At 40.7% G+C, this 144,179-nt stretch overlaps 2 protein-coding genes across 3 annotated transcripts in view; both read left to right on the forward strand.

Annotated features, from left to right (window-relative positions):
- Positions 1-1,164: 1,164 nt before the first annotated feature.
- POC1B (POC1 centriolar protein B) lies at positions 1,165-89,814 on the forward strand. Of its 2 annotated transcripts, XM_067559840.1 has the most exons (12): positions 1,165-1,233; positions 2,334-2,418; positions 13,004-13,175; positions 14,003-14,182; positions 16,063-16,170; positions 20,750-20,865; positions 24,305-24,438; positions 25,526-25,594; positions 34,314-34,466; positions 48,683-48,769; positions 86,417-86,641; positions 87,883-89,814. In XM_067559840.1, the coding sequence occupies exons 1-12, from the start codon at positions 1,219-1,221 to the stop codon at positions 87,985-87,987; spliced, it is 1,449 nt and encodes a 482-aa protein (XP_067415941.1). In that variant the 5' UTR covers positions 1,165-1,218; the 3' UTR covers positions 87,988-89,814. The 2 variants fall into 2 exon arrangements, with proteins under 2 accessions (XP_067415941.1, XP_067415942.1); XM_067559841.1 differs by lacking the exons at positions 1,165-1,233; positions 2,334-2,418 and adding an exon at positions 10,783-10,836 and having other exon boundaries at positions 13,023-13,175.
- Positions 89,815-144,149: 54,335 nt separating this feature from the next.
- DUSP6 (dual specificity phosphatase 6) overlaps positions 144,150-144,179 on the forward strand; it is a 5,430-nt gene continuing 5,400 nt past the window's right edge. Inside the window, exon 1 of the mRNA XM_067559842.1 lies at positions 144,150-144,179. This exon is cut by the window's right edge and continues 1,427 nt beyond it. The gene's annotated coding sequence lies outside the window, so the exon portion shown is untranslated.

Consider the following 144,179-nt stretch of genomic DNA (forward strand, 5'->3'; position numbering starts at 1 on the left):
GTGTATTTGACACCGCTGCATTAGGGTGTGCCTGGGCACACACCCTGTGTGCACGCCTGTGGTAAAGTGAGATTTAAAAAGTTAACGCTTTATAACCACAAACTATCAATACCACCTGCTAAATATACAAAGTCAATAGCCTTAAACTCTTATTTCTCAAGCAGCATTTTTTGTACTTTGCCTGCCTTACATTCATCTGCACTAATCAAACTTTATTTCTTCAACCCTGTGTGTGTGTGCGCACACTGAAATGTAAATGTACTGACATTTGCCCACAATTACCGATATCTAATCCTTCCCAGTCTGGCTAAGAGGCCCATGGCCCAGACAGCTGGAGCGTGCCTTTTCCCCAGGGCTGATGAGAGGGATTTGAATCTAACTCTCCCTACATTTTAAAGGGTGGTGTTCCCCCTGAGTGCAGCTCCATGATCTTTGCAGGGGTGATCCCACACTCCATGGCCTCCTACTCCGCCCGCTCCTCCCCCGGGCCGTAGGGCTTGGTGCCGCTATTATCTGGGTTCGCAGCCTAAGGGCAGGAGCTACTGAGCCCAGGACTCACCTGATTATGGGGACAAGGAATGAAAAAACAGGGACAGGCATGAAGGTCAAAGGGCTAAAGGAAGGGAACCTGAAGGGGGCAGGGAGCAGAGATCCCCAGACAGCGCGGCTAAGGAGCCAGCGGACGCGCCCAGAAGAGGCAGGATCGGAAATCGGTGCGGCCGCTGGGCAGGGAGAGGAGCCTGCGGTGCTGCATTGGGGGGCGCCATGGAGACCGGACCCTGAGCTGCGCCTGGGCCTCTCTGAGGCGAAGACCGTAGCGCGCACCACGCCGGCGGCGCACCTCCGCACAAGGTGGAAGGGAGGCTGCGCAGACTTGGACGCTCATGGTTACCAAGCAACTAAGAGGAAGAAGGTATCACTGTCTCTTTAAGGGCAAGTCGAGTGCCTATCGCATGGATGCGGCTTTAAGTTCGGTGCTGCGCTCATAGGGTTGGATTTAGAAGCGGGGGATTCTACCTCCTGAGCGCCGGGTACCCCTGGGTCCTGAGCACAGAGCGGGCAGCAAAGCAGGAGCTGTCGCTGGGGCCCGAGCTCTGGGCTCGGCTGGTCGTGTCTAGAGCGCGGGGGGTTTGACTGGCTCTCGGCGCGCGCTGCTTCGGGGAGGGCAGGGCTCGGGCTCGGGCATCTCAACGCCGGGAGCGGCGCGCGCCCTGCCCCATGGCGTCAGTGCTGGTAAGGGGCCGGGCGGGCCTGGGGACACGCTGCCTGCCGAGCCCTGCTCCCGGGAGAGAGGGAAGGGGGGCCCCGGCAGCTCTGCCGTAGGCGCTGGGGGAGGGGCGGGCCCCGGACCGATCGGCGCTTCTCCGCCTGGGCACCCAGCGGTTGAGCCCGGCTGGGGCCTGGCCTTGGCGCTTCTCGTCCCGGCCTGACTCGCTCCGTGTGTTCAAGTAGCTGAAACCCGCCCCGCCCCCGCCTTCGGGGCCTGCGAACCCCCACCCTGTTGGAGCGCGTAACCCGGCCGGCCGGCCACCGCTCCCCGCGCTAGCGCCCCTTGCCTTCCCCCTCCGGTTACCGCCCGCCGGGGTCAGCGCTCCGCTGTGCCGGCGATGGGCGGAGGCGGAGCGGAGCCCCCGGAGAACGGGGGAAATCTGGTCACTGCTCGATCTGCCAATGGAAAACCTCCGCCCTCGACAGTGCGGGGGGGTCGGATCCGCTTCCACCAGCTGTTGCAGGGTTTTCGTTGGCGGGGCCAAAGCACCCCGCATTCAAAGGTCCGCTCTCGCTTGGATTGGTCAGAGGCGTTACCTGTCACGGGCCCTCCTAAAGGGGAGCGCGAGGGGGGCCTTGAATCGGATTTGCTTATCTCAGTCCTGTTTGGTGCGGGGCTTTTTACTGCCCCCCCCCGGGGCCCAACGCCACAGGGGCGGCGGGTGGTTGTTCGGGCACGTCTGGGCCATTCGGGACAGCCCGCAGGCCCTGGCTGCTGGGATCGTCCCGTGTCCACATCGACCGCACCGGCACTTGTGCCTGGGCGCGCCCTGGCTGGCACCGCACTGCTCCGAGCGATGCGCGCTGGAGCCCGGCTCTGCGTTTTGGGCTGCTTCGCAGGACCCTCCTCCCCCCTTTCTCGGAGCGTGAAAGGAAGTTTTCTGCTGGGCTAAGGCGTTGCTGCTTTCCCGGACTGTGTAACCTGTAGGGGAGAGAGAAGCTGCCTCCTTGCAATCTCGATCTTGGGGCGCTTCCGCCAGGGCGAGCTCCGGGTTGATCGCGACAACAAAAGTCGGGGCTGGGCTGGACACGGGAGTTCTCAGCTGTTCCAACTTCTTTTCCAGGAGGATCCGATCTTAATCCGGCCCTTGAAAGGCCACAAAGCTGCCGTCACCGGCGTCGACTTCAGCCCGAGCGGCACGGGGCTTGGTGAGTCTGTTTCCTCTCGGAGCGTGTTCAATCGAGCTGCGGCTTGCGCTGAGCTCCCGGTGCGGCAGCCGGGCGCCCGGCTCCCCCGCAGTCGCCTCTGCAGCGGGACTGGACTCACGGGAGAGGGCAGCGCCTGCGGAGGGGCAGGCGCGAGAGGACGGCTACAGGTGGGTGGCGCGGCGGATACAGGTTGCCGCCGGGCCGGGGGCGGGGCCGGGGGCTGGCGCCGGGGAAGCTTAGCGGCCTTTGCTCTGCAGGAAAGTTTCTCAGCGGCGGCCGGAGGAGCGCTCGCTCACTCGCTCGCTGGTGAGGCGGCCGCGGGGCGAGCTGCGGTCCGGCCCCCGCCGGGTGGGGCTGCCGGAGGCGGGGCTGGCCCCGGAGTGGGGCTGGCGCACAGCCTGGGAGGGGGAGGTGCCGGGCGGGCCAAGGCGTCTCCCCTCTCTTAAGCGACAACTTTTTGAGCAAACCACAAGGCGGAGGGAGCGTGCGTGGGGGAGGGGTTTGTCCCGGGGACAGAGGCGAGGAGGAAGTAGCCAGGGAGCGCTGGGCTGGGGCGCGCTGTTCCAGAGGCGGGGAGCGCGCGGAGGGGGGCTGCGTCGTTGGTTTTTTTTCTTTGCTGCTCCGCTCCCCTCCCCGCCCTCCGGACTCTATATCCGGGAAGAAGAAGAGGACCGACCTGCTGCAACCCTTCCTCCCCCCCGCCCCAGCAGCCTGAGCCCGGAACTGCTGCCCGAGAGCGCTGCAATAATTTACAGCTCTGTCTCCCGTCTGCTCGCGGTTCTTGTAATAGTTTGCAATGAGGATCCGCCTGGCCAGAAGATGGACTTGGCTTGGCAGAGGCTGCCTGTTTCTTGGCCTCTTGATGGTTGCTTACTTCGCAGTGGAGCTGTCTGTTTCTGCCTTCCATGCCTCCTCCACCCGGGACAGTATCACCAATGGGAGACGGGAGAGGCACTTTTCCGACAGATCAGAAAAGGCAGAGGATTTGGCTCGTCCAGTTTATGAAAAATCCCCGCCTGATTCTCAGGCCTTGGGAGAATGGGGTAAGGCCGCTCGGCTGCAGTTGACTCCTGAGGAAAAGAAGCTGGAGGAAGAGCTGATTGAAAAATACGCAATTAATATTTATTTGAGTGACAAAATATCGCTGCATCGTCACATACAGGACAATCGAATGTATGAATGTAAAGCCAAATCTTACAGCTATAGAAAACTTCCAACTACATCTGTTGTAATTGCTTTCTATAATGAAGCTTGGTCAACCTTACTGCGGACGATCCATAGTGTACTCGAAACATCTCCAGCAGTACTTCTAAAAGAAATTATACTAGTGGATGACTTGAGCGATAAAATATATCTGAAGACTGAACTTGAAAAGTACATTAGTAACCTGAAAAGAGTTCGTTTGATAAGAACCAGCAAACGAGAAGGACTGGTTCGTGCACGCTTAATTGGAGCTACCTTTGCTACTGGTGATGTTCTCACGTTCCTAGACTGTCATTGTGAGTGTAACTCTGGCTGGCTAGAACCACTTTTACAGAGGATTGCTGAGAATGAGACAGTGATCATTTGTCCTGTTATCGATACCATTGATTGGAATACATTTGAATTCTACATGCAGATAGGGGAGCCCATGATTGGGGGATTTGACTGGCGATTGACATTTCAGTGGCATTCTGTGCCTGAACATGAACGTCAAAGATGGAAATCTAAAACTGACCCAATTAGATCCCCAACTATGGCTGGTGGACTGTTTGCAGTTAGTAAGAAGTATTTTGAATACCTTGGTACATATGACACAGGAATGGATGTCTGGGGTGGGGAGAATTTAGAACTATCATTTAGGGTGTGGCAATGTGGAGGCACATTGGAGATCCACCCTTGTTCTCATGTAGGCCATGTGTTTCCAAAGCGGGCTCCATATGCAAGGCCAAACTTCCTTCAGAACACTGCACGTGCTGCTGAAGTATGGATGGATGAGTATAAAGAACATTTTTACAACAGGAATCCTCCAGCAAGAAAAGAAAATTATGGTGACATTTCTGAAAGAAAACTATTAAGAGAGCGTCTGAAATGTAACAGTTTTGACTGGTATTTGAAAAATATATTTTCCAACTTACATATACCAGAGGATCGTCCGGGTTGGCATGGAGCTATCCGCAGTATGGGAATAGCATCAGAATGCCTAGACTACAATTCACCCGAACATAATCCTACTGGGACTCATCTGTCTCTCTTTGGGTGTCATGGTCAAGGAGGCAATCAGTTCTTTGAATATACATCAAACAAAGAAATTAGGTTTAACTCTGTGACTGAATTATGTGCTGAAGTCCCTGAACAAAAGGATTTCATTGGCATGAAGAACTGCCCAAAAGATAGATCCCCTATCCCAGAAAATATCATATGGCATTTTAAACAGGATGGTACTATTTATCATCCTCATTCAGGAAAGTGCCTTAGTTCTTATCGTACTTCTGAGGGTCGGCCTGATGTGCAAATGAGGACTTGTGATGCTGCAGATAAAAATCAGGTTTGGAAGTTTGAGAAATAAAATAGCCATTGAAGATGGCTATCATCTGAAGAACTTCAGACTAAATTAATGATTAGCTATGCTTTATGGTACATGGATGTCCTCTGAGAGCCTTCCTTCTAGTAGTTTAGGAACTATATCTCCTGCGCTGAAGTATACAAAAATGGGGTGGCAAATACTGGGAATTAATATTTAAAAGTGCCTTTTTGTACTGATTTAAGGTTTTTATTTTTGTAGAGTTATGATTCATTATTGTCCACATTTCAATTTATATTTTAGTTTTAGGGGGGGACATGACCTGTTTTAGACCTGAAAAGATTTTACACCAAGTGCAAGAAAATCTGTTACTTCTGTATTAAGGCTAAGAATTTAAATCTACAGAAGTCAAGGTTCTCACAGCAATGTTAATTTAGCTATATTGCAAATATGTATTCAGACATAAATTCACAGAATAAATAATACTGTAGTACGTAGCTGAGTTAACATTGGTGTGGGAATTAATCCTTAGAAAGTTGTGTAATCGTCCAGGTGTTTGTTGGGGTTCTGCCAACTCCTAAGGGTTTATAAGAGGTCATATTATCTTGAAAGGAAGAAAAGTTTCTATTTTCTAGCTACTTGGAAGACAGGAAACATTATGACTGGCCCTGATTCATTCCCTAATTCATATACCCCTCCCCACATGAACATCTCTTTAGTCTTGCCTTAGTTCCAGAAAGCAACTTGGGGAATATTGAAGAGTCCCAGTGCTACAGGTAGTGGAACTAGGAAGATGGGCTAGCAATATGTGAATGTTGGCCAGGTGGAGGTTGGGGGGGAGAATGGTTAGGGGTGGGAGACTTCTTAAAGATAGAATGGGGTGAATATGCAGTAATGGGTAAGAAACTGATTAATTTATCTGGAGTAAGAGAGAGAAAAGGACAGATGTCACGTTGACATCTGTCTCATCTTTGAATTCTCAGAACTGGTGTGCACATGCTAAATGCTCTAAGAATTAGCTAGTACTAGATTTCTGGACATTTTGTTATATTCTCAACACTACCATTATGTTTACATAATCTTTTGCATTCTTTCTTGTTTTTTTTTTTTTTTTTTAATATATGTTGTATTTTATATACCAGTGTGGTAGGTGGTGAAGGAAAGAAGTGCTGGTGTGAGTCTTTTCATAATGACACTAAAATGTTTTGTTTAAATGTGTGATCATAGATAGGATGTTCAGATAAAATTCTTAAGTGTGAGATCATTAGATTGCATATTCTTGAAAAAGTATAGTGCTGATACCAAGTGTTTTGATTCTTCAAGCCATTGCTTGACAAATCCAGGGTTTTTTTTTTTTTGTTCTGCATTCATCTTCTGCTGTCTATCAGTAGCTGCCAGATACCAAATCTTGATCTTGGACTGATGTGTCTTACCTTCAGATAGAGAGCCACAGTGACAGGAAGTGAGTAATAAAAATCTGAGAAAGAGCTAGGGGGACATAGTAGGTGTCATTGGTTCATTACAGCAAGGGCGGGCAGAAGGGAAAGGAGATCCCTGTTGGAAGGGAGAAAGTGGGGTGATAAAAGGGCTAGAGAGTTTCTTGAATAAATGAGACGACATAAAAGGTGTGTGTTTTGGGTGTATTTCTAAGGACTTGTGAAGGATTGGATGGAGGGAGAGAGAGAACTGGCCAGCAAGTTGGGGCAGGAGTCTCTGTGGCTGAGCTGGAAGAAAGAATGGATGAGGAAGATTCTGAGTTTGGGGTGTGATGCTGGGCCGTACTAAAAATGATTGCCACAATGTGGCATTGGGCATTATGTGTCTTGGTAATTTATTTTAAAATGACTACTTTTGAAATCTGATTTGCATAAACTGATTCAGAATAAGAGAATTGTCATATTATATTGATCAGCAAGGCACTCCTTGGCATAAGAACAGCCATACTGGGTCAGACCAATGGCCCCTCTAGCCCAGTATCCAGTCTTCTGACAATGGCCAATGCCAGGTGCTTCAGAGGGAATGAATAGAACAGGTAATCATCATGTGATCCATTCTGTCAGCCATTCCCAGCCTCTGGCAAACAGCAATCCTTACCTATCCTGGCTAATAACCCTTGATGGACCTATCCTCCATGAATGCATCTAATTCTTTTTTGAACCCCACTAAAGTCTTGGCCTTCACAACACCCTCTAGTAAGGAGTTCCACAGGTTGACTGTGCTGTGTGAAGAAATACTTCCTTTTGTTCATTTTTAAACCTGTTGCCTATACATTTAATTTGGTGACCCCTAGTTTCTGTGTTATGAGAAAGAGTAAATAAAAGTTTTTTTTACTCTTTCTCCACACCAGTTGTCATTTTATAGACCTTTATCATGTCCCCCCCTTCGTTGTCTCTTTTCCAAGTTGAAAATTCCTAGTCTTATTAATCTCTCCTCATAGAGAAACTTTTCAATACCCCTAATCATTTTTGTTGCCCTTTTCTGTACCTTTTCCAATTTCAATATATCTTTTTTGAGATGGGGCGACTAGATCTGCATGTAGTATTCAAGATGTGGGAGTACCATAGGTTTATAGAAACAATATAATATTTTCTCTTATCTGTTACTTTCCTAATGATTCCTAACACTCTGTTAGCTTTTTTGACTGCCACTGAACATTTCTGAGAACTATCCACAATGACTCCAAGATATCTTTCTTGAGTGATAATAGCTAATTTAGACCCTATCATTTTTATATGTGTAGTTGGAATTATGTTTTCCAATGTGCATTACTTTGCATTTATCAACATTGAATTTCATCTGCCATTTAGTTGCCCAGTTGCTTTGTAACTCTTCTCTTTCTTCTTTGGACTTAATTATCTTGAGTAATTTTGTATCGTCTGCAAATTTTACCACCTCACTGTTTACCCCTTTTTCCAGATCATTTATGAATATGTTGAACAGTACTGGTCCCAGTAAGATCCCTGGGGGACACCTCTATTTACCTCTCTCTCTTCTGAAAACTGACCATTTATTCCTACCCTTTGTTTCCTATTTTTTAACCAGATACTGATCCAGGAGAAGGCCCTTCACTCTTATCCCATGACCACTTACTTTGCTTAAGAACCTTTGGTGAGGGATCTTGTTAAAGGCTTTCTGAAAATCTAAGTACTTTATATCCACTGAATCACCCTTATCCACATGCTTGTTGGCCCCCTTAAGAATTCTAGTAGATTGGTGAGGCATGATTTCCCTTTACAAAAACCAGGTTGACTCTTCCCCCAAGAAATCATGTTCATCTGTGTGTCTGATAATTCTGTTCTTTACTATAGTTTCAACCAGTTTGCCTTGTACTGAAGTTAAGCTTACCGGCCTGTAATTGCCAGGATCACCTTTGGAGCTTTTTCAAAAATTGATGTCACACTAGCTATCCAGTCATCTGATACAGAAGCTAATTTAAATAATAGGTTACATACCGCAGTTAGTAGTTTTGCAATTTCACATTCGAGTTCCTTCAGAACTCTTGGGTGGATACCATCTGATCCTGGTGACTTACTACTGTTTAATTTATCAATTTGTTCCAAAACCTCCTCTAATCTCAATCTGGGACAGTTCCTCAGATTTGTCACCTAAAAAGAATGGCTCGGTTTTGGGAATCTCCCTCACATCCTCAGCCATGAAGACCGATTCAAAGAATTCATTGTTTCTCCTCAATAACTTTATCTTCCTGAGTGGTCCTTTAGCATCTTGATTGTCCAGTGGCCCCATTGGTTGTTTAGTAGGCTTCCTGCTTGTGATGCACTTAAAATGTTTTTGCTGTTTCTTTTTGAGTCTTTGGCTAGCTGTTATTCAAATTCTTTAATTATATTTTTAAACTTGATGTGCCACGGAATACCTTTGCATTCCTCTAAGAGTCATGGACCTAAATCATGATTCATTGACACTCCCTTGAGAGACTACAGCCCTTTTACTGAAAGAGCAGGTTGTATATAGTCGCATGCATTTATGAAAGCCTTACCATAAATACATTTTTCAGCATGCACACTTCCAAATGGATTCATATTTGTATAGGCATCTACCTTGTATGCCATGCATACTTATTGTATTGAGGGAAATGAAGTACTGTGAATTTAGACTATGAAATTTGTATTCAATTCTAACATTTATTATTTTTTTAAACTTTGCAAACATTTATGTTCCTCTTGGAGGACTATTTCATAAAATGCAAGTTAAAAAGTTGTTGAGCTATCTGAGCAGAAAATAAGAATGAACAAATTTTTTAAGTTGTACTCTTTTTTTTTTTCAATGCATTTATAACTGAAAAGCAATTCAAGAGAATTTTCTTATCCCATATTTCATATTAAACAGAAGACTAAGAGCAAGAATACAACACTTCTGCCCAATAGGAACAATTTTTAGAATAAGTATCTGATGATAGGAACTTGAAAATGGCAACCTCAACTATAACTGAAGCATTGCTACTGTAATCTTTTAATTTTGTGTACAGATTTCTGGAAAATCTGATACTCTATGAGAAACAGAGGTATACATACATACATATATATATTTTTTAATTTTATCAATTTTTATGAGAATTTTGGAGAAAATAAAATCACTGTGGATTTTAAACTACTGATTTTAAGTGATAGAAACAATGTAAATTTAACATTGATTAAATGTAATCTATATATTTTTTTGAAAAACAGTAATAAAAATGACATTTGAATGTTGGTTAATTTTCTGGCTTCTGTTTTGTTTCTTATCTTTGCCACGTATAGTAGTGCCCACTACATTTAGAATGAAATCCAGTATTTTTGCATTTTATAAAGGTTAATAATATTAAACCTCTGTTGCTTAAAACCCAAAGGATTACTGTTATATTTGTGTTTGCCACTGTAACTAATGGTGATAGAATATATGGTAGAAGTGTAGTTGCTTTAATGTCTCCATTTGATTTGCTTAGTTAAGTCCCATCTGCACTGTAATTCCGATTGTACAGGGTGGCTTGGTTACAACATAGTAGCCTCCTGATATAATTGAGCACTGAGTAGCTGGGACCAAATCAGGTGTTTAACTGTGTAACAGTTCTTTGAAAGGTCAAAGCTGTAGTACAGTTCAGTCCTACTAAATCTTGTTAATGTCAACACTGCTGTGTTGTTCAGAGGGGGTGGAGTACAGTAGAAATTCCCCTCTAGATGGACCCTTATTATCCTTGGTAGACAATTGGCCATGTTGATTAATTTGGCAGTATTTGGGAGGGGGGGAGGTAGAGGGGGAGTGGACGAAGCCTATGTATTTCTAGAAGTAAGTCCAGATGTCTTTATTTACTGCCAAGGAAGTATCCTTGATTGAGTGCCTTTTTACTAATAATTGCAGCAGAGAAAGTATAAACCTGGTGTTTGCATAGACTTATTCCATTCTTGGTGTGCAACTCTTATGATTCATATTCAGGAAAGCAAAATGTATAAAGAAGAATCTATTGTTAGTTTCTATCCCTGTTACCTGTATCATTAGATACTTAATTAAACTCTGGTTGTAATCTTGTTTTTTTGTACATAGACAAGAATCCAGGATGTTATGACATGAGGTTCATGCACAGACAAGTTTTTCCCTGTTAAAACATCATCATTGTTGTAGTGTAGGCGGGTACCTTAACCAGAACCATGTTCAAACATGAATGGTGTTACCATAACTTCCTTGGGCAGTGCATACACCAGACCTGCTCATGTTATAAACTGTTTACAAAATTAGTCTTGCTGTGTTTAAAGGCTGTAACGTGGTAATGTATCATAGCTCTGTAAAGATCAGACTGCATCCTACACAGTACATTTGCCAATGTTGATGCATCCAATCACATGTTTTATAATAATTAGGCATGGTCTACAATGGCTTGGAACATCATATTTAGCACCTGCCTGGGAAGAGCCATGTTTCAATAGGTATTTTTAACATTTTGTTTGAATTTTGTAGAATTTAATGCATTTATAATATCTTATTGAGGAAAAAGAAAACCTGATACAAAAAGGGAAAAAATAATTTTGTAAAAAATTTCTGTGAAATACTTTGCTTGGGTAACTCAGGGAGCCATCTTTGTAAAGAAAATAAAATCCCTTTAAATTGGAGTAAAGAAAAGGAGAAGAATTAATTTAAAAGTAATTAATAATAATCACTTATAAAGTGCATTTTGTTACATATAAAGAATAATTTAAACACAATTGCAGCTAATATGATTTACATTCCGCTGTTGAAGAGATAAATTGTTGCTATTAGTAACATTAACCATAGATGTATTTATAATTTTTCCCACCATGCTGTGTTCACAGAAGACAAATAAGGAAAGAAATCCTGAAGTCTCTTAATTTATATTAATGTGTTAAGGTATTGCAGAGGTTTAAGATGGTGTGAAATTTTATATAGAAGGTACACCACAGTTAGTCCCAATTCCTGAAAGCAGAAATATTCAGGCTATCTCAGGATCCCATTGAAGTTAATTGGACTCAGTTCTTTTTCCAGGATTAGGGCCTTAGTTAAGGATGTAATGCAGCTCAGAATTTCCTTTCTTTTTGTACTACTAATGCCTATATCTCTGTCTCCTTTTTTTTTTAGCTAGATATAGACGGAGATACTTTTTTGTGATTATTTAAAAAATATCAGTAAAGCAGTAAAAGGAAGGCGTTAGAATGCAATTTAAAAATATTTTAATGGCTGAAAGCAAGGACGAGAGCAGTGCTATGTGATATGCCAGCTTTTTCCAGGCTAATATCAAGTGCTCTATGGGTTGCTGGTGGTTCATGGATTATATTTAGTTTAGGAAATATTGATCTAATAAATAATCTGCCCCATGTTTCAAAGGTGGTGAACTCTAATTCTATCTTCTAAAGGAAAAAAAACTGACACAAAATATTATTAGAAAGGGCCTACTATAAAATAACCAACTCTCAGAGTTAGAAAATATATCACATACCTACAAACCACACACCCTCCAAAGTTTGTGGGGGAAGGTCCAGGAATAACACCTTGCCCAGAGGCCACCCTCATCTTTGGCTTCTGGGAAAAGCAGGAACTAAATCCACAGAGAGCACTGTCTAGACTCTCCTAGGGTGCTCATCATCTTATGTACTACTCTTGCCTTGTGCTGTATGTGTCTCTCTTAAATTTAGAGCTCTTTCTCTCATTTCTTGCCTCCCAAATTACTGCCCTGGCTGGTGCAGCTAGGGAAGAAAAGTATTAACTTCTTCACTTCTGCTGCTGTTGCAAGGGAGATCCTGTTCTCCCATCCCCTCTCTCTTCCCACTTGCAGTGAGGAAGGAATTATTTCTGTTCTCTTCTCTTTTCATCTTGCTATCTTTTCCCTTCCCACACCTTTTTCTGATCATGCCACCCCAAGCCCCTACACAGCAGTCATTCCTATGCCTTCCCCACCTTTATCTTTTCAAAGCACTGACATGGAACTTACTAGACTGGTCATTTTCACTCAGCTGCTCAGAAACTTCTGGGCAAAGTCTGGAAAACATTTTGCTTAAAAAAATAAACCCATAATTATACAGAATTATGTACAGTATACAATCAGCTGTTATGACTCTGCGAAGTCACCAAAATAAGTTCCAGTGCTGCTTGTTGTTAAACCAACACCTTCAGTTTCCCATTAATCACTCTAACACTAAGAATGTGCCAAATGTTCAGACTTGAGCACTTAGTAACCTATGTTCCAATTTAGGTGATTAAAACAGATCCTGGGGTGGAATTTTCAAGTAGAGCTCACCACTGGCCTGTCTCTGTGGAGTTAGGCCAACACATGGTGCTTTTTGAAAATCCCACAGTAGAGACTGAATTTTAGGCACCTATCTCTGAAAATTTGGCTCTTGCAACCACTGCAGTTAGAAAAGGCAGTGTTTTAATTTTGTTCAGCATTATTAAATATGTGTTATAATTATTGGAATATTTAGAGTATTTTATCTTCAAAATGCTTTGCAAACTAATTTGCTCAATACCCAGCTATAATACATGTGTATTGTAAATTTGAGTAATTATCGGAGTTCTTGTCATTTCAAGTGATCTAGTTGTTTGCCTTTAATAGAAAATAGATTTCAAATTATTTCTTGCTAGCTACTTCATCTTTGGATAGGTTTCTTATGATATGGAATTTGAGGCCACAATCCAGAGCTTTCAGATTTGTGGGTCATGTGGAAGCTGTGACCAGTGTACAGTTTTCACCAGACGGGCAGCTAGTGGCATCAGCTTCTCAAGATCGAACTGTTAGACTATGGATTCCCTGTATGTGAGTATAACTGAACTATATTTGTTCAATTTTTTTGATACTGCAATACCAATATCAGAGTAACTTCAGACCTATAGATTATTGCCCCCTTTCCATATCAGGTGGAGCTGAGGAATAATGGGAGTCTGGGGGCTTCTGGAAGAAAGGTTCTTCACTCTCCTTGGTTCCTCTGCAGTCTTAGCTTAAGATCAGCAAGCATGAGCGTGTAGCAGAAGGATGAAGGCCTAAGTTCATTTGACAGTGTTTCTCTCAAACTCAAAGGATACATTTATTTAAGTGGGAGTTGTATGGCTAAAATCCTGTGCAACCATTTACAATTTGGGGGCAAGTGATGAAGGAAACCAAGACAACACATTAACTTTTATTCATTCAGTCAAAATTTGTCTGTTCCTTTAGATAAAAATAGTAGTGATTATGAACAAGAAATATTTTAGATGTTTACAGCGTAGAAGCTAGGGATTACTTTCACGGTTAAGCATTTATTAAATTACTATAGTATGTTAAAATATTTTAATTTCGTTAATTAAATTTTCTGAACTAAGTAGCAAGGCAAAGGTTGGCAAGGCAAAATATTTTTATTTTTTAGAGCTAATTGTCTAGGTAAATAAACTTCTAGATTAGAAAACCTGTTTTTTCAAAATGTCTGTTTGACTTTATCTAAAAACAGTAATCTGGATTTGCCACGACAGATTATTCTTATGGTTTGGACTAGGTGTATTCGGGGAGGAATAAATTAATTTTGATATTTTAGTCAGTGACAGATTATTATTGAGTTGTATATTCTCTACAAGGTTAACATTATGTAAAATGTTAATGTATATTTTCAGTCATGGAGAATCTTCAGCCCTGAAAGCCCATACTGCACCTGTCCGTAGTGTGAACTTCTCACGTGATGGCCAGTTCCTGGTTACAGCGTCCAACGACAAATCAATAAAAGTATGGGGTGTTCACCGTCAGCACCTTTTGTTTGCCTTATCGCAGCACACACATTGGGTTCGCTGTGCCAGGTGAGTGTTGTGTTGTGTTCTTTCATAGTGAGTTTGTAAAGGAGAAGCATTCAATGCCAAGTTCCTTGATTAAAACTCCAAAGGCATTTTATTTTCCAGAGGCTGAACAAATATGGAGAAAAATCTGTAAATGGTAGAAAGCTGTTAAATGTGAATCATGTGTCATATCTGGTGTATTATTAAAATGATGTGAGTTTAGTGTTGTAGGCCCAGATTTTTAAAGGTACCTAGGTGGTGGTGAGCTCAGTGTACAATGCCTAATTGATTTAGAAGCCAAAATCCCATTACCAGTGACTGGAACTTGGGCTCCTAAGTGCCCAAATCCCTTTGAAAATGAGATTTAGACTCTTAAATCAGTAAGGTGTTGCTGAGCTCAGTGTAAAATGCCTAAAAACCTCTAAATATCTGGGCCATAATACTTAGGTATACCTAGTTGTTTACTTATTACTGTACACGAAAAGAATGATGGATATGGGAATTTTTTTGAAGTAGAAATAAGACTTCATTTTTATCCTGTTTTTCCTGTATTCTGTATGTATGTGTAATTGCATTTGAAACTTACATTTTAGCTTTTCCACGTACTTAGGATTTCTTTAAAATTCCTGTTTCTCTCCATACACTTCAGATAGTAAGGTCATATAGGGATGGTTATAAGCCAAAGTACAAAGCAGTTTGTTTATTACTTACAAAAATGGAAAAGGCACCGGAAGATGTCTTTAAATACATAGCTGGTTGCAGTGTTGTAGCCGTGTTTGGTCCCAGGATATGAGACTGACAACGTGGATGAGGTAATGTCTTTTATTGGGCCAGTTTCTGATGGTGAAAGAGACAAGCTTTCGAGCTGCACAGAGCTCTTCAAAGGAAGAAGAATAGCTCTGCGTGGCTCGATAGCTCTTCTCTTTCACCATCAGAAGTTGGCCCAATAAAAGACATTACCTCATTCACCTGGTCTCGCTCTCTAAATAAAGCAAAAAGTAGGACTGGCCCATTACTTAAAGACAGAGCAGATCTCCAAAGACAATGAGAGGGTGAACTGTTCATTACTATTCCACTTGGCTCTAAAGAGGAACTACATCAAATATTTGATTAATGTCAGCATTGATTAATATTGAAAAATATGAATATATTCTGATGAACAGAGCATAATGAAATTCACTATAGGGTGCTAAAGGATGCAACCAGTGAAGAAGAAAACAGAACAGTTAGGCAATCAGATTTGAAAACTCATAGAGGAGTACAGACGAGCAGTACTGCATCTGCATTCAAAAAAAGAAATAATGGGTACCTGAGAAACTACATTAAGAAGTTTGACTTTCATTCCTGAAAAATTACTTTTAAAAATAAGACACAACAAAATCAGATTTGCCAGTCTGAGGGAGTTTAGAGAAATTATTGATGGATCGTTGTTAGTTTAGAAAGCCTTATGTAGTGAAAACTCAAAAAGATGTGTGTGTTTAATACTCTTAAAGTATTCATGATAGAGAGAGCCTTAATTAACATTTAAATGCTGAGTTTCAGTATGACCCCCCCTTTCCATTTGTTCATAACTTTGTGCAAAATTCTCCTTTAGATCTGAAAGTTTCATACCAGGATTCAGCCTATAGGTGTCTCTCCTCTTCCCCCTATTCAGTTTTATGGATTATTTTTTAAAATTAGTTTTTGGATTTCATTGGGGGAAAGGTTTTTTTATAACAATGGGGTTGGGAGGTGTAATCTTTTTTGCCTCGTTTTGCAAATTTGAGGTTTTCCAGTAAGTACAACACCCTTAAATTGAAAACTCAGATTGTCCTAGAAAATATCTCTTTTGCCATTGATGTTATCTGTATTACTGAATTTTTTATACTACTTTTTAAATAGAAACCTTTTCCTATACTTTACAGATTTTCACCTGATGGAAGATTAATAGCATCTTGCAGTGAGGATAAAACTGTTAAAATCTGGGATGCAACAAATAAAGTATGCATTGATAGCTTTACAGACTATGAAGGGTAAGTGCCATGCAGCAGAAGAGTGCAGAAGTATGTTTAACATGATGTGATGTTCATCTTTTGTGCTGTCTTAAATTAAATTTCATCAACATCTCTATGCAACACTTGAAAATAGATGCAAACTTTTCTACCTGCGGATTGAAATCAAAGAAATGCAAAGGTTTTGTGATTTTATTTTTAAGAAGCCAGCTGGCTGTCTAAACATGCCTGGTTGTTTTTCTCTCTTCAGGAGAAGAGAGCAAACCTGTCTTAAGGAGATGTCAGAAGTCTAACCCAGCCTACTTTTATCTCCCCTCCCCATCCCCCATCTTTTTCTTTCTGTCTGGATTAGTTAATTTAGAGTAGGATGTTTTGATAGTGAATGATTCTTAACTCCCCCCATGCTCATTAATCAGTTGACGAGGGAGGATAATATTCAGCAATCTACAGAGTGTCCTGCCTTTCTTAGCTGTAGAAAATGCTTTGGTTTCATATCATCCCGTATTCTTTTAAACATAAAGGGGGTCAGAGCTTTTGGGATGCATGGAACTCTTGGAAAATAAGACCCGTATATACACTTCATTAGTTTCACTAGTGCTACGCTATCTTTCTCCACCCTTTGTCTGAGCTGAAAGGTACTTTGAACTGGGCAGCCCATCGCTGTCTCAATCTTCCTGCATGTATAGTAGCAGCAGCACTTTCATTTTACTATTAAGAGCTTGGAACTTGCTTTCTAGAATGAATTGCATGTTAATGAGCTTTCTAGATATAAGACTTCCTCTAATGGAGAGTTTTTTCCTGTTGTTGAACTCAAGGAAGGAAACTAACTCAGCTCCTGTCCTTAGTAGAATGGCAGAAAGGCAAGGTGATGAAAGGAAACCAGATGATTTCCCCCTGACCCCACCAGGACCTTTCTATGTCCCCCTCCCCCCCTTCCCCCCCCCCCCCCATACTTGGGTAGTTCAAGCAGCTTGTTGCAGTCATCTGCTGTTTGATACAAATGATGTTCTGATGTTGAAAAATAAATGTAAACAAATACATACCAGAGCTTTCTGATTCTCCAACAGTCAGACCTCACTGAGATTTTGGGGATTCTTTTGTTTTTTCTGTCACCAATCTTGCACTAGCTGTCCAATACAAATATGAGTCACCAGGAGAACCTTTCAGAAATATTAAGATTATTAAAATAAGCCAGTGCCTGGAGAAAATGTTATGAGAACTTCCCAAGATTCTACAAACATCATAGCAGAACCACAGCACTTTGTAGCCATTGACACTGTACAAAATAATTTTAACTTTCCGCTATAAGAAAATTTGCTAGTGGATCAACTATTCAAATAATCAAGATGATTTGACCGGTTGCTGTTAACGCACGGTCCTTCATATTTCTGTGCAAGGGACAGATTATGTTGTTCTGAAGCATTCCCTGTAATGGAACAGGAATGGTGGGCTCCCAAGTATCTTAGTTAGCCCTCTGATGCCAAGAAAGCCTATTGTTAGTGAGGGGTAAGGTAGAGTGGGGCTTTCTTTTGGTGTAATAACCAGGGTTTAGAAGCTGGGAGGGAACGCAGGAGGGGAATTTCTTTTCCTTACTTTTTTTTTTCTTTTGCTACTATAGTAGTGATTGTGTCAGGGGACATTTATCACTGCCAATGCTGATGTGAGAAGGCACATTCTATTCTATTTCTAACTATTTTATTTTTCTAGGGATTCATCTAGGTCTATTCTGTTCATTTGGTACTTCTGTGCATGCTCCCACTGTCTGAGGTGACTTGAAGAGATGTTTGATAATGTCAGTTCCTTAGTTGTAATTTGAGTTTTCTGAGTCTTTGTGCCAGCCAAAACCTCCGATTCCATTGGTGGAGTTAGGACTGTCTTTTGAATCTAAGTATTTTCTTTAGAATAAATAGCATTTTTATTGCTCTGAAAGTCAAAAGTCTCTAACTAAGCAGATTCATCTATCCAATGTAGCAGGAGTGTTCTGTTTTTCCCTGTTCTATTTTTCTGTAAATATAAAGAACCCAGATTACCAGGAGGCAAATCACCATATAATAACTGCTTCTTGGAGCAGCTAAGTCCTGGAACCCACAAGGGGAGAGGTAATTCTTGATTTAGTTCTAAGTGGAGGACAGGATCTGGTTCAAGAGGTGAATGTAGCTGAACTGCTCAGTAACAGTGACTGTAATGTAAATTAAATTTAACATCCTTGTAAGGGGGAAATACCAAAGAAACCCACTACAGTAGCATTTGGCTTCAAAAAGGGGAACTACACAATGAGGAACAGAATAGTTAAACAGAATTAAAAAGAACAATCGCAAACAACAATGAATGCCTACAAGCTGCATGGAGACTATTTAGAAATACCATAATAGAGTATCAATTAAATGTATACCTGAAATCAATAATCTTTTAAAAAAGTAAGAGGGCCAAAAAAATGCCACTGTGGCTAGACCATAGGATAAAAGAGGTAGCTAGAGGCAAAAAGACATCCTTTAAAATTGGAAGTCAGATCTTACTGAGGAAAATAGAAAGGAGCTTAAACTCTGGCAAGTCAAGTGCATAAGTCAAGTATAATTAGGCAGGCAAAAAAAAGAATTTCAAGAGCAACTAGCAAAACACACACAACCAAACAGCAACATTTTTTTAAAAAAGTAAATCTGAAGTAGGAAGCCTGCCAAGCAATCTATGTATTAAAGGAGCACTCAAGGAAGAGAAGACCATTGCAGAGAGGCTAAAAGAATTCTTTGCATTGGTCTTCACTGGAGAGAATGTGAGGGATATTCCTATATCCAAGCATTCTTTTTAGGTCACAAATCTGAGGGACTGTTCCAGATTGAGGTGTCAGTAGAGGAGGTTTTAGAATAAACTGATAAATTAAACAGTGCTAAATCACCAGAACCAGATGATATTCAACCAAGAGTTCTGAAGGAACTCAAATATGAAATTGCAGAACTCCAGTATGTAACCTATTGCTTAAACCAGTCTCTGTACGAGATGACTGATGGATAGCTAATGTAACACTGATCATATTTTAAAAAAAAAAAAAGGTGTGTGTGGGGGGCTCCAGAGGCAATACTGGCAGTTACAGGCCACTGAACCTAACTTCAATACAAGGCAAATTGGTTGAAACTATAGTAAAGAACAGAATTATCAGATACATAGATGAAGAACAAACTATGTTGAGAAAGAGTCAACATGGCTTTTGTAAAGGGAAATCATGCCTCACTAATCTATTAGAATTCTTGGGGGGTGAACAAGCACATGAACAAGGGTGATCCAGTGGATATAGTGTACTGGACTTTCAGAAAGCCTTTGACACGGTCCTTTACCAAAGGCTCTTAAGTAAAGTAACTTGTCATGGGATAAGAGGGAAGGTCCTCTCATGGATCAGTAACTAACTGGGTAAAAGACAGGAGGAAATAAAAGATAGGAATAAATGGTCAGTTTTCACAGTGAAGAGAGGTAAAGAACTGCTAGGGATCTGTACTGGGACCAGTGCTGTTCATCGTATTTATAAATGATTTGGAAAAAGGTAAACAAAGTTCGCAGATGATACAAAATTGCTCACGATAGTTAAATCCAAAGCAGATTGTGATGAGTTACAAAGGGACTGGGTGACTGGACAACAAAATGACAGATGAAATTCAATGCCAATAAATGCCAAGTAATGCCCGTGGGAGAACATAATCCCAACTATATATGCAAAATGATGGGCTCTAAATTAGCTGTTAGCACTCAAGAAAGAAATCTTGAAGTCATAGTGGATAGTTCTGTGAAAACATCTGCTCAATATGCAGTGGAAGTTTTAAAAAAAATGCTAATGATCTTAGGAATCATTAGGAAAGGGACAGATAATAAGACAGAAAATATCATTATGTCACTGTGTAAATCTGTGGTATGCCCACACCTGAAGTACTGCATGCATTCTGATCTCTCCACCTAAAAAAGATCTATTAGAACTGGAAAAAGTACAGAGAAGGGCAACAAAAATGATTAGGGGTATGGAACAGCCTTCCATCTGAGAGATTGGGACTAGTCATTTTAGAAAAGAGACAATTAATGGGGAATATGATAGAGGTCTATAAAATCATGAAAGTGAATAGGAAAGTGTTACCTATCCCTTCACATAACACTAGACCAGGGATCATCCAATGAAATTAATAGGCAGAAGGTTTGAACACGCAGAAGTGCTTCTTCACACAACATAGGCAACCTGTGGAACACATTGCCATGGGATGTTATGAAGGCCAGAAGTAGAACTGGGTTGAAAAAATAATTGGGTAAATTCATGGAGGATAGGTCCATCAATGGCTATCAGTCAAGATGGTCAGGGATGCAACACCATGCTCTGGGTGTCTCAAACCTCTGACCAGCAGAAGCTGGGAGTGGTTGACAGCATGGATCACTTGATACTTATTCTGTTCATTCCTTCTGAAGCTTCTGGCACTGGCCACTGTTGGAAGACAGGATAATGGGTTAGAAGGCTCATTCATCTCATCCAGTTTGCCCATTCTTATGTTCTTATTAATTCTCTTGAATTACAGATACTTCTGTTAAAACAGCAATGCTCATTAAATCTCTTTCCATGATTTCCGTCTAGGTTTGCAAACTTTGTTGATTTCAATCCAAGCGGTACGTGTGTAGTTTCTGCAGGTTCTAATCATACAGTGAAGCTCTGGGATATTCGAATGAACAAGTTACTCCAGCATTACCGAGGTAAAAGCATAAAAAGCTCATGGTAACTAAACCTGTTTTCTTAATTCTTTTACATTATAATTTCTTTAAAATGGAAGCAATAAAATGTCTAATGACTTTAAGGAATATTCCCTTAACTATTCTTTATTTACATTGTAGTATACCATGATTTCATTTTATTCTGCCAAGAATACTGAGAATAATTAGCAATTCTTTTCCTTCTGCTAATTCTTCTTGAGAGAAGACTGATGAAATTATGCCCAAAATGGAACTATGAAGTGGCCACACAAGGTTGATTTCATTCAGTTTAACAGTTGAGTTGTGGGGTTATCCTGTCAGGAAATCCCACTGCTTCTTGGATTTGAAGACCGATGCTGTTTTCTAGCTTTTGAATGAGGAATCTTCTGCCTGGCCATTGTGAAAATGATGTGCTTGGTACCTGAAAAGACATGAGCAACACTTCTTCAATAACATAATAAATAGCTATAAGAAGTTGCTTATAAACAGTTTACTGTAAGAAAGCGTGGTCTGGTGGTTAGATCATGTGACTAGGTGTCAGGGACTTCTGTCTTTTAATGCTAACCATACCACTGAGTAGTTCTGTGGTCTTGGACAAGTTACTTATCCTTTCACTGTCTGGCTTTCCATATGGGTGCTGCAAGTAATAGTTAACATTTGAAAAGTGCTCTGAAAATGTAAGTATTTTTATTATTCAAATAAGGCAGAATGTGGGAGAAATAAAGCATTCAAGTAGCTTTCATGTTACTTTGAGATAATTCTCTGAATTTCAAGTTCTAGCCTATCATGAAAAGATACAAGTTGCTATTTATACATGTTCCCTAAAATTTGTGCACAGAGCTGCCCCCGGTTGGAGGCACAACCATCTCTTTGTCACCCCAGGTAGCTGTTACTCCCCCCTTCTCTGGCCAACTGTCACATTCCAACCACCACGGAACCTTTGGACTGCAGCATTCCATCTGGTTCTCACAGGCCCACTGATGTTTGAACCTGGTGATAGTCTAAACAAAAAAAAAAGCCATCAGCCATGGTTTTAGCTGTTTGTCACTTCACACTGACTCACCAGATATGCTAGGCTTCAGAGTGACAGTCCTGGAAGATTTGTGTTGATTTGTGCAGATAGCAAATGAGTAGTGTGCGCTTCTGTAAGAGGTATTGTGTGTGTATGTGTGCTGGTTGTGTTGTTCTGTAATAGGTTTTGAAAAGCTCTTGCAGTTGGGCCAAGTAATCCACTTCCTGTGCAGTTTTCCTCATGAAATGAAAGTTTTGCATGCAAATTAGTTGTAGTGCAGTGATAGACCATAGGGGTCTGCAGACTATGCCTAAGATTTCCGAAGGGGTGCGCATCTCCATTCGAAATATTTTAGGGGTCCTCAAATGAAAAAAGGTTGGAAACTACTGTTGTAGCATAAGGTTCTTAATTTAAGTTACCTCTGATATCACAATGGTGTAGGATTCTTGGAATGCAATAGACACATGTCTTACTATAGCTGTATTGCACAGCTATAAATAGTAAAGTCAAAATGGCTGAGAATTTAAAAATTGAATGGTAACAGACCATGAAATTCAGTGATGATTTAATCTGGTTTTATTCTGAACAAGAGCCCTCAGTCATGTTTGTACCTGTTTCCAGTTTTGCACTGACTCTGCAGACATTCTAGTCTATAGTGACAATCTGGGAATCTTATTAGATTTCATTCCTTTTTGTCTTCCGTATTTTGATTTTCAATATATTATAGTATGAAAGTTTTAGAAAACATACATATCTGTGGTTAATAATTCAATATTTATAGAATGTCCGTTTCCTATTAAATCTCTGTTTTAAAAGGTTTAGAACACAGCTAAAATACAACCCTCTTCCTCTTTCTCCCAAAAACAATTTTCCTTAAAAATCATAATTTTGAATTTTTATAGTTGCATGACTGCACAGAGGCTTTTTGATGGTGGAGTTTAGTATAAAATCACTTTTTTCCTATGGTTTTGTAACTATTAAAAAAAGCTATAAGCCATTTGTATATTGAATTTCTCCATGCTGTTAGCTTATAGCAAAGACTAATATTTCCTGCCAAACAGGCAAATTTTAAAAATGATTAAAATGTGTTGTTAGTGTGATGCATTGTTTATTGGGGCAAGAAAAAAAGATTCTTAATCTGTTTCTAACCAAATATGAGGATGAGCTCCATTCAGTGTCTGTTGCCACTCGGTAACGGGCAGGTCCTACAATGTCCTGATTGCCTCACATCCCACTGACTTCAAATCAACTGAAGCTGTGGGCAAAGTCAGTAGGAGATGAACATGCTCTGCATCTCACAAGATTAGGCCCTGATTGACTAGGGCCCTGATTGAACAAAATACATGTTTAAGCATATGTTTAACTTGAAGCTTGCGCATTGTCTCATTGAAGTTAGCTATGTGCTGACATATTTTGTTACATCAGGATGTATCGGTGTGATTACAGATTAATGTGACTTAGTGCTCTTCTCCAAGGACAGAAACTGACAGTACAGAAAACAATAATGTAAACATTTAATATTTATTTAAATACATCTTTTCTATAAGTTTTAGTATCTCTTTGTTACTTCATTTTTTGCCTACGTTTTTAGTTTTCAGAAGAATGTCATTTGATTTAAAAACTGCAGCCTATTTCAACTTTATCCCTTTGAAATTGTCCCATAGTTTTACAGACTGTTGAGAAGTTGTTATAATCTTAAGAATTTATATTTATTTTATTTTAAAAAATGGCACATCATGTAAAAGTCAGTTTAAGAATCTGAGTTTTGGCTAATAAAAGATGGGACATTCTGTGCTAAGGCTGTCTTTTCCTCCTAAGCTCACATTACTGGGTGTAGGTACCAGAAAACATACTCACTGATATGTGATCATAAGAAATTTATTTTTAACAGTATGAAATTAAGCACAGAGAACAGCTTTTGCTTAGAATTTCTTTGTATTTTTTTGGTTTGTCAAACTCTTTAATATCATGATTTTTAACATGCTATATATTAGTGTTTGAATTCATTCTGCCTCTTGGCAAATTAAACACATGATATCAACATATCATCCTACACCATGAATGCCTTTTGTAATTAATGGATTGATCAGGATTACTATAAACTGCAATTATACTCAGAGATATTTTTTCTTTGTTAAATTCATATATTTGCATTTCCCCATACTAACTGGAAAGCAAACAAGTCTGCATCCTTAATCATTGCTTTTATTTTAATAACTTTAGCCTTTCAAAATTTTTCTGCCTTTTGTAATTTTTTCTGTTGTATTAAAATGGAACTGAGTAACTGCTTTCCTTCACATTTGTTTTCTTTCTCTCTCAGTAATAATGGGAACTGATTACTGTTTTGGGCAATAGAAAGCAACTACTATAGAAAATGTAGATTTTATTTCCAATAGTATCAATGTCTGAATTTTGTTTTATGTAAATTAGTTCACAGAGCAGGAGTTAATTGTCTATCATTCCATCCTTCTGGTAACTATCTCATCACTGCCTCTACTGATGGTACCCTTAAAATTATGGATCTCTTAGAAGGAAGACTTATATATACTCTTCATGGACACAAGGTATAGCAGTACTGTAGCTGTTCTTTTTAAACTGAAGTGCTAGTGGATTTTATCACATCTGTATTTGTTTAATATTAGAGAAATAACTGCTATCATAGTGCACCATGCATTTACACGTACATAGTGTACTAATGAAGGCAGTTATTTTGCCAATGCACGACATTTCCAAAGGAAAACAGTCTCACAGTAATGCAGCTTGTCACAAGTTGACAGAAATTGCATAACCTTTAGTGACAGTTAGTTATACAATTACTATATATATGCTTAATGCTGAATAACAGTTTTCATAATGAATTAATATCTGAAATCAAGAAGGTTATGTTCTTCAGTAATTCTCAGATTAGTTGCTCATCTACTAGATAAGTACACGTGCTCTGTAAACCTTCTGTAGTTAATACAGGTGTGTGTGTCAAGAGATTCTTCTTAAAATTATCACCACTCTCCTTTTCTCTCTTCCTCCTGAATGCATTCAGCAAACCCTACTTTCTGATTGAATTATTAACAATAAAAATATCAAATATATATTAAAATAAATATTTTCATAAATACTGTAACAGATATAGGAAATACAGTGTTGTTATGGCAATATGATGACACATTTAATATGGCAACACTATGGCAGGTAATATGGCAATAATCATGACCTAATATTTTCCTGTGATTTGCAGTATTCATCTTTCACTCAACCCTAATTTTGTAGAAATCATCTTTGCAATTGGACTGTTTTTTATTAATTGTTTGCAATGTTGTTGTAGCCATGTTGGTCCCACGATATTAGAACAACAAGATAGGTGAGGTAATATCTTTTATTGGACCAACTTCTGCTGGTGAAAGAGACAAGCTTCTGAGCTGCACAGCACTCCTTCTTCAGAAAGTTTGAAAGCTTGGTTCTTTCATGAACAGAAGGTGGTCCACTAAATATTACCTCATCCATCTTCTCTGTCTTATTCATTAACATTAGAAAGGTGTTACTGTTCTGGAGTACTGTGGAACAATAGAAGTCTGCCTATATTTCAATGTAAAGAGAGAGACTGTATTAGAAATAAATTAATTTTTCATATTAATGAGCATGCTTTTAATTTTACAGGGCCCTGTGCTTTCTGTGGCCTTTTCCAAAGGTGGGGAAAAATTTGCATCTGGTGGAGCTGATGCTCAGGTTTGTTTAAAAACTTGAGGTTCTATATAAAACAATTATTCTTTCAGTATTTGTTACAGTGAGTGAATGTGTTAAATTATTCTGAAACATGACAATTACAGTAGACTTATTTGATTTCTGTTGCATGTTTTTTAGTAATTGTTTCTAGATTGGATTATATAAGTTTAATTTGTGATATCTTATACTATTTTTGTTTTGTGCAATAAAATTACATTTATTTTCCTTGGGTTGGGTCGTGGAGCCTGATACACTGGCTGCTAATTTTGAGCAGCCAGATTCCACTGCTATGCTAAGAGCCAACCATGGAGCATTGCGCCTTAGGGAAGCTTTGAAAACCCGTATTTGGAATGAACAACAATAATGTACATCTCTATCAGTTCTGTTCCTTCTCGTCCCATCCCGCACCCTCGCACCATTGAAATGCTCCTTCTTGCTGTCCAGCTGCCCAATGTAGGGCTTCATCAGGCAGGGGAGCAAGGGGTAGGCAGGATCCCCCTGGATCACTATTGGCATTGCAACATCGCCAATATTTATTTTTTGGTCAGGGAAGAAAGTGCCCACTTGCATCTTTTTTAACAGACTTGAGTTCCTAAAGATGCACGCATCATGCACCTTTCCAGACCACGCCACACTGATGTCGGTGAAATGTCTCCTGTGATCCACTAGGGCCTGCAACATCATTGAGAAGTATCCCTTCCAGTTTATGTAGTCTGTGGCAAGGTGGTCTGGTGCTAATATAGGGATATGCGTGCCATCTATCAGTTTGGGAACCCCATAGTGGTAAACCTGTCCACTGTGTCCTGCATGTTTCCCAAAGTCACTACCCTTCTTAGCAAAAGTCTATTCATGGCCCGTTACACTTGCATCACAGCAGCTCCCACAGTGGATTTACCGACTCCAAATTGATTCTCAACTGACCGGTAGCAGTCTGGGGTTCCTAGCTTCCACCGAGCGATGGCCACTCACTTCTCCACTGTCAGAGCTTGTTTCAAGTGAGTATTCATACTCTTCAGAGCTGGGGACAGCTCTGCACAAAGTTCAAGGAAAGTGGCCTTTCGCATACAAAAGTTCTGCAGCCACTGATCATCATCCCACACCTTCATAACGATGCAGTCCCACCAGTTAGTGCTTGTTTACCGGGACTAGAAGTGGTGCTCCACCGACTGAAGATGCTGTGTGACAGCCTGCAGCAAATGGGAATTGTTTCGCTCTATGGCTTGTAGCAGGGCGGCCTCAGTAACATCCCAATTTTCCACACTGTGGCTCCTGTCTTGGTCTTAAAAGTACAGGATAAGTTGTGAGGTGTTTTTGATGCTCACAATGATAGTGCAGAGCTGAGCGGGCTCCATGAGTCTCTGGCAATGGTGTGCGCATGGCAGAGACTGAAGGGTTTTGAAAAACAGCACAAAAAAGCATTTGTCCGTTTGTTTGGGACAAGAAGGGAGAGGAGGGGAGCACAATGCATCATGGGAGGATGACAACCTTTCTAAAAGCCTCCGCATCTAGTTGCACTGTGGGATAGCTACCCACGATGCATTGCTTTGATTGTTGACCCAAGCACAGCTAGTGAGGACGCAATACCCCGACATAATGGGTGTGGTGTGATCACGCGCCTGCGATTTCTAAAATTCGGCGGGTAAAAGTCGATTTAAAATCGACTTCCCTCGGCAGTGTAGTCATATCCATAGATTTCAAGGTCAGAAGGAACCAATATAATCATCTAGTCTGACTTCCTGCACAACGCAGGCCACAGAATCTCACCCATCCACTCCTGTAATAGACCCTAGTCTATGACTGAGTTATTGAAGTCCTCAAATCATGGTTAAAAGACTTCAAGGTACAGAGAATCCACCCACAAGTGACCCGTGCACCATGCAACAGTACAGAGAATCCACCCACAAGTGACCCGTGCACCATGCAACAGAGGAAGGCAAAGAGCTGCTTCTCCAGGACTTTTACATGTTAAGAGAATAAAGGGGCACAATTAAGGAAGAGAGAAATTATCTACCACTTGGATTAGAATTTTATAGTCTGTAAAATCCTTCCTCAGTATTGTGTGGAAACAAAAAAGAACAAAATCTATTATGAGAACATAAAGCCCATGGGATTCCATGATGCAGACCCAGGGAACTGCTTTGTGGAAGTGAGTCTCCAAGGAGTTACTACGAATACATTTTATGTTTTGGTAGTATATTTTGTTGGGGGGGAAAAGAGGGTGAAATTATACTGAATAACTAATAGAAAACACAGCTTGAAGGAATAAAGTTCAAACTAAAGACTCGGGTAGTATTAGAAAAAAGAGACCATTGTCTTACTCCTCAAGAGAAATCAGATGCAAAGAACCAGAGATGTTGCTTCACATGGTATATTTTCTAGAAATGACTTGGGGAAACTCAAAGAACATAAAAAAATTGCTGATATGCTGACATCACAAGGAATTGCAACAAACAATCAAAAGACTAGCAAATATTGAAGAGAGATCAACTTAAACTGAAGCAAGGATTTTGATATTGGAGAATTTTGCTAGCAAAAAGATTGAAACCTGAAATATAAAAGATTTTCAGAAAGTCTAGTCAGTAAACAAAATTATTATGAAACTGACGCTAGATATAACAACTAAAATATTTGAGCACAGAAAAAGAAAATCATACCAAACTCATGCAAATACTTTTTCACATTACGATGTACTAATTAAAGACTGCGGTTTTGAGGTGGAAAAAGTATACCAAACACTGGAATAATGGAACTGCTATGGTAAGCATCGTAGTCTTCAAAAGACAAAAAGTCCTTATGAGCCTACCTTTCAAAGAGCACAATGCTTTTGTTTATCCAGACTTCGCAAGAAGATAAATGGGGCAGTTTGCATCTCTTGGAGCTATTACCTGTTCACACTGATGATGGTTAGAAACTTTTTTAATCCACAGCTTCTCGAACATATTTTCAGTGACAAAAATACTCACTTATGTAAGTAGAAATGGTTAAGACTAACAATGTTAATTAAAAAAAAAAAAAAATTAAGTAGCCTGTACCTTTAAATTTTGCTGTACATGAGAAGTGAGTCAGACTTCAGATCTGAAAAAAATTAGAAATTAATTTGCATGAAGGAGCCAAAAGAGTTAGCAAAAACAATTCTTAAATGGCTCATTGTAAAATAATTATAATTCATAAATGAATGAACAAATTTACATGGAAATTCTCAGAAGCTTGTTTCTTACTAAAAAGAATAAGTGCTGTTCTGGGAAGGATACAATATATACTATTCTGGGATGGGGCATATAAACCCTCCACTGTAACAGCCAGGAAGGGATTAATGGACAGAACAGTTGCTTCCTAAGATGTGACTAAGTGGCTGACCATCAACAGCTGAAATAAAAGGCTCTTCCTAGGGAGAGGAACCTTCAGAATAGAAGAAAAAGCACCCAGGGAATAGGGAGGAGAACTCCCAGGAAAAAGAATTTTTAAAATGGGAGATACTTCCCAAACAGTTGGAGAAGGCTCATGGTGCAATGGGCTGCATGCTGTCAGAGAGCCCAAGGGGACTTTGCATCAGCCTGTAGGCAGGAAGTGGGCACAGGGAAACAGCAGAGAGTCTATGGAAAAAGACTTCAGCTGCTTAATAGAGTCCCTGGGCCAGAACCCAGAGAAGAGGGAAGGCCTGGTTTCCTCTACTGATCCCCAAGGGTTATCAAGCCTACAGTGGGGCTGCTGGATCATTAGACTTCTGCATTACTGGAGTCTTTTTATTACCCTGGGAAAAATAGGTCTATAGATGACCTGACCAGAGGGCTGAGTCATGAAAAGGGGTGCAAGCCACCTCAGGCTTAGAGTGAGCAGGGATGGGTGCATCAGAGTCAGAGGCTGCTAAATTATGCTCAGCTGTGGAGGGGGAAGGGGGCATGCCGGCCAGCTAGTGACCCCTCTATAATTCATACAAGAGTTTTTTAATTCCTGGTCTAAGTTGAAATCTCAACTCAATTTTATGGAACTGCTATAGTGCTACTCTAATAATCTCTACACTAAATGTATTCATTTTACAGGATGTCTTGAGGTAAGGCTTATTAAGTCTTTTTAGTTAAAAAGCTAGAGTTAGTAGCACTGATTGATGGACATAAAGGACACAGATTTCCCTGTAGTAATTCCTTAGGAGACCTAGTAACATTTTCTATCTGTTGAAAAAGCTACTTTACATAAAGAAAATAGACCAGAAACGTTGTCTAAAATTTGTCATCATGAAGTGGATTATTTTGCCAGATTACATAGAATAGATAAAGCTCACTCAGATGTCCCTTGCTTACCTTTCCAGTCTATATGGGATTTGTTTGGGATTTTTTTTTCTTTTCTTCTAAAATGCTTAAGCGTGACTGAGTCATACTTTTGCATCAGGGTTTTTCATGCGACCTTGAAATCCTACTGCCCCCTCTACCCCCACATGACATAGTGTGTTCTTTATAGCTGTCTGTCTTCAAGATATTATAGTACTGGCATCTCTGGCTGTGCTGCTCTTCAAGGTTTTTAAAAATATTTTGTAACTTTTGGATAAATCACTGCATTGTAGATATTTTCAGTTAAAAGAGAATTTACTTTAATACAAGGGAATCCTGCATAACACACACACATATTTTGTGCAACGTCTTTGATTTTGGGGTTGGTATTGCACGGCATTTTTGTGAAGATTTTCCATCAGAACTTATTTCATATCATGTTGGCTATTGCACTCCAAATTGTATAAAATCTACCTGTCAATCCTATTTTACCTTGTTTTTACTTACAAAGAGCTCTCTTCCTTTCCCACTCATAATTCTATCAGGATATCATTTTCTTGGTGTGTTTTGCTACAGTTTACAGTAGTATGTCTTAATCTTTAAAATTTGGCACAACAGAGCCTGGAACCTTCCATTTTTTTTTCTTTTAAGAGTAGTAGGCTGTAGTTATTCACATGAACAGAGCTAACCAAATTTTTTCTAGGAAGAAGAGAGAATGACATAGTCAAATTGAGTGATGACCCACAGAGATGAAAGCGGGAATGTAATGGGGTCTAGAAACCCAATAGTGAACATAGACAGAGGGGGGACAAGAGTCCCTTCTGTTTACAAGCAAGCAGCTTGATCACAATCCCTTGCAACTGCCAGAGCTGCCAATCATGGAGGCAGGCAGCCACAGCTGCAGCCAATAAAGGAAATAGGGTCCCCTATAAAGGGAAGAGGGCAGAGAAAGAAGGGGAGGCAGACAGGCCTGGGGTAGCAAACTGGTGACAACTCTGCACCAGGCTGCCTTCAAGAAAACAGGCAGGAGACTGGCAGAGATGACAAGCCTAGGAAGTGATAGACTGATAGACTTTAAGGCGTGTGAGAGTCCAAACACTGACCTCACTGGCAGCAAACTAATGGGGGGCAGTCAGGTGAAGCTGAGGCCCCACAAGAGGCCACCCCAAGAAGCTGTGACATGGAAAAATTACATAGGGAATACATTACCTTCTATGACCAGAGCTTTCCGAATGTTTTGTACAGTTAACACTTTAGATTTCCATTCAAATAACAGCCATATGGAAGATGTGAGGCTTGAAACAATCTTGTAATGCAGCTTTTAACAGCCAAAAGTAACCATAACAATCCAGTTATTTGGAAATGTAATAAAGATTGAACTGCCCAAAAACTACTGTAGTCTTTCTTACAAAATTCAGCAAGTAATGTGAGCATTCTCTGTACCCTTCCTCTGATAAGAGCATGTTCTATGAAAGCCCCCAGTCAAGATTGTAGGTAAATAGTTAACATTACTGAATTTCTATCAACCCTTTTTTTCCTCTCTTCCTACTATACACACAGATATTATAATTTCCTTCCCACAAACAAAAATACTGTTTTCCTTGTATTATCTGTCATGACTGTAACAAATAATTTTTGACTAGACAGTCAAGCAGCTATAAAATGAACATGTGAACAGGGCAGTATAGTGTGTCTTCTCATTGCCAGTCTGTCTTAATTTGGAGAGAAGCTTCATAATTGTCAGGTTTTTTTTAAGGGGCATGTTAGAAATAATTTTCCCAATAGATGAATTAAGATTTGCCATGATGATTCTTTTTCCACACAAACATTTCTTTCTTACTCCAGATTCCAGTCGGTGTTGGTTATATCCAAAATACCGACATAACCATATACACACATGTACTCTGTATCCTAGCAACAGTCCAGTTATAAGCATTGGCCAAAATACTTACAACAGGATCAGGCCTGGGTGATACCTTCCCATCATGACTCCAGAGGGGTAAGGAAAACCTCTCTCAAAGACTTCCAAAAGAACCTTGCTTTTATACACTATAATAAACAGATGATATCATTGCTGGTTACTGGACCTTGGCTAAAGCCAAAGGAAGGAATTTTTGGGCTGAACCCTCCACTTGGCACTCGATTATCTGTTTTCTTTATTTCTCTTACTTCCACCTAACCCTTGAATAAGATAACATTGGTATTTCAGGATTCATTATATGTTTAATACAAACAGTCCTCCTTTCTTATGATCTCATTCTTTTTGGTCGCATGCTCTGGGCCTATCACTCATGCTAATATCCAAACCCAGCTTAAAACAATGTCTCAGGCCCAAAATAGGCCTGTAGTCCTACATACTGTCCTTCCACTAAAGAAATTATAAGGAAACAGACATTTGATTTGGTACCACATGGCATTTTGATTAAAAAACTAGAACAATACAAAATTAACATGACCCATATTAAATGGATTAAAAACTAAAGTACCTGGTGGGTCTCAAAATGTAATTGTAAATGGGGAATCATCACTGAGCTGTGTTTTCTAATGGGGTCCTCCAGGGATTGATACTTGGCCCTATGATATTTAATTTTCATCAACAACCTGTAAGAAAACATAAAATCCTACTAATCAGGTTTACAGGTGACACAAAGATTAGGGGAGTTGTAAATAATAAAGAGGACAAGTCACTGATACAGAGGGATCTGGATTGCTTGGCAAGCTGGATGCAATCAAAAATGCATTTGTGTGGCCAAATGTAAGGTAATACATTTTAGAAAGATTGTAGGTCATACTTACAGAATGGGAGCTCTACCCTGCGAAGCAATGATTCTGAAAACGACTTCGGAATCATGGTGGATGATCAGGTGAACATGGGTTCTTAGTACGATGCCGTGGCCAAAAGGGCTAACACGATTCTAGGGTGCGTGAATGGTGAAATATTGAGTAGGAACAGAGAGGTTCTATTTTCTTTGTATTTGGCTCTGATGGGACAGCCGATAGAATATTGTGTCCAGTTCTGGTGTTTAAAATTCAAGAAATATGTTGAAAAATCAGAGTGCTCAGAGACGAGACCTCTACTGACTAAAGAATTGGAAAATGTGTCTATAGGAAAAGACTCAAGGATCTCAATCTGTTTGGCTTATTAAAAAGAAGGTTGAGGTGATTTGATCATAGTCTATAAGTACTTACATGGGAAATAGACATTTGATAATAGAGGGCTCTTCAGTCTTGAAGAGAAATATATAATAAGATTGAATGCTTGGAAGTTGAAACTAGGAAAAATTCAGACTAGAAATAAAGTGAATTTTTTAAATAGTGATGGTAATTAACTATTGGAACAATCCACCAAGGACTGTGGTGGATTCTCCATCACTGTCAATTTTTAAATCAAGATTGGATGTTTTTCTAAGATATGCTTTAGTTAAAACAGTTATTAAGTCAGGGAAGTCCTACATCTTGTGTTATGTGATGGTCCCTTCTGGCATTGATGGGGACTACAGTGGGGACATTGAGTCACAAGTCTACCCAGTTTAGGATTAATCCGTTTTTTCCTTTATACAATTTCAGACAAAATTATTATAAGTACTATTTTACTTATAGTGTCTAAAATATATATTTATGCCAGACAGTAACAACAGACAAGATGGAATTGGTAAACAACTCAAGTTACCACATTCTGGGACATTGGGAAGACCTTTCTCCTTCTTCCATGTTGGTCATCACTTCCTCTGATCTCCTGGTCTGGTTCTTCAGTCCTGTCCTTCAGCTTCTGGTCCGGTGTTTCTACAGTTTGGGCCTTGTTCACTTAGGCCTTTGTACCTTTCTACGTTCCCGATTACTATCAAAGCTTTTAATCTTATTTAACAATCCTTCATTTTCTAGTTCAATATATGTATGTTAACCTATTTTACCCTTTCATCTATCAGAATGGGGTGGAAGGCTGGAGCACATACTATAACATTTCTTTATCTTGTGTTAGCATAGATAGTTTGTCAGGGGACAAACCTTTATATATATATATATTTTGATTCAAAGTCCAAAACCTTATGTTTTTATATTGCCAAGTCTTGTTAGTTTTTTTTTTCCTGTTACAAATGTTGAGGTGCTTGTATTTTTGGGCTTTCATATTTAGTTTTTAATGGTACCCCAATGCTGTGGATAACTGCAAACAACAGAATATCTCAGAACAGTTATGTTTTGGATTTTATAATAGGCTGAAAGTAAAATTCATAACATTGAATCATCAACCGTTGTTATTTTAAACAGTGTTTACTTTTAAAATGATATTGTAGGTTCTTTATGGAAATTGCCCATAGCTTTTGTTTTGCAATTTGGAAAGCAGTAGATTTGCACCATTACTTTTTGAAAATCAAGTTCTTGTAGCTTTCTTTTTGAATAGTTATTTTCCTTAGTAAAAACACAATTAAATTTTAATAAGGTTGATGATTGTTTTACAGGTATTACTGTGGAAGACCAATTTTGATACATTTAACTATAAAGAAGTTCTTAAACAACATATTAAAAGAATACATACTGATGACCCACCTCACCTTCTTGATATTTATCCAAGATCACCTCATTCCCATGATGGGAAATCTCAGTCAATTGAGGTAAGTTCCATGATTACACATACTAATATTTACAGTTTCTCTCTCTAAGCTACATTGGCTGTCAAAATACCACATAAACTGAAATGAGGTTTGTGTGGCACCAGATGATGCAGTGGCTAAGCAGTTTCTTGTAACTTAGTAACCACATTTTTTTTGTTTCAAAGAATATAAAATTTAGAACCAAAGACACCAAAATTATTGAAATATGTTTATTAGCTTTTCTAAAAGTTATTGATATCTTCATTTTCATTTAATGAAAATGAGACTTATGATTATTGTAATTCAGACATTATTCCCTCTCATTAATGAAACCTAAAACAATTTATACTGCAAAGATTAAGAATTGTTTAAAGTAAATTATCAGATATGGCTTGATCCATTTTTTCCTCCTGCAAATTTCTTGATCGTAGTGAGGAAGATTTGGGTCTGTATTTTGGATACAGACTTTGTGTTCTTTTGAGTAAATTAAGTGCAGAATGCTGTCCCTTGGCATTCCTTGTTTGCACTAATTATACTTGAAAGTTTGTGGTGCTTCACTTTGTTGGCCCTCATGTTTATTATCAGGTAGTTGTGCTATTAAGAAGCAGTGACCTCAGCATTGTAGCACAAAGAAAAAATATGACAAATTCTGTCAGCAAACATAGATAGGTGACCAGTAATGACTTTGGTAATTTTAATGTCTCATTCCTTAATTGTGCTCATGGAATAATGTTACTATGTCACCAACAGATTAATAATGAAAGAGAGACAGTAACTTCTCTCCAACTGTCTAATATGAAATAAATGGTCTTTGATAAATCATCAAAGTAACAGCCAATAATGCCGATGATAGCTGGATGTTGCCTTAAAATTTGGAATGACCAAATAATAGCTAAATCTTTTCAGATGGCATTTGGTAGCAAAAGCATTTACCATCTCTGAAGATTTCCAGACCCAATATGTTCAGTTTATATGTGAAAGAATATTCTTTTTTTTAAGAACATTCAGACTTTCAAACTAAGTCGAAGATGTGAAAGTCAAGCTGTGTCCTTTTCTGAGTATGCATTACCATAAACCTTGCTTCCAAGTTAAGTGTATTATATAGTAGGTACAATTAAGGTGTAATTGAAGCACCTCAGTTGGGTAGAGTTCACTGCTCATGCACTAGTAATTTGACTTTGCTCCCGTGTTCAGTTTGCATGGCTCAGAAAAAAAGTTTTCTAAACTGAATAAACAACCTGGAAGATACAGCATTCTCTGTCCCATACTTAATCCTCCTAGTAATCCATATCTCCGGTGTGCAAGTAAATAGAGGTGTTAAACAAAATGGATAGTTGCTTATCATTTGTTTATTTTTTATCAAAGCTATCATTTATGTGGGATGGCAGGTGGGAAAGTTAGTCCTTAACTAAATCTGAGGTTTATATATATATTTAAAATGAAGCATTGTACCGCGTTGAGGCCCTAAGAACTGTTTTTTGTGTTTTCATAGACTATATACAAGCATTAAGGGCAAAATCACAAGTAGAGTAATCCATTTTAACTGGTAGTTATACAAGAATGCATGACCTGTCAAGCTTTTACAGAGACAGAACTGCAATCTAGCAATAGTCAAGAAGGGTTGAATATATTATTACAAAATGTGTAAAGAAAGAGACCTGGACACCTCTATAATTGCCTTAGGAAAAAAAATATGAACCCTAAGGCCTGACCAACACCTAAAAATTAGATGCATCTAACTACAGTGCTGTGAAAAATGTTGTGCCCTGTGTGACATAGTTAGGTTGACCTACCCTCCATTGCAGGTGCAGCTAAGTCGATGAAAGAATTTTTCCATTGACCTAGGTACCTTCTTTCAGAGAAGTGGATTACCTACATCTATGGAAAAGCCCCTTCTGTCAATGCAGGAGGAGTCTACACTACAGAAGCATAGCTGCAGTGCCATAGTTGTGGGATTGCAACCACTCTAATGTAGATATGCCTTAAAACTGCAGTAATGTATGTGTAGGAATCAAGGAATACAGAACTCAGACAAAATGTTTTTAAACAAAATAATTTGTTGCACAATTTTATTAACATTAGGGACTGCTATAATTTGTCCATCTAGTGTGATATTCTACCTCCTGTAGTGACAGAAACCTGAAGTTTCCAGGAAAGGTGTGAGTACATTCAAACTGCACCTTGATGAATGTGTATTGTAGACAATGAAGGCATCTTTCTGAATGCTCCAGATGATCAGTCTGCTTTTTAAAATTTAACTGGTAGCTAGCATAATAATATATGATCACAACTAGTGAGGAATGTATCCAGTCCTATTTAAAATTCAGCCCCATTATATGTCTAAATGCACAGCACTGAATTCCATCTTTATCGCTTATAAAACTTTACAATTCCATAAATTAAAGTCATTTACAATGATCAGTCTGATGTTGGAGATTAGGAGTAACCAGAGCTCCAAGTATTCTGCAGCTGCAGAATAGTGTTCTCAAACATAAGCTTTCATTTAAAAAAAATACATTGGGTATTTCCTGTCGACTTCCTAACTTCTACCTACCGCAGCGTCCCCACTACATTGTGCTGACGGGAAATGACCTTCTGTCAATGCAGTGTTACTTTTTTTGGCAGGAGTGGATTAGCCGTGTCAACTTCCGGATCAATTGAGCGCGTCTCCACTGCCGTTCAATCGATCCCCCAGAATTGATCCAGTGGCGCCGTCAATGTAAACATAGGTTCAGTGTCTCGGGTTTTTTAACCCAGTGTAGACTTAGACCTGGTCGACAAAACAGAGGTGGTGTATGCACTGCAATCAACCCCCCACCAACGCAACTGCCTTGTTTTTTCGAAAAAATAAAACCACACCAACGAGAGGTGCAAGTTCTACCTCAACTTAGTTAGGGTGACGTAGTGTCATTGTAGACACTGCATCCCCTTATATTGGCTGTGGAGTTGTCATTTTTGTCAATTTCATGCTCCACTGGAGTGGTGAAATTGACAAGAAAGCCCCCAGGAGAGCTGAGCAGCTGTGCCCCATCTCTAGGCTAGGAGTAGGTGAGAAGCCCAGGCTGCTGAAAGCCCGGACAGCTGGTTCCCACTGTCAGCTGGGAGTGCCACAAGAAGCCCAGGTGCTTCTCCACCTGTTCCCACAAGGAGCCATGACTGCCTTGTCAATTTCATGGGGGGGGGGATGCTGAGCTGTGAAATTGACAAGGATGTCTGGTTCTGGTGAAGAGTGGGGAATGGGGAGGGGAGACGCCCCAGGGGGCTTCCCCTGACTCCCAGTAGGAACGGGGGGTGGGGGCAGCAGCTCGCAGGGAGTTCGGGAACCTGTGGGGATCCGGGCTCCCTGCAATGGAACTGAGAGCTCTCAGGTCCCCACACTGCCCCTCTTCAGTCGATGGAAGTGCTTGTGGTGAGGACGACCCAAGGATGGCAGTGTGGACATCAGCCACCAGTGTAATTACAGTGGAGGCTGTAAATTGATCTATGTTAGGTTGACTTATTTTTCAAGTGTGGATAAGGCCATAGTCTTGAAAATGTGTATAAAGTTTGAATATATCTAGTGCTGTCTTCCTGTGTTAACAGAGAGACTGAAATAATAGCTCTGAGAGGTGTGAATTGTCTCATTCATCTTAATCAAGATATCTCGGTTATGTAGCTTCAGATATTAGCATTTTCCAAATATGCCATAAAATTTACCATTTTGGTTGATGGCAAGCACCTGATACTTTATTTTCTGTATCCCTGTCCTTCAGGGACCTGGTTTTTGCTGCCTCTTGTTACACAGTTTCCCCACAGGGGGAATTAATTGGATTACAGGTGACACTCCCTCCATGTTTATAAGCAAAACTATTTAAGAATCTGTCATAATGGATCAGACTATAGGTCTATGGAGCCAGGCAGCAGGAAGTTAGGGAGCCAGCACTGGAGTCCAGTTTGCAGGCTGTGGGCAGGGAAAATCAGAAATGTAGTTTGAGCTACCTAGAGAATAACACAGAAGTCAAGGCCTAGAGAAGTGAGTTGCTGAAGCCAGCTGCAAGCTACTTGCTTCCTTGGCATAAATGTGGACAAAAAGGTTCTGATATAGGCCACCTAGACAGCTCTTCAGAAGCTGAGGCCCACAAATTGGAGCTAGTTTACCGTATTTGAAAATAAGCATTGATTTATTTTGCATCTGAATATCTTAAACCCTAAATTTCAGTTTAATGTTTTTCTAGGCGTAAGGGGATAGGAAAGAAAAAGATTTTGACTACAGAGTAAATTAACATTGCTGTATAATTTAGGCATTCTTGCCATGGAATTTGAATGGAATACTCAGGGCACTGGGAGTAACCAAATAAAATTTTAACATGCCTAGTCATTAAACATAATAAAATATAGAATTAAAGTGGAAAACACTAAATAAAAGGACAAGATTCAAATCTACACATTACAAAACTGGTTTAGATTTACAGTAAAATTTTTAAAAGGAAGAACATATTCTGGACATAAGGGACTTCTTGTCTTTCCAGCCATATGTTTTTTAATTGATTTTCAGTGAAAATTTAATTTGTGTATTATTTATCTGGAGTGAAGGCTTGCTTTAGGTTTAATTATTCAGGAGAACAGTTGTAGTGTAATATGTTAAGTTTTGTGCACCAGTCTGCCAGATACTAAGAGCTATGTTTTTTAACTTTCTATATTTCTGCTTAATTTAATCTGCAGTATGTGGTCAAGGATTTAAAATGGATGGAAATTTGAACTAGTACATCACTTTAAAAAATGTTCAAACTTGAATGTGGTATTACATTATATTTAAGTCTGTGGTGTTCATATTATGAATATGAATATGTTTTCCTTATCGAGTTGCACATTTAAGTTTTCAGTGTAATTTTAAATCAGCATTTTTCTTAGATGAACAGACTACTCTTCCACACTAGATGGCAGTAAAAATCAGAGAATATCTTCTTAGTTTACCTTGAGGACTTCAGCCCAGCACAAAATCACAAACTGTAAAACTATACTGTGTAACATATTTTTATATTTAATCTCTCCAAACCAGTTAATGGAAATCAGCAGGATGACAGTCATGTGGTTAAAGCACAGGACTAGGAGACAATAGACCCTGATTCTGGTAATTTTTCTGCCATACATTTTCCCTGTGATTTTGAGCAAATGACCTAATCTCGGCATACATCGTTTTCTTCAGCTGTTACATTCATTTACTGATGATATCCTCTACTTTAATACCAACAAGTTCCCTTTAATAATTAATTTTCAGAAAGTGCTGTGAGATATTTGAATGGAAGTTTCTGTAGAAGTTCTTATTTTTATTGCATAGGTTGAAGGTTAATAATCTTTAAAGGAATATTAGAGAAAACTAATGGACATGTTTAGTATTATAACCTAATTGACTGTTTTAACTGAGGAAGATTCTCTAGTCAATCTCCCGTCAATGGGGGATTATTTAATATGCTACACTTTCTAGGGTTTTGGTCAGTCTCTCTCTGGGTGTGGGTGTGGGTGGTTGTTTTTTTTTTTTTTTTTTTTAAAGTTACATTAAATTTCCATCAATACCCTGGGAGAGACTATTCTACAGCCTAGTTCATACTGATGTCAGGAAATGTTTATTAGCCTTAAATATTTTCTTTTAGCCTCGTTCCATTGCTTCAAATTATGCTTATATGTATTATATGAAATAACCTCAGTATTTACACCCTTCAAATATTTGTAGATGGTTTCATGCCCCTTCCCCTTACTTTCTTTCTTTATCTATACATATTTAGCTCTCTTTTTAATCTTTTAGACTGGCTCTGTAGTCCCTATTTTTGTTGTTGTTCTCTGAATTCTCTCCACCTTGTCAGTATCTTTCTGATGTGCCCAGAAAGCATATTGCAGACTCTCATACAGAGAGACTATTACCTTCCTGTTCCAGGATGCGACTGCTATTGCATGAACAGTCCTAAGTCATGCTGCCCTCTTTAGTCCTATCATGTATCTGTTGGCTTTCCAATATCACTTCTAGGTTTCTTTCAGGATTGATCACTTCCCATCTTTCTTCCTCCTATTAAGTATAGCTAGGTGAATAATGGAAATTTTTAGTTTCCTGGCAACTCTGAATCAAGGGAAAAAATATTTTTGTGTAAAAACCAAAATTTTTTAAAATTTTTCTGCAAATTGGAAAAGTCAAAAAATTTCAAGTTGGGTTGAAATGAAACATTTTGGTTCATTATGTTCAACATTTTTTGTTTTAATTTTAGGCATTTTCAGAAAAACCAAAGGGCGAGGAGGAGGAAGGCCTCTTATATAACCTTTAGCTCTTTGGTTAGGGTACTCTTTTGGGATGTGGGAGACTCATGTTTAATTTTCCCCTCTGCCAGATGTGGAGAAGGGATTTGAACTTGGATTTCCCACATTACAAGAGAGTGCTCTAGCCACCGGGCTATGGGATATTCTGCTGGGGATCTTTCTCAGTCTGTCCTGTTGAAGCTGCTCCATTGAGTGTAAAGCAGGGATTTGAACTTGTGTTTCTCACATAGTAGGTAAGTGTCCTAACCACCAGGGTCTTGAATCATTTTTGCTCTTTCTATGGGCCAGTAATTCATTGTCATTCACAGCAGCAGTTCATACTCATTCATGTTTATAGTTGTCTCTTGTTTACACTTATCAAGTCAGGTTTTGTCCACTGGATTGAGTTCTTATCTAAGCCAATTTTAATTAAAATGTCATGATACAGTAATAAATGCTTTATTAAAATCCAAATATATTACATGCACTATGGTTCTATTGTCAACTGGCTTTATCAGACTATGCTGACTATTGCTTATGGTTTTCCGTACTCTGTAAATGACTAGGGAATTGTTTTACAGAATTTTCGTGCTCTACATACTGTGTAGCACAGCTATATGTTCTGTTCTGTGACTATCTTTGGGAAAAAAACATGTGAAGGAAAACACCAAATATTTGATTTTAGTGGCTTGCATGGATGAAAACAAGTATCTTCACATATTACTGGGGACTACAGTTGTGGAAGACCAGGTCTATGGTGGATCTTTCTGAATAGAAGCCACACTGGCTTTCAGGAAAGATTCTCTCAGTTAATGTTTGAAGTCTAGGTAAAAGAATACAGCATAAGATTTTTCCTGTGATGTTTAGAAAAGATATACCTCTGTGGTTATTACAGTCACTTCTGTCTCCTTTGTTTTTATAGAGTTGGATGAGCATCCTTTGAATCTTGTGTAACAGAGTAGCAATACCTCATGCAAACTTTGTAACAAATCTTTGTTTGCATATTTGTAGATTTCAGCAGGTAAACGATCAGATCCTGAAGCTTTGTTGTTGGGAAACGTTTTGCTGCTTTGTTCAAGTTCCTCCGGTGTAGGTTTGGCTTCGAGCAAAGTCATAACTTCAAATCCACCCAATTCATCTAGCACATGCTGGTCTACTGCAGTCTCCCTTGAGTATATCTTTCCATAGTGCTCAGCCTACCTCTCCAGTTGCTTCCCTTTATCCATTACGATATTGCTATCCAGATATTTCAACAGAGCTGTCTTGTTCTTTATTGGCACAATGACCTTTCTAATGCTCTCATACACCAGTCTGTTGTCACCTGCATCAGCCGTCTGATGGTAGCTGTCACAGAGACACAGCCAAAATTCTTGAGTGCACCTCTTAGAAGCTATTTGAACAGCCTTATGAGCTTCTCTTAGGTTGCTGAGTGAATCAGTAGTAGGAGTAGATTTGTAGGTGATCAGGGCAGATCTTTTCTTCTAAATGAGTGGCAAAGGTATCTCCAAATAGTCTACGAAACAGTCAACATTTTTCTTAGTACCTTCTCCAAAATTCTAGATTGCTGCATTGTACCTGTTTAGGGCTTTCCATGCATCTGAAGCAGTTTCATTCATTCCGAATGTCTTTGCTACTTTTTCATTAAAAAGCTGTTTCTTAACAAGATAATTGAATTGGCATAAGTCAGTATGAGGTTGTATGGCAGTTTTATTACCATGGATCTTCTTAGCATAACATTTCACTTTGTAGAAGACGAGAGTGGTCTGTGGCACAGTCTGCACTTCAGAAGGATCATGTATACAAAATAACTTTCAAATATGTATGTCTTGTCAGTACGAAGTCCAGCTAATGCCAGTGCTTGAATCTAGGGTGTCTCCATGATGTGACACCAAAGAAGGTGTTGGTCTCCTTGGCTGGCACAGAGCTTGAGAACTCTCTGACTATTGTCAGCCATACATCCAATGCCATGCCTACCCAGAATCCCAAGACAAACCTCAGCATTGGACCCAACTCTTGTATTGAAGTCTCTAAGTAGTAGGATGGGTTCAGTCTGTGGAATCCTACCAATCAGTTCTTCCAGCTGTTGATTAAAGCTGTCCTTTTCCTCATCACTAGCCTGCGGAGTTGGAGCATAGATACTGAAGAGGTTTATGAATCCCTTCTGTGTTCAAATTGTCATGATAATTGTGGAAACTGCAATCAGAGCTTCACACGATGACATAAGTTCATTGCTGATAGCAAAACCTATACCATACTCTCTCCTTACTGCTTCAGGTTTGCCATGCCAGTAAATAGTGTAGTCCGTTTCCCTTATGAAGCCGGTGTCTGACAGCCGAGTTTCCGAAAGAGCTGTGATATCAATTCTGAAACATGCAAGCTTTATACTCAGCACAGCTTTTTCCCTCAAATCCAAATTCAGATCAAAGTCATATCCAGAGGTCAAAGTCCAAATATTCCAAAAAGCAATTCTGTTTATAAAACCAATTGAGCCAGGATGTAAACAATGAGGCAATGGTTGTGTGACTCATGCTCATGTGAGGTAAGCAGGCCATCCCTAAGCCCCCTAAACAGGGCTGCTTGGAAATCTTGGTAGATACCTCTCTCTAATCCCTGCAACCTTCTTGCCAAGACCTTCAGAGCATACTCCTAGGCAGAGTTATGGAGGAGCAGAAGCTCCTATAGACCTGTTTGTCCTCTGTTTAGACCACTGAACGAGAATCCAAAGGCCAGGGCAAGTCTGGACATTCAGTGACACAAGTGTTGTAGGTTCTGCCAGAGAGCAACCTAACTAGAGCTGCTAACTGCCTATTGCTTCAGCGTGAGCACCTTTTTTGTTGAGAAAGGTTCCTTAGTCGTTCTTCAACCAAGAAATGTCCAAAGAGCAGTGGAGAATGCAGTTTAACGTCATGACCAGATGTCTTTTCTGTAAGACAACTTCAGGAAAAGTGCAGAGGGAAGCATATTCCACTTTACATGGCTTTTATAGATTTAACAAAAGCCTTTGACACCGTTAGTCAGTCAGGGCTTCACATTGTTCTGAAGAAGCTTTGTTGTCCACATATATTGCTAAACCAAGAGTCTGACTCATGGAGTAAAGCAGGGCTGTGCACTGGCTTCCACGTTGTTTATTATTTACTTCTCATTCCTGCTTCAATATGCATTCTGTGATGTTCAAGAGGTGTGTCTTAGTACTAGACATGATGGAGGTTTGTTTAACATCGCAAGGTTCAGAGCTAAGACAAAGATGAAGGAAATCATCATAAGGGATCTGTTGTTTACAGATGATGCAGCCCTTATGGCTCACAGTGCTGATGCCCTACAACATCTAATTACCAAGTTTTCTGATTCATGTAAAATATTTGGTCTAGCAATAAGCTGGAAGAAGTTTATTATCATGCATCAAAGCACTTCAGCACCAGTTCCAGATACCACCTTAGATGGTATTTATCTGGATATTGTTGACCAGTTTTGTTAACTTGGCTCTACTGTTAAGAGCAATGTAGATCTTTATGCTGGGCTTACTAGTAGAATCGGCAAAGCATCCAGGAACTTTAGTCTTTTGCAGTATGGAGCCCGGAACAATAACAAGCTGTCAATTAACATGAAAATCCATATTTATGAGGTGTGTTTTATTCACTCTTCTATATGGTTCAGAAACATGGACGATTTACACCAGACATACCAAAAGCTGAACAGCTTTCATATCAGATAAAATTCTTCGAGTAAGATGGCAAGACAGGATGATAAATGTGGAAATGTTAAATCGTGTTGGTATGTCATTCATGGGAACATTGATTAGGAAGAAAAGACTCAGGTGGCTTGGACATGTCAAGCAAATGCTGGCTTACAGAATCCCGAAGAGTGTGCTGCACTCTGAAGTTTGCGAAGGGTCTAGATTAGAAAGAAAGGCAGACCACTGTCGCAGATTTCAGGATGCTTGCAAAGATGACTTAGTATTCTTTGGAATCTCTGTGAGTGATTGAGAAAGGCATGCAGAATGCCACTCTGGTTGGTGGAGTCAGCTTATAGATGGAGCGAGGCATTGCAAGGCGGATTGGATCAAGAGTTGTGATGACTGATGTTCAGAGGAGGAAGGAATCTGCTGCTCAAATTGGGAATATTGCTAATGCATAGGTGTGCCCTACCTGTGGACGGGACTGTCACTCGTACATGGACTCAGCAGCCATCAAAGAACTCATTGGCGCATACAGCACGCTCTGTAAAAAGCAGTGGTGCCATTGATGACAGTTGTAGAGAGAATAGAAAATGATGCCTTTGTTTTTCATTCTTTTTTGTGTCAAGAGCTTGCTCTAAACAATGTTGCACCAATTTAACTAAATAGGTGGAACACTGCACCTTTAGTTAAACTGGTGCAACTTTGTGCGTTGACACTCTTACACCAATGGGGTTAGTTTGCCACTAACGGTGAGATATAAATCAGATTTAAGCCAATGTAGAATGGTCATACACAAACTTCCACCAGTTTAAATTAGTACTACATCCTTTAGTTAAACTAGTGCAACTTGTGTGTAGACAAGTTCTAAGTATCTTTGCTGAAAAAAGTTTATAAATAAGTCTGTGGGTGGTTATTTCAAAATTTACAGTTATAACATAAGTATAATAGGATAGCTGTAGTCTAACTAAAGTATAATAGGATAATTTTAAAATGCAACTTGAGCACGAATGCAAATATCAATTTTTTTACAAAACTGCAAATTATGCACTCTATACAGATTCATTTTCTTTGCTTAATATTGTTGCATCTGCCTGGACATGGGAAATAGTTTCCTTTTGCTATAACTTCTGTAAAATAGTTCTGTGTCCTTTGCTGAAATGCTAGTTTTGAATTTCTGACAGCAGTACTCCTTAGTGAATCACAGCAGATATCCCTAATGTTTGTAAAGCCCTTGGAAAAAGTAAAAGGTGTTGAAGTGTGCTGCTTATTGTATTTTATTTGCTCTAAGATTGTATTGAATAGTGTGCCCCTGGAATTGAAATTAAACCATGGAAGTGGTTTGTCTCGTATGATGTTGTAATGATCCTTGAGAGGATGTAATAAAGGTGCTACAAGCAATTGTGAGATGAGAGATTAGTTGAGCAGTTGCAGTCAAGGGGCCAAATTTTGATCTCATTTACAAAGGTGTAAATTCAGATTAACTCCTAAAGTTTATTCTCTCAATATTTTAAGTGTATTTTGTAAATTGCTTTAATTAACTGAGCTGAAACATTAACTTATGTCATACAGTAAATCTTGCATTACTGTATGTGATATATATGGTACATTCGGTAAGATACTTTGTTTGTAGAGGTACCCTATTCCGAACACTCGGTTTGCAATTCATTTACTATTTCTTAGCTCTATGGCACACTATTCTACTTTTTATCCAGTACAAATGTTTGGACTGGAAGAACATATTTGGACTAAATATGTTTGAACTGAAGAACAAATCAAAGGATTTGATGCTCAGATAACAAGGTGATGGAAATGGTATAAAAACAGAGCTCCACAGACATGCGTAACACTTTAGAAAAACAAGATAGATTCCCTAACCAGAAAAACTTACTTTAAGATCCTGATCTGCAAGCTGCTTCATGTAGGTGGGCCCCTTGCTCCAGTGTACACCCTTGCTAACTTCACTGGGCCTCCTTATGGGTGTTAGGATCCACCAGCCTGAAGCAGCTTGTGTGACTGGGGCCAAAAGAATCACAGGGGTAGCAAGAGGAGAAAAAAAAGGAAAAGGATGGAGAAGGGGTAGGACAAAAGTGAGAACACAAAGATTATGTAGTCACATGGGCTATATGTTTTGGTGGTTGTTAAAGCTGTGGTTTATAGGCAAGTTTATATAAATTGAATTTTAAGAAGGGACTTTAAGGAAGCGTGAGCCTGTAATACACAAGAGAAGCAGATATTTGGTTTTGGGGTTGACACTCATGAGACATTGATACATAAGGGATAAATCTCCAAAATCTTCAGTATATTTTGGAATAGTATGCCAACCCACCTACGTGACATAGCAGGAATACAGAGGTCAGCACTCAGTGGCTCCAGTCGATCCTCTCCAGCAGAATTCTTCGTGATGATGGGTAATTGTTGTTCCTCTCCAAAGGCCGCAGGTGAAGATCCATATTATCTCCTCTTTTCCATATCTACATGAAATCAGTACGAAAGATAATGAGACACCATGGACTCAGCTGTCAACAGTATGTTGATGACACTCAACTCGGTTCCTCTTTCAGTTTCCCCTGGAAACTGTCCCAGACAATAACCTCTCTTAGCACTATTTGGTGCTGGTAACTTAGACAATAGTCCCCAGGGCAACAAAGACAAAAGGGTTCTGTACCTCCTGGACTTAGCTCTGTTGTTTCCTGATCAACTAAAGATCGTGGACTCTCAGGGCCTTTTCCCCTGTGGAGGTCTTCCATCTTCCTCCTCCAGGCTGTCTGCCTGGGAGTTATCCTTCTTCAAGGCTTACCAGAGGAGCCAACTGCCCTTTGCAGCTCCTCTCTCCAAACTCTCAGCTCTTCACAGGCATCCCATGCCCCCTTCCCAGCTGGGTCTATTAATTCAATAGGGCTATCTGATCCCTAGCCCCTACGTCAGCGGGACAGTAGTTGATCTGTCACAGACAAGGCTGGGTCCAACACCCCTTAAGGAGCCAGCCAGCCTGTGACAAATCTACCACAACCAGAATTCTTACTAAAAAACAAAACCACTCTAAAGTCCACAAGGGACTTCGCTATTGTGTTTATTTTACTGCACGGTCCTCAGATGCTATGGTAATAGGCAGTAATATAAAACCTTATGATAAATGTGAGAAGGATTTTTCTTCTATATTTTCATGAGGTTTTATATAACATTTACATTAATGTTTATCTCAGCTCTCCCTTTTTAGATAAAGGAGATTTTCAAAGCCATGACAAAAGGTACAGATCAAGCACTTCTAACTTCTGTTCCAAACTTATATAACCAACAGTATCAAATGATTTATCAAATTTAATACCTTAACACCATAAACTTCCAATATTTTGTGGTGTGTACATATGTAATATGTTTCAGGCAGAATACAGCCCTTCACGGTCCATCACTTTCATATAGTGTCTCACCATGAATCCGATTTTGCATGTTTTTTTAGACATCATGACTTCTATTCAGACACTTGACTTATCAAGAAACCACTGTTGCCTTATAACCTGAAAAACATTATTCTCATGAAAAACAAACATGCTTTGCAAATGAGATTTAGAGTTCTTTTGAAAGTAGGTCTTAGGCTCCTAAATCATCTTTTGAAAACTGCTTTTGAAAATTGTACTCAGTCTATCTATGTGTAATCATATTTCCAAAGAGGAAAAAGATGAAATCATAGCAGAAATTGTACAAAGAATCTTTAGCAAGAACAGACTTCAAAATCCACACACTGTTCTTTAATTTGAGCTTCAGATCACATGAGACAAGGTACAGTGGCCCCGTTTGAAAGCTGGAAAAAAGCTTCCTGGAACGCATTTCTTCAAAGGTCATTAGTGACTCTATTGGAGATCTGCAGCTGGCTTGAATTTGGGTAACATCATTGTTGTCCTGATGAATACAATTTTATAGTCATTATTTTCATTCCTACTTTTTTGTATTTTAATCATAAAATTAAACTTGTTGATTCCTAGTTCCTGGGCTAAGAATAAGATAAGAACCTTTGAGTCAGTTTACTTGTATGAGGTTTGTAACAAAAGTACAGACTAGAGACCTATTTACTATGATCTGTATTAATGCAATTGGTTTCTTTCTGTAATGTATGGTTACCAGTACATTATGGTTAAAGGAAAGTCTTCAAAGAAAGCAGTTTCTTTTATGAGTATATTACCCTTAACTGTAGATGTGTTGATAGGGATGCCCTCATATACCATCTGGTCTTTGGGGGCTCAGTCTTGTTTCTGTTTTCCACTGGCGTAGAAATACTAACAGCAAAATTTGTTTTCGACAGATAGATCCTAGCTTCGATGTGACAGATACACAAACGCTTGATCCACCTGTCACAGATATTTGTTCCTCCATGTATTTCAGTTCTCCGGTAAGTTTCCGGGGATCGGGGTGCAGGTGGGAGGACAAAGCGTAGTTTAATTTAATAGCTATGGGGCAATATGTGGGCTTTCTCTAAATAGATAAAATGTATCCTGAGTCCAATAAACAGTTATACTATTTGGAGAGTAAAATATCTTAACTTAGCCACCATGTTCAAATTTCCTTTCACAATAGAGAGTGTTAACCAGAAGATGGTGCAATAGTGAAGTTTTTATTTGGCATAAGAGATTTAATCTTTCATAGTATTGAAGAGAAGCTCATAAATTAGCCATTGAAAAATCAAACAGTATTGTTTCTGTGTAAATATTTAAGTTACAAAATATTTGATTTTGCTAATTTAAGTTGCAGACAAATAGATATGTACCGGAAAACAGTCTTGTTGATAAAGAGTGCCAATAATATGATTTGATTTTTCTCCTTTTAAGGTGTCAGCTAGTGCACACATTCAAAGAAGGAGTGCTAGGATTAGCTCCTTTTAGTGTTAACTTTCATGTAACAGTGGAGTGTGGGAGGAAATAAAGGCAATATTTAAATGGTGCTTTTGTAGGAGGAGAAAAAAGCACTCTCGGTGTTGGATAATAAAGGATGTACTGTTCTAGAATTAGCTTAAAATGAGAAATCCTTTTCTTGGATAAGAATGGTTTCCCCTCTTCTTTCTTCCTCCCCCCCAATTATTAGCTCTGAAATTGTTCCACTGGAATTTAATCATTAGATGACAGGATTTGTAAAGAGTGTGCTGTTTAAGGCAGTAGTAATCACCATAATTAGGTTTACATGGCTAAAGTGGATGGATGATTTTATGGTTAAAGCACAGGGCTGTGCAATAGATGTGTGTTTTGCTCTCTGTCTTCCCACAGATTTTATGCGACCATGAATGTCATTTGATCTCTCTGTCCCCATTTATATAATGGTGATAGTAACACCTACATACAGGTGTGTGGTAAGAGTTATTTAATGTTTTAAAAGTGCTTTGAGATTCTTGGATGAAGTGCACTATAGAGGTTCAAGTGTTATTTAACCCCCTTACCTTCTCAGTCACACTGAAATCATCACATAACATTTGGCAAGGGCTGTTGTATTCCAGATGCTTTGATCTTATTAGCAATTTTGCTGTTGTGTTTTCAATGGCACAAAGAAAACTTAGTTCTCTCACCTAGTTGATGTCAAAATATGCCACTTACTTTACTGGGTAATGTTTTATAATTCTTGGAAGTAGTAGGAGGGAAAATACTGAAGAATCCCACTACAATAGCATTTAATGTCATAAAGGTTAATAACACAAAAATGAGGAAGCTAGTTAAATGGAAATTAAAAGATACAGTTACAAGACTGAAATGCCTGCAAGCCTCATGGAAACTTTTTAACTACACGATAAAGAGGCTCAAACTAAATGTATAACCCAAATAAGTAAGAGGACCAAAAAAGTGCCACCATGGCTCACCAGAGTAAAAGAAGTGGTTAGTAGCTAAAAGGCATCCTTTTAAAAATTGGAAGTCAAATCCTACTGAGGAGATTAGACAGGAGCATAAACTCTGGCAAGTCAAGTGTAAAAGTATAATTAGGCAGGCCAAAAAGAATCTGAAGAGCAATTAACAAAAGACACACAAACTAACAGCAAAAAAATAGGTACATCAGAAGTAGGAAGCATGCCAGAAAATCAATGGGTCCACTGGATGATTTAGATGCTAAAGGAGCACTCAAGGAAAACAATGCCATTGCAAAGAAGCTAAATGAATTGTTTCCATCAGTTTTCACACAGAGTATGTGAGGGAGATTCCCACATCTAAGCCATTCTTTTTAGGTGACAGATCTGAGGAGGTGTCCCAGATTGAGATGTCAGTAGAGGAAGTTTTAGAGCAGATTAATAAATTAAACAGTAATAACTCACAATGACTAGCTGGTAGTCACCCAAGAGTTCGGAAGGAACTCAAATATGAAATTGCGAAAGTGCTAACTGTAGTATGTAACCTATCTCTTAAATCAGTTTCTGTACCAGATGACTAGTGTCACATTATCTATCGTCCAATATTTTAAAAAGGCTCCAGAGATGATCCTGACAGCTACAGGCTGATGAACCAAACTTCCATACCGGACAGATTGGTTGAAACAGGATTACCAGACACAAAAATAAGCACAATTTGTTGGGGTGAAGTCAACATTGCTTTTGTAAAGGGAAATTATGCCTCAGGGTCTATTAGAATTATTCGGCGTGGCCGGGGGGGGTCAACAAACATGTGGGCAAGGGTGATCCAGTGGATATAGTGTACTCGGACTTTCTGAAATTCTTTCACTATGTCCCTCACCAAAGGCTCTTAAGCAAAGTAAGCAGTCATGGGATTAGAGGGAAGGTCCTCTGGTGGATTAGTAACTGGTTAAAATGTAGGAAACAAAGGGTAGAAACTATTGGTCAGTTTTCACCATGGAGAGAGGTAAATAGCTGTGTCCCCCCCAGGGATCCGTACTGGGACCAGTGCTGTTCACCATATTCATAAATGATCTGGAAAAGGGGAAAACAGTTAGGTAGCAAAGTTTGCAGACAATTCAAAATTATTCAAGATAGTTAAGTCCAAAACAGACCGCGAAGGGTTACAAAGTGATTTTGCAAAACTGGCTGACTGGTTAACAAAATTGCAGATGAAATTCAGTGTTGATAAATGCAAAGTAATGCACATGGGAAAACATCATCCCAACTATACATACAAAATGATGGGGTCTAAATTAGCTGTTACCACTTAAGAAAGAGATTTTGAGTCATTGTGGATAGTTCTCTGAAAATATCCTCTCAATGTGCAGCTGCAGTCAAAAAAGCGAACAGAAGGTTAGGAACCATTAGGAGAGGGATAGATAAGACCGTAAATATCATAATGCAATTATGTAAATCTGTAGTATGTCCATACCTTGAATATTTGTGTGCAGTTCTGGTTGCCCCATCACCAAAAAGATATATTAGAATTGGTAAAGGTATGGAAAAGGGCAACAAAAATTATTTGGGATATGGAACAGCTTCCATATGAGGAACGGTTAAAAAGACTGCAACTGTTCAGCCTGGAAAAGAGATGACTAAAATGGGGATAAGATAGAGGTCTAAAAATCATGAATGGTGTGGAGGAAGTGAATAATGAAGTGTTATTTATCCCTTTACGTCACGTAAGTATCCGGAGTTACCCAATGAAATTAATAGGCAGCAGGTTTAAAACAATCAAAAGGAAGTACTTCACACAACACACAGTCAACTTGTGAAACTCATTGCCAGGGGATCTTGTGAAGGCCAAAAGTATAACTGGGTTCTAAAAAGAATTAGATAAGTTTATGGAGGGTAGGTTTATCAATGACTATTAGTCAAAATAGTCAGGGATGCAATCACATACTGTGAGTGTCCTAAGAGTGGAAGAGAGGTGGGGGACCAAGCGGGATTGGGGAGGAGATAGGGCTGGTGCCTGGGGCAAAGCAGGAGTGCACCACGGGCACGGCCACCATGGGCAGGGCCATGGGTGGAAGAGACGTGATGGGGAGCTAGCGTCCCCGAGGGGAAGCTTCGTCCATGGCTTGGGCCCTTTTAAAATCACCAGGCCCCATGGCAATTGCCCCTTTTGCCCCCTGCGCCCCGTCAGCAGGCCTGAGCCCAGGGTCAGTTGATGTCTTGATAACTTTTCTAACAGTAGTGGGAAATCACTGTGAAGACCCTCTAGTGTTCCTTGCTCACGTAAACCAGATTTGAAGGAAACAGAGCAGTGTGAATTCTGAACCAGCTATGCTTCCTATTATACACATTTGCTGCCCTCTCCTCCAATGATATTTATCAGAGGAATGATGTATTTGTTATTCATACATAATATTGATTCTACAGTTACAGAAAGCTAAATATTTTAAGGGTTGGATAAAAATTGTTCCAGTTTTGTTTGGAGAGGAATAGATTCACTTGAAAGTTTTCAAATGTTTTAAGTGATCACTTTTTTTTTTTTTTTTTGGGTGAGACAGTGTAACATTTTTAAGAAAGGGTTAAGAATAAAAGTTAATGTGCAGACATTATTATTCAGAAACATTGCTAAATAGCCCATGTCTTTTTAATGGTAGTGTCTGGATTTCTCGATGCTAAAAGCAAAAAGATTTTGTTGTGTTTATTTTTGTAGACATTGACATATACTCCCCTTCCTCTCCCACAACCCTTCCCAAGAATGGTGCCTATCTAAGTGCTCCGAGGGGTTTTTTTGACGCATATTTGAAATTACATTCCGTAATGTGGATACTACCAGTATAGATGAAGGGATAGATGTCTTCATATGCCAGGCAGGCAAGTAGCAGCCAATATGGAAGCAAGATTTTGCACCATTTTCTCCTCCCAATGTACAGGCAATCTTCCACAGCTGTTTCCTTACCTCACTAGAAGAAGCTACCATTGATACCTCTCTGCCTGGGGTACCATCTTTTTTCCCTGGCTTAATGCAGCACCAGAATTACATGGAACAGAGGAAGACAAAGAAAATTTCCTCCAAGAAAAAGAGAAGGAAGAAGGGACCTTTTGGTTCCTCTCCCTACAGTTTTGGACAGGGGTCCATTCTGTTCATCATCTTCCCCATGCTGTGGCCTGTACAATATGCTAAACTCCTTCTCGTCCAGGTCAACTTTCTTTTACCTTGGCTAGTTCCTCTACTCCCTGTGCCCTCCTCCCAGGAAAGCATGCCCCTCTCTTTCTTCCTCTTGCTCTGTGAGTGCCTTGAGTTTATAAATCCAACCGCTAACTCCTGGTTCCTTTGTTCTGCTGCTGGGAAAATTCTACAGCTCCAAATCCTAGCCCCTCTGCAGACAAACTTGGCTGAGCTAGTTTCCTAGCTAGAGTACAGTCATTAACCTTAACAACTCTCCATTGTCCCTGGTCTTGGGAATACGTAATATAGCCCCTGGCTGACTCCACATACAGTGAGGCATCCAATGATACAGTAGTTTCATAATTTCATCAATCAAAATTCATAAGTTGTACACCGACAGAATCCCCAAATTGTCACAAATTGCCCCAAACTGATTCTCTGGTCCTGGCCCCAGGAATGCAGTCACATCACAACTATTTGATATGTTCAGTGTACCTGACTTTAAGAGCCATGCGAGTGCACTTGATAATGATTGGATCTAAAAATTAGCTATACATAGATGAGAGAAGGGACACTTAATAAGGGAGGAATGTGATCTTAATGGCCTTTCTTTGCACTGTTATAATGATGATCTTCTAACAGGACATATAACTGCTAGTATACTAAGAAAGAATTGGGAATGTATGTGGCATTGCAGCATAATTAAGTAATAATACATGCCAGGGCGATCATTAATAGTGCTTTGAGTGAACTGAAGAATGAACTTGACTAGATAATTGGAGTGGACGATTTCCTATGCTATTTTTTAAAGAATGTAACCTGTGCCCAATAATGACATTATTTATTAACTAATACTATAGCTGTATTAAAGTCATTAATCGTGTTTATAACAGTAGTGCTTAAGGGCCAACCAAGACACAGGCCCTATTGTGCTAGGCACTGTGGACATGCAGACTAGTAGACTGTACCAGATGTAGTCAAGCTCTCCTAGCTGAATATTTGCAAAATTGCTGCAGTGGGATCCCAACTCTGAATCCCCTGTACCTCTAGTTTGCTGGGGCTGGGCAGAGTTTAGGCACTGTCCCTGGCTTTGGGTCTCTAGGCATTCATGCAGGTGCGAATGCAAACCTCATGTCTGACACCCCTCTTGGCAATGGACAATCTGTGATCCAGTTATTTAAGTGTCAGCCAGTAGAAGAGTAGCAGCCAAAGCAGGGATCTTTGTACAATCAGGGCTTGTCCACATGGATATGCATGCCTGTAATGTATGTAATATGCAGCCTGCCAGGGTATGAGTGTACAGTGTACTAGCCTGCCACACACAAAGGCAATCAACGGGAGTTACTCAAGCTACATAGAGTAGCTTGCATAACTCCTGTTGACTTTGTAACTTCCCTTTAGCGTGCTATCTCCACTGTGCTGCGCCAATGGGAAATGTGTTCCCATCGATGCAGTGTGCTGCCTTTTGAGGAGGTGGTTTAATTGAATCGACTTCCAGATTGATTGAGAGGTTCTCCACTTCCTCTCAGTCGATCCAGATAAATCGTTCTGATGGCAGCAAATTTGCCGCCATCATTGTGTACACACCCTAAGTTGCTGTGTGGTCCCCGCTATTTTATTCCCTTAATATTTTGTTTCATGTTGTACAATTAACTGGTTATTTTCTAGTAGTTGTGTTAGGTGACTGTGCTGGCAAAAAAAATTTCATAAATGTTTTCAACGTGGCAGCAGAACACAGCATTAAGTGAAATGGTTAAGGGAAGTTTGTCAAAGCAGTCTATTCTTTTTTGTAGTTCCTTTTAGCAAATCAGCACATTTCTTGGAACTGGAAATGTAGAAGTTCTTGGTATTATTTCTGTCTCATAACTTCCTGCCATACTGTATTTGTAAGCTGCCATAGTAATTTTTCCCCTGCACTGGGAATATAAGCTGTTTATCCAAGTTCACACAGCTGATTCTGAGGCATGTAGAAAATGCCCGACTGCTATCAACCCACGCATTCAATAACAACTGGTTCCTTCCTCTTCCTGTGGAAGAGTAACATCCTCTGAGAAGAACTGTACATTAAGGAATGCAAGAACCAGCAGCTAGTCTTTCACACAGGAAATTACTACTATCACACTTCCAGAACAGTGCTTCTTTCACTTGGGCTGTCAGCTTGTAATGATCTTCCTGCTGACCTAGAGTATGATTTATTACTGATCTAAATGCCATTTGTGAGTCTGTTAGTTCAATGGAAAATATAAAGCTAGCATTCACCAGTTCTGTAAATCTATAAAAACCTTCTTGTTTTGGATGTAGTGACACAAGTGAATTTAGTTGAATATTTTTATTATTCAGTTAATTTAACTGAATTTTAAAATGATGAAGATGTTTGGTTGCTCCTGGTATATAGTATGTAATATGTTTCCACCCCTTCCCTTAAAGATTACCGGGTTATGATTTTACATTTTCTTCCAGATCATTGATAAAGAATATTGAATAGCAGTGGGACAATAACATATTCTACTGGGAATACTAGAAACACCACCATTTGTTGATGAGTCTCCATTTACTTTTGTAGATTCATCAGTCTTTAATCTATTTAATATTCTACACTGACTTTTATAGGGCTAATTTTTAATCAGAATACTGTGCAGTATGAAGTCAAATGTATTACAGAAATCTACGTATATTTTGTCAACACAATTCCTTATTTTTTTCAACCAAGTTTACAATGTAATCAAAAAAAGGATATTAAGTTTGTTTGAAAAAACCTATTTTTCATGAAAGCGTGCTGGTTGGCATTAATTATGCTACCATTCTTTACTGGTTGCATGCCATGTCAGCTGTTCACTGATTTTTTTGCTTGACATCACTATCAAGCTATCCTACCTAAAGTTAAACAGATCATTCTGTTTACTCTTAATAAATATTGATGCATTAGTTCTGGAGAAATTCCAGAGGACTGGAAACAGTGTTCCAAGATATATTACAAAATTAACATCAGTGGTTCATTGGTTCAGTTTCTTTTTAAGTCTTACGGCACAAGTTATCTAGTCCTCCAGAATTAAAAATGTTTAAACAGATGCTGCTTAACATTCTCCTTAGTTATTGTTGAAATATAAATGATTTCTTTACCACTGTAAGATATGAATGTACATCCGTCTTTCAAAATAGAGAACAGAAATATTTATCAAACACATACTTTTTGTGCATCATTATTTTAACATTTCTATATTATAAATATACCATTTCTTTGTTCTTGGTATAGTTTAAAATATCCTTCTTATTCTCCTTCGCTCTACTGGCCATAGACATGTTCACTGATACCTTTAGCTTCCCTTATCAATTGTCTACATTATATAGCTTCTGATTTAAAGTCATTAGTGTCAACTTCCCCTTTCTTTCTATTTGTAATATATTATTGTTTTATATCATCTATGAAAGCCCAGTTAGCAGTGTGGCACTTTGAGCTATTGATCTGGGGTTATAGTGCCAACTGCTATTTCTGGGCACTGCAGGTTTTTTTTATTGTCATTTTAACAGTGTTTTTAAGAAAATCATTGTATTCTGTATCTGATTCCATATCCTGACCAGTAAGGGAGTGTTTTATCTCCAGACTCTGACTGGAGAGGGAGTGTGTGCATGTCTTTATGTCCCCAGAGGGATAGAAGCTTGGAATTCCACTGTCCCTCATAACTCAAGTTAAGCAGCTAATTACCGAGTCTGTGTGGGCTACTGTGAAAGCAGGAGGGAGAGCAGCCATCAGCATACTACCCTGTAGGTAGATGCAGGCTTTGTGAGTTAGTGACATCAGCAACTGTTGTAGAAGATACAAAAAATCAAAAAAACACCCACAGCGCCCTTGGGGCTTGTCTACACTGCAAAGTTAACACAAGTGTTGCTCCTAACTTCAGTCCTGTCTACACACAAAAACACTTAACTCAATATCTGTGGTACTATTAATTAGAGTTGGACAGCCCAAGAGGGGGGTATAGGCTAAAACCTAATTGAGCACAACTAGTCAGCTCTTAACACGAGCATTCTAATGTAGACACAGGCTAGTGCCGCTCAAGTACTGCAAGCTGTCTAATGCTGTCTCACAATTTCCCCCCATGTACCCAAAAAGACGGACAAGTTCTCCCTTAGTCCATTAGGAAAGAATTCAAAAACAGCTCACCTTACTGCAGTGCTAAGAGCCATAGGATGTGCACCACAAATGAGTGAATACCATGCCAGTGTGGACACAGTTATGTGGGTGTTGTTTCACAGAGTGGTTACTCTCTCTTGAGCAAGGCTAATTCAAGAGCAGTATATAATTTGAGTTAATTCTTGAATGAAGATTTACATTCAGGGCATATCTATACTGAATTAAAACATCCTCAGCACTGAGTCTCACAGCATAGAGTCTTACAGCATGGGTCAATTGACTCGAGCTGCAGAGCTATGAAATTGTAGTGTAGGCATTCAGGCTCAAAAACCCAGACTCCAGCCCAAGCCCAGATGTCTACACTGCAATTTTATAGCCTCACAGTCCAAGCCCTGCAAGCCATACCGTGGGTCATTTAATGCATCATAGACGTACTGTAAAGGCCTGAAGGAAAGAAGCTGCCAATTTCACTTAAGTATAAATACAGATTTTTAAAGTAGTCTTTTCGTGTTCTGGGATCTCAATCAGAGGGGAGTTGTATTTGGAAGTAATGGAGGTGAGGTTACAGATCAATGACAGTATGATTTATTTTGTTTGGGAAACAATTGCAGGGAGACTGAGAAGTGACCTGGGAAGGGAATGGGCAGGTAGGATGATTCAATGACTATTGTAGTCTCCGCTAAGTGTTTTTATTTTGGCATCTAGCTGCGGTGGCCACATCCTTTGACTGGCCACCTTCAGGTGACTGTGAAGGTGGAACAGTGCTGACATGTACAAGGGATATGGGATGGAGTTTTTGGTTATGAGGACTTTGGCTCCTCATAACTTGGTTAACCAAGTTAACTTGGTAGTGGGCAAGTGGAGACAAGGCATGAAGAAATCTTTTTTACAGTTTAAACCATAATCTAGATGCTTATTTTCGGCCTCAGGTATTTCACCCACAGGTAACTCAATTTACATCAGGTACCTACAGTTCTAAACTTTTAAATAAATCATAATACATTTGCAACTTAGAGCAATAAGATAGGTAATCAAATCATGTATTTCAGTATGTAAACTGATTATCTGTGGTCAGGGAGTAGTTCTGTCTCCATGTACAACATTGAAAAATTGGATAAGTGCTGTGACCCTTCCGTGCCTGGGGCAGCCACCTGAGAATGCCAAGGTCAAGGCAGGCTGTAAAAGGAGAGCAGATTCTCCCAGCACTGGTGGGTGGCACTGAAGCCAGACTTCCCAACCAGCCTCAAACTGTGCTTTTGATTCCCCACACTGGTTATCAAGAAGCTAGTATACAAATACACACAGCCCCCTTTACTGCATTCCAGTCTTCGGCTCCCAATCAGCCACTAGGTCCAGTAAAGAGACAGTTATTTAAACTCTGTGCTCTTTACTAAAAAGTTCCCTCTGACCCCAATGGGTCAGCCACAGTACCAGATCAATATAAGTTTGGATCTTATCCAAAATACCAAGCTGCCACCCAATTCTTTAGTAACTAAAACTAAAGGTTTATTATAAAAAGAAAGAAACAAACAATAAGAGAAATGTTAAAGGATTAAAGCAATCAGATACATACAAATGATTTGAAAGTCCCTATACATTAGGTTTCTAGAAGAATTGTGGAATTTGCAGGCTTGTATAGTCTTCTGGTATACATCCAGTAACTGGATGGGCCTCAGTCCTTTGTTTCACAGCTTCAGTTGCAGATGACTTGATCCAGAGGTAGGTTGGTAGCTGAAGCTGAATCCCGACTGAAGAACAAAATGGATTCCCAGGCCTCTGCCTTATATACCCTCTGGCCCTTCCCATGCTGTTTGTGGAATTTTACAGAAACAAAATGGAGTTCAGAGTCACATGAGCAAGTCCTGGTGACTCATCAGGTATACCTCTGGCTTTTCCCCCTGGGCCCCTTACGTCTGTGGATGTCTCAATGGGCCATTAAGCAGGCTATTGTTCTGCCGCCCGCCCTGTCTAGGATGTGTCTCATTCAGCATAATTTGAAATACAGCTATATCAAATATATCCATAACTTCCATTACACATCTAACACATGAACATAAATATTAGCATCTTACTTAGCATATTATAGCCTTTCTAACAGTACTTGACATGGCATATCTTACATGAATTATTATGATTTTGACATACTGATGTCACATAATACAATAAATGTCGTCGTCCCCCAATCCAGCCAGAGTGACACCCCCAGCGCGAGACTGGTGTAGAAGGGAGTAATCAGAGCTCCTGAATACACCTCCAGGACCCCCCTGATCCAGCCAGCGTGACAAGTGCTATATATAATTGTCACATTCTCTTGAAGCAACAGATTTTGGCTGCTGTTAGAGGGTGAATATCAGGTTAGATGGGCTGATCCAGCATAGCAGGCTCACTTTGCATATTACTAAGTAAAAACAAAACATTTTTCACGACTTTACTATAGTGTTTGGGTGATTTTTTTTTTAAAGTAAACATCGGATGCTGTGCAATACATGTATGATGATTAAAAATGGATAGCTTGATTAAATATTCAAATTAGCTCTTTTGTCCTCCTGTAAACACAGTCAGCATTCAACAAATGAAAAATAATAATAAATGGGGTAGTATAATGTTGCTGTATATGCATGTCTGTCTTCTACCACAATTGATCTTAATGTTAATCTTAGTTATTCCCCTGGTACGTGGTGTATAGTGTACTAGCCATATAATTACTTTAGTAAAACAATTAAATGTTAATGGCATCTTTAATTTCGCCTTGACATATTGATCTCACATTGAGCTTTTTTTAAAATGTCATTAAGTATAACTGAGGCCCTAATACTGCATTCTGATCTGCACATGCAAACTCTTGTGCCTGTGCAGAGATCCATTGATTTTTACGGGACTGCCACATGGGTGGACCCTTATGCTTACACAAACAAATGATCTGGACCAATGTTTGTACCAACAGTATCTTGTGTGTGAACAAGTTGTGCATTTAATCTGATCTCTGAAGGTGGTCTCTCCCATTATTGTATTAAAAGTACTTAGTGTCTAATGGAGGGAAACATGTACATGGCATGCAGCATTACAGTCTGCAGCTACCTTTAAAGAAATTAAAATCTATAGTCCTGAACTAAAATTCTTGTGTCTTTCATGCTGCTGCTGCTGCTTTTTGCATTAATTCAAAAACAATGCACTCGAAAGTTAATGTGCTTTTCTTGTGAATAATATGCTTGCACTTACGAAATTAATTTCTTCTGAGATTCTAGCACTTAAAAAAAGATGGATGAGTATTGTTCTATTTTACAAATGACAAAACTTAGGCGGAAAGAGACTGCAACTTCCTCTGGGTTACAAAGCAAAGAGGCCTTATCCCATACCTATTGAAATCTGTGGCAAAGCTCTCATTAGGAATAGAACACAAGTTTCAGGACTTCAGCTGTCCTGTTCTAACCAGGAGACCACAATTTTCTAGACCAGCTCTCCAGTTATTTATTATATAGCAATACAAGAAATTCAAATTCTGGTACTTCATATTTCAGCTTTATACACACTTTGACTTTCTGTCCTGGTCCTGGTATGTACTTGTATTTCTGCTTCAGCTGCCAATGTAAATTAATCACATTAAAAGGAAGTTCATTTAAACTGGAAAGATACGATTTATGTTAGGTCTGAAATTTTGTGTCAGGGCTCTGACATGGCATTTATAAGGGGATACACCAATTTGTGCAGACCTCGCTAATAAAAATGTACGTTGAGTAATATAAGTCTTTACAGTTCCTAGCTGGAGATCACTGATGTGAATATAACATTGCATGCTACTGTATTGTGGAGCAACAGAAGAGTGAACAAGGTTTGAGCAAAGTTTGTGAATATAGTAGTGTATAAACTTCACTTTGTTTTTTATTTTGAGCACAAAGGGAACTCTAATCTATACCAATACTATATTTTTCTATGTAGCTGTGTTTTTATCTAAATCCTAACCTCCAAATGTTAACAAATGTCTAGGGATATATTTATGATTTTTAAATCAGCTATTTTGTGATGCTGGCACTGTGTGTAAAAGATCTGCAGCAGTGTTTTGAGTGTTAATTTGCATGGGTATGTGGTATGAATGGAACACATCTATAATATTGCATTAGGTACAGTACCTTAACTTTAAATGATAATTACTCTGTTCTGTATTCCTATTTTCGTGTGTGTGTGTGTGTGTGTGCGCGCGCGCATAACACTGTACAGTACATAGTGTTTATGCCATTTTCATTATAGGGTAATAAGTTCTAACTTTTTCGCTTAACTACAGTATTGCCACACAGTGTGACATCACACAGTTAAAATTTTGCACATAGTTCAATTGATATTCTGCATTTACATGTATTTAATGATGGGGACTGTTGACTGCGTATATAGTGTTTTTCTAAATACTAATCAATCCACAGTGAACCTGTTCTTTAACCTTTTTTTTAAAAAAAAATCGTTGCACTAAATTGCCACATAATCACCATATTGGTGGATGATAGAATGGGAATGTCTATGCTGGTTAGAATGAGGGTTTTTTTTTTTTTAAATAAATCTGCAGCATCCCTGTTTTACCTATTTGTAGCATTCCATTTATATCTATTATGTGGATTATTACTACATAAGGGATGGAGACCCTATAAGTTTCAACACGTGGACTTTCCTTTTTATGCTTACATTGGGGTTAAGGCCCTATAGTTCAGCATACTAAACCTGCGGTGTTCTGAAGATCTGCTGGAGGAAAGATCTATTTGTGTGGATCACTATCCTTCATCCATGCGGAAGCCATGGCATAGGAGTTTCTCTAACTTTGTCGGCCCCTAGAACACCTAGTTGCAGAGAGAAAGGGAACTTGTGCATGATTTTTCCCACTGGGTTTGGAGGGAGGAAAATCTGACTACCCTGCAACCAGTCCAACCATCTCACATCATCAGTGGCAGGTCTGAATCCCTCTGGAGTTCCCACACTGGGGCTTCTACACGATCTGAGAAAAGGGGCAGCATTTAATGGACCCATTTCTTCTCTCACTCTTACCACTCCATTCCTTGGCCCTCATCTGCATGTTTTGTCTTTCCTCCAATGCCACTTGTGGATGTGGAGAACAACATAAAGACTTAAAAAAAAATTAGGAGCCTACATTTGTATTTATTTGATGGTAGTTCACCAGTATTATCCTTTCAGTTTAACAGAACTAATTAAGTTTGATTAAAGGCCAGACTTGACAAAGCCCTGTTTGGGATGATTTAGTTGGGGTTGGTCCTGCTTTGAGCAGGGAGTTGGACTAGAGGACCTCCTGAGATCCCTTCCAACCCTAATCTTTTATGATTCTATTATTCTAAGTTTACATTCACTAAATGGCTGTGATCATTGTGTCTTTTACTTAGTTAATAGGGATTCTGGTCTGATTTTTTTCCCCTCACACAAAAAACATTCATACTCTGACTTTTTAATTCACAAAATTGAAAAAAATTATTCTCATTTCATCAAGTGTAATTTATGAATGTCAGGTGTTGGCAGTTAGAAAATAATCCAGTGTGCTGAGTGACACGGTTCCCTACATAGAAAGATAAGGGGTACAAACAGCATTTTATAATTCTAGATGGGCAATAAAAGTCATATTTTTATATTTGCATATATGATGTATTATATGCAAGAGAAGAATCAGCTTGACTATAAAAACTGTAATTTGAATATTAAAAGTAACAGAGGGGTTCTGACACTTGGAATTATGTTTCACTGAATGTTCTTTAAGGAAATAATTCCCAAATTGCAGGCTAAGTTAATGTTAGCCTTAATCACATTTTTACAATTAGTCTCTAATATTATTTCCCTAATGTTGCCACATCAGCTAGCCAAAAACTTCCTAAACATACCAATAGTGGCATTAGTTAGTGTGATCTTCAAACTCCGGTAGCCAACAATGTCCTTGAATAATTGATCACATTTGCTGGCTTTTCACAGTTGTGACTTGAATTGCATCCTGGTGCTCTTTCATGGGCTGCTGGAACCATGGCCTTTCTCCTGATACATAGGTATCTATTTCAGTTTGGGTTTTTGTTTTTTCTTGAAGTTCCAAAAATAGCAGCCCCCAAAGCTCCAGTCAGCTATAAAAGTACTTCAAAACATAGCTGTTTACAGCAAACTTGAAAAATCACATCCAAAGTATTACCAGTAAATTCTCTGTTATTAGTACAGCCAAACAGAACTGGTCTCTCTATCCCTACCAAGCTTATGTACCTCCACATTTAACACTTTATTTGCTGTTGTATAATGTACATGTTTTGATAGAAGCTCTAATAGAATGTCAAAATTTTACCAGGTATATCAGACCATTCTACAGAAATATTTCTTGAACAGGTAGGGTGGGATTCGCCAAAACTCTCATCAATGGCTTCATTCTTTTCCCATTGGCTGCAATAGAAGTAAGGTTAGGCCAGTGCTAAGCACTTCTGAAATCCCCACCCTTGTGTTATACGAGGCTGCACTGAGTGTCACATTTTTGCATGCAAATTAAAGAGCATGACCCAAATTTTGTGCGCCACTGAAATTCACCAGTGAAATGAATTAACATGTCCAATTACAAAATGAAAACCTAATAAATATAGCATATACATCTAGTTTTTCAAAGTAAATTTTCAAACTTCTTTTCACTTCGAATGTTTTCTCTAACAAGTATTGTCAGAGCACTTTTGGTCCTTTTGAAACTTTCCTTCATCAGCCATTTAAAATATAATATTTATTATAAGCTTTAGTCAGGTACTGAAGTAGTGTCACCATTACATAGTACTATTTCTCATTTTCCTGGCTGGCAATCATTTAGATGCCAAACTGTGAAATACTATTTTTCTGGCACTAGCATTTGGCTCTTTGGCTGACTTCACAATCAGTTGTACTAGCAGCACTGGAGTTGTTTTTGGGTCTCTCATATGGCCGTGCTGCTGATTGGTTTCTAATGCTCTTTACTCCATGACATATTCTTGTAAATTATTTGCTTTTCTCCACAGAAATAGAGCTACATATCTGGTGTAGCTACCTACTGTTAAATTCTCCTCTTTCCCCCATCTTAAGGGGAAAGTAGATTTGAAACTGATAGATCTTTTACAATCTCAGATCTGCCACTGAAACTTGTTTTTGGAAAAAAAAAACCCACACACTCACAAAATCCAATGGAAAGCTGGGAACTGGGCTCCCTCCTGAAAGTTGGGCTCCCTCCTGAAACCAGCTAAAAATGAATTCTAGAAAGCTAATGGCCGGTGAATTTATTTTTATATAGACTTTTCTGTTGTATGGCATGGTTTCAGAGCATCTGAACACCTCACAGATATTCATTAATTTATCCTCACAAAATTCCAGTGTTGGGAGAGTATTATCTTTGCTATACAGATGATGAACTAATATATAGAGGGCCATGCTGTGACCCTTGTTACGTGCTCATGCAGGGATCCAAGGAGCTATCCTATTCCCCTGCATTTGCTACCCATATCACAAGTTGCAGCATGGGAGGGAAAGCAGCAGCCACAGGGCTGATATTCTTCCTCCTGTTCAGAAGAATGAGCAGGTATTGCAGGTGAACCTTAGCTCCTTGCCTTCCCTCCATCCCCATATACTGGCCAATGCGGAGCAGAAGCAGGGATCAAATGTGACTCTGAGTCACAGTTAGTCCCCTGGTCTGCTCATGGGCCAGTGCAACTATGCACTACCCCTTATTCAGGGAAGATTGTAAAACTACAATCTAGCATAGTACTGTTCACATAGGAAGTCTCTAGTATATCAGGAACAGAACTGTTCTGAATCCCAATCTGGTGCCTTACCCAAAAGAAACATTTTGCTTGTGTGTGTGCACATGTATGTGCGCAACTTTGTGCCCTCATTCAGAACTGAGCCACTCAGTATGGGAAGATTCTGTCTCAACACCCTCCAAGACTTAGCGGCTCTCTGTGCCGAAGGCAGTGGGATAGAAGACCATTTCCCATCTCATGCTATGTAAGCACCTTAAGCAGTCTGATGATTTGGCTTCATCTAGCCATAAGAAATCTGGGGCTTTCATTTTGTCCAGCCACAAGAAGCCTTCTCCTTCAAGGGCTAGATCCTTATCAGACCATAAGGAGAAATCAATTCCAAGGTCAGCATCCTTGGCAAGGCGGTCTCCTTTACTGTATTCTAGCAGTACCAAGCTGTCAATTCTGCCTCAAGGGTACCATCAAGATCGACTCCATTTCCTGCTTTGTCTGTGGCATTGAGTTCTGTTCCCCAGACTGTTTTACCAGTACCAACTACGTCCAAGGTGTATGTAGTGGCACGTGATCTCTTGCATTTGTTGGTACCGGATTTGCTTCTTGTGCATGATGACTGTCACAGTGTCCGAGTAACTGCACCTGTATTCCTTCTCCATAATCCACCAAAGACACGCACTTAAAGGTTTCTGTCTCCCAGCTGTTACCTCTTGGGCAAAGACACGCATCTCTCTCCCTCCTGAATAGGGATTTTAAAATTGTACAGCTCCCTGGATTTACACTGTGATATCCCCAGCAAGCCAGGCTGTCTAAAACGGCAGCGTCTGCACTTTGCTTTCTCTTTGAAGGCTAAGAACAGCATAAATGCAAGCAGTTGCAAGTTATCACACAGCTGTTTCTAAGCACACACATTTATTTTTAAGGTGAAAGCCTTACAGAAAAACCATACTAAAAAAAAAAATAAAAAACTTACACACATGCTAACAAGCTTTATTATTACTGGAGGTCACCCCAGCGCCAACCTCAGGCTCTAGTAGGTGTCAGTCCTTCAAAACCCACACCTGGGTTTTCCCCATGGTATCAGATTCAGAACCAGAATTCAAGCTGGGCAATTCATCTGTTTCTTCATACAGCTTGGCCCTTTGTTCTTGTCTCCAGGATCAGGTAATCAACACACAATGATCCACTCCCGAGGGCATAGTTTCAAAAGGCTGGGTTTTTGCATAACCAGAGGTGGGGGATTTGCATTAACCTCTCTCCAGATATTCCCTAGGAAATTCACTTCACATAATTGTCTGAAAAGTCTATTCTTGTCTGGCACATTTTCCAAATAGTCCTCTGAATTCACTGGCCTCAGATCACTTTTCTGCCCTAGAGAGGTTACATACAATACTGGCCCACAATAATACACGAACTTTGCATTTAATACAATGGATCCCAAAGATACTTAAACGTATTTCAATAAGGTTTTTCAAGGATATTGTAGGAAATTGCCATATCTGTCACAAATTCAAACGTCTCCAATGTGTTGGCTCTGCCAAGAACTTCAGCACTGATCTGCGTAATGCTGACTGCATTGGACTCTTTCTTTCCCTCCCTCTTCTATGGTTCTTGCTCATTGTGATAGCTGTTTAGTACCATCCAAGAGGAAACCTAGATATTTTCATCAGTACTGACTACATCTTGTAGATCTTGGTTCCCTTCACCTTCCTCTCTGACAAGTGCCACGAAACCTTGGCGTTCTAATGTGTAGTTGTCATCCATTTCAGAGAAGGATTCCTATAGGCTGGAATCATTCTCTACCAGACCTTGAGTATTTCCATGATCCTTGGTGTACAAATGGAGCTTTCGATACGGAGATCCCTCCAGAGAGACATCTGTGGAGAAGATACTTTGGAATTAGGCTCCAGTCCCTTAACAGATAAGTCAGTGGCCTTTCTGGAACTTACGGGGAGTTCTCCAGATTTGAAGGCCATCCACAGCCCTACCATCCTCGGTACCAATATGGACACTAGGACTAGGACTTCTAAGTGCTGTTTCCCAACTGAGACTATCCTCGGTACTGACGATGGGCTAGCTTCACCAACAAGATGCCTTTCCCCAGCTTGGTACTGCCCTGGATATCCATCATCTACATGAGGGTTTATCTACAGCTCTTCCTCTTTCTTTGGAGGTTCCTGTACCACCAAACCAGCCTGATACACTAATGCCTCCTCTAAATACTTCTTCATCATCCCCTGATGAGGCTACTGTCTTTGAGTCATCACCTCCTGTCACTGATGACTACAAGACTTACCAGGAGCCTTTGAAGAGTGTTGTTAATTTGCTGGGGATTCAGGGTGAGTTGGTTCAAGGCAGCCAGCATATGCTTGTGGATATTTTATACTCATCAGGCCCTGCTAGCAAGGATTTGGGGATCATAGGATCCAGTGCGCAAGTGCTTTCTTTGGGAAATTGTTTCAACATGTTTTCACAGATCGTGACCTACAGAAGAACACCAAGATTCAGGTCTATAAGCCAGCTGATTACTAGCAGTAAATGTGCCCAATGGCCTGTGATGGGATGTTAGATAGGGTGGATTCTGAGTTACTGCAGAAAATTCTTTCCGGGTGTCTGGCTGGTGAGTCTTGCCCACATGTTCAGGATTTAGCTGATTGCTATATTTGTGGTTGGGAAGGAATTTTCCCCCAGGGCAGATTGGCAGAGACCCTGGGGGGTTTTCGCCTTCCTCTGCAGCATGGGGCATGGGTCACTTGCTGGTGGATTTTCTGTACCTTGATGTCTTTAAACCATTATTTTAGGATATCAGTAACTCAGTCATAGGTTAGCAGTCTGTTAGAGGAGTGGGTGGGTAAGGTTCTGTGGACTGTGTTGTGCAGGCGGTCAGACTAGATGATCATAATGGTCCCTTCTGACCTTAAAGTCTATGAAACAGTTGTCATCCCTACACTCCTTTATGGATGCGAAATCTAGGTGACCGACTCGACAATACCATAAGAACTTGGAGAGTTACCACCAACGATGCCTCCACAAAATCATTCGCATCAAGTGGAAAGATCACCTCACTAATACCAGCATCCTCACCGAAGCCTTATGTCACCAGCGTTGAAGCAATGATCCTTATTCACCAACTACGCTAGGTTGGACATTGTGTGCGGATGCCAGATTTTTGTCTCCCAAAACAAGCTCTTTACTTGCAGCTCACCAATTGTCAGAGATCTTGTGGTGATCAGAGGAAACACTACAAAGATACACTGAAAGCATATCTTAAGAAAACTGATGTGGACATCATAAGCTGGGAGGAGCAAGCCACCAACTGACGTCAGTGGCACCATATCCTCCATCAGGCAGTGGCCCGCTTTGAGGAGAAACATCTTGCCCTCAAAGCTAAAAAGAGAGAGGGAAGGAAGGAAAAAGAAAGAACTTTCTTTCAGCAAGCACTGACCCGCTAGGAAATGTCACCTGTACCTATTGCGGGAGGATCTGTGGTTCCAGGATAGGACTCTTGAGTCATCTCAGGACCCGTATGTAAATCCGTGGTAGAGATCATCCTCGAATTGAGGGATTGCCAATGATGGCAGGTACTCACAGACTACACTGTGGAGATATTTTACTTCAGCAAAGGGAGGGGCTAGATCCAACCCCTTTTGCCAAGAGGCAGTGGTCGTTAGGAATTTTTGCATTGAGAATAGGAAATCACTGAAAACATGTCATCTCCCAGGGTCTCAGAATTCTGTATCTACTTATCAGGTCATTCAGCAGAGAAAGTGGTTCCTCAGACCTGACGTAAAGTCCTTTTTTCACACTTGGGGAGTACCACAGTTGGACCTGTTTGCCACCCATCAGAACAGAAAGTGTTTATGGGGAGGCCTCAGCCCTGGGTCAGTAACTGATGACTTTCTGATGTCTTTGAAGGCCAAGGGCAAACTTTTTTTTCAACTAAAACTTTTTTTGATGAAAAATGCTTATTTGGTGACATTGAAACATGTTGTAAATTCCTGTTGATTTTGCTAAATTGTTTTAGTTGGGGAAGAAAAGAAACAAAAAAATCTGTTATGTTTTGACATTTTTTAAATGAAATGTTTTGATTTTTGATTCAGACAACTTTGTTTTGAAATTTTCTCTTGAAATGTATTTAAAAAATTATAAAAGAAAAAAATGCTTGAAATCAAAACAAAACATTTTGTTGTAGGTGGAACAAAATGTTTTGATCAGAAATGAATTTATTTTTTACTTTTTGATTTGCCAAAAAAAAATGGAAAATTTTAATTTTTGGTTCTACCCGAAGCTAACTTTTATTTTATTTATTTTTAATTGCCAGCACACACACAAATCCATTATTCACCTAGCTCTACTTATAATTTTGCCAAACTTAGACATTTTAAACCACAGGCAGAGATTTGGGGGTTTTGTTTATGTTTTAGCTTAAACAGTTCAGCCATTTCTGAAAAGACGATTGGGGAAAAATACGTTGTTTTGCCTATGTAAATGCTTAGAACCATTTCACTGAGAAACTATAATGCCGCTATCCTTGACATTTACTCAGGGGTTTCCCTTGGTGTCCGGGATGTGCCCATAGGTGGCAAGTGAAGCTCCCCTTGCGGGAGGCTAGCTCCCTGTCCTGCCTCTTCTGCCTGTGGCCCTGCCCACACTCCACCCTCATTTTGCCCCAGGACACACCCTCTTCCCCACTTGTCCCCCTCCACTGCTGGAGTGATGCAGTGGGTGGGGGGAGGATTTTGCGGGCGTGGGGATGAGGCGGAGTGTGACAGGCATGAGGAAGGATGCAGCAGGCATGGGTGAGTCTCATGGGGGAGGAGGGAAGCATGCATGAACAGCGGGGACCTCCGGAGAGGGAGGGTGGAGTGGAGAAGAGGTGCAGCCAGGCGGCGGTGTAGGCCTCGGGGAAAAGGCGGAGCGGTGGTGGGAAGAAGAGGGACCACCGCAGCCCAGGTGTCCGGTGGCGGGTTGGCAGCAGCTGCGCCAGGAGAAGTGCCTTTTGCTGGCCCTTTGAAAATTTCCTGAAATGTTTCCAAATTGTAAGCCTCTGAAAATCAGAGTTCGCACGTTATCAGTAGAGACTTGTTAGAGTTTGGCAGCTAAATTCTCTGAAGATTCCATCTGCAGTGAATTCATAGCTCTTATCTGTGACTAGAATGCTCCTGTAGACATGGGCGGTGGGTATACTAGACCAGGGGAGGCTAACCCTCCTTATATATCATTATAAGAATATAATTCTTTTTCTGAGAACTTTTACTTTCCAAACTCTAGGAGCCAAGGCAACAGGGAGAATCTCTAGGGTGAAAGTGTTCATAAACATCCTAGCAAACTGCTCCAAGAAAGATGTGTCTTCAGACACGCAAGAGGGTGTGAAGTATACTTTGAAATGCTCCAAGGTTAAAATAATATGAACTACTGTATTCGTTTGTATGTAGAACATTTGTGTACCCAATTTAAAGGAATAACCACTTAAACGGTTCTAAGACATCTTTGAAAACTGGTGAAAGAAGGGAAATGCAGCGGTAAATCCAAACAAATTAAAGGAAGGGAAGACATAATATATCTGGAGCAAGTATGAATCCAATAAGTCGGAAGTATCACTGTACTTATATATTGTTATTTGGCCTAAGGGTAAGTTAATTTATAATATGCTAATGAACATTAAAACCTGGACTCGTTGGCCATGTTTATGCTAGAAAAAAGCATCATGTTTTAATATGTTAACTACTATGATATTAAACACAATTTGGCTCTTAGTGTAGACCTGGAAAGTTGTGCTTAAAAATACATGTTAGGGGTGCTAAATCATTATATTGTTACTTACCTCATTTTAAAATATGATGCTTTTTCTTAATGCGGACATAACCTTAAAGACACATTGGAGAGAAATGGAGCTGGAGAGAGACTCTGGCTAGAAACCAAAGTACCATCTTCTTTCAGGGAGATACTGAAACTCAATTTCTTGGTCTACGAAAGAGAAGACACATGAGTAATATATAGTCTACAGAAAACGTCCAAAATTCTGTTACTAAACTTGGAGTCCTACTCATTACACTTCTGAAGTATTTTAATCTAGTTGTTTTATGTTCTGTATAATATTTATGATATTTCTTTTTGCTTTCTGCCCTAAACCAAGTAAACTACTTTTATTTAAGATAACTACTTGTGTATTAGTTGTGTAGGCTAATAGCTTGGGAACAATTGCTATCAGGCACCCCAGAGAGAAAAACTGAGCTGTGAATTTCCTGCTCAGTTGGTGGTGCACGGAAGCTGAAGGATGACAGGATGACTCACACTTGCTATGTTTTCAGGAAATGTCCTTAGAAATAATAAAGGGAAAAGGGAAAGCTGTGTATTGAATATGCATGATATTGGCTCAGTTTTTGAGATTAAGACACAGCATGGTGTTGGGCAGTGTGGAGCAACCCATGGTGGGGGAGCAGCATCAGGAGGCATTTTGCCTTAGGCAGAATAGCTCCTTGGAGTGGCTTTGCACCTGCTAATGGCTGTTTGAGGGGTGCAACTTAGTCCTCGCCTATGCAGCTGGCCAGCTCTGCTGGTGTGTTTATAAGGAGTATTGGACCTGTGATTATTCTTCTTCCCCACCCCATTTGGAGCACCAAACCCTTCCCACAGATGGCAGGATAGGAGCAGCTCTTGCACTCTTTGGAATACATGGGCTGCAGTTCTGCATGCTGTGCAAAATGGTGGGTGGGTTCCTCATGTTGTCTTCTTATCCAGCCCCTGCTCACACACATAAGGGCAAGGCTGAAACTGACCTTCAATGATTTTCTACTACCTTTTTTCCCATTGAGGTTCGGTGCTCCAGGAATAAACATACTTCATTAGCTCCTCTCTTCAAGGACAGTGCAAACTGCTTAAGACAGGTTTTTCCCAACTACCTGAAATCAAAAGGTTGTGAGCTTATTAAAGTGCAAAAGTTATTTAAAAAAAATTAATTTCTATGTGATTTGGCTTTGGAACATAAAACAATGAATTGTATCTGGTCTGTCTTCCCTAGTGTTAGCTAGTTATCAAAGTGGTGCCCTTTGTTAGTTGACATTTTATGTAGAGGTTTGTCTCTTAAGGAATCATTGGATCAACAGCCACAGTTTCCTTGCAGAGTCTACTTAGGCCTGTGTGGTAGTTGGTCTAAGATTTATTTTTAGCTTATCCCTTTCTAATATCCAATACAAGACAAAATACCATTCACAGTACTAGCAATCAGTATCTGGCACCACATAGATACAATTTTCTGACTCGTATTTTTTCTTTTGTTGCCAGTTACTAGTAAAAAAACCACTCTTTCTTTCACAGCTAAAACGAACTTCTGTAAGCTGAGTCTGCAATATCAAAGCAGTTTGTAGAACAGAATTCAAATACATAGACAAAGCTAACTCATCATTTGAAGCTTTACTGTTAATTCTAGCTGTAAGATGTTCCCTTGAATGTGTACATATATAGTCTGATGTAATTCACTGTAAATTAAAATTGGCTACTTTATTTTGATTGTGAATAGTGGGAATGTTTCTGTGGTTTCATGTTACCTGTCCTGAGTTTTAAGAGCTTCCTTCTGCAGCTATTTGCAGATAAATTGAGGACCAGCCTTTATTACATTCCTTTACCCTTTTTACAGTGGACTGCATATTGTTATTTTTAGTCCCTGAGGTCTGCATAAGTATTTTTGCAATTCATAAAAGTATTTCAATAAGCTCCAGAAATGTTATTTTAAAATTGACTATCTGGCAGGGAATGTCTCACCTTTGGAAATCCGGAACCTTTAATGGTTTCAGTCTCCAGTGTGGTGGTTGCATTTTTTGTTTCATTGATTTTTTTTATTTTTTGTTTTGGGTTTGGTTTTGGTTTTTTACAAGTGTGGGTTTGCTGGTGGAAGAAAATTGAACTTTATTCAGTTTATTTTTTCTGTAAACAGTTACGGGCGAAATCTGTTTGATTAAAATGGTGAGTTTTTTATGTTACTAGTTGCAAAAATTCTTTATTTAAATAGCACTTGTAATGTAGCACTTGCAGTAACGTTATCAAAATTTAATTGTAGGATAAATCAAGAAAATAAAAATATTAAGGAAATGGAGTCAAATAACAAGAGAAACTAACTAGGATCCTGATCCTGCAATGAGATTTGCATGTGTAAATCTAGATTCATGCAGGGAATACCACTAATCTGAAGCATATGTGTCCATGCTAGTGAATCATTTGCAGGATTGGGATAAAATATACAGGGAAAACTGTGATTCAGGCTATAAACAAAGTACTGTCAGTTGCACAAAATAAACAAACAGTGGGAAGAAAAAAAGATGCTCTTATCTCTGACTGCTTTAGATATGGTAGGTGTTAGTGGTAACTACAGAAGGATTTTAAAAAACAAAACTTCAGACAAGTGATTTGTTTTTAAGTTTGGTCGCTGAAGTGTATTTAACATAGTTCATCAGTATTATATTGATTACCTATATTTACACTGTACTAATATGTCCATTACAACCTCATGCACTGCACATTGAGCAGAACATAAACATTGCCACAAGGACCCTGGTTTTTCCAGCAGTTGCATCGAAATTAAAAAATGGAGAGTTTTAGTGAATTAGATATCAAAATACCTTTTGCATGTTTTGATATTAAATACTCTCCCCCTAAATTTTTTATTTTCAATATGCTGCCAGGTCTTGTATTGTACAAAATTGCATTGTAAAGTTGTCCAGTGTAATGCTAGAGGTTTAAATAGCTGGGTACTGGGGAACACTTGGGAACTCTGGCATCTAGAAAGTTGAGGTGCAGTTTGGGATTATGAGATAAGTACAACTTGATGTCTGTCGAATACTTAACAATGTGAACATTTTGTTCTCACTTGCCGTCAGAGTGAATACCCTGCAGGCTCAGGAAGAGAACAATATTTACACTCAGTTAACATTTGGAAGGTTTCATGATCATAGGGGCTACAAATGTAATTTGGTTTTTTTAATGAAAGCTTGGAATTTGGAGCAAAATTATGTGGCATTTGGTTGATTCTGCAAGCATGGAATTGCACAATATACAGTTCACTGATTATAGGACAGTGTATTGTATCTTCTCAATGAATAAATAGTGAGTATAGTCACAACCGTGGGAAAATTAGCAATACAGAAAATTGTTACTTTTAATATTTGTTTGCTATAGTACTCACAATGTACTGTGCACTTGCCAGACATATAAGAAGGGTCAATCCTTGTGCCATGCAACTACATCTATTCAAAATACTACCAGCTCTGCTTATTACTACGAACATGGCTCAGAGAAGCTTGCTATTTTGACGCCTTCACAGCTGTGCTAAATTTAACACAGCTGTAATCCTGGCCTAAATAAATAAATAAAACTGATTTATCAGACCACAGCTGCAAATGCAACAAGTACTTACGTTTCTTTTGCATAGCCACTTTTTAATACAACCAAGCCACCAGTTTTTCTTGTTCTCCAATGAACCAGTGACTTCTACATTCACTTAAGGCTGAATTTGTTAGTTGAACAAATAATAAAGTACTCAATCATTTTGGGTGAAACTATCTGTTTTACTAAGGAAAATAGTTTGTTAATCCTTTTCAGTTTGTTGGCTGTGAATGTATATTCTGGTACTGCCACTTAGAGTTAGACTCTAAATTTACACACGTACTACTTTCAATGCTGGTTGTCTCACTGGAGTGAACGTGGCCAAATGTTTACTCTCTGCATGAGTAATATGAGATATACCTACAGTTCAGAATTCTTTTTATTCTTATGCCTTTTTTAATTCTCTTTTAAGATTTGGAGATGGCTAAGATGGATAAGGGACCTTGCAAGACTCTGAGTGAAATTTTTTGGTCTGATTTTTTTTTGTTATGGTCTGCTACCAAAAGAGTTTTGCTCAGACTAGGAATATCTAGTTAGATTTGGGGCAAGCTATTTAGCCCTACTGTATTGACTACAACTGTAATAACTGATATATGAACTTTCTCACCACCAGTGAAATGCAGCAACTTCATGATTGGAACATGGCAATTGTTTCAGTACAGGAGAAGGAAATGAAAATGAAACTACAGGAAGTTTAGGTCAATAGAATATACTTAATGTGGATTCTAATAAGGATAATTGGATCACCCTTATATTTGATACAAGTGCTATATGATCTTTAATGACCACAAGACCATATAACTGTGGCCCAACATCCTTTTAAATTGTGTATAATTTTAAATAGGAATGCATCTGTTACATTCTCCAGGTATGCATATGTAACTTACTAAAACCATATAAATTAAAACTTAACAATACTGACTCAACTATAGAAAAATCAACTAATTCCTCAATAACAGAAATTCAAATTCTTAAGCCATGTTGTCAGTCAAAAGCCTGGATAAATAGGTACACCTTGCATCACTTCTTTGAAGGTTAACAAGCTTTCTGACTTTGTCCAATGAATGAGGAAAGCAGGTTCCAGAAAAAAGGGCCCTTCATAAAGGCTGGTCTGTCTCCAGCCTCAGATATACAAATCTAGCAACTGCCAGTGAGAGCCATATACCTGGTTTCAAACATATGAACAGAACATAGAAAGACACAGTCTAAGAGCCAAATTGACCATACTGAAGTATTGTTATAACATAGTGATGCTTTGACCATGTTGTTAACACAGCATCGTTTTGTCTATATTGAATGAACTAACCCACATAATATGTTACCAAAAACTTTAAGGGGCAGCTTTTGTGGTGCTGTTATATTATGATACATTACCCCATTTCAGACTGCCTATGCAAATGGGCTGTAAGATACCTGGTACCTAACCCTTACTGGGCTTTAAAGATTAAAATCAGCACCTTGAATGACGCACACAACTAAAAAGAAGCCAGTGCAGTCTGTGGAGTGCAAGTGTAATATATTCCAAGTGAGAAACGCTGTTAAATGGGCACACATGTTTTGAACTACAGCAGCTGATAATCTTTTAAGCTTGCCCCACGGAGAGCACATTGCAGTAATCCATTCTGGAGGTGACAAAGTCATGGATAACTGACAAGATCTACATTTGAAATGAAAGGTCACAACTTCCTTGCCAAGCAGGCATTCTTCGTGTAGCTACCACTACTACATGATGATCCAGAAGCAGCTGAAGATCTAACAAAAGACCCAGAAATATGAACTTAGTTAACAAAAATATTATTCTACCCTTACCTCCCTTCCCTCAGCTGCACTTCAGGTAACTAGCTCTTATCTAGACACCACAATCCCCTCCATTCTTTTGTATTCAGCTCATGAACAATTTTTAATAAACTGAAGTGTTATATCGTGACATACATTATCATGGGAACTGCCAGGCTTGCCACTAAATGTGACAGGGTAGGATAGTCCAGATCTTATAATAATGTGAGTGAGGGAGTTTAGTAAACTGCCAGATACAAAAATAACATTGAAACTCATGCTCCTTATAAGCCTGTTTTAGTGATGGGTTGTTTATTGTATGTTGAAGGTGGGAGACTAGGTTGTGATGCTTTTGTTCTTTGAACTATTTGGGCTTGCTGTCTTGTTTGTGACCAATTGTTTTTAGTTGTTTAAGTGTTAACAGGCAAATGTACCATATGTTTATAACTAAAAGAATTATTATTAAATAACATGGCTGGCCAACCGTGGCATTTTAGAAAGCTTGTCACAGAAAGTTCTACCTTCAAGTCCATCTTTGTTATAAAACCATTAGGATATTCCACAGGAAGCTATCTAGTATGCTTTCTATATGTGAAGATTTACAGAAGATTAAAGGCAGATGTTTTGTAGTTGTTTGATATGCGGTTGTATTTTTTTAATTCTTTCTCCAAAACAAATTTTTTTTAAAAAGTTTTTATTTTTCAGTAAACAAAAAAGTGCTCATGTTAACTTTATATATGAATATAGCCATCTTAATCAAATGTTATGATGTAGGAGTAAAAAAGAGTTTTGTCAATGTTTGTTTCTAGTTGATAAGTGCCAAAGCTCCATGGGAAAACATGCAAGGTTATGCAAAGGTGATAAGGTTACATGAAATCTCCTTTCACAGATTTCATTGAGTGCCACCCACAGAGTTTTGGCCATTTTGCTTGACAAAAAGCAAAGATGATCAATTATGGTGTGCTGGCTATGACATCATTTCATAATCTAAATTTAATTTCCTACTAAACATCTGCTTGGTAATACCATAGTAATAGCTTCCTATTGATTCATTATCTCTGCTCCTTGTCCTTCTAATTTGTAAGTGACATGAAGTTGCCCAAATGTGAATCAGTTTCACTGTTAAGTCAGTGAATGGAAATATTGTACCCATTTTATTTTTATTTTTTGCTTTGTTTAAAAGTAATCATTCAAAATACAGATAATTCTTGCCTAGTTCGACTCTATTCATTCAAAACAAGCTATTTTTCTGAAGTCTTACATAGTAGCCAGTTGTTTGAACGGTAACCTAATTTCCCAACCTAGTTTGCAGTAAATTGAATTATCTGTGTTTATGAATTGTTAGTATTATGTGTATTCTAAGAAAGAGGCTGCTTTGAAGGGATGGGGCACTCAGACTTCATTACATAAACCATCCCATGAAAAACAGCACTGTAATCAGGTAGAAACAGATCATTGAAAAAATTGTTTATAAAAGACCACTTGATTGTAAAAAAGATGGATATGGACTAAAATCATAGATATGGACTAATAATCAATAGTTTTCCCTTATCACATTGATAGCATCCAATGTCATTCCTTCACACCAAACCTCAGCCATTTGAGTATTGATTTAGATTCTGTTGCACAGCTTCTCTCTGAATTTGTTATTCATGGGCTAATGCCTGCCAGCTGTGGAATTCAGAAGGGGTCCACTGTTGCTGGAGACACCAGAAGTAGGCTCCAACCTTCTGCTCAGGCCTCCAGATATTCTACCTCCAGCAGTGGAACAAGTAGATGATTCAATTTCTCCCAACTATTTCTTTTTAAACCTTTTACTTTATTCATTGTCATGCAGTTGTGACTTAAAATCTTTCTTTCTCCTTCTTTTTCCCTGGATAAGGTAAATTGCAAATGGTGGTTTCAACCACTGGATCTGCCACTGCAGCACCTCCCCACTAGTCTTCTCTCTCCGCACTCACATGTCAGAACTGTCCTGCGAATGCCCAGCTTAAAATCTCAGCTGTGTTCCCTGCATTTACAGACTCCACAGAGGGTGAATTGTACCCTGCCTGTTCCCAGCCAACCTGGCACTGCTAGGGTCCAGGACTTGGAGTCAGTCAGACTGGCAGGTTGGGTCTCCACCTTGCCATGAGAAGCTGCGAACACAAAAAAGCCCAATCAGGAGCTTTTGGAGAGAGAGTCTAAGGATGAGGAGGAAGCAGTCCAGCTAGTTCAGGGATAAATCATGCAAGAGACATGGGCTGGAGGGGAGAAAACCCTGAAAGGATCCAGAGCCCTCCTCCCTCAGATACTGGTCCCCAGAAGCAGGCTTTTACACAGCTCCCCTTCATTCCACTGTGAATGGGGGAACAGCTAAATCCAACAAACCACAGAAAGACCGCAGAGCTAAATGGAAATTAAATGGAAGTTAAAAGGAACTGTCACACGAGTGAAATGCCTGCAAGCTGCATGAAAACTTTTTAAAAGCACCATAATACAGGTTCAAACTAAATGAATACCCCAAATGAAAAAAAAAGCAAGAGGAGTAAAAACACCATCGTGGCTAAATAACAGAGTAAAAGAGGCTGTTAAAGACAAAAAGACATCCTTGAAATATTGGAAGTCAAATCCCACTGAGGAAAACAGAAAAGAGCATAAACTCTGGCAAGTCAAATGTAAAAGTATAATTAGGCAGGCCAAAAAAGAATTTGAAGAGCAACTAGCAAAAGAAACAAAGACTAACAGCAAAAATAATTTTAAGTACATCAGAAGCAGGAAGTAAGCCAAACCATCAGTGGGTCCACAGGTTGATCAAGGTGCTAAAGGAGCACTCAAGAAAGACCGAGACAGAAAAGCTAAATGAATTTTTTGTATCAGTCTTCACTGCAGAGGATGTGATGGAGATTCCTACACCTGAGCCATTCTTTTTAGGTGACATATCTGAGGAACTGGCCCAGATTGAGATGCACATAGAGGAGGTTTTCGAACAAATTGATAAATTAAACAGTAATAACTCACCAGTTCTAGATGGTATTCACCAAAGAGTTCTAAAGGAACTCAGATATGAAATTGCAGAACTACTAACTTTGGTATGTGAGCTATCGCTTAAATCATCCTCTGTACCAAGTAACTGGAAGATAGCTAATGCAATTACAGGCCAGTAAGCCTAACTTCAGTACAAGGCAAATTAATTGAAACTATAGTAACAAATCAAATTATTAGACACATAGATGAACATGATATGGTGGAGAAGAGTCCAGAAGGTTTTTGTAAAGGAAAATCATGCCTCACCAATCTATTAAATTCTTTGAGGGGGTCAACAAGCATATGGACAAGGGTGATCCAATGGATATAGTGTACTTGGATTTTTAGAAAGTCTTTGACACGGTCCCACACCAAAGGTTCTTAAGCAAAATACACAGTCATGGGATAAGATGGAATGTCCTGATCAGGTGGTACAATTCCCATTCCACTGAAGCATGAAATCTGAGCCTATTTATGTGGCACAATGAGGGTCCTTAGGCTGACCAAAGTTTTTTTATCTATTTAGTAAGGAAAGCCTACTTTGTGACAAACATGTGGCTTATTGTCTAGAACTACGATCTTTGCTTGGAGTGAGATGTCTTGGGTTCTTTTGGTCAAACCTTTGATGTGATTTGTGGTGAGTAATAAATTCTAACTTGGTGACTACAAGGAGCCATTTTACACCCAGTAATAGACATTACTCATCCTAAACAGATATCCTGTGAATACAAACTGGTTGGTGAGGAGTTATTGGGATGAACATAGAATTAGTAGCTGAGATTGCAGAGAGGCCTCAACCCTCACTGTCAAAGCTAGCATAGTAATCCATTGGTTGCTACTACCATCAAGGATATCCAAGAAGAGACTATTACCCTGGCAGACAGAAAAATCTAGAACAAAAGCTTCCAAGGAAATCTAGATAAATTTTCCTTCAAACCAACAAAATACTCTGCATCACAGAGACAAAAAGAGCATTTGTGTACAAGACCTCACAATTCCTGTTCAAGACTCTTCCTTTTGATCCACCCTCAGCACCCAGAGTTTTAAGAGGTTGGTTGTAGTCACAGCAAGGCATAGATTGCACATTATGCACCTATACGCATGCATAGACAACATGTAAATTAGTACCCTCTCCAAAGACACAGACCCCTCCATAAATTAATTGCCCCTGGAAAGGATTCATCAACACCAGTTCTTCAAAATCAAGAGGACTTTTTCATCCCACTAAAGAGAATTGTTCACCCTAAGGTCAGAACAGACATGGTTCTGGCTGTAGTTTTACCATAATAGTAAAGATTTGCTAAGATCCAAAACTTCATTGCATCAATCATTTCCGGAAGGGTCCTCAGTAGTCAATTATTTCCAATAGCTAGGATTACTGGTGCTATGTGTCAGCTTCATTTCCTGAGTGGGTTTCTCAGAATGCACCATCTGAAAGTACTTCTGAGGACATAGAACGATGCACTTGACACAATGCAAAATTAGTTGTCATTCTCAGGTAACATCCAAATGCCCCTTTGTCTATACTACACTTAAACACCCTCAGTTGGCCCATGCCAGCTGACTCAGGTTCGTGGGACTTGGCCTAAGGGGTTGTTTAATTGTGGTGTAGCCATTCCAGCTTACTGGGATCCTCCCACCTCACAAAGTCCCAGAGCCCAGACTCCATCCTGAGCCTAAACATCTACCCTGCATTTGAATAGCCCCTTAGTCTGAGTCCTGCGAGCCTGAGTCAGCTGGCATTAGGGTGACCAGATAGCAAGTCTGAAAAACCGGAGCACTTTTTTTCTTCTTTTTGAGGGAGAAAGGGGTATAGTTGAGTATATAAGACAAAACCCCTAATAGGATGGTCCCAATAATATTAGGACATCTGATCACCCTAGCTTCATGTTTTTAATTGCAGTGTAGACTACTCTTTGTGGGCAGATAAGTACGAACAACATGCTGAAAGCCAACCCGACTTCCACTCTAGACCTTTATCCTTTATCACATACAGGATATAGTTGGTATATTAGGCTTCTGAGAAACTATTCACAGAAGTCCATCAGAGGCACTGTGGGGAAAAAGTGTATGAGCCTCATCTCAGGAAGATTTATAAAGTAAATTTCCATTCCTCTGCAGAAGTCATCCTTTGGTAGGAAGGTGGTAGTGGGCTGGTTTCCACATAACTACTTAATTTATAAACCTCTGGCTTTATCTGCGGGGAGCTTCCGTTCCTTCCTATTACTCTTCTGCAATAATTAAACTCTGTTTATCCTTTTCCTCCTGGCATTCGCTGCTCACTACTTCCCATGAATAATGAATGAGTAAAAAAGCTGTGCAACAAAATGAGAAATGTCTTACGTGCTAGCATTTCTCTCTGAATTCAACCCACCCTAGCAGTCTGGTAAATGATCAGAATGTACACTGAAAATTTTCTCTAAAGGGGGACAGATTTATATTGTCTTAAGATTAATTGAATACATTATATCAAGTTCTTTTAATGCTAATAATTGCTAGCTCAAGTGCTTCTTGGGCTGTGGAAGAACTCTTCTGGTGGCCTGAACCTAGTCCTGGAACCTCCAGCAACATTGCACTGCCTCCAAATTGCACAGGTGGGAATCATTGTCCCATGAGTAATGAATTCAAAAAGAAGCTGCTAATAGAAAATTATTAGCTAAGATTTCTCATTTCTATGGTTATGGCTCCTTAACTGAAGTGAAGAAGATTGCTGCTCTTTTTGTAAATTTTGTACTATCTAATGTAGGACATATATTGATAGAAACATATCTAGATGTCTTTAATGCCATTAATCGTTAGGTATGTAGTTGTACTCATAAGTTACCTGATTGAAGTTTGCAAACTTTTTCCAATGCTCTTTCCTTGTTTATAACTATCAAAAGTTGTGCCCAAAGAACAGTAAGTTAAAGAAAGTTTGTTTTTTTTTAGAAAACTGGTTTGTCTTATTTTTGTGGCTCTTTCTCTCCCATTTATTTATGTAGCCCTTCCCTGGCATATCATCTCTTCAAATCTTTGCAGACAATATCAGTGTTCCAGGGATCCTGCTTAAGACACCAAGATAACATAAGACTTTTAGCCTGAGGAAGTGGTGCTTACTGAATTGACCAGAGGTGTTGGTAGTATTGAGCTCTGCTCTGCCCATTGAGCTACTGATGTCCTAGAATGTTAGAGCATTGTTCTGTTGTCAGGACAGCAAAAAAAATCTTTATTAACTTCCTCATGCTTCTTTTTCAAGTTGACAGATTTTCTCTTTGAATTTTCAAGGATACATTTGTATTGGTTTTAGTAACAAAAGTTGTGGGAGTACATCCTGAAATTTCTGTCTGATTTACATACAGTCTGCAGAAATTCAAAAATATATCTGTTTTATCAGCACAGAGACTAACAAGAAACTGCAGCTTCCAAGTAGGTCATTGTTTAGGGTAGACTTAACTTGTCAGTGTCTAATACTCTTAGAATCCTTCTTCCCCCATCCTACCTCCAAAAATCTTCCATGTGCGTGTGTGTATTGTTTTAAACTACTTGGCAATCATTTTAATAATTATCAGAAAGTTTGATTTATAAAACAGTAGGCATTAAGAAAAGGCCAGGATTGTGTTCTATATCAGTGTTTCTCAACCTTTTTGATACCAGGGACTGGTTTCCTGCCTTCCTAAACTGTGTGTAAGCTGTGTCAGGGAGATCTCAGGGACTGGCACTGGTCCATGGACCGGTCATTGAGAAATACTGTTCTATATTGCTTAACCACATTTACAACCCGCTTGTTTTTATCTCGTAAAAAGATGTATTACTCATGAAGCAAGCAAATGAATTTGTTTTTCAAAAATTTTATCAGAAAAAAATAACATTCTTGCACAATTTCCTGTTATAATTAAACATGGGAATCCTCTTTCTTCTGTTATATTAATAGGTTGTAAGACAAGAATAGTTTTTGGTATATAACAGTACAATTTAATTTTCTTATTTTTCTCCATTAACCAGTATTGGAGAACTTTTCTAGCTGGTAGGCTGGCACATATGCAGAAGAACCTTATTAATCCTATTTCCTAAGGACCCCCAAAAAGCTAGAAATCTCAGTGAACTTGAGGTCCTTTTATGATCTGAAGCAAGGGCATTTCCCATACCCAAAGCTATAGAGGCAAGATATGAACAGGACAGCTTCTGCCACAACAATTCTCAAGCTGCAACAACCCCATTTTCCTCTTGTCTAAAAATGCATAAAGTTACATGGGGCCAGAAGGCATTGAGATATTCAGGATCCAGTCAGTTAAGAGCTTTGAACTAGGGCTATTAATTCATTGCAGTTAATGCACGCAATTAACGCAAAACAAATTAGCTGTATTAAAAAAATAGTTATGATTAATCACAGTTTTAATCACACTGCTAAACAATAATAAAATACCAATTTAAATTTATTATAAATATTTTTGGATGTTTTTTCTAAATTTTCAAATATGTTGATTTCAATTACAACACAGAATACAAAGTGTACTGTGCTTACTTTATATTATTTATTATGACAAATATTTCCATTGTAAAAAAGATAAACAAAAAAAATTAGTATTTTTCAATTCACCTCATACAAGTCCAATCAGTCCTAATCCTTGTTCAGCCATTTATGGGAGATAATGCTGCCCAATTCTTATTTACAATGTCACCTGAAAGAGAAAACAGGCACTGTTGTAGTTGGTGTTGCAAGTTATTTACATGCCAGATATGCTAAACATTCGTATGCCCCTTCATGCTTCGACTTGTAGGCTCTAGAGTTTTACATTGTTTTGTTTTTGAGTGCAGTTATATAAAATATATATATATATTTGTTAATTGCACTTTCACGATAAAGAGATTGCACTATAGTACTTGTACGAGGTGAATTGAAAATTACTATTTTTGTTTGTTTTTTACAGTCAAAATATTTGTAATAAAAATAATATAAAGCACTGTACACTTTGTATTCTGTGTTGTAAGCGAAATCAATATATTTGAAAATGTAGAAAAACATCCAAAAATATTTATAATAAATTTAAATTGGTATTCTATTATTGTTTAACAGTGCAATTAAAACTGTGATTAATTGCAACTATTTTTTAATCTTGCGATTAATTACAATAACTTTTTAATCCCTTGACAGCCCTACTTTGAACGTTTTAGAATTTAAACCTAAAATTCAATCCATGCCCGGACAGCTGAAGTAAAGAGCAAAGATTTCTCTTTGCCCACTTTGAACAACTATTGAGCCATTTCTTTCTGCTTTAGTTGCATGCAGAAGATCAGCTTCTTCCCAGAATAAAACTAATTGGAGTAGTTCAAGCATGATGTCATGAAGGCATGCATCACAGTGATCAGATCACCAGAGGTGGCTGCAGACTTGTAACATTCTCAAAATGGCAGTAAACCCTCCATATGTGGCTGCCAAGTGATCTTTATAATCAGTCCTGGTACAAGAGGGGGTTATAAAGGAAAAAAGAGAAGGGAAGATATACAGATACTAACCTTTCTTTTCTTTTCTTTTCTTTTTTTTTTAAAAGATCTCCAATGTACAACCACAATATGTTCTTGAATATACACTGTTGATACATATACAGGGAATGGATTATCTGAAAGCAACAGCTAGCAACACTATACTGATAGTTCTGTAAAGCATAACCTTTATAAACTCTCTTTCTTGAGTTTATAAAAATTCATCTGTGAGAACTCGCTGCAGGTTCAAGGTTTGCAGACAGGATCTTGACTGGCAAACAACTTTAATATAAACTACATTCCAAATGCCAGATTTTCAGGCTCTGGTGTTTAACATTTGGGCACCCAAATCTCTATTTAAACACCTCAATATCTTTTTTTACTAACGTGATTCAATTCCGTGGAAGTCAGTGTAAAGTTTACTGTTGATTTCACTGGGAATTAGATCCAATTTTTAGTGCTTAACTATACTGATTGATTTGCCTAAATCAACACCTAGGACTCCAACTTTGAAAATTTGGCTCTAAACCAATTCAGCAATTTAAGTTCCAGGAAGTTGCATTGGTCATTAGAAGGATTTTTTTTTTATGAATTGAGATGTATTTTAAGATTCTCTAATTTGAAAACATATTCAGTTTTGAATATAAGTATTTTGGAGGATTAGATAGATACAATTTCAGCATTTTCTCTTTCCATTGCTAAATGCATAGGGTAGTTTCACCAGATTTAAAGAACCTTTAGAGAGACAATTACAGTTTTAACTTTTCATGTATTCTGTTTTCTTTTGTAATCTAGTGGATATTACAAGGCTAATTTGCTTAAGAAAACAAAATGTGACGGCTATCATTAGTTTATTTTGGAGAAAGATATCTGAAGCGCTAAAAGAATGTGACCCTTGGCATCTTGATAGAGGCAGGTAAAGTTGATGTGAGTGACCATCTGGTTACTGCCGACTTTACAGCCTCTCTTTGCAAGAGAGTGCTATTATGGGCTCCTGAGGGTGCAAAGAAAAACAGAAGTAAAGCAGCATGAAAGAAACTGATACTGTCACTGTGATCTTGAAACAATGCTCATATATCAGAGTTGCTGGATAGTTTAATCTCTCTTTAGATTCTATGTATCCTTTCAACCTTTTCCTCTTGTTCTTTGAGGAAGTCATCTTCCCAGGAAAATATAGCTAAATGAATAACTAAAAACTAGGCTGTTTTTCATTGTATAGGATACCTTTCTCTTTTACTAAAGAAAGATTTACTTTGACATTAATCTCCAATAATAAAGCCTCTAATCCCTCAGTCATATGTATCTGAGATGTAGCAGTTGGTGTTGAAATCATCTCTGAGGATAGCTGAGTTTTCTCTATATACTGTGAACTTTTGTTCCCTCATATATCTGCCATGGCCAAAATTCTCTCCTTAGTGAGAATGAATTGATGTGATATAAAATTGGACCTTGTACAAGAAGCAAAACTGAACCTTTTTGTATGTGCTTTATGTATGTGCCAATACATTTTTGAAGCATAGAAAAAATACATCTTTATACCTTCCTTTCCCTATGATTCCAACTAAATGAAGTCAAGGGCAACTGGATCTTCAAATGGAGTTTCCACATTCAAGGATGATATGATCAGTGAAGATCTGCGGTATCATCCTGCTATGTTCTCATCAACAAGCTCAAGAAGGAAGCTGGAGGACGAGGTTGTATCAGCTGTGTGTACTGTGGACAAACGCGTGGGCATCTCACCAGCTCTGGGTAATGCTTTAGAGCACATTGTGGAGCAGCTGGATGTTTTGACTTTAGTGAGTATGCAATGGACTAGTAACACTTCCTTAATTAATATAATTCCCTCATTTGGTAAAAAAAACAAAACAGGAACTATGCTCATAACCCAAAGTATTAAAATGTTGTATAGGCTGACTTTACAGGTTTCTAGAGTCCTGCTGAATTCTTTCATCCTCATGAAATGTTGGCCATATGAACTGAATTCATTAGAGTCAAACTAGAAGGTTCTTTAAAATCTGTTTCCTGTTATGCAACTGTCAATGGCATTTTAAAACTTTGAAAGACTATTGTTATATTTTTAACTCTTTGGCAGGGAAAGTTGGGATTGTTCAGTAGTAACCTTTAATGCTGATTTGCCAGAAGCCTGTTGTTGACTAGAGAATGTTAGATTCCAACTTGAACAATAATGCGCTAGCAGATGATGAACAAGATAAAATGGCAGAATGGGTGAGAGAAGAGCATCCCCATCTTTTGGTAGTTAAGGACTGTGACCATTTTCAGCCATAGGGCTCCAGGTTCTAGGTATCAAGGTGGAGTCCAGGCCCTAGCATAATCCTAAGAATCAGTGCGAGAAAGAGCAAACACCAGCATTAATCAATGGCTTCTGACTTGGTTGCAAATTCTTAACATTTCCTCTCAGTAACTCAGCTCCAGCCAATTTATATTTAAGGTATTGCACTGTGCTTGGTAATTTATAAAAATGAACCTAATTGAAATAGGATGGTCAGGTAATGTAGTGAAAGAAATACAGAGAGAAAACACTTAAATTATCAGAAGAATCTGGAATTGTGGAATAATGTAGATTAAAGGGAAACTGTCTAGAAAGTTACCTTTCTTGAAATAAAGTAACTTCTTCGAGGATGCCTTTTATTTAGTACTTTTTAAAAAAAGACTTTCTTTGATTGCTTCAAGAGTGTTTGTTTTTATAGCTGGAGACTCAAACAGTATGTTCCATTAGTGGATAGTATTTTAATTTATTTTATTTGTATTAAAGTGTGTGTCAATGAATAATTATCCAGGGATACGAAATCTTCCAGTAAGTTTTGTGGAGACAGGTTTATAACTTTTGACAATCTGCTTAGTTAAAAATCCATAGTATTAATTTTGGGTTTAAATGGTAGAATATCTGAAGCCAGTATTGCAGCCATAGTATTTTCTGTTATTCAGTAAAAAACATTGTTTTTGTGTTTAAAGCACTGTGCACATTTATGACATTGCAGAAATAAGTAAAAAATACATTACTGTCCTCTTCTTGCAGACTATTTCAATCCTGGAGCAGCGACTGACTTTGACTGAAGATAAACTGAAAGAATGCTTAGAAAATCAACAAAAAATGTTACTTCAGGCCAGACAAGGAGAATAAAAAGTACAAATGTAATTGAACTGTATTAATGAATATGTTTCATACATTATCAGGGAACTAATAAATGATGCCTTATTTAATCTCTCAATAAGCAAAAAGCAAATTTGCCTCTTATTTTAACCTGTTGCTATAAGGAGAAAAAAGTGAAAAAGCACATACAGTATATTTTAAAGATCAGTGGCAAACTAACATTTGGTTAACATATTTAATAAAGTGTAGGTTAGCTGAAGATTAATACAGTTTAATACATATTTAGGGTGACTCTCTTTCACATCCATAGGGCGAGGGTTTCACTCCCTATTTTGTTTTGTTACCACTCAGTCTTTCATCCTCATTACATTCTACCAGTTGGCAGCCTATACTTAAACATTTTCCCAGTCCTAATAAACTTTTTAAAAAGCACTGAACAACAAACTATGCAATTTTAGAGAGAAAGCCTTTATTGTGAAAAGAGGTAATGCAGCTTTTTCAATCTAAGTGAGACTTAAAAAAAGTTGCCTTAAGAACAGCAGGTAAACATTTTACACATAGAGAAGTGACAAGACCTGCCCAACTCCTAAGAAATGCCGGTGGATTTTAGGAACTTCTGGTTTATAAGGGTAAGCAACTTTTTTATTACAAATATGAAAATGAAATAACTTAAGCCTTTATCCAGCAGTTGAAACTGTACAAATCCAGTTGTAAGACGGAGGCCTTATTTTGTATTTTCATTCATTATCTGAGCCATTAAAATGTAATTTTCCTGCTTAAGTTTAGTACTGAAGCAAATTTAAATTTAATTTTTTTGATAATTATATTGTATTATTTGAAGCAAACACCAAAGTAAACTAAGCCTATACTGTAAACTTTTAAGGCCTTGATCCTGCAAATACTTATGCAGTACAAAACTTGGGGCACTACGACTAGTCCAATGGAAAGCAGTTAAAGGCACATAAATTAAGCACTTCTATAAGCCAGTGCAGGATTAGAACCTCAAAGAGTAAGGATTTCTACAATCAAGTTCTTAGTTTGCATTTTAAAGCTTGGATGCATGTTGTTAATATTGCCGGTTTGATTATTTTTAATGAATAGAAGATAGCGGAAAGGAGACTTATTGTGAACATGAATTGCCAATCATTAGAGAGGGATAAATTCTGGCTTCTCTATTATATGGAACTTTTGTTTTGTTTTGTTACATCTTCATATTGTTATTAAATGGCTGTTGCAGAATATCTATCTTGTAAAATATACAATCAAAATTAAGCAGTCTTTCCATTCTGCATCTTCCTGCTTATATTGTGAGTTTGTATTTTGCATTTTGAAAAATAAGACAATCAAAGTGGAGATCATATAAATAATGCAAATTAAGACCTCAGTCCTGCCACTGAATCTGTATAGCTGAACCCCTTTTCATGTATTGAGCGCCATGCCATAAGGGCACACCCATGCAGATTCGATAGCAGAACTGGGGCCAAAGCAGTAAACAACATTTCTCAAACATTATTTAAAACTGTCTTGATCACCCATTTCTGACCGTGCATCACCAGAATCTGTGATGCATAGTGATCTGTGATTTTTGTCAGCCAGTATGTATAGGGGAAAAAACCTAATCAGATCACATATTTACATTTTGGTCTTATACTGTATTTTTATGTGGGGGAAGATATATCACAAGGAACTAGCCTTTCAGTTTGGTTATCTGTGCAAAAATGTACTTATAAAATGTCTTCCATAATAAAGGTCATTGCTGCAGTTGTATTTATAGGTTTAAGATCTGACCTTGTATTATGCAATTGTTTATACCATTATATAATGTGTGGCTAAATAAATGCTAGCTTTTAGATCAGATGTACTTTGCCTATTATATTTACTTTCACAATCTTAGTTAACAATGAGGTTTCCTCATTTGATTGGAAGGACTAAAGGCTTGTCTACATAGAGCAGCAATACACATTGAGGTGTCATTTTTAAAGCACACTAATGTGTTTCACATTTATTGGTCCATGTAGACCCTGCTGGTATGCACTGAAGGTTCCCTAGTGCACTTCAACATAGTGCTGTTTGAGACCAAAATAATCCTCGTTAAGACACATTGCCCCACCAAGTAGGTAAGCCCTTAGAAATATAAACCTTTAAATCACAGTTTCTAATGAACTATCCTTTATTCAAAATAAAAATCAACCTTATTAGCAGGATCATTTTGTTCTTTTTTGAGTGATTGCACGTATCCATTCCACTGTAGGTGTGCATGCACTCCAGTGCAGTTATTGGGGAGTTTTTCCTGGGTGCTACCTGTCAGAGTGGCACAAGCACCTTGTGTGCAGGCATAAAGAGCCGAACTACCCCTGATTTCAATCAGTTCCTTCCTGCTGCCTGAGATGGTTGTTGGAACTCCTTTTGCTTTCTGCAAGTCTCTAGTCAAGCCTGTAAATAGTACGTGTTGTATAGTTTTAGTAGATAGTTGGCTAGTGTAAAAAAAAAATGTTTGTGTGAGTCCAGCAGCAAATCTGGGTACCAGCTCTGGTATTGGAGATATGCCACACTCTTCATGTTTCAAGCCCTGCCAGGATTGTGGTAAGGCAATGCTTAATAGTGACCCTCACCCAGCTGCCTTAAGTGCTTGCGGGAGGCTCACATGAGCAACAAATGTGGCATTTGTAAGAGCTTTAAATCCCACCCCAAAAAAGCCAGGGAAGCTAGATTGAAATATCTGCTGCTGGAATCGGGACTGTGTCCTAAGCCATCTACCTCGATCCAAGCACCTTGGCACTGGTCAGTAGCACATCTCTGGCATTATTGGTACCAAGAGGCAGTTTGGCATCCCCAGTATTGAAGAAGAGGCTCCATAAATCAGACTTGGTACCAGGATCCTGGAAAGAAGCAGAGAGGTCAAGCTTTTTTAAAGACTCGAGGGCACTCGAAGAGGACGCACTCCCCAGAGCACACTCCTAAGTAGGGGAGTTCATTGATTGCAGAGTCAAGACCAACTCCCAAAGAACCTTCAATGAGATTGCTTCATTCCCCAGTACTGCAGACTGGTTTCCTGGTACCGTCTATTCCTGAGGCATTTGAGGCTGTAAGAGAGTTGTTAAACGTCATAGTGCTGCCATCCCCAGCAGTTCAAGACTCTTACCAGCACCGGTGTCCATGGTACCAACAGCAGCAGCTTCACCTCCACGCCAGGCAGTTCCAAGTGATTCGGCCATTAGGATACCAGTTAAGGCAGTATCATCTAAAGGAAACCCACAGATGATCTCCCCGATTCCCTTTCTTCAGAGTCTGAATCTTCTTCACCAGTACTGATGGATACAGTGCTGCCCTGGTCACAAGGAAGAATCTTCTTCCTCAGACTCTGAAGTGGGATCCCATGTGTGCCAACATAGCCGATCCCACCATTAGAGGTATACCACCTGCCTGCCCTGGTTTCAGCCTTAGTACTAGCAAGGTGTTTATAGAAAGGATCCTTGGGGGGGACACAGTTGGGGACTGGGGCCATACCGTGGAACCCAGGAAGTTCTCCCCTCAGTCGAGAGTGTCCATGCAGCCAGCTCCATTTACTGGCCATTGGGAGCATCGAAGCTGCAAATACCCTGGTACCTACCAGATTCAGGATCCCTCTCATGAGCAGCCACAAGAAGAGCAGGAACTGTATCGGCCCCCGGTCCTATTGGCATCTGTTTCATCATCCCCCGATGAGGCAATTGTCCTGAAAACTATTTATCTACCTCCTGGTGATTTTAAGACTCTTCAGGATGAGAAGGATATCTATGGACCTTGACGTCCACCCAGAGGAGGTCCAGGAAAAATCCCACAGGTTGATGGACATCTTGGCATCTGTGCCAGATGGAATAGCTCTCCCTATTACTGATGTTGTTTTAGAGCCTACCAAGGTCCTCAGGCAGACCCCACCGACTGCAAAGAGTGGAGAGGAAGTACCATGTCCCCTGTCATGACTCCCTGGTGGTGACAGCAGCCAATGAGAAAAAAAGAAAGGGGCATCAACCCCTAAAAATGAAGAGGCCAAGATGCTGGACTGGTTTGGGAGGAGACTTTATTCCACAGGCAGATTACAGTTTTGTATTGCAAACCAGCAAAGTTTGCTGGGGCACTATGATTTCACCTTCTGGGATCTGGTTTCAAAGTTCAAAGACAAGCTCCAAAAATGAGTTGAAACAGGAGTTCCAAACATTAATAAAGAAAGGCAGGTTGGTTGCCAGAATGGCTCTGCAGGCCAGGCTGAATGCAGCAGATTCTGTAGCTCACAGCATGGTCTATTGTCATCATGATGAGGAGCTGTCCTGTTTACACTCTTCTGGCCTCCCTCCAGAGATTCCACAGACAGACCGAGACCTTCCTTTTAAAGGGCCACTGCTTTTTTAGAGAAGACTGACGAGACTCTGCATAATCTCAAAAACCAGAGCAACACTGAAATCTCTGGGCATTTGAAATGGAGGGCATTCTGTCTTTATCACTCCCAGCATTTCCAAGGGTTTGCCACTTGAGCCCAGAACCTGCCCAGGAGAAGGAGCAGAGATTATGAAAGACAACCACCACCACCCTTTGGTTAGGCAGCCATTGGGTCACTTAGGCAGGTGCCATTTTCCAAGAGTTTATTTCAATGGGCAGGTCAAAAGAAGCCTACCATTTTTGCAAACCGCCTGTCCCATTTCCATTGTGCTTGGGCCCACATCATAACAGATCAGTGGGTTCGAAGCACGGTGGAAGTGGAATATACACACAAATTTATTTCTATCCGCGTCCTATTCCCCTTCCTCTTCAGTATCTCTCACCTGAAGCAATGTTACTGCAAGAGATAGAATCTGGTAGAAGCTATAGAAAAGGTCCCTCCTTTGTTCAGAGGAAAGGGCTTTTACTCCCAATACTTTCTGATCCTGAAAACAAAAGGGAGTTCCAGGCCTATTTGAGATCTGAAGGAACTAAACAAATTCCTAAAAAAATCAAAATTCCAGATGGTCTTTCTAGCCTCCATTATTCCTTTCTGGAGCCGGGGGTCTGGTATGCTGCTCTTGATTCAAAAGATGCTTAGTTTCAGTGGCAGTTCATGAGAGCCACAGAAAATTTTTGAGATTCACCATCAGTGGTCACCATTATGAGTGCACAGCCTTTCCCTTTGGTCTCTTGGCTGTCCTTCATATATTAACAAAGTATATGGTTATGGTAGCATTGTTCCTCCAGAGGTCAGGAGACTGTGTCTTCCCTTATATGGACAAGTGTCTGATAACAGGTCGATCCAGGTCACAGATGATGTCTTGCATAAGCATAATCTGATCGACCTTCGATGCACTTGGCCTGCTGATCAACCTAGGCAAGTCAGTTCTGTCTCCAGAACAGAAATTAGAATTTATTGGAGCACTCCTGAACTTGACAATGACCAGGGCCTTATTATGTCAGGCAAGATTTCATGCAATGCAAACCTTCATTCTAGCCTTAAAAGTTTATCCCCTTATCATGGTGAGAAACTGTTTAAAGCTTCTGGAGCATATGGCAGCATACATCTATGTAGTCCAATACACCCGACTGTGTTTCGGACTCCTTCAAGGCTGACTGGAAGTGGTGTATTCTCCAAGAAGGTACCACATAGACATGTTAGTGCATGTATGTGGTCAGCTGTTATCTTCACTAGATTGGTGGATAGACCTAACCAATGCCTGCAAGGGAATTTTCACCCCATGTCAACAATCTCTTTCCTTAGGCCTGATCTATGCTACAAAGTTAAGTCGATGCAAGGCATCTTCTGTGGACCTACTTGTGCATGTGTGTACACTTAAATTGGTCTCCCACTGATCTAAGTGCCCTGTTACACTGACATATTAGCACCACCTCCCTGAGCAGTGTAGAACCATGGTCGATATACTTAGGTCTATGCAGTGTGAGTGTGGACGCTGCGTTACTTATGTCAACCCTAACTGTCCTCCAGCAGCTGTCTCACAATGCCCCACACTGACTGCTCTAGTCACCATTGTGAACTTCACTGCCCAAGGTCACAGAGAGCGGAAGCCATCCCTCCCTTTTAAATCCCTGTGAATCTTTGAAATTCCTTTTCCTGCCTAGCACGCCTAGCAGCTCTCCATTTTTGAGTGCAACTGCCCAGCTGACCACATGCTCCAGACACACTCCTACCTGGCGTAGACAGGAGATATTGGATCTCTCAGGCCTGCGGGAGAAGAGGCCATGCAGGCACAGCTTCAAACCAGCCACAGAAACATCGACATTTATGAGCAGATTGCTGTTTAACATTAGTTCTGCTCCTATGGATTTCAAAGAGTAACTGCACAGATCTTTGAGGGATCACTAAGTGCTGAAATTATAATGGATGAGACTAGGGACCTTAAGAACACAAAGATTTAGGCAAATTTTGCAGAGAGCAAGAGCTCTTACATTTAACACTGAAATATATGAAATGCGTATTGGCCTAACAATAGTTGAGTATAAATTGAGCAAAGAGAGCTTAATTGCAGATTCTGGTAAAATAAAACAAATCATTGAAGTGTGCACTTCAAAATGCTTAATGGCTCCTCAGGGGTTTGATAAATTATTTGGCAAAATTAATTTCACTTCAATTTATGGTCACAGTAAGATTATCACTGGGAAGACAGACAAAACCAAGCATTTGAGCAATTAAAAACACTGATCAGCTCACTAATTTCACAATGTTATGCCTAACTAAGTCAATTGCATTGTTAGATAAGGGAAGAGAAGTGGTTACATTTCCATGGAGATTCCTAAAGAGGCAGGAAGAAACTATCCAAGTTTGCAAAGATGCTGTAAATTGCTAGATTGTTTCATATTTTGTTTATACATTTGTAATCCCAAAACAAGTTTGAAAGTTAGATAAACTATCTTTACCACCATGATGCTGAAGCAACAAAGACATTGTCTTATTTCACCCTGGATGTGGCAAATAATTTAATTTGTAAACTCCTTATGGGCAGTAATCATGTCTTCGTTTCATTATAGGAAACACCTAGCACACCTTTGGGTGTCCACAAAAATAACAACAATACTTAAATACTGGTGATTTCTAGATTCCTATTGACACAGGAGAAAAAAAAGGGGGGAAATGATTCCACAAGGAACAGTTATGATAATTAGAGAGCATGTGTCAATGCTGGAGCCAGCAGCATCATTGGTCACTAAAATGTTGAGGTTGCAAAATCCAAACTGAGAATATAATCTACGTGGAGTGAGTCGTGTTAACAGCTCTGTCTTGAGGAAAACACCAGTCACATACATACAATACAGTGGTTTAAACTGTAATTGACTAAGTGACTGAAAAATACTTCAAAATATATTGATCAGTTATATGTTGTTTTAAAGTTAATTGTGTTACTTCAGACGAAGTAAAGAGGGTACAAGAATAGGTATCAACAAGTACACAAAAAGAGGGAAGTTTAGTATGTGATTGTGACCAAGGACCACTGGATACCAACTGGAAAAGGGCACAGGCATACATAAGGGTAAAGGGATCCCCTGGGTTCACAAAAAAGTCATGTAACGTTTCTAATGAAACCTGTGTCACTAGTCATCATAGTCATTGCAAGATATATGTATGGAAGAATACGTGAGAAGTTATGTATATATACTGACAATTATATTCTCTAGGCTTTATGTAGTTATAGGCGGGTCACTCAAAGGTAGCATGTCTTGAGCCAAACTTCTCCAGACAGGAGGTAGAAGACAGTTATCTACCGAACTGACCTCTGTGTATTCTATATCTCAGAAAAGAAGTGTATTAGCATACTGAGTCAAATGCTAATGAAGAACTGGGGGAGAGGTCAGAAGTAAGTTAACAGGAAGAAGTAAATAGCAAGACGGCACAGGTACCCTATTTTCAGGTGAATGTCAAAGGGCTGGACTGGTATATTTCGGGATGGAGAGAGATGCTCTGGCATCTGTCCATCTGTGAGGACAAGGTGCCAGAGGACTTGATTTTACGAAAGGTGAATCTCAGCCACCCTGGCTAAAAACGCTAGGAAAAGGACTTGAGTAAGTGATTCTGTAGGAAACAGGAATGACTAGTAAGTTAAGTTTAGGCTTCAAAAAGCATGTTATGATTTTGTTTTACAGGTAACCATTTTTTTTTCCAATATTCGTTCTTAGTATCATTTGAATTCTGGAAAGAATTTGGTTTGGTTCACACCAAAACTGACTTTTCAGTTTTTCTCACCAAAAAGGGGGGGGGGGGGCGAATGCATTTTTAAACCCAAAATTAATGGGGCTTTGGGGGGGGAGGAGGCACATTTCATTTTTAGTAATTTTTTTATTTTTTTCACTCTATTTTTAAAAAATTAGCTACATTTCTAAATGAAAATATTTCAAAATGAAGTCAAAATGCTTAATTTATAAATGGTCAGAATTAAATGCTTTGTTTCAAAATGCTGCATGCATTTCATTTAGAAATGGCCAAAATAAACAGTTCTGAATTTTTTAAAACAATTTTTCCATTTAGTTTTTGCCTAAATTATTTGCCAGATTCAACCTGAATAGTTTCAGTGCCCCACAGAATGTATCCTTTGGTTAATTTACCATTTGCCAAAAACCTTTCACCCAGCTCTATTTCTGACAAACCTGATTCTTGAAACATTAAATGGTGTCAGACATTATATTCAACCCACGCAGTTTCTTCCTCCAAGGCACCTGAGTACTTGCTCAACACTAGTGTTGATGTATCAGTTATCCTTGAGATAAAGGTACTTGAGAGAGTCCCACATCTCTTAGGGATTGTTTCTTCTTAGTTGCAGACTCATTAAGACCAACACTGCCTCTTTTCACATTCCTAATCTTTAAAAGTAGAAAGCTTTAAAATGAAAGCATAAATTCTGATTAAACTAACAAGGCCACAAGAAAAGTGTTGGTTGAGTTTACCAACTTCTATTGGCTCAATCCGATCACTGATAGAAAGGTCAGGTCTCCTTACCCCTCTTCAGGTCTGGCAACCCTCACTTTCCTGACACGATGATGAGTCAGGAACTCTGACTGTTTAGCTCCTAGAGTTTCCCTGTGTAATTTTACCCTTTGTGCTTTTGCATGGGAGAGCATCATCTGGCACTAAATGGCTCAATTACAATAATTAATGCACTCAGCACAGTTTCCTGAAATACAGTCATCTCTAGGAGAGGTGATTGACAACTAACCTGAGCAGGTCACAATAGTATGAAGGAAGGAGAAATTTAATTAAGGACATCTTGGCAAATATTTACCTTTTTAAAAAAAAAAAGTGCTATGGGACTTTTACTGTCTATATAAGCGGGCAAAACTTTCTTCTTAAATGTTCTATTGTGGAGACCTTAAATTACCTTCCTTGCCAGAGATCTGATGATCATCTCTCTTGCACACTTCTTTGAATACTCTACTGGATTTGCAATGGTGTGAGATCAGAATCTGGCCCCAAGACTATCACTGTTTATTTGTATTGTGTTTACTTGCAAACTTTGTGAAGTAGAGAAATTCTGGACTCCATGCTCCAAATGCTTAAAGAATATGTACATACGCATTGGATCCAGGAACACCATGTATTTGTCAGTGTCTCCTCAGGGAATTTTTCATGCTTCAGATGCATAATACAGCAGAAGCCCTTTCTTTGTGGGAAAATTAAATGCAGCTGTTGATTGGAAAAAGCACATAAAAGTATTTTTCTTTTCAAGGGATGTAGATTGCATTTGTTGGAACTCACTTCCTAAAACAGGTGCAATATCTATTGACTATCCAGTACAATATTCACCATTTTTAATTTAAATTTTAAAATTAAGCTAGAAAATTTGTTCCCAAGCAAGTTCAGTGAATAGTAAGTAAGCTGCATTTACTACTCTGTGATACAAGGCAGATATGTGACACATTAATGTAATTGCCTTTATCTGAGTGTCTTTTTAATAATAAAGACACAAGGCCTTCCTTTATTTAACCATATGTTGATGAGATATAGTACTGAGCATTGATGCAGCTTAGACAACACAAAATGACTTTTTCCCTTTCCTCTCAAATTATTCTGCCAGGGAAGTTAGCAGTTACCTGGGCAGTACTAGATAAGGTGACTTTAACATATTCGTAAATGCAGATTACAGGAGTATAATAAATAATCAGAAAATGGTTCATTTTCATCTTTGTGCTTTACTGCCTCTAAATTGTAAAATTAAGTTAAATCTCTTCTCTCAACCTCCTGTCAATTCCCTGCCCTTACCAGCAAAAGGCGAGATGGGATTGGGTAGGAGGTGTAACATCATGGTATGGGTGGGAAGGGAAAAGGGGCTTAGAGCCTAACTCAGAGCCTGTTAAAGTAAATGAAAAGACTTCTATTGATCTCAGTGTCCTTTGGATCAGGTTCTTATTCAACCAAACATCCTCAGTTGTGCTAAATTTCTCAGATCACTTTCTTGAAAAATAAATCCCAATTGCAAATCCTAGGAGCAACAAAGATTTACAAACTTGGGTAAAACAAAAGCATCCACCTCTCCCTTTCAGCTGCCAAAGGGGTAGTAAATGCCAAGATAGGGGGGAAAAAAGTCTTCTGTTATATAGTCATCTTTTCATCCTTTCATGTTTTGTCTTATAATGACCTCTATCTTAGGTTGTTTCCTACTTCTAATCCCCAGAGGAAATCCCTATTCCTTTCAGAGAGATAAAATGTTAGAACAAAGGAAAAGTAGCAGGAACTTGCCAGTCTCTGTACTATAGAATTTCACTGAAGCCTTTCCAGGCTCTGATGATGGAACCCAAAGGCTTACAGTGTTTATTCCTACACCTGTATTGAATATCAAGGTCTGGGGTAAGATTAATCATTTAGAAGCAGAGCCTGCTGGCAGGGGCCATTATTTATTAGGGCTTTACAAACAACTGTGTCAGAGAGAGAATTATGTGAAGTTCAAAGCTGCAAAACCCTCTACCTGCTGGGTTTTTGGGGTTTTTTTTTTTTTTTGGTAAGTAGGTAAAATCCAGAATAGTCACATGGAAAAGACCTGCTTCCTGTTACCTTCATCTTGCACATTGTGGAAAATGAAACATTAAAGATGCAATACTCAGGGGAATAAAAAGGACAAAATGCTCCAGGCAGCATTTCTTCTTCATGAGAGCACCTGTCTAACACATTAGGGGCTTTTTAATCATTTTTACATTTTTTTTTTAATTTTTACCCTAAAATATATGTGGTGAGCACAGAGCCCAGGGTTTGGGTTAGAACATAAATAAAGTGATTTGAAAGAGAAAGGGCAATTTAAGATGGATAAGTTCAAAATGTATGACTAAATTCAGAACTCAGTTACACCCTGGTATTTCTGGAGTAATTCAATTAAAGTTAAATGCAGCTACACCAGATTTACAGTGTTGCTATGGGCAGAATTTAGCTCTTAATTTTATTCGTTGCAAACACTTATCCTGGTAAGTAACAGCTTTTGTTCCCCAGAGAGTTTTGCACTTGCAGTAAGCTGTAGTTAAACAGTAAATGTAAACAACTGAGGGATAATGGAATACAGATTTAATCACAATTAACCACACTCGGTGCTCTCAGTCCAGTAACCACTGCCTATTTATCTACATCACAAAAACACCACAGGCTTTGGCATGACTTGTACTATCTTCTCAGCAAAAGGTCTGGCCTTGGAATAGCCATACTGTTACAGGACAAAATGAGGTTCACTGGAGACTCTTAGACAGCATTTGTTATGCTCAATTCTAGCTAGTGCTAATATATTATAACCCTGATTCAACAAGGTACTTACACAAGTAAATAACTTTTGGCACAACTAGTCCCTTTGGAGGAACGGTCCCATTGAAGTCAATGGGACTACTTGCATTCTTAAAGTTACCCACATACTTAAATGTTTTCTAGAGACTCCTGTCACCTTGATCACTACATTCACCTAACTAAAAGAATGAATAGCAATTGAAGACTCACTTTTCCTTAAGGTAAATTAAAGACAGATTTATTCAGAAGAACTTAAACTCCTGATTTTTTATTGATATCTACATAACAAACAGTCATTTGTTATTTGTTTCATAGTTTACTGATTTAGGCTGATGGAACACCTGCTGAACTAAATGGAGAGCAAGCAGGAACAAGGGCCCTTAACTTGAACAAATACCTTGTTCTTCAGCCTCTTGGATTGGCTTTAGGAAGCCATGCTGACATATAAGGGTTTTTCCAATGTCATTAAAAGTTACAACAAATGAAATGTCAGTAATTTTGTCCCAATTTTATTTTAAAAAAATGCTCTGGGGACTGAGCTGCTCTGCAGTTATAGGTTGTACATGCATAAATTACACTCTGAGATTTATTCCTTTTATGTGAATAGTGGTCAAAGTAGGAATTTCAAGGCATGAGAGAGTTGTGCCTTTGCTCTGTATTTTGCGTATCTGAGAGGTCTACATGCAGTTTAGAGAAGGAAATACCCAGGAATATGTTTGTCCTACTTAATAGATTTGGGAGGGACAGAGAAGAATATAAACCCAATTACTTATACGATTTGAAAAATCCCTCTTAGAACAAATTATTGATCAAGCTAAAATGATCACTGACCCACCAACTATCTCACAATTTCTTTTTTCATATACAACTATTTAGGAAGTTCTAGCAGGCTTACATTGCCATGTAAACATCAGAAATAAAACCTTAACTGTTACAATACTGAGCTTGTCATTTTGTTTAGGGAAACATTATGAAGTAAAATAATCTTCAAATCTTTCAGTTAAACAAGTTATTACCATATTACAAAGTGAGCCTCTTTACACCTCTGAGGACATGTTGCTTCGGGTGATTTTATTAAATAAAATTAACTATTGACTCAACTCATATTTATCAAACCAGACATTCTATCGAACATTAAAAGTAAAAAAGGACTAGAACAGAGGTGCTGGGGTTGGGTCCCAGCCCCCGCAGGCAAATGTATTTAGTTGGAATAGTGAATAAATAGTAACCAAATATTTAAGTGACTATTTGTCTCTCTTTTGCTGGATACATAATTGATGCATTAGCTTTTCTATAACAACTTTACATATGTTTTAAAACCATTATAATTTTGGGCAGTTTCTTATTGGAAAAAATGTCAGAAGCCTAGGAAGCTATTAGCAGATTAGAGATAAATTCTTCATTTCTTTGAGAGTAATCATTTCTGCAAATAAAGATTTTATATAGATCTGGTTTTCTCCTTCAGTATTCTCAGGCAATCCCTTAATTGTGATATTGCTTCTCCTCTTTCGAAATATTTTCTACATCTAATTTAAGCTGCATCTCCTTTTTTCTCTGCTTCAGCAGTGCCATACAGCTCTTCATCTCTTTCTCTGTTCTCATCTCTGTCTCGCTTTCTCACTTGTTTCTGCTCGGCCAGTTTCTTGTACAGTGACTTGATATTCCCAAGTCAGTAACTTCCTGCTTCACTGCTAGAATCTTGGACATCAGATTGTTTCTCGGGGCCTTAAATTCAGAGATCAATTCCCTGATGTCTGCCATGGTGGCCAGTTAATTTACCGCCCTGTCATTTGTGCCCGTTTTGGCTGCCGTGTCTTCAGTTGGAGTCAGAGAGGCCCATGCTGCAATCCTGAAACACTCTTCTAAGTGAGGTTTACTTATTTTATTAATGTTCTATTTTTTTCCGTAGGGGGTGCAGGGCATTCTCTGCAATTTGTGCTCTTGTGGGGGGAAGGAGGGTGAGATGTAGGCAATCCATGGAAGCATATTACTTTACTGTCCACTGACGGCTCAGGCTTCAGACAGCCATCCCAGTTGAGCCCCTTCCACTAGTCTCCCTATCTCTCAGTTTCTAACACCCTCCTGTTGATTGTTTTTCCTGCTTCAACCTACCACTTATGCCCATCAGCGTGTAAATTCTACCCACTTATTTGCACCTCCAGTGTTGGCATCTTAAGCTCACTTAATGGGGATGTATTTGGCCAGTGCTGAGTGGCTGTGATGTTTTAAACTTTGTTGTTTTTTTTAACACAGAAGTTACCAAACAAAGTAGAAGCTTTCAGTGAGTATCATTTTTAATCTTGTATTTTATCCACTACAGTACTTCAGGTTTTTTAGAATGTTTTATTAGCAATGTAACAATCAGGAGAACTGCTTAATCAGAAAGATAGACTGTCCATCAAGCAGGCCCACCCAAGAAGATTAGTCTGTATTGTCATAAAAACATAGTTGGGCACTATCTTGAATATTCTTCCCAAGCACAGAATCTGCTTCCATCCCTACCCATTCTTTATCTGATTCCCTGCGATGTGTCCTATTCTCAGTCTACCAATTTATTGTTTATCTCTTCCCCTTTCTGTTTTCACCCACTGTTCTCTCCCATCCCTTTCCCCTGAAAATATTTTGCAGCCTACAGAAGTGCACTTGGCTGCAGCCTCGTTGGGCAGATCAAGAAGATTTCCTGATCCTTGATGGGTGGAGTTTCCCAAAAGCGTCCATTTGGTATGAATGTTGTATAAACAATGGGCCTGCCAAACTCTGAAAAGTGAGAGACAACTTCAAAATACTGTGCTTGCAAATTTCTACTTGTGTTGGTTATTGCCTAGCATGAGGTAGAAATCTTGATTTTGTTCACGTTCACATGGGATATCATTGGCGTATCTCCATTCAATGGAGTGCCAGCAGGAAGAAAATTGGCTCACTTGGTGTTAGCCGTTTGCTTTGGGTCAAGCTGTAGCTTCAGTTTTAAACTTTTTGGTAACTGAAATCACTGAATTAGTTTCTGCAAGCTGTCATGAGATAACATGTTGTGTAATAAGGACACAATTTGCAGCTCTGGGATTAAGTTTGAATCAGTGCATTGTATCTGCAGGAGGATTTTGAGTTAAAATTACAATTCAGACAGCATTATGTAAGCTTGACATACAGAATTACTTGGTTCATTTGGGAGATTTTACCCCTAGTGAGAAAAAGAGGTGGGTTAAGAAGTCTTAAATATTTGTACCCAGTAAACTCTACATCGGTGAATTATTATTGGTGGGGCCAGTAGCTCCGCCTATTATTAAGATTGCCCAACACTTCCCATTCTAAGATGCTGTTTTCAGTTGTTTATAACTTTTTCTAACTTTAACTGTTCAGGCTGTAATTTTCCCATGTCAGGCGTCTGCCTCAGGCTGAGGTTTTTTTGGAAAATGTCAGCCAAAATAGTTTGTTTCTGAGAAAAAGACTAGTGAAAACTATGTTGCTTAACCCATGTTAAAAAATTCTGATGACCTTTTCTTTGAGAAGCATTAAGATGCCTCATCCTTTGGAACAGAGACTTAAAATTTGGCCGGGGTGCAGCCTTTGTGTCATTATTGTGTTTTTGACCTCTCCATGAAAATCCACTCAGATGTGGCCAAGTTATTAGCCTTTGAAAAACCGTGTTCTCTCTTGCTAGAACTTTGCAGATAAAAACTCTGTCCAAAGCTGAGCAGGACTTCCCTTTGCTCTGGGCTTTTGTGGCAGGGGGCTAGGGCTGGGCACCAGAACAGAGCGCGGGGAACTTGTGGTCTTAATGCCTGCCCTGCATGCCCAGGCAGCATGGAAGAAGAAGCTGCCTGATTAAAATACAAAGAGGACCTGGGATGGAATAGTAGATTGGTACAAGGAGCTGTGGGGGAAGGGGATTTGGAGGCTGGCAGTTGGGAGGAGGGAGGAGACTGGAAGCTGAGGAGGGAGACTGGGAGTGGCTGGATAAGGAGACTGCAACTGGGAGCCAGGGCAGGAGACTGGGAGGCAGTGGGAACAGAAACATGGGTGGGAAGGGTGCAATTGGAATCCAGGAGGAGAGAGAGAGATCAGACGAGCTAGAGGGGGAACTGGGACTATGTCTGGGCAAGGAGATTGAGACAGCGCAAGGAGAAGATGGGGAGTCCATAGGATGAGATTAGGACTAGGTGGGCAAGAAGACTGTATCTGGGATGAAAAGTCTAAGGAGTGAAGCCTAGGACTGCGTAGGTGAAGAGAATGTGTATGGGATGAGGAGCCAGGAATGGGGAAAGGACAGGAGTAGGCCAGGAACAGCTTGGAGGGAAGAGGGCAGAAGGGGTGAAGCTTGGAGGAAACTGGTAGAAGAGTCTGTGCCCATTAGAGTACATTCCCCTCAGAGCCTGGAATGGGATCCAAGAATCCTGAGTCTCCCCTTTTCCCTTCTGCCAGCGTGTATCTGTGAAACCCACTGACAACATATGAGTCTTATCTGATGCACATAGAGGATGACAACCTACTACTGCTATCAGTTACTGAGTTAGCTCAAGTGACTGAAAGCTGTGTGGTGGATCTACATTTTCCAACACCTCTGATGAACCGTGTGTGTGTCCATATGAGGCCACATGATTGAATTTCTGTTTTTTCAGTTTGCTTTTTAAAAAAAAAAAAAACCCTATAAAATTACACACACAAAAAAAACTACATTAAAAGAATATTAAGATTGTAAAGTCTAGCACTCAAAAGTTAGGATATGCTGAAATTAATGTTGCCTGTGAAACCTTAATTCATCCCCTTTATGTGTATCCAGTCTTTTTAATTACATGATACATATTGTTTTCTCCACATGACCCCTGCTTCCTTTAGAGCATGGGATGGCCTTGTTCTAAGGATGACTCAGGGCTGCGTAGTGAAGAAGGCTGCTGTCTGCAGGATCCTGCCCTCATTTGTTGCAGAAGTTGGAGGGTGTATAGTGAATGAGACAGGAAACTGCAGGAAGAAAAAGGATGGTTTCATGGTTAAGGGCAGTTTAATGCTGACCTGGAGAATTGGATTCTACCCCTGCCTCTGCCACAGAGTTCCTGTGGGATGCTGGGCAAGTCACTTAAACCAAACTGTTTACAAATGGTCACTAATTGGGTGTGTGTGCCTCGATACCCTAGGGTCTGATTTGCAGAAGTGCTGTGCATTCATAGCTACAACTAAAGGAACTGTGCTCTGAATATATAGAGTGCTATCTAAGAGTAAGTATTCTGAAAAATCAGGCCATAGGCCTCTCAGAGTAGGAACCCAAAACTAGTGTGTACTTTTGACCTTAATCTCTCTGCCTCAGCTCCCCATCTGCAAAATCTCCCCATCAGCACTCCCCTCACCTCACAGGAGCATGTTAAACTAGATTAATTAGTGTTTGTGAAGCTCTTTGAAACTATAAAAACCCATGAGGAAATTAATGATTTTGTGTTCAGAACTCATAGGACTGTGTTTCCTTCACAAAAGTTTGCCAAGTCATCAGCTCTTGCCGGTGAAAAGTAGATCTTGGGAAAGTGCTCTGTATGGGTGCAAGGGGCCATCTGTGCAGAGCATCTTACAGGACGAGGGCCCAAGATCTGTATTCAGGGTTCTGGTTCTTTCTTGCAAGAAGTGGTGACATTACAGTCCCCTGCAGAAGGAACTCAGACCCTTCAATACAGGCCCTGGTTTATAAGGAAATTAATTTAAAATATTTTGTTAGAAATGGTTATACTTGTCATTTGTTAACACTGCCCACATTTTTGTTGGATATTTGAAACGGTCTCTGGCACTTATTTAGAAAGCATCTCAGCTTTCCATTAGCTGCAATTCTCTTCCTCTCCCCCCCCTCCCCCACTGTTTAGCTATCCATCTTCCCTTTTGCTCACCCCCCTCCCCCCTTGACTCAGGGAGAATGCCTGATTGGCTGGCACATAGGGCTCAACACCCACATTTAGGGCCAGATTCCCCAAAAGAGCTCAGCAGCTAAAAACCTAGCCACTTACTTTGGCGCATAAATGGGAGCTGAGCTCTTTCAAAAATCTGTCCCTATATCAGTCACAATGTGGACAATTGGCGCTTACTGACAACTATGCTGTACAGAAGGGTCCTGGGTTTGAAATGTCTGCTGTGGATAACTTGAATCAGGAAGATAATTTCCTTTTTTAATATGAAAATGAAATATCTTCAGGACTGTAAGGCGGGGCCACCGAACAGCAAAAAACTGAGACTCCTGAATGTTACACAATGTCAACAGCTTATCAGCAGAAAAATCCATACCAAAATACAACTATCATGTTATCAAAATCAGACAGTGGCCCATAGTGTGCAGTGATTGCTATGAAATTTGCCACTTGAGTTACAAAGCCTTACATCTAAACATACTAGAATTTAAAATCAACCTTAAAATAATGGCTTTTGTGCACAGTGACCAGTAAAACTCATTTGGTTCCCTTCGCCTTAGTAGGCTTTTTGACTCACCCTCCCTGGGATTAGGGCCAATCGTGAAAAGTGGCCAAATGTGACAACCTGAGGATACGGAGTTCTTGTTTTCCAGAGACCTGGTGGACACCTCTAATTTGACCTCAAGAACTAGTCTATCTGTGTGGGAAACAGAGTAAATGATTGCAGCTTAAGAGCTAAAAAACCCAAACCCAGCCACTACAAAAAAGACCCAGAGCCCGTTTACTCAGGCAAACCTATTGTGTCTGGGGATGTTGTCGTGTGGTCTTGTCTATGTAAACAGAATTATTTTCCACACTACAGAATTATTTTCCATCACAGTTGAGCACCATCCCCCCACAACATTGCAGAGTTGTCTTTGTATATGAATTCTAAATCTCTGCAGATATTCAGTATACCGCCAGCAACCACAGGGCCATGTTCCCACAACATATTAATGGAAGGATGGAGAAGACAGGGTGAAATCCTGGCTCCTCTGAAGTCAATGGGAGTTTTGCCACTGACTTCACTAGGACCAGGATTTAACTGCCCAGTCTTTTCTTGGCTTGTAGTTGGCTTACCTTTCCCTGACTCTGAATGGATGAATATGTCTAGCACTAGCTATTTGGTCTTTCCCTCTCTTTCTCTTTTCAAAAATAGTGCAGGAGGGTGGGGGACTGCCACTGAAATCCCCTCTAGAGTGTGCTGATGACCATCAGTCCACAGAATAGAGAATTCCATGGCTGGTACTTCTTGGCTGCAGGTTGGTTCCAAGGACTATGTTACTTTTTGGTTATTGGTAGATGCTTTTTTTAAGATAAGTTCATATGGCAGCTTGGAAAGATCTCAACTGAAGGAAAAATATGGAGAAATCTTTGGCTTGAGAAGTGTGAAAATCCTCTCTTCCCATTGGATTCCTTCATTTTCACATTGAGAAGGGTCAGTCACAATCTAGTCTGTATTTATAGAACAGGTCCACACAAAAAAATTAGCAGGTGAGAAACTGTCATATGGTGTCTCAGCATATGCACATATGCATACAGTGGGTGAAATCCCAGTGCCACTGAAATCAATGGGAGTTTTATCATTGACGTCAGTGAAGCCAGCATTTCACCCACTGTATGTATACATGCATATTGTGTACATACAAATATAACATATCAAATAGGAGAGCATCCTTCCGTATTTCATGTTTGCCACTCAAGCCCTTATTTACCTTGGGCAAATAAATAGGTTAACTGAGAGACAGTTTTTATCTTAAATATGCATTTCTTGCTTTAGAGGATTTAAGTCAGACTCTTAATATATGATAACATCGTTTCTTGTGGTTTAATGAAATAAAAACCCTTTTTGCTTCTGAGTTCTGCAATAACAATCACACTCTCAGGAAGAGGAAACGAGCAGTGTAGTACACACTGTATCTTTTAAACATTAACCATTGTTAAGAGCATGTTGCTGCAGACAGAGTGGCAGCAGGGCAGGGGAGTGGGAAGCAGATGTTACCTAGCAAAAACAGTTTGTTAATTCAGATAAGTATCCCACCCCGACCCTACCCTCTACCTGATGGAAAGATTTTTTAATGTCACTAATTATCAGTAAGGTAAAGCTTAACAAATGCCTGATGAAAATTAAGAGTTAAATTTCTCATCTTTGGTCTCTTATTGGAAAAGACCTTGATCTACTTCATTCAGTCTGCATAGGATTATATTTCACACCCAGTACCTGAGTCTGAGATAACCTGGCTTCCAGATGCCCTGCTATAGATGGGTTCTTTGCATTACAAAGAAATTAAAACCCTCTCCCTTCTTGTTAAGCCTTCTTTTGTCCTTAACTTAGCCCTTTCTGCCTCTCTTTTACCTCAGAAAGTAAATGGCTTCTTCACTGCAGAGTGATCAGACTTGCCTGTCCCCGGCGGAGCATCTCCATTGCAAAACCCTCCCCATGCCAGACCCATGTACCTATGTCCACTCTAGTGCTGTACTAGACTTTGGTGAGATACTCCAGTGTTTCATTTGCAAAGAGTGAGGCTGAATGTAGGTTAAGTTGAACAAGAGGAACTTTATTAAACCCTGTGCACTGTCCGTGTGGCTCTGTGGCTTCTAGCATAACTCCACCCATTTCCATTTCCCCCGCTGACTCCACTTCCACTCCTCCTGATACATCCATCCTGTTTTGTAAACATTTTAATATAAACATTAAAACCAACTAATTGGCGCCAAGACCCTCCACCCATTGTCCTTTCAGCCAGAGGTAGCTAGCACGTAGCCAGGTTGGAATCTCATCTTTACCACAGACTCAGATGGTTACATAGTTTTTGAGATAGTTTGGGCTCCTCAATTGGCAACCACACTGGGAGTGTCCTTCTCTGTCTCCCTGCCATGTGTCTCCGAGTCCAGCAAACTATCTCTGTGGAGTCTCCTCCTTCCCTGTGGGGTTGGCTTCTGGATGGTTCTCTGTCTCTCCATTCCGGAATGATCTCTGTATCTCTATAGGCTCTCCCTGGGTGTTGCGCCTCCCGTTCCTTTGCATCACTTGTCTCTCTGGCTTAGTCACCTTGTCTGATCTGGGTGCCACTGCCCCCCTCACAACTTTAGTCTGCTCCTTCTGGTGTCTCTCTAAGGGCTAGATCCTGCCTGCCTCCAGGGCTGGTAGGTCGTGGGCTGACCTGTCATACTTAGTGCCTGCTCTCTCAGATTGCTATTGCTCCTTGCTGCTTTCCCGTCCCAACAGCCGGAACCTGGTGTGTTCTCAGACTCCAGGCGAGAGTTAAGATATCATCACAGCTAACTGATGTGCCAACCTCCTCTTGTACAAGTCTGACTGGATCTTTCTGGGACATTCCTCTGCTACCATGGTTCAACTTGCCCCATTCCTTGCAGTGCCGTCCTTGTGCAGGGTAGTTCTCCTTTCCCCTGTCTCCCACAGTACATGCCTCTCACTATGGGTATGGAACCCTGGCTGCCTGCTCTCCTTTGCTGTTGTCTCACTGCATTTATTTCTGGGTTTTTGTGTGCCTCCTAGGGCTTTCATCCTTTCTCTTAAGGCTTCTGTTGCACGCCCCATATCTAAACATCTGTCTGTGAGATCGCCTTCCTGGAGCACCCACTCCTGCAGGTAGTGATGCCAAGTACCACAGGCTATCCTGTCCCAAATTAGGGAGTCTGTCAAGTCTCCAAAATTGCATGTAGCAGCCATTGTGCATAAGGCAGTAATATAGGGGTCTATCCCTATCACTTCAGGTTGCTCTCCAGTGAAAACCAGAGTCATGTCACAGTTTTCTTCTACTTTGGATAGCAATAGTTCCTCAGCGCTTCTAGAACTGCCGGGCAGTTTGAGCCTGTGATGAGCTTCAGAGTGGTGCAGATCTCTCTGCCTTGTTCCCCAATAGGGAAAAATAACATTTTTACTTCTCTGCTGTTGACATCCTCCAATAAATAGCCAGATCTGTGGCGTTGTATACGTTTATAAATGGGTCAAAGGTGTTAACATAACCTAGTCTCTGTCCAATGTTAAAGAGTCTTAAACAAGGTTTGGGGTTTGGTATACAGAGACCTCAACCCGCTTAGCAGCATTAAAATCCTTTTAATCTTTTAGTAAAGATAAAGAAAAGAAGGAAAAACAATTAAAGCATCTGAAATGTAAAGTTTTAAGTAAGGCCTTCATTTTAACATCTCTTGTTCCCCAGTCTCGTCGATGGTATCACACATGGTAATAACTTTCCTTTTGGGTAAAAGAGACAAAATTATAGTTGAGATGGGCTGGAGCTGTCATTGTTGCTGTTGTTGCTAAAATCCGATTCTGTTTCATCCCAAGTGGCGTTTGGGATTCTGTTGGAGTTGGCATAGGTGATGATGTCATCTGGGTCCTTTTCTCTGCCCTGGTCTAGTCAGGACATCTCTCAGAATTGGGATGATGAAAGCTCAGGTCCCAGGAGACGGTGGGGATGGCAATTGTAATGTTGGAATTAGTTCCAGTAGCCAATTTTTCTCCACAAAGACTCTTTCTTTAAGGACCTACAAAGGGAGTGGTGGGCAGAATAACCCATCCCCTCATTTTGTCTACCATTAGGCCCAGTTTCCAACACACCAATTTTGGTTCACTGATTTCTGGTTCCACGCTTTTTTTGTTTACCAGGCATGATCTTATGTTATATCAGTCCTTTTTGTTTAGACTAATTCAGAATTTGTCTCACTTTTGTACCTTTCTCCATCAACATTTGTTATAATATATAAGGTTATCATGACACCTTATGAACTTTCACATTTCACAGTTGAGCTCACAAATAGAGTAAAAACATAGGCCTAATTATCACAACAGTATACAGCTCAAACTCCTTCCGCCAAGTCTATCACATTTGTGTCTGCAAAATCCAGGACTCAGGGGGGCTTTAGGAACAGATCCATGGCTCACGTTGCCAGCTACAGCACTCCAAGAACTCATAGACTCATAGACTTTAAGAGCAGAAGGGACCCATATGATCATCTAGTCTGACCTCCTGCACAACGCAGTCCACAGAACCTCACTCACCCACTCCTGTAATAGACCCCTAACCTATGACTGAGTTATTGAAGTCTTTAAATCATAGTTTAAAGACTTCAAGGAACAGAGAATCCACCAGCAAGTGACCCGTGTCCCATGTTACAGAGGAACTTACTGCTCTGATGCTGCCATCATATTTCATTTGCAGAGAATGAAGCTGAATGCAAGTTAAGTTGAACAACTGGAAAGTTATTAAACCCTGTGCATTGCTCCCTCCATGCAGTTCTGTTGCTTTCAGCCTAACTCCATGCATGTGTTCCCTGTTTTCCTAGTGGCCCCTCAAGAACAGCCCCAGCAGGGAACATGGGCCCTCGGATTCCCATTCCACTAATTATGATATACCATGGCTCTGATCATTACAATAAGCCACACTGCTTCTTTAATTCATTTTCTGTGCCATGTGGGAGAGGTTGTCTGTCCTTCCTGAGCACCGGTGTAGAAGTGCTCTTAGCCTGCCAATGTAATAAAGTAAATGGCAAAGCATGACTGCCACTCTGGATGATGGCCTGTTCCAGCTGCTGTTAATGCAAGTCACGTTTCAGGAAAAGGAAACAGGTGGCAGATACAAGGCATGAGTTGCAGTGGAGGGCATTTCAGCAGCAGCTTGTTGCCCTGAGAAGAAAGTGGCGTATCTTGCTAAGAAGATCATGCAGGCTCATGCAGACATGGAGCCGTGGAGACAGATGATGTAGGTTGTGATAACATAGGGGGATTCCACAGCTGACTGGTATTTCTGGAGCATGACTACAAGCACAAAGTGGAAGGACTGTGTTATCATGCAGAGGTGGGATGACTAGCAATGGGTCCAGAACATCAGAAGGTCATTTTCAAGAGCTGGGTGAAGAGCTTGCCCTGCCCTTCAGTGACAGGACACACAGATGACAGCAGTTCTACCAGTCCAGAAGTGAGTAGCTATAGCCATCTGGAAGCTAGCTACCCCAGCCTTACCCCTACTTGGTGGCTAATCAGTTTGGTGTTGGCAAATCAACAGTTGGTACTGTCGTGATGAAAGTTTGCAAGGCAATAATTGTTGTGGTTCACCCCAAAATGATGAAGATTGCTAATGTTTCCAAAATAATTCTTGGCTTTGAGCAAATGAACTTCCTGAATTAACCAGGAGATCTTCAATTATCTGAAACTCTCAAAAAAGAGTCCTACAAAAAGTGGAAACTAGGCCAAATTACGAAGGATAAATATAAACAAACAACACAAGTATGTAGGGACAAAATTAGAAAGGCCAAGGCACAAAACGAGAATAAACTAGCTAGAGTCATAAAGGGTAACAAGAAAACATTCTACAAATACATTAGAAGTCAGAGGAATACCAAGGGCAGGGTAGGCCCGTTATTCAATGAGGCAGGAAAAACCATAACAGAAAATGTGGAAATGGCAGAAGTGCTAAATGATTATTGTGTTTCAGTTTTCACCAAAAAGTGTAGTAGCGATTGGACATTTAAATTAATGAATGTCAGTAAATTTGAGGTAGGATCAGAGGCTAAAATAGGGAAAGAACAAGTTAAAAATTAGTTAGACAAGTTAGATGTCTTCAAGTCACCAGGGCCTGATGAAATCCATCCTAGAATACTCAAGGAGCTGACTGAAGAGATATCTGAACCATTAGTGATTATCTTTAAAAAGTCATGGAAGGCACAGGATCAGGCAGCTAGCTTTTACAGTTTTTTGACCCTTGACGGTAGCAGTAGTAGGAGTCAGATCCCCTTCTGGCTGTTTTGAAGTGCCCACTGCTGAGTATAAATGCTGCTCTCCGAGTCTTCCAGTCAGTTCCTTCAACTGAGCAGGTGGTGAAGCTCCCAGAAGGAAAACTCAAGATGATCAACACAAGAGCAAAAATGTGAGTCAGAGAAAAATTAAAAATAGGGACGCATATCTTCAAAAAGGTAAGCTCCAAACTTTGAGTGGAGGGATGTGTGTGAGAGGGTAAGAATCCAGCCAGATGATCTCAGAAAAACAGAACTGCAAGGTAATTAATTTCCCCTTTTCTAAAGTTACCATCTATGTAACATTATCTCTCTCCTGGAGAGTTAAAATCTCAAGGGATGTCTCCAAAGAAAACTGAGCATGGAGCTGCAATGAGCAACAATAACAAAGCCAGTACTCACTGTGTAAAGAGGTAATATTTGTTTATATATGGCTGCTGTTAAGTGAGATGATCTGAAAGATGGGAGGAAAGAACCAAGAGAATGTCTAAGATACTGTAAAGAGTCTGGTTCCATGGCTCTTTACTGCCTAATTAAACTGAGTTTTTATACTGAGATTGCTAACTCTGGTTATGTATCTCACTATAAAAATCCTTGTGGAGACAAAGCTTGGGAATTTTATATCAATGTAGCTGGAATAGTTAACCTCCATCTGACGTTAACCTCAACTAAATGAAGGTAAAAGCTTTAATGCCTTGTCTCCACTAGGATTTTACTGTGAAATTGTTAACTTCAGCTAGCTAGCTCACTGTAAAAACACAGCTTTTTGGCAGTCAAAATGTTGCCTGTGTGTCCAGGAGTCCGCCACTGACTGACCACGGAACTGGCCAAGGAACCAATACTGACTGATAATGGCCTCGGCAAGCATCCTAAATAGCTCATCAGGTCAACCGTTAAAAGGAAGAGGGACAAACTAAAATGCAACTATTTCACACCTATAACTGAGCAATGGAAAAGAATAGTAGGAAATTTCAGACATTTAAGCAATTCCCTGAACTATTCCTTTGCAAGCTTAACATTAACATTTTGTCCTCTGTTACATGCTACGTTTCAAAAGCTGCTCTTCCTGCTCCGCTCCTCTGATAAACCTGTAATATGAATAGAGGCCTGCCAAGTCTCACTTATTTTGCATTCATTTTAAGGCTGTGTTTAAAGTAACTCTCACTTATGAAGACGTATTTTGCTTTTTTTTTCAATGAGACATTTAAAACCTCACACATGCTTATTTGAAGTCTTTTTTTTTTTAATCAGGCTGTCACGGTTCTGACAGCTCTGTGTACAGCTTAGAATTTTCTTAGACCAGTGTGAAATGATAGGATGCCTTTCCTGGTGATAAGCAGAGAAAACAAAACATCTTATAGCAGAATAAAATTCCCAAAGTTCTTCCATCAAATGTCCTCTCTTGCCCCCGCCCAAAAATAGCTTTTATTTTTTACATCTGTAACTTAGACTAGTAATAATGCCTAGCTCGTATATAGCTCTTTTCATTGGTAGATCTCAAAGAGCTTTACAAAAGAGGTCAGTGTCATCATTGCTGTTTTACTGATGAGGAAACTGAGGCACAAGGAGGCAGTAACTTGCGCAAGATCACCCAACGAGTCAGTGGCAGAGCAGGGAATAGAATCCAGGTCTCCAGAGTTCGACACTGTCAAACAAAATGTGCACACGTAGAGTTTTATGGGGAGAAAATTCCAATAATTATATAAACAACACTAAACAAATAGATAGTAGCATTCAACTTAATCTGCTAGCAGGTGTAGAGTTAAATCACAGGTGTTTTGAAATTTTATTTCTTCCTATTGGAAGGAGATTTTTCTGTTCATCACAACTTTTATTGGGTAGTATAAAATAAAAAAGTCTGAAACTAAGGTATTGTTGTGATGGAGGGTGTTGGTGGCTGCCAGCAGCTGTGTCTTTGAAGAGTCACAGCCCTCACTGAAGCTGATGGGATTGCTAGCCACTCGTTGTTCAGGCTAAATGGAAGAAGCAATTAAGCTCCATTATGGAATAAGATATCCAAAACCATAGAAGCCATTGCTCAAAGCACTGGGCCATGTAGGAAGGCCTGATCAAGAAGGAACAGGGAGAGAGATTTTCCAGGGACTGACTGAAAACACAAGGCTGGGGCATTGACTGGTAGAGCTGTGCATGTCTGTGTGTCAGAAGCAGAAAGGATTTAGAAAGTAAAGTGATAGCAAGAGAAGCACTTATAGCATGGCCCTGAGAGGGAGCAGAGACAGAGCTCCTTGGTGCACAGGACTGGCTGGAAAGCAGGCTTAGATTTCTGAACCAGCAGACTGCTGTTGTTTATTCCTACTATGTTCAGGGAAGCAGCATTTTGTGTTCTTTCTCTCTAAATAATCAGCGTTGCACAAAAATACCTAACTCTGTCATCAATTTCTCCTCTTAACAGACAACCTATTAAAGCCCCTAGTGTTGACTAACTGCTTGAGCTAAGGGGCAAGAGTACTATTTCATCATTGCTCAGGGGAAGCCAGATTTTTCAAATTGTGGCCCACATTTGCTCATGCACAATTTTGCACATGCAAATCATTTATACACAAAAATATTACATACTCACTGGTACACAAATGATGCAGTTCCCACATGCAAAACCCAATTGCACATGCAGACTGATCATAAATCAAGAGCAAATGGCTTTTGTGTGTGGAAACGTGGAGATGGCATATATGTGAAAAGAGTCATGTCTGCAAAGGGAGGTAGAGCTGCAAATCATGGCCTTAGGTTTAGCACGAAAATTTCAAAACAGTGCAGCTTCCCTAGATTTTAGTGGATGGAGTATGGCTTAACCCTAATAACATGCCTTGAAAATATTTCCCTTAGAATTTGGATACTACAAATTCCTGCACCTTCAGTAATTGAAATAAAACTGTTGTTTCCAGTAAAGTCAATTCTTACAATTATTTTTTGTGACTCTAGAGATTTTGGGGTGTTTTTTTACGTCTCATGAAAACATGATAAAAGGGGCCAATTCATGAATTTTCCCTTATTCAGAATGGCCACCATCTCTTATTTACTGTCATTACTCTTATTTACTGGGGCTGAAGCCAGCTAGATGGCCACCATTCCCCTACAGTCTAGTTGCATATTAAGGCTGCCCTTAAGAAAGATGGCTGCCACCTCCCACTGTTTTTAATGAGATTGAGGCTGTGCCCACAGGCAGAAGGGCTGCCACTCTGTGTTTCATAGGGCTAGACAGGATTCAGGGACTGTGAGAAGCAGCAGAGACACTGTGAAAGATGAATGAGGAAAATGCGGGGAAGCTGGGCAGTGGCATTAACATGAGGCAGATTTAGGAGGTGCAGGGGAATGGGGTGCATGGGACTATGGGGCAGGAGGGAGGCTGAGGGAGGAGCAGAGGGCAGTAATGGGGATAAGAGATGGAGAAGGTAGAATGGCAGCTCCCCCAGCCTGGGAGTAGTGGTGGTGAAGGGGTCTCCTCTGAGCAATCAGTCTGCAGTGTTGCCAGCTCTTGTGAATTAATTGTGAGTCACAGGATTTTGGCATCTACAGGACGAGCTGTCACAATGACATGATACGCTCCTCTGATCCCACTGTTTTCTGGTCTTGGCACGCAGGCAGAGCTCTGTGCAAAAGCCTTGGGGCTGAGGACACAGACTAAGCTAAACTGGGAAGACTTGATATAAAATGTCATTTACTAGCTGAATTTGAGGGCTGCGGACAGAGGCAGCTAACAGGAAAGTTTCAGAGAGAGTTTGGAGTGGGGAATGTGAGAAGCTTTCTTTCCAGGTTCAGTACTATGTGTGATACCAAGATGGTCAGAGATGTAACAGTGGTGGTGACCTGCAAAAATTGTGCCATGTTCTCTTTTCTACCTGAAGGGATTTTCTGTTCATGAAATGCAAGTTGGGAGCTGAGCTGGAGGAAAAGATTCTTGGACTGGAGTGGCAAGTTATGCTACTGAGAATAAGAGAAACTGATTTGTTCCTAGACAACCAGGTTCAGAAAACACCAGTACCCCAGGTTCAAGGAAATATGGAGCTGGTCACCAAGATGTCAGAGAGAAAGGAAGTCAGAGAGGCCTGACAGTTTGTAACCACCAGAGGCAAGAGATCACGGTGGCATTCTACAAAGCTGGAAACAGATGAGGATAGGCAGTCTGTGGCCAGCAGAGAGAAGAGGACTGGGCGGAATTCCCCATACCTAGAAGTTTCAAATCAATACCAGGTCCTCAACATGGAAACTATGGAAGATATGTCTCAAGATCCAGCAGATCCAAGGGAACAGAGAGATGTACAGAACACACATGTGGATGGCAGCTCATCCCAACCTGTAAGAAAATCAACCTTGCCCACAAAGAGATCTCCAATTGTTCAAGGGAGACAGGTGATCTTTGTTGGAGATTTAATAGTTGGGAGACTTGAAAGAACATTCTGTAAGGGACAGACAGACAACAGGACAGTGTGCTCTCTTCCCAGCCAAGACATGAGATATCACTCTAAGATTCTGAAATTGACTGGCAAGGATCTATTGGTGATGGTGCATATTAACCCTAATGACACTGAGTTACAGGATATCTTGCAAATTATAGATTACTTCAGGGAACTCAGAAGCATGTTGAAGAAGAAGAATGTCCAAGTCATCTTCTCAGAGATCTTCCCTGTCCTCTGAGTGAAGGAAGAGAGAAGGCAGAAGATTCCAGAAGTGAACCACTGGCAAAGTAAGTGCTGGAGGGTTTGGTTTTGTGAAACATGGGTCCACCTTCTATAGGGAGAAGAAACTGTATATTTTGAATGGCCTTCACCTCAGTAGAAGTGGACCAATCTCCTCAGGGACAGGCTTGTTAGAGTGGTCAGGAGGGTGTTAAACTAATATCAAAAGGGAAGGGTAAAAAGAGGGAAGATATGAGCACTCAGAACAAAATTCAGATGTGGAGAACAAAATTAATAAAGGAACCAAAAAATATAAAAGAAAAAATTCTTGAATTGCCTGGACACCGATGCTAGGAACCGTGCTAACAAACAAGAGGAACTGGAATTGCTCATTTATGAGCATAAATTTGATCTGGTTGGTATTACTGAAACCTGGTGGGCTGATTTGCACAATTGGAATGGTAAAGTCAATGTTTATAACCTATTTAGGAAGCATCAAGTGGGCAAAAGGGGAGGGGGAGTGGAACTCTGTGTCAAAAATAGCATTGCTTGTTTCTGAGTCACTGATAATTTGGAAGAAAATGATCTTGAATACTTATGATCTTGAATACATATGATCTTGAATGCTGGAGGTCTCATGTGTCCACTACTGAAACATCTTTGGAATTCTAACCATTATATAGGACAATTTCCCAACTTGAAAAGTTTTGCAGCCAATGTATGGGAATTCTTTATTAGACCTTGTCTTGACAGATAGAAACTGATCACAGAGCTAAAAATTAATGGTTGCTTCGATACCAAATGATCATGACTTGATCATATTTATAATGTGCAAGCAGAATTAGGTCCAGACCAGTGATATATACACTTGGTACTTTAATATGAGCAATTTACAGATCTGAAAATAATTATGAGCCCAATCAGCTGAAAGGAAGGATTTAATATATGAAAAATGTGAATGATAATTTGGAATCTTTTGCGCACACCTTATTAGAAGCCCAAAAAGCCACAACACCACAATCAAGAAAGAAGGCCATGCTGGTTAAAAAAACTGACCTGGCTTTGAGGGGAAGTAAAGGCAGCACTAAATAAATAAATAAATGGAAGAAAGGGGAAGTTGTTAGTAATGAATATTAGAAGTTAGTTATTGTAAAAAATTGATAAGGGAAGCAAAGGGATACAAGGAGAAATGTATGGCCAGCAGAGTTAAGGACAATAAGAAGGAGTTTTTTAAATATAATAAGGGGAAAAAAGAATCATGACAATGGTATTGATCTATTTCTAAATGGAAATGGTAGAATTATCAACAATAATGCATAAAATGCAGAAGTGTTCAACAAATATCTCTGTTCTGTACTGGGGGGAAAACAGATGATATAGACCAATGTTTCTCAAACTGGGGATCCTGACCCAAAAGGGGGTTGCAAGACTATTATGGGGGGGGGTCACGAGAACAGTGGCTGCTGGCTGAATGCCCAACTCTGATGGCAGCGCCGCCACCAACAGCAGCGCAGAAGTAAGGGTGGCATAGTATGGGAGGGTCATCACTTTTTCGAGGGAGGGGCAGTTGTCACATCCTGAAATATTTTCAAAGGCGTCCCAGTATAAAAAGTTTCAGAACCTCTGATATAGACTCATCATGTGGTGATAATCATACTCTTTCCATTCCACTTGTATCTCTGGAGGATGTTAAATAGAAACTATTAAAGTTAGACAGTTTTAAAGCAGCAGGTCAAGATAACTTGCTCCAAGAGTTGTAAAAGAGCTGGCTGAGGAGCTCACGAGCATTAATGTTGATTTTCAGTAAGTCTTGGAACACTGGGGAAGTTCCAGAAGAATGGAAGACAGCTAATGTTTTCCAATTTTTAAAAAGGGTAAATGGGTTGACCCACATAATTATAGGCCTGTCAGTTTAACATCAGTCCTAGGCAAGATAATGGAGTGGCTGATATGGGATTCCATTAATAAATAATTAACGGAGGGTAATGCAATTAATGTAGATCAACATGGGTTTAAGGAAAATACATCCTGTCAAACTAACTTGATGTCTTTTTTAATGAGAATACAAATTTAGTTAATAAAGGTAATAGTGTTGATGTAATATACTTACACTTCTGTACGGCGTTTGAATTTGTATTGCATAACGTTTTGATTAAGAAAATAGAATGATATAAAATTACCATGGCACATATGAAAATGTAAGAGCTACAGGCTGATCACCTTGTTGTCTGTGCCAGGGAAGGTATTTGCACATGTTCTGCTGGGTGTTTGGAGCTCCTGCTACATCATAGCATTGCCCCCAATAGTCAGATTTTACGAGGAACAGGTCCACATTAGATGCCATTTTGCCCTCCGCTTGTTGTTGGAGATAAACCGTGAGTTCAAGAAGCCCCTGCACGTTGCATATGTCGATCTTAAGGCCGTGTTTGATTCATTTGACCGAGATTGTGCTATGGAAGGCTTTAAAGTGCATAGGTATTTCAAGCACTCTGCTGGACTTGATTAGCGAGCTGCATAATACAACCACTGCTCATGAATGTCTGGGGAATCGGATGTCAGCACCTTTTAAATCAGTATTTGGTGCCAGGCAAGGCTGTGTCTTGGCCCCTGCACCAGTTTGTTGGGCAATGGATTTCATAATGCAGCATTCCATCAGGTCCGTAGGCATTAAGATTGATGATCTCTTGCTCTCAGACCTTGACTATGCTGATGACTTTTTTGGGGGTTTTTTTTTATGTGTTTCGCAAGACACTCCAGCAAATGGAGGAGTCAGCTAAAGCTGGCCTGCATGTTTCATGGTAAAAAACAAAGGTGCAAAATGTAGGATCAGGACCACCTGCAACTCCAATCTCTTTGAATAATGAAACTGTCGAAGCAGTCTCCAGCTTTTGCTATTTGGGTTCTACACTCACCAGTCCCTCCAGCTCTCTCTCAGAGGTTCTCCGTCATGGGTCTGCCATGGGTTGTTTACAATGAATATGGAATCAACATCATCTCACCATGACAACCAAGTTTAGGATCTATTCGCGCTATATCCTTTCCATACTGCTGTATGGTTGCAAAACATGGACACTGTGCCATTCAGACTGTGCAAAGCTGGAGGCTTTCCACACAAAATGCCACTGTCGTATATTGTGCATAAAGTGGAATGACTTCATTTGTGATGCAGATGTTTACAGTCACTTCGGTCTTCAGACTATTGGGGCCATTGTCCGCAGACAGTGTCTTACCCTTTTAGGACATGTCACGAGAATGCCACAAGGCGTTCTAGCAAATGCCATTCTTCGGGTGGCTTGTAACATCCGGGATAAAATTCCATCAACCAAAGGGTGGAGGCTGCCCAGAGGCAGACCTCCTATTACATGGGGGCATCAAGTCTGTTCCGCCATTGGACGTTCAGCCCGTCAAGCCCTTGCAGCCGCACAGGAATGGACCAAATGGCGATCGATCGCTAGGGCCGACCTTTCAGCTAAATATTGAAGAAAAAGAAGAGATTCAGTAAATGGATTAAAAACTGGGTAACTGATAGGTCTCAAAATGTAATTGTAAATGGGGAATCATTATCAAGTGGGGCCGCAAAGGCATTGGTTCTAGCCTTATGCTATTTAATGTCTTTCTAGGACCTGGAAGAAAACATGAAATAATCACTGATAAAGTTTGCAGATGACTCACAAAAATTGGGGAAGTGGTGAATAATGAAGAGGACAGGTCACGGATACAATGTGATCTGGATCACTTGGTAAACTGGGCACAAGCAAACACGTGGGTTTTAATACAGCTAAATGTAAATGTATACATCTAGGAACAAAAAGTGTAGGCCATACTTACTGGATAGGGATTTTATCATGGGAACAGTGACTCTGAAAAATATTTGGGGGTCATATTGGATAATCAGCTGAACAGGAGCTCCTCGTGTGACTCTGTGGCCAAAAGAGCCAATGCAATCCTGGAATATATAAAGAGGGGAATCTCGAATCCAAGCAGAGAAATTAGTTTACCTCTGTGTTGGGCATTGGTGCGACCACTGCTGGAATACTGCGTCCAGTTCTGGTGCCCACAAATCAAGAAGGATGTTGATAATTTGGAGATGGTTCAAAGAAGAGCCACAAGAATGATTAAAGGCTTTAAAAACATGCCTTACAGTGATAGACTCCAGGAACTCAATCCATTTAGCTTATCAAAGAGAAGGTTAAAGAGTGACTTGATTACAGTCTATAAGTATCTACCTGGGGAAAAATATTTAATAATAAGCTCTTCAATCTAGCAGAAAAAGGTATAATATGATCCAAGGGCTGGAAGCTGAAGTTAGACAAATTCAGACTGGAAATAAGGCATAGATCTTTAGTGGTGAGAATAATTAACAATTGGAACAATTGTCCAAGGGTTGTAGTGGATTTTCCATCACTGACCATTTTTAAATGAAGATTGGACGTTATTCTAAAAGATCTGCTCTTGGAATTATTTTGGGGAAGTTCTATGGTCTGTGTTATACAGGAGATCAGACTAGATGATCACAGTAGTCTAGTCTGGCCCTAGAATCTATGAACCTGGCCTGACACTGAGCCCTGCCTTTATGTATGGCCCTGTAGCAGAGAGAGGGGGTCCTGAGCCAGTGGAAGGCTGAAGACAGGGGATTTGGGAAAGTGAGTTCTGGGTTCCACGTAGACAAGTCCCATGGCAGCAGGAGGCAGAGAAGTGCTTCTGCTAAATCAAGACAGTAATAGGAAATGGATCGCAGTTTCCCTATCTTGGGGGAAGGAGAGCTGAGCATCCAGGGAAAGGCAATCATTTTTGTTTGCATTAAAGGCTGATTTTTCAATCTGAAATTATCTCACACACATTGGCAGAGGAATATAGAGGAGTCAAAATGTAGGAAAAAAACAGACTAAAAACATTTTACTTTTTAAAAAAGAAACATAACTTTTTGGACCAATCTCATGATTTTTGAGGGCTTGACTTGAGGTTTTTGCTCTCTTGAGGTTGGCAATACTGTATTTGTCAGTCCTATAGTGATTGGTCAATACACAGAAGAGGGTGGGGAGTAACTGTGTTTTCCATTATCTGAAGCACATGCTACTCAAAAACAAATACCCTTCAATAAACTGGAGTCTCTCTAAAAAGCAGCATGGTGCCTGGTGATGAAAACAATCTGATTTTAATATTGGGAGTAGAGACTGAGGGCGTGTAAGAGTTTAAACAGAGGAGCATCTTGGGAATGATCTCTTACCTTATACTTAGTGCATAACGGGTGTGTGTATTTGAAAAGCTAATCTGATAAATTTGCTTCAGTAGATTGAGTAAAAACTTGCTGATGTGCTAAACTGTAATATCTTTTTCTCTCCTACTCCCACTTGTTTATAGAAATAGAAGACCACAGTATTGATTAGAACTTTCTTTGGATTATAAAGTGCTCTTTGTTTTTCACACAAGTTGATTCTTCAACTGTTAGCATTAACACCAGGCCATACAAAAATCTGCCTGCATTAACAGCTGGGCACACATGAATCCTACTTAATATTTATTTATTTATTGATGTATTTATTAAATCAATTTGGAGAGCATGCTTGGCCCTGAAAAAAAGAGAACACAAGGGCCTGGACCCTTAAAGGAACTTACACCTCAAGGACCCGGTCATGTAGACGTTACTGAGCACAAGTCTTACTATCATGAGCCGTCCCACTGATGTTAAGTGGGTTGTAATGGGAAGCTGGGTAGTATTTCCACGATTGGCCCCTACATAGACAAACAAACACACATTAATATTACCCACCCCAAAAATCATGAGACAGTCCTCAAAAAACCATATAATTGGCTTAAAAATTATGAGAGTTTAAAAAAAAAAAAAGTATACATTTGTGGTTTATTTTCTTTCTCTTTCTGGTTTAAGAATTTAGAGTGCACGTACTTCACACTTTCAAGCTTTTCTCCACAGCCATGAAGGCTAGAAATTTACTTTCTTTTCTTAAATGACACCAATGATCATGTGCCTTATGATAAAACCACAAGAGCTGGCAACAAAGGTAGAAGGTACCATATTAATTACAAAACACTAATAACTCCTTCCTAATGCAATAGACTTTTGAGTTAAAAATGGCTTTTAAAGCTTCCTTTTGAGCTAATTTGAAATAGCTGTAGCAGAGTCTTGTATGTGTTCCTTATTGCACTGAAGTAAGCCAACAAAACCAGTTCCACACCATGTTCCAAGAGACTCCATTCTGTTATCATTACAAAAACGCATTGAAATTAGTAGGCAGCTGCCACTCAAAGCTGCATTAAGACTGCATTTGTGCAGCCTGTTCATACTGTGGTATATTAAGAAAATCTTTCCTTTCAATTGCCATATCAGGTTTTCAGATCAGAACTTTTCCCAGCCTTTCCACCTCCAGGCTGTCCACAGTGTGGAGTGTTCTTTTCCTGTTTATCCTACATGCCTCTTTATTACTGGGCATTTCTGAAGCACTTTCAGGCACCCTGCTTGTTTTTTCTAAAGCTCTACGGGGATCTGCTGGCGTCTTATAGCAGGTCATCCTGTTTTCAGACAAAGTTCCGCTCTTGTGAAAAACAATAATTTCTGGATGTCTGAGTGCACCGCTCTTTTGTTTAATCATCCTTAATCCTTGAGACGTGAAACTGAAACCCAAAATATGTTTGTTTGTTTATAGTCCAAAACACTGAGTTTCCATAAAAAAGAAAATTCCATGGACCTTTGTGAACAGATCTATCCAAACATTGTAACACTATCAAACAGCTGAGTTCAGAGGCACTTTGCACCCACAGAAGGAAGGCTACAGGTTAATTTATTTTATTTTTTTTAAAGAAAATCTACCACCACCAGCAATTCCCTGACTGCTGCTGGTAGCATTATTTACCCAGCTGGAATTTGCAACCTTACTCTCTGGGGACTGACGTAGGGGTGCCACTACAACAAAATTCCAATCAGCTGCTCACTGGTACAGAAGCAGATTTGAAGGTCATGAATGGGAACATGGGGGCCAAAAACTGGGCTGACCAAATGTTTGGGCATATCCTACTCTCAGGGTACAGGATACAGCTCTCTCCTGTGTGGTGTGGAGGACCCTTGTTCAAATCCTTTCTCCCCCTCATGCAGAGTGGGGAGCTGTTGAACATGGGTCTTCCACATCTCGGGAGAGCAAGTGCTCTAACCAATTGACTAAAAGATATAAAGTGGGCACCACCACCTATTTTGTGTGCAATGAAGCAGGTGCCTGGCTGGCTGACTCCAGGAGAGAGGTTGCTGTTTGTGGATCACTAACAGAGCGAGGCACTTCCCTGCAGTCTGGACTTAGGTGCCCATCTCGATGAGAGGGGCAGGGCTTAACACCCATTCTTGTTGTCAGCATCTCTGATTGGCTAGCTTAGGCGGTTCCCTGCCTCGTGTCCTGGCTTCTGTGGATCTCATTCTAAGGTGGCTAGCTCTCCCCACTCATTCTACCGGGAGGCTCAGGTGCCCAACTCAGGCTTTGTGGCTCTCAGTGTTGTTCCTGTGATTTCCTAGGCCACTAAGAGTTAGGGGTTATGGTGCTGAGTGTCCCAGCACCTGAGACCCTTTGTGAGTCCAGGCCTAAGTGACTTGCCCATGGTCACACAGGGTGTCTGAAGTGGAGCAGGTCTCCTAAGCTCCAGGCTAGGGCCCTCCTTGTCTCCCAATTGTGGAAAAATATTGCCACTGGAAAAAAAAAAAACATCAACTGGCTTCCTTTCCTTAACAGTCCCAAAACCTGCACTACAGCAAAGTGCATCTTAAATAATCTTCACATTGCTGTCTTGTATTGAGTCACTCAATGGGGTAAAGCTAAAAAGAAAGTTTTAAGCTTTGGTAAATTTTACCCATTACAGTCCTTAGAAGAAGATGTTACACAATCCCCAGCTGCTTTGATCTTCTAAGTTAAAGTCAATGTGGCCATCTGGATAAATAACATTAAGCTCAGCACTGCTTCCTGTGGAAGTGATAAAAAAATTGATAATGACCTAACTTTTTAGAAGCACGGGTGCCTTAAATCAATGACGCGAAGCTCACTCAAGCTATTAATACGGATCCAGCGTCCTCATTTGAAGCAAAGAGCTTTGATATTTTCATGATACTTTGATACTTTCATATTTTTCTTTTATTCAAATTTGGGGTTTCAATGAGGTGATTTCTAGGTAGCTACAAACAATGGGCCAAATCCTCAGCTCATGCAAATCAGCACAGCTGCACTGGAATTCCATTGCTTTACAGGAGCTGGTGCTCTGGCCTATTATATTTTCAGCCTCTCTAAAATCTAAGTGGATTGTTAACTTTCAGAGAGACACACTCAGCTCTCTGCTACAACATCAACATCCTATGATCGTTGCTGACTTCCTGCTTCTGATCCCTCCCCCCCCCCCCCCAAAAAAAAAAAATGACATTCTTGAAAGCTTGAGATAAATATCCTGTTACAAAACAGATGATCAGGCTGAATATTATCATCCGCATCTAAGTCATTACTTGCGGGGGAGTGCAGATAACCTGTTTAACCATATGGATGCTTTTTTGTCACTTACAAATGGTATTTCTTGTAGAGCAGAACTTGCATTTTTTCGGTGTGATCTTTGGGAGTTTTCAGTTAAAATCCAACACCTCCTTCTTACTTCTCTGAGAGTGAAATTCATCCCCATGCAGAGGGGCCAGTGCAAGACCTAGGTGCCACTTCAGTGGAATAAACTATGTTTCCACAGTAGCCAGGAGAAGCCCATGCTCTGCCCTGGGACATATGGTAAAGCTCCATTTCCATAGCAACCAGGAGAGGACAAAGCCCTGAGACACAGATAGATGGGACTGACATGATGCATAGGCCTTGTGCTGAGTTTCATTTTTAAAGAGACTCTCCTTTGACATACAAAACTGAGGTCTTACAATTGTGCCTTTTATGAAACTGAGCCACCCTGGGGAGGGGGAAGGGAGGCACTGACTGGAGGATCCTGCAAGGAAAATGCTTTTAAAAATGTATCGCTTGTAGAGACTGAGGGGAGTCACCTATGCTATAGCCGTTCCACAAATAGAGCAAGCCCTTCTCCCAGGTGCAGCCATCCCAGAACTGCGAGGGGTGGGCGTAGGTCGAGCTCTTGCCCCAGCCAGAATGCCCTTCTTGCTAGCATCAATTAAGCCAAAGCTGTCACTCTTCGATGTTGGAGGCCAGACTGTGCCTGCCCCCTGTGCAGGAGGAGGACTGACATGCTCACAGTGCCTTCTCACACATAAGCAGAGGTCAAAACAAAACAACATCCCTGCAGTACCAGGGTCTGTCTTTACTATATATGCAGATTACAAAGAACTAAGTAAAATGGTCCCTATTTGGGCTTTTTCTTCCCATCTCAGTAACAGAAACCAACGCTGGAACATCTGATGAGGAGGATAGACTGTGCTCAGGTGTGAAGCCTGACTCAGCTTCATGTCAGGCTGTTACCTCAGGGCCCACAAACTCCACTTCGTCCTTGGTTTTTAGTCATTTCCCATGCTCCTACCTAAGTGACCCTGCACCGAATGGACGTGTCCAACGAGCCGTCAGTCGTGTATCTCCTAGTCACCCCAGTCCTTCAGTTCTCAGCCTCTTACAAAAGGTCAGAAGTTCATTTCCCTTTTCTTCTTTCAGAGGCAATGTACTGCCATCCACTTGCTGAGTGACCAGGGTACCTGATTAGTTCTAAGTACCAGAATTGAACTGGAGTGAATATATAGAGCTTGTGAGTAACAGCTCTTGGATTCATTTCTTTCTGACTTCACCTGTTTTTCTTCTCTTCGTAATACAGCATATATTTTTGTAGTGACTCAGCTGGGAGGCAACTTGGACTTTGGTTAGAATAGTAAACAGGCAATTGACACTCCTGGCTCCTATTCCTGACATTGACACTGACACACCATGTATGGCACTTACCCTCTCTGTGGCTCAGTTTACCCATTTGAAAAACTGCTATAATACAGGGATGTTGTGAAGCTTTATGCTTGAAAATGGGTTTCATACGGGTATATGGGTGCTACGCGGGTATAAAAACGATTCATTTTAATATTATTTTTACTATTATATTATTATTATGGTTGTTATTTTTAAGTAATACATTTACAAAGAGTGCGTATCAATCCAGACCCTAATCAATTTACATAGACTCACCTTCCTAGGAAAATCAGAATAGAAATTGCCCCATTCCTAGTCTTCACTTCAGTTCCTGTGCTGAGAAAGCTGATCATGTTACCCAGATCATCCAAAACGCATCAGACTGATTTAATCAAACTATGCCTCCTCAAAACAGACCAGCATCTGACAACCAGATCTTACTAACAGAGTGGAATCAGATTTCTATTTCATAGCAGTTCATCTCCTAGACTTAATGATAAAATAATGTCACATTCATAAATTTAGTCTTGTAGATTGTGGGAAAAAAGGACAAGTAACAAAAACCTTCTCTACGGGAGATTTCTTGTTGTACAACTTCTGCAGTTGTCTTAGCTGCTTGTATTTAGAAGCTTATGCAAAGACTGAATAGTATGAACAAGTAACCTCCTGCAGCACACACACTATACTTCTTGCACACCTGACATAGTGGAGGCATTGCATGTGTTATTAATTAATCTCTAAAGAGTGAAACCAGTTATTTTTAAATAATTAGCCTATCTCTGAAGCTAAAAGGGACTGATTTGGTAAGTGAGCATATAGAGGTCCTGGGTTTGTCAGATTTTGTACTTATTTCTCTCTAACCTTCTCCTTATAAATATATGTAATAATACAGATGACTTTTTATAGCATTGATTTAGACATTGTGGAGAGTACTCACCTACTGAGTGCTTAGTAGGAAGACGTAGTTCCTTTATTTACTTTACACAAATGCTGGCGAGGAATGGGGAAATATGAGGCACTGAAAGTCCATTTGTTTTTGCTTATTGGATTTAAGTAATTCCTCCTGCACCCATCAGAAAAATGAATCCCTTCAGCTTACTAGACTGCGTGTGATATGATACCATAGATTTGCACTGCAGATCTCCAGAATTTGGTAGTGTTTAGGGACTGAATTGAAAAATTACACTGTCTGGAGATCCAAAACTTACAGACCTAGATTCTGAGGTGAAGTATAAATTAGATCCCACTCCTGCACCAATTTAGACTGAGTTAGAGCTACTTGCACCCAGACCGTTGATGCCTAAAGGAATCTTTGGGGTTACATACACAGCAGTGAACCACAAGATGGTGTCAGAAGATCTATGTTAAAATAGCTCCCAATAATTAATTAGGCACGTATTTGGCTAGCAACTAAGTTTGTACTCAGAGGGCATAGGATTAATAATTGAATACCTAACTGTGCACTGCCACTGCTAGAGGCCTAGTTTGGTACATTGTGTGATCTCCGTAGGTAGCCAGTCACACAGTTAATTTGCCGTGTGGATGAGCACCCCTAACCATGCCCCTGCAGCTGATAAATTCAGTCCTCCCTCCTTTCATTACTAGATCCCACAGATCATGTTGTGGGTGCCACTCCTTGTGAATGACTGCTGGGAGCTCATCCCTTAGGCATAAAAGTAGCCAAGGGCCTTATCTGGGCATCCAGAAGCCATAGGCACATTTAAGATGACTGTAACTTGTTTTGCTGGACTTATCACTCACACGCACCTAGATACGCATCACTGTGAGAGCTGTGACCTGCCCAGGGCCTGCACATGGGGAGGAAAAAGGGTACCCTTTACCAGGGCCCAGAGGCCCTGGGGTGTCCGACCCAGGCTACAACCCCCATTATGTGTGTGGGAGGGGGCCCGTGTTACACATTTGTACTGGGCCCGAAAAAATTATGCTTGGGCCCTGGAACTGCCAATCCACTGTATCTCAATTGTGAAGAAGCTGAGACAGTACATCTGGCCCAAAGGGGAGATGAAGACCCTGCTGATTGTCTAAAGTGAGGAGAGCATTCAGATTGATTTTGAATTGTGCCAATCACAAAGTGCATCAATAGATCTCTGAAGGCCTTGCTGGCAGCAGGATACAGCACTGCCGTGCAGTGTCAAAAGACAATATAGTCCAAGAAGATTTCCTCCAGTCAGGTGAAAGACTTGAATAAGGTTGCTGGAAATTGGTGGACAACTTGTCCCTTTGTCAAGGATCTGGATCAAGTACTCACAACTGGGTCCAACATGACACCTGTGAATCACGTGGACAGTAGCAAACCTAACCCTGGAGCAGAGGGAAGCTGAAGTTTGGGCACTGAGCTATGGCTTTGTTAATGTATGCTGTTTGGCAGTGCAATGTGTAGCTTGGGTGATATTGAAGGTGAGGGGTAGTGTTGAGAATGAATGGTTTGAATGCAGCCATGGCTTCTGTTGTGTATGTACCTGTTTGATTGTTTTGATGACAGAACTGACCACTCGTTACTTCCAATCTGCAATATACCTCCGGATAGAATGTTTTTCCTCTCTTGAATCTAGTGCTCAGCAGTAGAATGGTCAATGCCCTGGAGAGAGGGGCTGTGAGGATTTCCAACGTGAGATCTCCTTTCACTTTGGAAAAATTTCAGATCTGTTTCTTGAGGAATGGAGATTAACCTAGGTAGCAGCAGAATCCAGGAGGCCAGTAGTAGGCAAGTGTTCCTAGGCAGTTTATTGATACCTGAATACACAAAGATTTGAAAGATTTGGTATTTACTCAGAAAGAAAACGTATGCACAAGCTTGTTTTTTGCTTTTTAATACCAAAAGCCCTTACTTGTGGACTGTGTCTTGACATAATAGAAAATGAGGCTTGTGTGTTCCAAAGACCCGGAGAGTTATGCTGGCGGGGGCTCTAACTCCTGGTAGAGCCACCCAAGCTGGACAGGGACAAAGAGTAGGGCCCAGACAAAAAGCAGTCCACTGATCCTCCAGGTTAGGGGCTGAGTGACAGACCAACAACCTAGCTTCTTAAAAAAAAACAACATTATAGAAACACAACAAAGTAGCCATTCCAGCCAACAGCATGATGAAGAGAGATGGTAGAGCCTTGTTCATGTCCTAAAGGATGCTTGACAGGGCAGGAAGCAGTCAGAACACCAGCCCCGCAGTTGCTCAGACTGGGAGGGCAGAGCAGAATGATATCCAGAAGACAGTGCACTGTTGGAACCTCCAGATGCTCTTTGCCCCACCCATTTATCAACTCCATTGCTGTTTGAATGGGACGTGTGGCTCTGACGAACTCACATATGCCTGCCTGATGGGAGCACAGCAAAAGGGACATGCTGAAATTACTGACCAGCGTAAAAGGGCTGGAAAGCAGCTGGACCACTGCATCAGGGAATTTCCTGCCATGGAGGGCTCCCTAGGTAGTATAAACTGGCATAAGGCACAGCAGTTCCTGCACCATGCCCCCTGCATCCCTAGCAGAAGGGAGTACATTGGAGGCATAGCCAGAGCAATACTCTACCCTAGTGATCTCTAGCTGGCAGATGGCCCATTAACCATCCATCATACAACCCCTATGCACAGACCCCATTAGGCTACACTGCCTCCCTTAGTTTAGTCCTTCATCTATGACTCCTTGAATTAAAATTGGCCCATTCTGCCCCTCAGCACTAATCCAACTTTGGGCTTTGAGATCTCTGAAAACACTGTCATTGTAGTCCATTACTTTTCCCCTGAGGGTTTCTCTGCAAATCCCAACCTGAATCTTCCATTATTATTGTGAACTTAAAATAAGATTAAAAATATAAGCATAGGCAAATTAAAACTTGAGAAGCAATGGTGAGGATGGGCACAATAATGAAAATACTTAAATTCAGTGGCAGTAATTAACGGCACTATAGAAAGTTTCAAGAATATGGAATGACCATGTTCACTGTCTTAAGGCAGTTCTTATAGATGTACTCCTCACTTCAACTGTGACAATCACTATTTTTTTCCCAGAGTAAAACTGCTCCAATATCTGCCCTAACAAATTATTCTTTGTAAAATACCTCCAAATTGATTTACAGATGGCTCATCAATTGTGTGCATTAACTACAAGAGCAGAACAATTAGGACATTTTTGACTGTGAAAAGAACTCTGTTAAGCTGCCTCAAATGTTGGAAGTTCTTAGCTACCCTGACACTTATGTAATTTGTTCTGTAAACACCCACACACCAGAATAGACCTACCATACCAAAAATTGCATGCCTGAGTCACGGCGTATTTCTATATGAATCTGAAATCTGTTCGACCAGGATACATCATTCATAACGTAAGGAACACGGTGTAAGTGGAATTTTAAAGTGATTTCCATGATTCAAGAGCGTTACAGCTCACTTAGGCAGAAGGCAGTGATAAACTATGGCAGCTTTAGGGCAATCTGCTTTAGGGCTCTGCTCTGTGAGTGAGAGAGAAAGTAAAGACTGGCTGAGGGAGATGCAGTTGCAGGGAACAGCCAGTGCTGTAGCATACTGCCCCTAGATACTCTCCACACACCCCGTAAAGGGAGGTTGCGTAGTGGCCTAGCTCCATGGGAGGGCAAGGCCTGGCCGGCCATACTCCACTGGATTTTCTCATTCAGATGTGATGCACAATTGACACCGTTTATAGTTATCTGCACAGTTTTTCTCTTTGCACTATAGAACGTCCACCTCCCTTCCCCACCCTCCCAACGGGGCTCCAGAAACAGCTACAGACAGGAGAGCCTTTGGTATCAGATTTTCACAAGGAATGGTGGTGTCCCTGACCTCCAGGGAACCTCGGAGAGTAGGCAGTAGTACAGAGGGAAGGGCTACTGTGCCCTAGCTTCTAACGGAGCCCCCAAAATATGGGCTTAGTGGGTGAACCCCCTTGCCTCCTACTCAGGAGAACAAACCCCATTTGCCCTGACCAATTCCAGGGAAACTCTGCAAACTGAAATTCAGAATCCCATTCCCCAGCCTGCTACATGCGAACTACCCCATGTGTATACAGGGGCCTTTAGTGTATACAGTTGCCATCTGAACTCAAGCTGGAGAAACCGTAGTGCAAAATAGACTCAAATGCATACATCTGGATTTCCTAATCGATCCCATTTCCTTTCCCCTGCTAACGTGTTCTGCAGTATGATTTTAGAGGATGCGCATATAGTACAATGCTGACTGTTTCAGCATATTATTTTATATTTATATAGAACCTTTCATCCTAATTGAACCCAAAGTGCCTCCCTAAAAAGACAAACTGATATACCAATACCAATACCATTGAAACTGCATGGACACGTAAGTAGGAAGTTAACCTAGTTAGCACTTGGCTAAAACAACCTAGTTAACGCCCTTACAAGAAGTGCCATGTGCTATGGGCTGCTGAAAGACCACAAGTGGCCATGAAATGTCTTACTGAAAGATGGCACTTTCCGCTGCACAGCACCCCCTACTGTGGCATTGATTTGGTGTAGACAAAGAGGATGCCGCCTCCTAGCTCACAGTCACTTCCTGCAGCACCCGTGTTGTTTGATGTTTCCCATCAGAGTTCTGATCTAGTCCAGCCCTGCTTAGCTCTTAAGATCTGATGATATCACAGCAGTGAGTGGTATGACTGCATGAGTTGTAAAAATGAAACAGAGTAATAAAACAGTTTATTATAACAGGTAATAAAAGAAAAGTTAACACTGCAAGGCACCATCTGTATAACTGTGTGACAGAGCGAGCCAGAGGGTTCAAGGAGTCATTGGAAAGGTTAGGCACCTACATAGGCATGTGAATATAGAGAGAATGGGTAAATGCGTGAGAGGATTATACTTATTTTATTGCCATTAGGTTACCGTATTACTTAGGGGAAAGAATACCTAATGTAATTTATTTTTATGATATGCCTTGGGCACCAATCCACTGAGTAAATAACAGGAGCTGAGACAATGAATGATATTGTTATGATACCAGTGCACTGAAAAATCCCAACTGGTGATTGGAGGGCTGTGCAGGACAGTTGTCTTTACTCCTTCCTCCTAAAAACTAAGTTTGGTAATCACCTATATAAACCAATAAACAATGATTCTCTTCTCAACATTTGACAAAATTACCCTTCTGCCAATGCATGGAGTATACTGCAAATCCCATAAACTCTGGATCAAAGGTATAGTAGAGGAATTATGTATGTATAACCTTATGCATATATGCATTTAAAAAAAGGCTTTTACCCCAGAAATATACAATTTCCTTATAACTTCATAGGCGTCTGCAGAACTCAGCATCATCCAATGCATTTGTAAAAAGTCACTCAACTTTGAGGACGTTCAGGTGTATTTACCCCCTTTGCCCTGTTCTATTCACACCAGAGTCTCCCTTTACTATTTCCTCCTCCTGACAAGCTAATGTTTGTAAGCTTCCAGATAAAGGGAGGGAATTAAGATGATTTGTAGGACAACAGGAGTGCGAAGGATTTTTTGAACAGCTGAAGTCAGGCAGTTTTCTTTATGTATTTGGTTTCTCTCTTCTACCTCTATTGTTTGGAAATGCAGCATATTAAAACAGACTCCTAGACCCCAATTCACAAAAATAGAACTTTAAGCACATGAGCTGACCCATTGAAACCAGTGAAACCACTCACATCCTTCAAGTTATGTACAGGCATTAAGCACCTGGCTGAATTGGGCCCTTATTTAGGATTATTTACAGATTTCAGCTGTGAGCAAAAGAGAAGTTCTTCATATGACTTTCAGGTGTAAACGTCTATGCCTGCCCAAATCCCTACCCACTGTGACATTCTGGAGCTGAAATACATTCTGATCTTCATCAGGTCTGCAATGCATATTCCAACTCCCACATAAAAATGTACTGTGAAAATTGGATTGGATTCCTAATTGCCTCCTATTTGGAACTGTGATATAGGACAGCTGGTGTGCATTTGTTTTCTTAAATAGACCAGTCCTGGCATGAGAACCATCTCTTTTTGTTTACATTAATTTTCTTTTCTATCTCTGCCCTTTGCACACATGGGTTAACCCGCGTGGTACAAACTTAGTGCTTGTTTACTGTGTTCAAGCTGTAGAACAAACCTTCAGTCCTCCAAAGACCTCGTTCCCAGGGGGCAGAGCAACTATCTAGAGAGAGGTTTGGGACAGAGGGATCTTGGAAACCCAGAATAAAACAAATCTTTAACACAGGGAACAGAGAATTGTTTTCAACATGTTTTCACTACTACTTGGGGAAAGGAAATCTAAACTTGTTAGGTTACTTGCTGTGTAGCATTAGTGAGTGACCCCTGATACCTTCATCTTGACTCAGGTCTTCAGATGGTGTCAAGTGGCATAGCTCTATTGAAGTCAAGCTGCTTCAATGATGTGGTCACGGTACCACCAGGTTAGCCCTTATTTTGCTCTGTCATACCCGCAAAGCCTTTTGAAGTATAGTTTGAAATATCTCAGATGAGCACATAAAACGTAAATGAGGCAGTCACTTTGGACAATGCACTGTGGAGCCTAGGATCCTGAATGAAAAGCACAATATGCCTACATTATGAATAAACAGATCTTATATTGGCTGTTGCTATTTTTTTTCCCCAAAATCAAAGTAATTGAACCACTCATATAATCACTAATATCTTGATTTTTGTTTGTTCATTGTAGTCTGTGATACAAGAATACACAGTTCATTTACCGTGGTATTAAAACGCTGCAATCCCAGTCTCCTAAAATATGTAATTATAAGAAAATTATTTCAGTAAGTTTTATTATTTGTTCAGTTTGGGTCCTACCTTCAGAGTCTAGTCCTCCTGATGTGTGATGGATTTACACATACCGGTCACCCATGAATGCTTAAAAGGTTGCTTGTGAAAATCATATGCACAGAGGGTGAAATTCACCACTGTGCAGCGTGCCAGCACCCACCACTGGAGCCACATTTCAGCATAAATCTTGCACTGCTGTTCTGCATAGGATGAATTCTCCCCACTGAGAGATGAGACCCCTGAATTGTTTTCAACTTGCGGCCAATAAACTTCCTGCTATATGATACGTTTATTGGCTGCTTGTGATATCATAGAATATAACCAGCTTTGTGTAACAAGGATCTTAGCAAGGGAGAATAGAGCACCCAATCCCCGAAATGCCCACTTGCTGTCCTTTATGCACAAAGCTATTGTCCTCTCCCCCATGTCTCACCTCCCAAACTCCTGATCTTTGCCCGTCCATCCAGGCAGTCGTATCTCTTGTCTGATTCCAGATGTATGTGCCGATTACAATTACTTTTCCTTTCACTCACTAGTATGACGGCTGGAAGGCTAAATTCAGTTGAGAACTTGGTTTATAGATTTTTTTTTTCAAACAAACAACACATAAATGCATTTCTGGAGTACCCAGTAAGTATTTTTTAAATTGCCACTCCTAAGTAATTGCTAAATACATTCCTTTATTATGTGGCACAATTAAAAATGTATTTGAGGTCTGGAGAAAGGCGCTGTGGCCTTCCTCGGAGCCTGGGCCTGAGGAAGGGTCGCGATGCCTCTGCTGGGCAGAACAGGGTCCTACAGGCCAAACTGCCCAGCAACAGAGGGGCAGAGCCAAAGCAGGAAGGGGAAGTATAAAAGGCCAGCCTAGCAGCTCAGTAGGGAGGAAGCTGCTGCCGGAGACAGACGTGTCTTCCCGGAGGCCGCGGCCTAGGCCTGACCCCGACCCCGACCAAGCAGTTGTTTGGAGGAAGGAGAGCCCCCTCTGGTGGGAAGGGCTCCACCCCACTCAGGGGAAGCAGGGGCCAACTTTTTCCGCGACCAGCAGGAAGACCCCACCCTCAGCCGTGCCTATGATCAACTGGCCACCATAGATGGGGTGATGACCAACCCCCCAATCGGCAGCCCAGTGGCCGCGATTCAAATTACAAGACCGTGTCTCTCCCTCTGATTGTGACACCATTAGCTATAGACCTGGTTGGGCCCCTGGAACGGAGTGTAGCAGGATACCGGTACCTCCTGGTCCTGATGGACTATGCCACCCACTTCCTGGAGGCCATCCCTCTAAAGAATGCTACTGCCCAGACAGTGGCTGGCGAATTGGTCAAGGTGTTCGTGAGGGTGGGACTACCGCGGGAGCTCCTGACGGACCACGGGACTAATTTTATCTCCTGGCTGTTTCGGGAGGTATGCGACATCTTCGGGGTCTGGAAGCGCCGAACCTCAATATATCACCCCCAGACTGATGGGTTAGTGGAGCGATTTATTTGGACACTGAAGCATATGCTCCGGAAGTTCCCTCCGAAGGATCTGCAGCGGTGGGACCAACTGATCCCGCCCTTACGCCTCGTCATCCGGGAAGTCCCCCAGGCCTCCACTCAGTTATACCCCTTCAAACTACTATATGGCCGCCAGCCAAGGGGGATCCTGGACCTCATACGGGAACAGTGGGAGCAGGCCCCGTCGCCAGTGAAGGGACTGCTTCAGTATGTCCTGGACCTCTGGGAACACCTTCAGCAGGCCAGGATGCTCGCTCAAGAAAGGATCCAGACTACACAGGCCCAGACGTATAACCAGGGAGCACGGACCCACTTCTTTGAGCTGGGCGATCGGGTCCTCGTTTTATTGCCCTTTGCTTAGTCCAAGCTACTGGCCCGATGGCAGGGGCCCTATGACATCATTAGACAGGTCAGCCCAGTGAGGTCCGGCAACCAGACCGGTGAAAGAAAAAGCAGATATACCACCTGAACCTGTTGAAGCCTTGGCGTGAGTGGGAGGGTTTGCTCATCAACCCTTACCCCCCGGATCTGGACCTAGGCCCACAGATCCCCAAGAAGGAGGACCTCGAAGAACTTCAGCTCGATAGTGGCTTAAAGGAGGCCCAGAGGCAACAGGCGATACACTTGATGGAAACCTTCATGACGACCTTCACCGCAACCCCTGGGAGGACCAGCCAGATATACCACACGATCGAGACCGGCCCTAGCGAGGTGGTGCATACTGGCATGAGATCACCCCCCCGTCATCTGCAGGTGGCTGGGGAGGAAGAAGTCCAAGCCATGTTGTGGCTGGGGGTAATAGAGCCCTCGACTAGCGAGTGGCACAGCCCCATTGTGTTAGTGCCAAAGCCCAAGGGGTCGCACCGCGGGTCAATCTTATCTCCAAGTTTGATGCCTACCCATGCCATGCATCGATGAGTTGCTGGACCAACTCGGGGAATCTCGCTATTTTTCCACCCTGGATCTTTCCAAAGGCAAATCCTCCTTGAAGCCAGCTCCAGGGAAAAGACGGCATTTACGACCCCCCAGTGGACTATATCAGTGTATCCGGATGCCCTTCAGACTCCACGGGGCACCGGCGACGTTCCAGAGGCTGATGGACCAGCTCCTAGGGCCACACCTAAATTACGCCGCAGCCTACTTGGACGATGTCGTGGTGTACAGTTGAGACTGGAGTGAGCACCTGAACCAAGTGGCCGCAGTGCTGAGGACACTACGGGACGTGGGGTTAACCGCCAATCGCTGGAAATGCTGCATAGGGTGGCAGGAAACTACCTACCTGAGATACACCTAAGATCGGGGAACCCTGTGACCCTGACTGGGAAGGTGCAAGCCCTGCAAGAGTACCCCCGAACAACCACCAAAAAGCAGGTGCGGCAGTTTCTGGGCTTGGCCGGCTACTACCGACAGTTCATCCTCAACTTTGCCACCCTCGCTGCGCCACTCATGGACCTCCTGCGAAAGGATCAGCCGCTCTGCGTCTGGTGGACCCCAGATAGCGACAGGGCATTTATTGCGCTGAAAGATGCGCTATGCCATGAGCTGGTTCTGCACAGCCCCGATTTTAACTGCCCCTTCGTGGTGCAATCCAATGCTTCGGTCGTTGGACTAGGGGCCGTGCTCACCCAGAACTTTGACAGGAAAGAACATCCCCTCATATTCATCAGTCGCAAGCTGTTTCCCCGAGAAGAACTGTATGCGACCATTCAGAAGGAGGCATTGGCCGTGAAGTGGGCGCTCAAGGCCCTAAGATACTACCTCTTTGGCAGCCCCTTCACCGTGATTACAGACCATGCACCCCTCTGCTGGCTCCAGCAAATGAAAGACACCAATGCCCGGATGATGCGTTGGTACCTCGCCCTGCAGCCCTTCGCTTTTAACATCAAGCACCGCGCAGGTAGGGACCACGCCAATGCTGATGCCTTGTCCCGCATTGGAGAGGGGGAGCAGGCCAGCCACGGAGACGTGTCTGGCTTAGGCCTGACCCCGACCAAGCAGCTGTTTGGAGCAACTGCTCCACCAAGAGGAGCGTCCAAAACCTGCCCGGATTGCTGGGTCCAAGTGATTGGACTGGGCCACCGGGCCCTAGTGATTGGACCGGGCTACCGGGCCCTGGTAGCTGGAACGAGCCACCCGAGACTCCTGGGTGGGAAGTACCCCCTGAGGCCGGCCCTGACTTGGAGGAGCTGCCTGATGCCGGGGGACCCTGTGGACCGGAGGAACCCCTGGAACCCTGTGACCTGGAGGAGCTGCCCTCCACTGACGATTCAGAGGAGTTCCTGGACCTGCCTCCAGTCGACGGGGAGGGACTTGTGGGCCTGCTACTCGCAGTGTACCCCAGCGACCCAGAAGGAAACTGAGGCATACAGGTACCCGGGAACCGGGGGAGATGAAGTGGCCCAGGGACAGCTGGCTAGCAAGCGGCTGAGTCAGGGGCTACACCCCACCAGTGTGTTGCGACTGGAGCCCTGCTGATTCAGTGGCAAACTGCTTTGCCACTCCTAGGGCCCTGGGCTGGGATGCAGTGGAGACGGTAGGCCTGCGTCCCCCTCCCCCCTTCCCTAACCACCCTGGGAGGGAGTGCCATCCTCTGCGGGTGTAGACAGAGGATCCTGAGTGCCACTGGCCCCGCCTGCCAGACTATTGTACAAGTCCCGCCTGTGGCAAGGTCGGGGACTGCTGACTACCCAGCCAGCCCTGCCCAGCTTGCGAGCCTGGGACTGCAAACTGCTTGCCTGCCCCGCCCTGCCTGAGGGCCAGACCGCTTGTAAGCCTGCCCCACTGGGGGCTGGGGCTAAAGACTTGTGAATGGGCACTGCTTATTCCCCATAAAGGGAGACGCTGTGGCCTTCCTTGGAGCCTGGGCCCAAGGAAGGGTCGCGATGCCCCAGCTGGATGCTGCCACCGACTTACAAGGTCATAAGGCAATTTCCAGTTTGAAGGAAAACATTTGAGTCAAAAGGATTTCCTAAATGGACTCATTCAGTGTGTTATTTCTCTGACTCCAGGAATTATTATTTAAGATGTGCTACATAAATGGGCATTAGATAATCAGTTATGTGCCATTTCCCTAAATTGTTACTGGTGTGCATAACTCAATTAAAATGTTTTATGGAGCATTTTCGTTTTGCTTTACTAACCCATTCTAGTTGGTACTCACAAAGTACTGGACTTCACAGACAAATGGTCTAGCAGCCTTCTAGGGCACATCCTATGATCCTGTGTCTGATAAGTATATTTCACTTTTATTCTCTTAATTCACTTAATTCCACTTAAAACCTAGACTGCGACTTTCAGTGCTGCCTAAGGAATTTAGACACACAGCTTCCATTGAAATGAATAGGAATTGTGCATCTAAATCCCCTAAATGGCTTTGAAAAGCTCAGACCTTAAGTGCCACTTAAATGTTCCAAGGATTTCACAGGGGTCCTCTGCACTAGAGCGTGAAATTCACCCCTATGCAGAGAGAGTGAATAAGATCTGTGCAACTCAAGCCATCAAAATAGGATGTAAGTGGTGGGGGAAGGGAAGCAAAGAGCGGCTTCCAGCTGAGTCACAGCCGTGGTTCTGTGCAGACAACCATCAGTTGGGACTTTGGTTAACGGACTAAGTCTGACTCAGTGTGCAGCCAGCAGTTGACAGGTATAACTTGACTCTGTACTGCCTGTATAACCTCCCTGCCTCCAACACACACCACCCTGAATTGCATTTTACCAATTTGTTTTAATTCTCAGAGAGTGATTAGTCAGGTAGGGTGTGCTGGGGACAGGTTCTGACCACTACCAAAAAGCTGCTGCTAGCTTTCCGCTTGCAAGTCTTGCATGGCACAGCATTTTCAACCTTGCATCATGGCGCTACAACACTGAGGTATTGCACTGCAAACATCGCCACTTAGCAAAACATCATGGCGTTGTGACACTCAAAATCTGTGTGCCCAACTGCACTTAAGAAATACATGCCCACTTCTAGGAAGGAGGTTATTTCATTTTACTTTTCACCATCTTCTCTGGTTTGGGTCTCATGGCTTGTAAAATTTCAATCAGCTCTGGCAATAATAGTGCTTTGTCACCTTTGTTAAGCATTTTGAGATCAGTGGCGATGATAAGAAAAATCTCTAGGTCTTAAGTGTTGTTGTTATTACATTAGAATCAGGCATATATTTCATTAGGGTAGATAGGGGGCTGCATAGCATGTAGTTTAACTGAAAACTGTTAAATCCTGCCATTAAAACTGCACTGAAAATTCTCTAATGATGATAATCAAAATATTTTTTCTTCCAAAAAATGTTCCCAGGAAACTTTATAGGAAAGGTAAATGAACACTTACCATAAAAGACTATAAAGTAACAAACTAATATTCTAAACAAGGGTCATTTTCCCATCACTTACATGGAGTTTACACAATTGAAACTGCATTAACTTCAAAGGTGTTAATTGTTATTCACAATAGTGTAACTAAGAGCAGACTCAGGCCCAGTATTGAGAAAAAAAATTGTTTTTTTTCATAACCATGAAATATTCTGGCATTTCTCCTGAATCTTGTCTTCACTGGAAAATATGATTATGTTAGAACATAATCTTGAAGAGTCATGTTAACTAATGTTATGTTAAACATAATTTAGCAGTCAGTGTAGACAGGGAAAGGTGGGTTTAATGGGGTGTCAGCCAGCCATCTGAAATATCTTGGAGTGATTCTGGATCATAGCTTCACCTACCGCCAACATCTGACACAGAGCACTGCCAAGATAAAGGCTAGGGATAATATAAACCACAGGATAGCCAGGATCAGATGTTTACACCTTTTGGACAGCTACTTTGGCCCTTGTCTTCTCAGCAGCTGAGTATTGTACACTCGTAGGGGCAGGTAGTTCACATACAAAGTTCTCATAGCAGTGCTATGAGAATTGTCACAGGAGTGTGTCTAAATTTCTTAGGCAGCACTGAAAGTCTCAGGTTTTAAGTGGCTGAATGAATTGAGAGAATGAAAGTCAGCACCAGGAATCTGACTCCCCGACCTCACCCATATCTTACCACCATCCCTTTAAAGGGAAGCAGCACTAATATGAGAATACAGCCTTGAGGCAATTAACCCAGACTTGCTCATCTACAATGATCTCCAAAACCCCAGGACCTGAGATGCCATCTTTAAGTCCAGGAACCTTTTCTAGTTAGTGCCAAAAACTCCCAAAACCTCAGGATTGTCATCCAAAGACAAGTAGTGGAGGCTGTGGGAAAACAGCAGAGTCAAGAATCAAGATCTGGTTACAGAGCCTGCAGACCAACCATCTGGCTTCACCAGGCCATGTAAGATACGGATCACAGTGAACTGCATCAGAATGTCAAATTGGTATTGCAATTACCTAGTACAGAAAGACAGCCCCATATGTGAATGTGAAGAAGACACCCAAACTATGGAATATCAAGTGAACTGCTGCCCTCCAAGATCCTCCAGAGGACAGCCTTGATTCATTCCATGCCCCCACAAGCCATAGGCATGAATTCCTGATTCAAGCCATCTCCAAACTTGAAGGTAGACCTTTGAATGTTACTTTTCATGTCCACCATACAAAAGAGGCAGAAACTGGCCATGGATTGTCACAATACTAAACCTAACTTGGCCCAGTCTATGTTGACTTTTAAATCATGTTTTACATCATGTTAACATGACTCCTTCCCCTCCTATTCTAACATGCCCTCATTTTTTTTTAACAAAAATAAGCCCTTACATTCTTCAGACTGCAGCTCTTGTTGGGAAGGAGATTAAGACAGAAAACATAGCTGACTATGTAACAAATGGGTAAACAAAAGTGTTCAAAGATGTTGCAAGGTAAAACTATTAATACAGCTGGAGTACTTGAGGCAACTACAGTAGTTCAGAATAACTAGGAGTTTCCATTCTGGTGCCCTATTTTCAGTTGCTCATCCTTTAAATAATTTTCACCTTGAGAGCTGAAATTTTCCTGGCCCTGTGTCCAACTTGAGAGCACATTTTTGTAAAATTTGAACAAAAACAGTTCAGGGATGTTTGAGAATGTGGGCAGTGGGGGAAGAAACCTTTTCTCGGTTATTAAAAAAACAACTGGGAGTTTTAAATATCGCTGTAGCACAGACGTGGGTGACAGCAGAAAGTTGAAACGTGGCAAGGAGAAGAGAGTTCACTGTTCCTGTGAAAATCGGTTTTGATTTGCCCATGTAATAAGCCTTCAATTGTAGTTTGTGCGTGCAAGGTTTAGCAATGCTGGCACTTTATAAACCATTGTAAAAGAAAGAGCTGTAGTGCGCATAGGAGCATAGTTAAAATAGTGAGCCCTCCATCATTCAGGCTGAGAGGCAGCACCAAGTCGGTGCCTTGCTGAAACCCCACTTTTAAGCCGCCAACATAGGTAGCGAAGCAGGCTGCTAGGAAACCTGTGTGTGTGTGGCTGAATGGTTAAGGTGCTTGACTACAACGCTGAGTTGGTGGCTCGCTTGCTCTCATGCTGAAAGTACACCCAGGTGTCAAATAAGTCCCTGATCCACCAGGTCAGGACAGGCAAAAGTGGTTGGATGTGAGGCTTGATCACTCCCTTGTGTGCGGTTGGCTCCCTGTCACCGAGGGGACGTTTGCCCTCATTAAGATACTGTTGTACCAGTATCGTTTTGGCAGTGTCTGAATTTTTAGTGACAGAAGGTTGCCGTTTTAATGTTCTCCTGGGGTAGGTTTTCGGGCAGACTACGTGGGAATATTCATGCAGCTGGACAGGAGGCCCCAGGGCATGGGCAGTCTAATGCTTGCAGAGCCCTGGCTATCTGTGGAGCCTGCTGATGTGGGGGTTAAATAAAGGGGCTCCGGCGAGCAGGGGCAAGGGAAGTGAGGGGAGCCCTGTGGGAGGCGTTCTCTGAACCCAGCCAGCTGTTAGCAGCGTTCGGGCCAGGCTCAGCCGCGCAGCCCCCGGCAGATGCTTTGTCCCCGGGTGTTTTACACTGCGGGAGCCCGGCCGCTTCTGCCAAAACCGCGGAGCACCGGAGCCCGCGCTGAACCGCGAGGAGCGGAGAACCACCGAGCTCTCTCCCAACCCAGCCCGCCCCCCAGTCCCCGGCCGGGGCTAGCAGGCACGAAGGGCTCCCCTCCCAGGACATGCCGTGGCGGATCGGACCTTCGCAGACTCCCCTTTTTCTCTGGGTCAGAGCCTGGCTGCGTGAAGCAACGCCGCCTGCTCAGAGGCGGAGCCGGGCCCCGGTGCAGGGGGCGATGAGCCGCCGAGCTGAGTGGGTTCGCAGCCGGGGGCTGGGCTCAGTCACGATTCCGGTTCCCGAAGCCAATAGCTGCATTTGGCTTGCTGCGCTCCCCGCTTCCCTGCTGCCGGGCGCTTCCCTGTCTTTTTTTTTAAAACAAGTTGCTGCTGGAACGCATTTCCTTCCCTGTAGTGTAAACGGAACAGCTGCGGTTTGGCCCAGCAACTGTAGGCAGGCAACCAGCGGGGTGAGCCCAGCTCCCCTGTCCGTCTTTCTTCCTCACCCCGCCGGCTTTATTGACCTGGAGCAATGATTAACGAGGAAGGAGCCCTCTGCTCTTAGGGACTCTTTGATTCCAGGCTCTCGGAACAATGGACAACAAAGCTCCAGGCCGACACCCAAGCAATGCCGCACGCCTGTCGAAAACACACACTAACTCCGACCCACGCCTCCGCCCCGTTAAAGCGGCCCCTCTCCGCCAATTAACGCGGCTCGCCCGGCGGGGCGAACACACCCGGCCTTTTCTGACCGCCAGGCCGCTTTCCCTCGGAGAGACTTTTTAAGGTCACCAGCGATCTTCACCGCTTAACAGCCCCTCGCCGCATAAAAGACGGTGATATCGGGGTTTCAGCTCCACTGCGGATAATAAACAGAGGCCGGGCTGCGCAGGAAACGATCAGATTAGAGCGTCCCCCCTTCACCGCTGTGAAGAGCAATCAAGGACAAATGCAACATTGGCCCCGCGTCCCTGCGAGCGAGTTTTCCGCAAGGTTTTAGTTAAAAGCCAGGCTAAAATCAACACAGACACATGGGGGATGGGGGGGGGGGGGATGCAGTGGCGCAACCCGTTGCTTTC

This window comes from Emydura macquarii, unplaced genomic scaffold (assembly GCF_026122565.2).
Source record: "Emydura macquarii macquarii isolate MOO-44397 ecotype Brisbane River unplaced genomic scaffold, CSIRO-AGI_Emac_v2 contig_2205, whole genome shotgun sequence".
Classification (NCBI taxonomy): Eukaryota; Metazoa; Chordata; order Testudines; family Chelidae; genus Emydura; species Emydura macquarii.

What these genes read in the sequence shown, in the direction of transcription:
- POC1B (XM_067559840.1), top strand. An exon ending in CCCGAGCGGCACGGGGCTTG is followed by an intron (nt 2,419 to 13,003) that starts GTGAGTCTGTTT and finishes ATTTCTTGCTAG; the next exon opens with CTACTTCATCTTTGGATAGG. An exon ending in CTGGTGGAGCTGATGCTCAG is followed by an intron (nt 25,595 to 34,313) that starts GTTTGTTTAAAA and finishes ATTGTTTTACAG; the next exon opens with GTATTACTGTGGAAGACCAA.